Source organism: Ochotona princeps, chromosome 7 (genome assembly GCF_030435755.1).
Source record: "Ochotona princeps isolate mOchPri1 chromosome 7, mOchPri1.hap1, whole genome shotgun sequence".
NCBI lineage: Eukaryota > Metazoa > Chordata > Mammalia > Lagomorpha > Ochotonidae > Ochotona > Ochotona princeps.
Genome location: NC_080838.1, coordinates 78,155,025 through 78,299,203, shown reverse-complemented (window position 1 = coordinate 78,299,203; position 144,179 = coordinate 78,155,025). Strand labels below are relative to the sequence as shown.

The 144,179-nt window shown below is 36.9% G+C and overlaps 1 non-coding gene across 1 annotated transcript; it reads left to right on the top strand.

Moving 5' to 3' along the window:
* The first annotated feature begins 72,390 nt into the window (after nucleotides 1–72,390).
* LOC118759066 (U6 spliceosomal RNA) lies at nucleotides 72,391–72,495 on the top strand. The gene has a single exon (XR_009245871.1). It is a non-coding gene; the product is annotated as a U6 spliceosomal RNA (small nuclear RNA).
* The last annotated feature ends 71,684 nt before the right edge of the window (nucleotides 72,496–144,179 follow it).

Genomic DNA, 144,179 nt, shown 5'->3' with positions numbered 1-144,179 from the left:
CCATGAATTCTAGATTATCACTTTTATGCATGGATTTAAAAGCGTTTGCACCAAAATAAACATTTCTATAATTTTACCTATGAGTTCTTACAAGTACCTCCATAATAATATTGATATACTAACAGCAATCATTAAAATCTGTAAGCTAACTATACCATAATTGCTACTTTTTTATTAGGAGCTATTTATCAATGAGATAATTTACAAAGAAATCATATTTTTCTAGTCGAGGAAAAGCACAGTCTCCAAAATTAGGCATTTCTTCTAGGGAGCATACAAAAGTATAATCTAAAATGAAAAATAAGCACCATCTCCACTTCCTTTCCGCTGCTCTGCACGTTTGCAGAATATCATGTTTCTGGACTCCAAAATCTTGTGGGTTTTGCAAATTCTCTGCAATTAAGCTGCTTGCCCTGTGACTCAATTCAGTTATTATTCTAACTAGATGGGTAAAGAGTTCTATCCCACAAGACTCTCCTTACTTTTGATATTGGTCCCAAAGTTCACCTGTGATCAGGATTCTAAGCAGTTTGCAACCCCCTCCATCAGATTCATTAATGTCCTACGTTGTTTCAAAGGACTCAGGGAGATATTTACATTAATTTATGTCTAATAAAATATATCACAAAACGTACATAAAGTGGTAAGTGCCCATAAGAAGGTATAGGTGCAGGTGTCCCAGAACAGCCGCACCTTCACTCCACTGACTACACTCCTGTCGTTGCAATGCTTTTGCCAATCTGGAAGCTCATGGTACCTAGCAGCTCAAGGATTCTTATGAAGCTTCATTTCCATCCCTACCTCCTTCCCACCGTCAGTAGGTCTATGTTTCTTCTCTAATCATTGTATTCTAGTGATAAATGAGCCCCAACCTGAAACTGTCTAGCTTTGACCTAACTTAACTCATTAGCATGGACTCAAACCTTATCAAAATAATTCACATGAAGTGCTTTCCTTGAACTCAGTCAATTCCAGCAGCTTTAGAAAGTCCATGACAATTACCAGAGACAAGGTCCAACACATTGCACTTTATAACATACATATCAGAATTCTTCTCATGTAGAATATTTTTTCTTTTGGAGGAGAATCAAGATGGCAGAATAAGGTAAGCACATGTTTAAAAACATGGAGAAAGTTTAACCAGTATGAAGCTGAGAGGGCACATTCCAGGAAATAGGAGAGGACAGAACAACAGCAGAGGGGTACCTGGAGACTGACAGACACAGGGACGCAGTGGACACAACAGTGTGGTGTTGCAGTGACTGATACCCCAGCAGCATTCAGCTAACAGCCGGAACTCCACCAGCCACCAAATCGGAAGGGACTTTGGGTGCTTGGGAAGTGAACCCAGACAAAGAACTGCCCATCCTGCTGGTCTGCTGGATTTGACCAGGAGCAGAGACAGAGCAACAGATCCCAGACGGGCAGTGCGAGAACAGGGTGGATTTCACAATCCTGTCTGCCTCCTAGAGCCAAATCAGGCACCATTTTGTGCAAGAAGGAAAAGGCAAGGGAAAGGACTGAGCATACGCTGAGCTGGGAATGAACTGAATTCTGGCTTAGTGAACTGTATGCTACAGGTTCCACACAAGATAGGTTCAGGTAGCCCTCAGACCTGACTGCCAGCAGATCAAGAACTCTAATAGTGGCACCTCAGGTGCCATTCTGTATACTGTGTCAGAAGTTTTAGGACTGTAGGGGCCAACAATGAGCTGCGCATGTGCTGAGCTCAGTGCATTGCACTGGTCCCACAGGAAAATAATACCAACTATGGCATCATACAGGTGAAAATAGATCCATGTGGTCCTCAGACCTAACAACCAACAGGTCCAACAAGGTTACCACCACCAACAACCTAGCTATATAGGACCTCTGGTGTCTCCCTAATCCTAGGTCCTGCTCCAACCGGAAGTGGGATAAAGGTTGTACAGACAATGGTGCAGCCTCAGCATGGTATCACAGAAGGTGGAGATTGGTGAGCCAAGAGTTGGGACTATGGAGTTCTTTGTGGAAATCTAACATAAGAACCCAGACCTGTAACTCGCTAGGAATGTCACAATTGGCTGCAAACAAAGCTGTGTGCCAACTGCAATAAGTAAAATTGAACTGTAAACCTGTGGGTGACACAACTTAGAAACCTGCCCCAAGAGGAAGATTCTGCTAACCAGAAGTACAATGACCAAGAGCAAAAAAAAAGTATTACTGAAGACTCCCTTGCAAAGGAGGAAAACCCTATGCGAAGCCCAGAGCTAACTGAGGAATACATCGAGAAAATGGGGGATACAGAATTCAAAACACCTGTTATAAAACTTTTGAACAACAAGAAGCACATAAAGCAGGCGTTTAAGGAATTTAAGGAACTTGTCACACTGGAAATGAATCAAATGAAAGCTGATAATAAATAATACAGTAGAGCAAATTAAAAGTACAATGGAGAGTCTCCGAAATACATTGAAGCAAGTAGAAGAAACAATCTCAGAATTGGAAGGTATTTGCTGTCATCAGGGGGAAGCAAACAAAAAGCTGGAAGCAGAACTGGATCGGGCCAAAAAAAAGTATTCAACAATTGAAAGAAAGATACAATTAAGAGGCCAAATATAAGAATTATTGAAGTTCCAGATGGTCCAGAAAGAGATATTGGATTTAAAGGTGTATTTAATGAAATAATAAGGGAAAATTTCCCTAATCTAGAGAAAGAATTGGGAAACAACAACTAGGAGGGGCACAGAAATCCCAACAGGCCTGATCAAAAGCGATCTTCAGCAAGACACATGATAATCAAGCTCTCTTCAATAGAATATAAGGAAAAGATCCTTAAATGTGCACATGAAAAAAATCAATTGACATATAAAGGAATGTCAATTAAACTCACAGGAAATCTCTCACAGGAAACTCTACAGGCCAGAAGAGAATGGAGTGACATATCCCAGACTTTAAAAGAATAAAATTGTCGGCCTAGGATAACATATCCAGCAAGGCTTTCTTTTGTCTTTGAAAATGAAATGAAATTCTTCCACAGTAAAGAAAAATTAAAAGAATTTACCTCTTCCAAACCTGTCCTACAAAAGATACTTAAAGATGTTCTCCTGACAGAGAAGAGGAATAGCACCCACCAAAACTATACTATACCTCATGGATTTTAATTTTTTGTTGCTGATTTCATCTCTTCAAAACACTTTCCTCTGATTAAATTCTTCATTGACTCATAGATCATACAGTAGCATTACTTTCTTCAAGAAGGTTCTTGATTTTCTTTTTCATTTTTTTCAGCGTCACATTGGTCATTCAGTAACATGTTATTTAACTTCATGGTGTTGTTAATTTCTTTTTTCTTCCTGTTGTTGAATTTTTTGTGTGGCTTTTCATTTAAAGAATGCATAGTAGCTGTGTATTAGAGACTCTCATATCTAGTAACACGTTATTGAACTTCATGGCATTGCAAATTTTTATTTTTCTTCCTATTGTTGATTTTGTATTGTGGTTCTTCATTTAATGGAATGTACAGTAACTGTGAAACGAAGACTAACACGTCTATATGTGAGGATACAATGCAGCCTGTATCTCTACTTCCAGACTAAACATGGACTCCCAACAAAACTGTTTACTATAGGACTAGAAGATGCTGGACTGTCTGTCATCGTCCATGCCCACAATAAAGGGTATATGACTGTGTATGAAGAACTATACTATAGTAATGACATAGGGAAACTCGGTGGGTGGAGCGAATTGGGGAGAGGATAAGGGAAATCCCAGGGCCTGTGGAACTGTATCACAAAATGATAATAATAATAACAATAATATGCTTTTCAAGAATCATTTTTGGGGGACATTAGCTATTCTACTTACCGAAAAACAATTGCCAATATCCTTTTAGGTAATGTATCTCAATATGGGGATGAAAAGTTACAAATCTAAATATCTCAGTAACATTGTCTAGAGATTTTCTGAAATTTTTATTTGATATTATTTGTGCATGCAGTTTCAGTCCTGTATTGAAACACAAAGCCAAGTTTAGAGCAATTGGAATGATCTTTCAAAATATCAGGAACACGAAATTCACCTTCTGTTCTGACCAGAATAGAAAAAGCTTATGTGAGGCAAAACCATATTAAGAGAAGGATTTTTAAAATATCTTCTCTCTTAGAACAATATCTTTGTCCTCATTTCCTCTTTGCTGCCTGGCTGAGTTCTGTTTTCTTATTTGGGGGATAATATCCAAGTTATTAAAAAGTTGAATGTGGTACACAGACTGCTTTTGTTTCTGAACTACTCAACAACGTGTTGCTGACATAAAGTTTCTGCATCCTACGTTTCTTTCATTCCTTATTGATTTATTTAGGTAAAAATTAATTTGTTTTTACTGGAAAGGCAGATATTCAGAGAAAAGGAGAGAAAGATATTGTGTCCACTGGTTCAGTCTCCAAGCAGCTCATTCAAAGCCAGGAGTAGGCTGCTTCTTCTGGGTCTCTCATACGGGTGCAGGGCCCAAACATTTAGGTCATCCTCTGCTGCTTTCCCAGGCCTCAAGCAGGGAGCTGGATGGCAAACGAAGCAGCCAGGACATAAACTAGCATCTATATGGGATCTTGGTACATGCAAGGTGAGGACTTTTGCCAGTGGGCTACTGCGCCAGGCTCAAAATATATTTATTTTGCTACAAATGTTGTGCTGGGCCCATTTCTGGTTTCTTAAATGTGTATCATCAAAAACTAGGATATTGTCCCAAGTATGTAGAATTTGGTCACCCATGTAAAAATATCATAGTCTCATTACTTACACAAATCTTAAAATCCCATTAACTCTTTTCGGTTGTCTCAGTGTTGTCCTGTCCCATCGAAAATCACATTACATTTACTTGTGTTTGTATGCCGTTGACATAGAATGGCTTCTTGATTTTCTCTGACTTTAATGGCTTTGACATTTTTGTAGATTGCACACTAGTTATTTTGGAGAATGTTCTTCAATTTCAGCCTGATATTTCCCCGTAACTAGATTCATGTCACATATCTGTGACAGGAAGTTGCCTCCCATTTCTTCCTTTCGAGTGGCACCAGCTCAGTGTTCGGTGTTCCATTATGATAATATTCTCTGGCATCACTTCATTCAGTGTCTGTCTATTAGACTTTTCCTGTGTAAATTACATGTGGTCCCTTTGTAATTAACAAGTATTCTGTCAGAAAGTTCTGAGACATTATGTTTAGTAGTCGTGTTTCTCATCAAACTTTCAACAAGTTCATTTAAATATTTATGTCAGCTTGGAAGTATAAAACACTTTTATTCCAAAGGTCATACTCATATACAGTCAATAGCCACTTCCTATCAATGCTCGATTTAACATCTCAGATTCTGCTCATGTTTCTTAGGTGGCCCCTTCATGTTTACTATTTCTTCATGATGTGACCTTTAAAACACCCGAGTTCTTCTCTCTTCCTCCTTGATAAGATGCCCAATTCCTTGGGATTTTTCTCCTAACCAACAGAGAAACCAACTGCTTATCCAAGGAAACCTAACAAAGTCTACTGGAAAGTGTTATTTGGAGATTGAGATATGGATGTTGCTACATTCTGTACTTTTAATTATTGATAGTTTCACAGTTTCTTAGAAAACAATTCAAAGAAATGAAGATATGTATCCATATCTATGTCTATATCAAATGCTGCCTTTTTAACATCCTTTTGCATACATACATATTATTCTAGGTAAGTACACACTAGTATCTCAGATTCCAACCCAATACCTCAGTATACATTCTAGTTTTCTGGCAGCCCCTCATTGCAATTGCATTCCCTAGTAGAGAATGGATATGTATGTATGCGTTTGACAAGTAAACCAGAAGGTAAGTCAGTGTACCATGTCTTCCACCATACCCCCCCTACTTAAATGCCATCCTGCCATAACGTGCCTCAACAGCTGCCCTATACCACACTACCAGGCAGACATGCTCCTCTTAGCATTGCTGATCATTTGCAAGCAGCTGATAAACTGGGAGGTCCTCTTTCTATACAGGGTATGAAGGGTATGATCTGTGCACTTGATTGTCTGATTATAAATAAATGCTCTCATTTTTCCTACAGGCCTCCCAGCAGAATCCCAGGTGCCTCTCGTATCTGCTTCCCTTTCACTCCATCCTAACACATTACAGACCACAAGCCATCCTGACCTCCCCTGGAGCTTTCATCCGTTAATGGCAGACAGCAGCAACACCTGCTTCAACAATGCCATGAAGGAGAGAGAAAGCCCTGTCCACCTGGGATGATGGCAGTCTCTCATTCAGGATGTTGAGATGAACCCACAGGCTTCATGTTGCTTTTTTTCCAGAAAGCAATTAAGAAAAGTATCTGAAAGAGCATCTCTTAGAGTGCCACTTGAAGGATGCAACTATTCTTTCAATTCCCTCCAAATTGCTGTGATAATTTAATTGTATCATCCCTCTTGTGTAATCTCTTTTCATTTCTACCCTTTCTTCTTTCTCCAACTTTTTGTCATTTCGTTCTTTTTTTAAAAAAATTGATTTATACTTTATTAATCCATGATATAGTTCCAGAAACTCCAGGATTTCCCTTCATACAGACCCCAAATTCTTGCCCACCCCCACCAACTTCCCCCATGTCATTAGAATAGTATAACCATTCAGCATAACCTGACATTGTAGGCATGGACATTCACATATAGTCCAGTGTTCTATTGTCAAGATACATTCATCATTTCATTAGCAGTCCAACTTTGATTTGGAAGTGGAGATGCACACTGTATTGGATCTTCATATGTGTAGGTGAGTGACAGTCTCTACTATACCGTTACCATACAACCCTGTAAATGAGAAGCCATAAAAAAACAAAGAGGAAAATAGAAAATGGTCTGAATGACTAATGTATTGCTGAAGAAATCAGAAAGAAAATTAAAAACATTCCTGAAGTAAGCAAAGCTATTGTTTGACCTATGCGTCAGTGAGGAAACTAATAAGAAAAATAAAGACATGGAAACAGCCCATAACCCCATCCAAGCAGGAGTGGATAAAGAAACTGTGGTACATCTACTCTGTGGGACACGGTTCAGACATTAAAGGATGAAATCCTAACATTTTCAGCCAAATAGTTCTAACTAGACCATTATGCTTAGGCAAACAAGTCAAAACCCAAAGAACAAGTATCACATGTTCTTTCTGATACAAGGCAACTACAAAATTATAGATCAATAGCCCTTTCAATACTATTTTTGTTTTCCTTTTCATTCATTGAAAATTTCATTCTTTCAAATGTCTGAATAATATTCCACGTAGTAGACGCATTGCAGTTTCATTATTCATTCAATATTCATTCTTTGTGGTTGTAGATTGTGCTGCTGTAAATATGGGCTTACAGATCCGTCTCTGATATGCAGGTTTTATTTCCTATGAGTATATTCCCAGAAGTGTGATAGCTGGGTCATATGACAGATCAATTTTCAGAACTCTTAGTACTCTCCATACTGATTTCCATAGTGGTTGTACCAGCCTACCCTCCCAGCAATGATGAAGGAGGGTACCTTTCTCTCTACAGTCAAGCCATCAGGTGATATTAGTAGAGTTGTGAATGTAGGCAAACGTCATCGGAGTTATGTGAAATCTTGATGTGGTTTTTATTTACATTTCTCTGATAGCTAGGGAGCCTAAGCATTTCTTTTTCATGCTTATTAACCATTTGAATTTGTTCTTTTGAAAAAGGATTGTTCATTTGCCTTCAAAGGATGGTTTGTTTTGCTGCTGCTACTTTCATAAAGCTCTTTGTAAATACTAGATATTATTCCCCTATCAACTGTGTAGTGTGCAAAGTATTTTCTCATTAAAATCTTTATTGACTCATAAGTCATACAGTAGCAACATTTTTCTCCAAGAAGGTTTGTTTTATTTTTTCAGTTCTTCAGTGATGCATTGTTTATTAAGTAGCATGTTATGTAACTTCATGAAGTTGTAAATTTTATAGCTTTCTGGGTTTTTTTAATGTTGTTTTATGGCTTTTCCTTTAAGGGAATTCACAATAACTGTGTTGTAAAGACTATTACAATTGTGAGGATGCAATGCACTTTGAATCTCTGCCACCAAATCAGAGATGGACTCCCGATGGAACTGTTGAATGTAGCTTAACGATAAATAGCATGCTGGACTATCTGCCAATGTCTATATATGCAATGTCAGGACACACTTAAATAGCAGAATGATAAACTCCTGACTGCTTAAGAAGGACTATACTATAATAACATAGGTGAAATGAGTGGAGGGCAGGGAATTTGGGCATGGTGTAAGGGAAATTCCACAGCCTAAGGAACTGCATCATAAATTAGAAAAAGAAAAAAAAAGGAAAAAAACACATGGACAGATTTTCTCTCATTTCATTGTTTGCTTTTTACTGTTGATATTCTCCTTTGGTGTGCAGAGTTTTGTGTTTGATGCAGTTCTACTTGTTCATTTTTGGTTTGACTGCCTGTGTTTTTGCTGACTTTTCTACAAAGTCTTTCCCAATTCCTAAATCTTGAAGAGTGCGTTTTCCTCTAATAAAGTGATGCATTCTGGGTGCAGATTTAGGTGCTTGATCCATTTAGAGTTGATTTTTTGTGGAAGGTGACAGGTTGGGGGTCTTGGTTCTTACATTTTCAGGCTGCTATCCAATTGTCCCAACGACATTTGTTGAAGAAACCAGATTTTTATCCTGGATTATTTTCAGTTCTCTTTTCAAAGATTAGTTGGCTGTACATGTGTGGGCTCCTTTTTTGGGCTTTATGGTATATTCCATTGATCTCTGTTTCTGTGCCGGTACCAGACTGTTTTGGTGACCACTGTTTTGTAGTGTATCTTGAGGTTTGGAATTGTGGAATTGTGATTCCTCCTGCTTGATTTTTATTCTTTAAGATTTTTTTTTTTTTTTGCTACTTGTGGTCCCTTGTGTTTCTGGATTCATTTTGCCCTTTTATTCTTTAAGTGTATATACCAGGATGCTTTCTCTAGAAATAATATTTTCTTTGTCTCTCACTGATAAACTGCTCCCTAATTCAGTATCTAACAAGAATAATTGCAATCTTCATAAAAGACCTCCTTTTTAAACTATTGTAATGTATACTCTTGTACTATGTGTTTCCATTCCAATTTGCAAATTGAAGTCTTGAGAGGAGTTCTAATTTTACCACTGTGATGAGAGACTTACTGCCAAATCAAAATTACTTGTCTCCCATGTTGTGGGGAAATTTGTGTCAGTTTGGCATTTCTCTTTCTAACATCTTCAACACCCTAGGTTCTACCTTAATTGCATTGCATTTGTTCAGGCCAGGAGTTCCACCACTCTCCTCATGACTGACAAGTCCTTGAGATGTTAACGCGTTTCTACAATTTTTATTATCATTTTAGGATATATCCCTGGCACTCGGTAAGTTAACACCTTCATATGAGTTCAAACATTCTATTTGGTCTTTCATATTTAGGTTTTTCCTTTTGCAATTCTTTTTGCTATAATTACTGTAAATTTGCTCTAATTGCATTAAACGTTCAGAAGTCTGAGCATCATACCAAAACAACAATCAATAATATCAATCTTCCATTTCCAGGGTTTTTTCCTCCTGCTGACAGGGTGAACTCATCAAGGAACAATGAATTTTACCATCATGGGCTATTCTTATTGTATCTCTTCCCACACTCATGTTTCCATAAGCACCAAAATGATATTTGCTTGCTTGCTAGAAATTAATTCAGTGTTTGTTTTTTACTTCTATATTTGGGTATATCATACTAAGCTGTTATATGACTTTCAGTATTTTATTACCTAATGTTTATAAATTCTCCTATGCATCTACAATAGGGAATTGGTCATTTCAGATATTCAATATGTATTAAGTTACAATACATTGACAGGATTTATGGCAACAATGACCATGCATTGGAATGTGGATTGAAATAACTTTAAATAAGTAGGATAAGCCAAGTAGTTGCTCACATAAAAAATATAAATCCTCAACTCTACCTTATATTATAAATAACACTTGCAGTCCTGCAGATAAATATAAAATAACAACACTTTAAAAGAAATCGTATGAGAAAATCCGCATGATCACAAAGCAAGTAATAATTTAGTAGGTTACAAATCATCACCCAGGCAGATTCAAAGTTTGATAAATTGAACTGCCAAAGAAAATGAAAAAGGCAGGTGACAATTGCAATGATGTTTACAACCATTACATCTGACAAAGATTCTATTCTGTGCATCTAAAGAACTAGCACAGATCCAGTGAAAATCAAAATATCAAGTCTGGAGAAAAGACAAAAGTCTTGAATAGATATTTCACGGTACACATTGGCTTGTTGTGGGGATAAAGGACAAAAAATGCCACTTATTCTGGAAGTCCCACTCCAGGGAAAAAACAAACAAACAAAACGGTGTCTGTAGCATCAGTTGACATGATATGGAGTGTAAAACATGAAACATATTGTGGATGGAAACTAAAATGACCATTTAGCAAATACAATTTTAAAAATTAGAAGATTTTTAAAAATATGACTATGTCTAAACCCTAGAATCCATGAGATTTATTCCAAGATGTAACACTAGCATGCCAAGAGTCACACAAAATTTCTCAATTAATTAGAAAATTCTTCAGTGATAGATGAGTTGTAGTGCACAACAATGTGGATTAATCTTAACATCAAACTAGAATTAAAGAAACCACAGAGAAATTTACAAATTCAATGTGGGTAAATTAAAAAAATTAACACGACTTTTCTTTTGTGTATACAGAGGGTCATTGTCTTTAGGGGGAAGATTGTGAGTAGAAAAGGAAAGGGAAGGTCTGTAAGTTGCTACAAATGCTCTATTTTGTTTTCTCTTCATGTATTGTGTTTTTACTTTTTATATTTTGCCGATCACCTGTTACCAGTATGTGTTTAACTTTCATTAATTTACTCAGCTGAATATGTGCCGCAGTCAGATGGAAGCTTAAGTGCTCTGTGTAAAAATATGTATTTCCATGAGCAGAAATATCTAAAACATATCCATAAATACTAGCATGCACATGTTTCTACTGTTACGATTACTCATTTTCGCTATATGATTTCATTTGAGAGCTTTTGGTAATGACCAAGTATCACTGTAGCCGTAGAGCCATTGCTTATGTGATCTATGTAACTGGACTTTTATCCACAGTGTTACAGTTCACAAAGCAAAGCAACTCATTCCCACTTGCTGTCTCTAGAGGACTCTGCACCTCTTCCACGTGTTCAGAGAGGGAGCTGCAAATCCACAATGCCCAACACAACAGACTGTCACCCTGAGACCTTGGTAAATGTAGACTGCATCATCCGGGACTGTGACTAACGCTACTCAAACACTCCAAAACATCCTCTCATCTAGTGAAGAACACTAGAACTGACCTGTAATGCACATCTGCAGACTATGCCAATCAGGAGGAAGGTCAAAGTCACCCTGGAGGAACAGGAGAGATCTCCTTCACAATGCACAGTTCTGGGACAGTTCTGGGATCAGCCCTTTCACATCTATAAGAAGCATCAACATATTGAACAAAACATAAAGCCATAGTAATAAGCACTATGGTAGTAGCATATAAACAAACACATAGATCAACAACAACAACAAAAGAATGAAATACAGAAATTCATCCATGGACATACAATTTATTTTTAAAAAACTTCCCAGGCACACGCATTGGATGAAACAGAGGGTTTTTTGTTTTGTTTTGTTGTTTGTTTAAATAAATTTTGCTCACCCTTCTACTCCCCAAGTGATCGCTAAGACCGGACCTGAGCTGACCTGAAGCCAGGAATCTGGAGATTCTTTCAGGTCTCCCACACAGGTACAGGGTCCCAATATTTTGGCAATCTTCCACTGCTTTCCCACGCAACTAGCAGAGAGCTGAAAGGGAAGTGGAGCAGCCAGGACATAAATAGCCGCCCATATGGGATCCTGCTGCATGCAAAGCAAGGACTTTGGCCACCAGGCTATGACACCTCACCTGGACTCAAGGGAATTGAACACTAAATTCAATGTCCTTAATAAGCAAAATCTCCAGAAATTTCAGATTTCTTTTTTACATCAGTGTCAGCAAGGAAATTAGTTCATTTGTTTTACCACTTAATTTGAATTTAAAAATTGGCATAATCTTGCAAATCTTTTTGAAGCAAGAATAATCTGCATTCAGTCCAAATCAGCTAAACCATAATGCCTTAGATTTCTAAATAATGAGAATATTTCATTGTTTACATAATGCATTATGCAATAGTGTGCATGTACATATATATTTACCATTCTGCATTACTCATCAGAATCCCGATGTAATTATAAGCATATATATATACTCAGCTGTCCACTTATCCCTTTAGTAATGCAGCCTCCAAAATATCCTTAGTTTATCAACTTATGTCGAAAGACAAGTGCCATATGTTCAACAAACATGGTGAAATTGAAATTTTCAATTGTATCTGAAAATGTGCTGATATTCTGTCAGTCTTAAATTTGATTAGCTTAGAAATCTGCTGACTTACGAATATCCTCCCATATTTTCTGTGATAATTGGATATTGTATGTTATTCATTTTTTTTATTACACCATAAAGTCAATATGAGGAAAGTATTCCAACTGAAACAAAAAGCTACATGATCAGGGGTTGTAGCCTATTCTCTCCAAATATATACATGATTGTTAAACATTCAAATTCACGGAACATTGAGTTCACAGAACCACATTTATTAAACGGTCAAATGTATGTAAGACCATTTAAAGCATTAAAATGGGACAAATTCAGAATCAATACAGGTTAGCTATTCTCAGTAATTACAGCTTTTAAATAATATTATGTGTTTATTCTTTGTATGCATACTTAATATGTAACCAAATAGCTAAAAAAGATGACTGTATATAACCAAGGTAACAATGAACAGATTATAGATATGCTGTCAAAATATCAAGAACTTTTTGCTTCATCCATTTATTCAAAATGCATAATCAGGAACTATCATTGGGAATTATGCCAATTACCAGTAGTAAACGATACAAACTCGAAATTCCAAGTCTTGTAAGGACGATAGACAAATGAAATCTTACAATGCAGCCGGTCAACTGCTTTCCTAGTAATACTTGGCATCACTGCTGAGGAGAGGGGCATCAGAAATGGAATCAGCTGATGAGGGAAGGCTAAGCAGGTGTCCAAGCACCTAACAGAACACCTAGGGAGAGGAAACAGAAACAGCAACTGCCACAGTGTCCCTCACTTCTTGGATACTTTGCTTAGCTTCACTCAGTTTCTCTTGCAGTTTTTTCATTTTTTCCCCCATTGTTGAAGGAAACGTCTTCCAATTCTGAGATTCTTTCTTTTGTCTCACTCATTCTATCATTGTGCCTTTCCACTGAATTTTTAATTTGCTTTACTGTGTCCTTCATTTCTAACAATTTAGCTTCATTTTGTTTCAGTGTTGTTGCTTTTTCCTTTGTGATATATTGCTTAGCATCTTTGATCTCCTGTAAGTGCTTCTCGTTGTTAAAAAGCTTTATATTAGGGCTATTGAATCTTTTATTCTCAATTACATCAATGTCTTCCTCAGTCAACTTTGAGGTTGACAAAATCTTTTTTGCTCCTGTGTGTGGGAGGTGTTAATAATATTCACAGTGCCTCTGTCCCTTCTGCTCTCATTCATTGCTATTGTGGTAAACAGATTCCTCTCCATAAGGTTGGTTTCCACCCACTATGACTCGGTGCTGTGGCTACACCATTGCCTGCACCGCCTTTATCCCATTCCCAGTTAGCAGTCCCTGAAATTAGGGAGATGCCGGCTATCCTAAACGACTGGATTTTTATCAGTCCTGGTCTTGCCAGAACCTGCTGGCCATGAGGTCTGAAGTCCACCTGGACCTGTTTTGGGTGGAACCCATGATATGCCAAGGCAGTGCCATTTTCCTGGTGAGACCTGTGCAGGGCCTTGAGCCGCACATGGAACCTCTCCCATGTTAGTGTATGTGGGGCTCACTGTTATCCCTCTAGTCTTCCTACCACCCAGCCCTTTCCTCTGAACACAAAATGGTACGTGTTGTGGCACTGGTGGGGGTCTGGGTCTGATGGCGGTTAGATATGGGGGTCACTTGGACCTATCTTGGGTGGAATTTGTAGGATGCCAAATCATGCTGTTTTCCCTGTGGGGCAAGTGAAATACTTCAAGCCAGAATTGAACTCGCTTCTGGCTTAGCACAAGCGTAGCTCGCTGTTGTCCCTTCAGGCCCCCAGCCTTTTCCTCAGCACATGAAACAGTGTCTGATGTGGCACTGGTGGAGGTCTGAGCCATGAAATCTACCCTGTTCCTGCACTCACCAGCTTGGGCTCTGCCACTCTGCTTCTGCTCACGGTTGAATCAAGCTGATCATCAGGATGGCGGTTCTATGTCTGGGTTCATCTCCAGAGCTCCCAGTGAACTCCCGTTTATACCTGGCTGCTGGTGGAAGTCTGGTTGCCGATTGCTTACTGCCAGTGCTGTGTCCGGTCCCTGCAACCCACTCAGCTGTCTCTTCAAGGCACTGAAAGCGAACGTGGGTTTAAATAATAAAGAAAAACTTCCTTTCTTTGGAGAAGCAATCGAAACAAAAATCAGAAGGAAGAAGAACTTCCAATAGGGTTGACTAAAAGAAGTTTTCGCCATGACGTATGATCAAGCTCTCTTAGCTGAAAACAGGGAAAACATCCTTTCATGTACAAATGAAAAATTTAACATATAGAGAAACCACAATCAGATTCACTGAAGAAACTCTTCAGGCCAGAACAGAATGGAGTGACATATTTCAGATTCTAAAAGTAAAATATTGTCATTTCAGAATAACTTAGCAAAAATTCCCTTTGTCTTTGAAACTTAAAAAAAAATCTTCAAAAAAAGTTCAAAAATGTGCCTCTTCCAGACCTTCCCTATAAATGATACTTAAAGATGTTCTATTGATATAAAAAAGATTGCACCTACCAAAACCGAAGGCAAATGTGCAGAATGTCCCAGTAAAACATCAAAGGACTAAATCAAACAATGAATAAACCATAGCTGAAATAACAGGACCAAATTAGTACCTATTGATATTAATCCTGAAGATAAAAGGTTTAAACTCATCAATTAAGTGACACAGATTAGCAAAGTGGAATAAAAGGCAAAGCCTAGAGGAGACACATCTCACCAAGAAAGATATACAGAAACAGAGTGAAAGAATGACAAAAGATATTCTCGGCTAATGGGAAGGAAAAACAAACTGGTGTGGCTATTTTTGTACCAGATAAAATACACTTTGACATGAAAAATATTAAAGGCGAGGAAGGACATTCCATTATGAGCAAAGGATCCATTTAGCAGGAAGAGATCACCTCATTAGTTTCTTATAATATTTTCCTTTACATCTGTGATTTTATTTTTTTTCCTCTTTTTTTCTTTGCTAGTCAGTCTGTAAGTTTGTTTTGCTCATCTCTAAAAATGGCTCTTTCTTGCTGAAATTTGTAGTCTTTAGTTACAATTCTCCTTATTTTTGCTGTGTTTTTATCACTTCTTGCTTCCTGTGCATTTTTTCTTTTTTACAAAGTTCTTAAGACACATTATTAGATCATCTATTGAGATATTTGTATTTTTATTAGCACCTCCTGCTATAAATATCCATTTAAATACTCTTTTTTCTGCATGTTACTTGTTTATATATTATTGTTTCTATTTTCATTCCTTCAAAACAGTTACTTTTTCTCATTAATTTCTTCAGTGACTCACAGGTCACACAGTAGTGTCATTTGCTTAAAGAAAGCTGTTGATTTTCTTCTTCAATTCTTCAGCGACACATTGGTCTTTCAGTAGCATGTTATCTTGCTTAATCTCATTATAAATTTTCCATTTTCTTTCTATCGTTGTTTTTTAATGGTTTTTCATTTAAGTGGACGCATAGTAGTTGTGCAATACAGACTGTCATATCTAGATGTGACAATACAATGTAGTATGCATCTTTTCTTCCAAATCAAAGACAGAGTTCCAATGAAACTCGGAAGTACATCTTGACAATAGGATACTGGACTCTCTGCCACTGTCCATACCTACACACAGGATACACTTAAATAGCACAATGATGGACTTGTGGCTCTTTATGAAGCCAGGGAATTAGGAGATTGCTGTGGAAATGCCCGAGCCAATGGCACTGTATCATAAAATAGTAAAAATTAATAGTAATCTGTCAAGGTTGAAAGAGGAAGAGTCTGTATAAGAAACACCCAAATTAATGTTGTCTATCAATGGGACTGTGAGAAGCAGAAATGCGAGTGAATGGTGTGTAGAGACATCTTTTGTATCATGTAAGATTTTATTTATTTTTATTGGAAAGTCAAATTACAGAGAGGAGAGACAGAGAGGAAGATCCTCCATCCGATGATTCACTCCCAAAGTGAGCGCAATGGCCGGTGCTATGCCTATCCGAAGCCAGGAGCCAGGAGCTCTTCTGGGTCTCCCACATAGGTGCAGGGTCCCAAGGCTTTGGGCCATCATCAACTGCTTTCCCAGGCCACAAGCAGGGAGCTGGATGGGAAGTGGAGCCGCCGGGATTAGAACTGGCCATCATATGGGATTTCGGCATGTGCAAGGCGAGGAGTTTAACCACTATGCTATTGTGCTGGGCCCCATGTCAAGCAATCTTAAATTTCTCTTTACTGTATGTGTTGAAAAATCCCTAGAAAACATAAATTAACTGTGGTGCATGTACGATCTCTCGCTCATTCCCTCCTTCATTTTATCTTACTCTCTGATCCTGAGATGAATGAGACATATACACGAAGATACTGTCTCAACGAATAGCATCTCTCTTTTTTCATTTCCATCTTTCTCTTCTCTCTTTATCTGTGTGTTTCTCTCTCCCCTCTGTCTCAGCGTGTGTGTGTGTATGTGTGTGTGTGAGAGACTTTCTACTTCTCAAAGGAACAAAAGTAGTTGGAAGAAATGATTAAAACAAATTTAAAATTAGTACATTGCTGTTAAATTTAATATTTTAAATAATAAACTTTGATCCAGAATCTGGAGGTTAAAGTGGGCATAAAAGAAAAAAATGTTATTAAGCTATATTATCTAGGTTAGCTAATAATTTATTATATGTGCAAAACAGAAATTGAAATATGTGCTAAAAATAATTTGCCCCATAATAAATGTGTATTTACCATGTGGTTTGCTCTTTGGGAACACAGTGCCATTTGCTCATTCTATGTTTCTGCTTTTTGCAATTATTTCAGGTGCAGGCATTTAACCAAGTATTTATGACTCTGGTTGAGATGTCTCTGTCATATATGGAAGAATCTAGAGTAGCATATCTTGGTATACCTCCTGACTCCACTTTAAGGCTATTGCACATTCCAGGAGGCACCTCTACTGACTGAAATAATCAGGTATGAGAAACTTGAGTGAGCAAAGTGAGCCATATTACAGGATCGTTGCTTAAACTGAATGTCAGTTTTGGGCCTGCTAATGTGGCATCTAGAGGAACAACCAAACAAAAGAAATCTGTATGTGGGCACACATGTGTTTGTGTGTGGGTCCGCTTATTCTTGCCACAAAATGTTTAAACTTATTCCAAAATTGTGTGGGCATTTGTTGTTTTCCAGTGGACGTGACTTAGAAATATGGACAGCATCACTGAACACCTGTGCATAAGCCTTGTCAGGAGGTAGTATTCATTTCAGTGAGGATTGTGGGTTTCATTTGAGGAACTGTACTGAAAGGGATATTGTAAGTTTCCACAAACTAAGTGACCAATTCCAGCATTGTTCACTTGGAATAGAGGACTCTTCACAGGGCTGACTCTGAGAACCTGATCTTCACAAGGCAAGTCATTCAAGACAAAATCAGGGCAAGGTTTACAATATATTTTTTATAAGTTAATCCTAGAGTTTGAGCACATTCAACCTCATCTGCTACATAACTATTCTCCAGCCCACACTCAGTCGGGAGAACTATACACAGATATGAAAACTAGGAGGAGACGGTCTCCAGGGGCCATCTAGGCAGCTGCCTAGCCTAGAAGCAACCCAGTAAATACGTGGCTCTGGAAAGGGGCTATCAATGAGGATCTGCATACTGAGGAAGAAAAAGCAGCTCCTCCCTTTTAGAGCTGCAGATATAGCGACACGCACTCTTTTTGATTTTAAACCTCTGATGTGATATGTTTATTCATACTAAAATTATGATGAACCTATGGATAGTTACTAAGTTATCTGTGAGAACAATCTATGCTTAGTTACTAAAGTCAGCCATGAAAACAATCTAAAGTATCCTGTGAATCACGTGTGTGTGTCTGTATGTGTATGTGACACCTTTCACATTTGTAGTTGTATCAACATGCAAGTATTCAGGTTTTATCACAGCAATCATCCACTTACCATTAGCGCTGTGAATTTACATTCAAGCAAGTTTGTGATTCAAAGATTTGCACATGCTAGAATTTATCAGTATTTTGCATAAAATAAATATAATGGCATTTCAACTACTCACTGAAGGAAAAATCCACAATTCTCATGTGAGATGTCAATTTACACTCCAAAGTATTATTTGCTAATGATATCACTAAATTCAATGTTTAAGTTTTTTTATTTTTAAAAATTATTTTTATTATTTTCCATGGTATAATTTTGTAAGTATAGGGATTCCCTTTATTCCTCCCCTTACTCCCTCCCTATAATCCTTCCTACTATTCCCCCAAATTATTATAGTTGTACTGCCCTTCAGTAACAGCTACAAGTTTAACATTCTGCTGTTTAAGCGTAGCTTAAGTAAGTATAGACAAAGGTAGAAAATCCAACATACCGTCAAGGAGTATTTAACTGTTTTACTGGGAGTCCTCCTTTTATTCAGGAGTAGAGATACATATTGCAGTGTATCTTCATTTTCCAGTAAATTTGGTGGATAGATAGATAGATAGATAGATAGACAGTAAGTATATAGACAAGTAAAAGTTGATCTGCCATATGACCCAGCTATCCCACTATCTCACTCCTGGGAAAATAATTAAATGGGACCCGGCGTGGTGGCCTAGCAGCTAAAGTCCTCGCCTTGAAGACACTGGTGACCCATATGGGCACCACTCTCTGTTTGTGGCCTAGAAAAGCAATAGAGGATGACCCAAAGCCTTAGGATCCTGCACCCATGTGGGAGACACAGAAGAAGCTCCTGGTTCCTGGCTTAGGATCAACTCGGCTCTGGCCATTGCGTTCACTTGGGGAGTAATTCAGTGGACATAACTTTCTCTTCTCCGTCTCTCCTCCTCTATGTATATCTGACTTGCAATAAAAATAACTAAACATTAAGAAAAGAAAAAGAAAATATTTAATGAAATGAAGTGAGCATGAGAAAGCAACCTGGAGCACACTTCACAATAACAAACCCATGAAAATAACCCAGATGCCCATCAAAACCATCAAAAGAGAAATGAATAGATACACTGGGTATATCTACTCCATAGAACGCTACACAACCATTAAAAAAGAATAAAATCCCAGTGAAACTCTTAAATATATTTTGACAGTAGGATGCTGGACTCTGCCATTGTCTATAGGCACAATGCCAGGATACTTTTAAATAGCAGAATGATGAACTTATGATTTCTTATGAAGGACTACACTATTGTAATAATATAGGAAAAACTAGTAGAGGCGAGGAGGTGATGGAAATACCAGAGCCAATGAAACTGTATCATTAAAAAAATGAATGAAATCCTAGCATTTGCAACTATTGATCCCAACTGGATACCATTAAGCTCAATAAAATAAGCCAACTGCAAAAGAACAAATATCATATGTTCTTTCTGATATAATGCAACTTCAATGCAAAATACAAAACAGATACATGGTTGATACTTATGATACCCAACATTCCCTCAAATCAAATCACATTTACTAAACACAGATGTACTTTCTGTTTATCCCCTCAGTCGGAAGACTGCTGAATATCCCACCTCTCTCTCTCTTTACCCCATAGAGGCTGGAATGATGCTTTAAGGAAATTAGATCGTACTTCTCTATTTACATTTTACATTTCTCTCATGCTTATATACACATGTCAGATTCACTCTGAGACAAGCTATTCCTATCATATCCAAATTTACTTTGTCCATGCCATTTCTTATGCTTCAAATACTTTCCTTAATGGGGCAAACAAAAAAACAAAACATCAATAATCGTTCCTACCTGTGTGTCATAATCCACCAATTCTAAGGGAATTTTTACTTATTTATAAATGCTCTCCTTAATTCTTACAGTCAGAGTGAACTCTTTAGTTTGTAGTTTAATAGGGTATGTACCCGTCTTCATGAACTTGTTCTCAGCCCTGTAATATATTTGTATCATGTCAAGTTCTTTTTTTTCCCCAAAAGATGTACAATTTGTAAAAAAGAATTACATCTTTTGTTTTCATGCTTATTACATTCAAAGCTCTCAAAGTTTGTGTGGAAGCATGACTGTGATTTTGTAGCTAATTAGTCAAGATGACTGACAGCCATCTTCTGTATTGTGAGTTTGCTGACTCTCTGGAGTTTCCTGTCCAGCATGCCCCCAAAACCACTGGGGGGGTAAGATGGCAATGTTCTTCAGTGACAAGATCCGCCTAGAGACAGTCTGATCTAGCATGTCTGTTTATTGTAATGCACACACAAACTTATATAGACTAAACAAAGGGAAGGCAGGGTGGGAGGGGGTATCTCCTGACAATTCTCCCACCCAACGATGGCACTGTAGTTGTCTGGAAGGAATGTATATCTCTCTAGACCCTCCTATCATGTCATAGGTCACATGTGACACTCACAGCTGGCAGGTAGGCTGTGGGTCACTTACACCAGCTAGGCTGGTTGGTAGCATGCACCCACCTGACTTCTCAGAGTTGCTTATTAAGGAAGTCCGAGCAGTGTTTAAGTTTTTACATGGAATTTTTTCAACAGTCATTATTTATTTTTTTATGGGAAACACAGATTTACAGACAGAAGAGATAACATCATCGATCTTCCATCCACCAGTTCACTCCCCTAACGGCTGCAACAGCCAGTGCTGAGACATCCGGAGCACAGGTAGAGCCTGTTACAGGCCTCCCATGCAGATCCCAAGGCTGTGGGCCATCATCTGCTGCTTTTCCAGGCCATGTGCAAGTAGTTGGGTGGGACGTGGAGCTCTGGGATGTGAACTAGTGTTGTTACGACATGTCGGAGCTTGTAATCACAGGGTTATCCAATTACCATGTGGACATTATTTCTAATAGTTCAAATTAAGGAAGCATTAATGTTATGCTTAGATATTAAAGCTATTCCTTCAAAAACATAAAAGATTTTAACACAGGGACAAGGCAAATATATTTCTTTTTTACCAGTACATCTAAGTAGGGGGATTGTCTCAGAATGCTAACTGTTTTACTGAAGAGTGAGAAATTTCGTATCATCAAAATTATTGCTAATCCTGAACAAATCTAAAAATTGTATATTGTAAAAGAAAGTGTTTAGTATTTGCTTGCTTATGAGAACAGATAACTTTCAGAAATAAAGTTGAATTTGTGTTTTTACTCATAACCATCAATTAAAAATATTATATCCATCTGTTCATATGATTATTTAGTGCAATAAAAATACGAAGAACATTATTTTTGCTGAGTAGAAAAGGGGTTAGAGGACAGTGTCTGAATTAGTTAATACTGACCACAAGAAGCGATACTGACAAATCAGTCAGAATTGGAGACAGGATGAATACAATTACCAGTAACGGAGGAGGTGAAAAACTAAAACATGCTCAAAGTTCTACACTTCAATGAACAAGAATGAGAATGGGCTAAAGAGACAGGGATGACTCCGATTCTCAAAAATTCTAACGACATTTGCAAGTATGTGAAAAATGTAAAATTGTCAAGCATCTAACATATTAACACACTGTATAATTGAAACCAAATATTGATGGTTGCGGGTAGCCATATGTCATTATGAATCAATATCTGTGTATATTCTAACCCATTACTGAAAATAATTCTGTTTTTTAAGCATTTTTGCATAGTTATACACTTTTGTATAGTTATACATTTTGGAGAAAAATCATTCTGTTACACACTCAATTGCATAATTTGCTTAATAATTTAGTGTATCTTTAACCTATTTGCATGCTATCAAAATTTAAGCTTTAGACAAAACGATAACCATTTGTGTTGTGTTTAGAAAAGCAAGCATTTTGAAATTGATCTGAGAATAGCTTACAGCATGATTGTGCTTTGAAGTTATCTTAGAGTAAACCCACATGTTATGATGTACTTGATTTACTTTTAGCCACAAATACACTGTTCTGACCCTTACTTGTCAAGGCCTGATCATTATTTAAGAAATTAAATATGAAAGAATGAGACCTGTGGAAACAGTAAAACTGTAACTATTGGAATCCAGGCAATTTCAGATTTAAGACAACGGCCCATCAGGCTTCCTTTTGGAAGGATGCTAGGAGTTGACATCAATTAAACCAGAGCCTTTGACAGCACGTCCACTCACTCCAGCCAAGCAGGCCTGTCAGAACGTTAGGAAATTGCACGGAGGAAGCCCTACAGACAGGGCTTCAAATATTTATGTGATAGCATAACCATGACTCTGAATCCAGACAAGGAATGAAGCAGAAATTCATTCCTCTAAAACCACAGTTGTGTTTTTCCCCGTATATACTGACTTTTTTACTTTAAAATGCCTCTTGTATTTTAAAATCAGTACTAACGTTTAAATAGGATTAGTAACATCCAATACATTTTTCACAGTAAACACCCTATATCTAATTTGATATCGCTTTCTCAAGTATTTAATTTCCATAATTACCTTGCTATTTTTTTAAAATCTTTTAATATTGTTTGCAGACTTATGATTATTTCTGTGAACATATCCTTAGGTAACCACCATAAATTTTAAAATTAACATTTTAAATTTATGTTAATTACCTTCCTTCCTAAGTTAATTTTAAAAGCTCAACTCCTTTATTAGAATATTCTAGGTTAAAAGAGCTTCAGTATTTTGAAGATATAATCTTACGAAAGTATTTGAAGCAGTTCATAGAAAAGTGACATTATCAGAAAAGTTCAAGAATTTCAAAATCTGTGCATCCAATGAGTGCATTTTAATTTCAATTTTCTGTGCACTTGTAAATATAGTTTTTATTCATTCATTTATGTTAAAGAGTTGCATGGGTTATCTTGAAGTACTTTTCTTTTGTCTTCACATGGAGGCATTACACTGATACATAAGAGTTAAGAAAAAGTCAATAGTCTTAAGTGAATGCACGAGATACTTCCCAAATGAGTGATCGTTTTGATTGTACTATGAGGTGCATCATTTGTTAACCGAAATTCTACAATAAGCTACTCTCATATTTACCACACACAATATATTTAATCATATTCTCTGGAAAAATGTACATTCCCAGGTAGTTGCTAATTCTGTCTCTCATTGGAGTGGAACTTTTTTTTCAACCATGGTATTCATTGATAATGAATGACACAAACCACGTGCATAAACCGGAATAGGTCAGAGTAGATCTACAAGTCATCCATGTTCACTCAAAATAATGCTAAAAGGTAGATTACAGAAACATATTCTGGTGATACATCAGGAATTGCAGGCTGATAGTAACACACAATTTGTTAGAAGGCATATTTGTCTGCTTGATAGTGTTGGAAATCTGAAAATATATGACTCAAATACTGCAAGTTAAGCAAGTAGGCATCTGGCATGGCAGTTGAGATCCCCATGTCCCATATTGTACTGCCTGGACCCAATTCCTAGCTGCAGTTGCTGGACTTCAGATTCCTGCCACTGCAGCCCTTGGGAGGCCGTTTAGGTGGCTGTCTCTAAGGACTAGGTCTAGATTAAGTTTCGCTCTCTTAGTTTTGGCTCCAAGCACTTCTCTGGTTTATGGATTCAGGGCATGGATGAGTGGTTGAACACTCTCTTGTGTTATATAGTGTGTGTGTGTGTGTGTGTGTGTGTGTGTGTCCAACTCAGTAGCATAGTAAGAACATCTTTGAAAACAATGCAAATTATGTTACAGAACTAGCAAGCTACAGTGCAGTTCTCATGAGAGTATTGGTTGAAATGACATCCAATCTGGGGGAATATTATTTGTTTCTTACAAAGCTCTAGCTGTTTTGATGCAGTGGAAAGTTTGTTGGTGGGCATGTATTACTTGGTATAAATTTGACCAAAATAATTGCATGAGGAGATACTGTATGAGCTCACTCACTTAAAGAATCCATTTATAGCTTGTCTGAGGTTAGAGGGTTATTTCTTATGTCTTTCTTTGGAATTTCATTCTAAATTCTTTCCATATGACTTTCTTACTCCACTCAAATGTATCTTCTTTGCAATTAGCTAAGATAGTAAACAAGCAAATCTGATTGTATCAATACTCTGCTTATATTCAGTCACTTTCTCATTGGCTGCAAACCCAGTTCCATTATTTTTAGGAAACCCTCTTCTATCAAATCTGCTTTCTCAAACAGTTAATATGCCTGTTTTCCATTGCACCTTCCATTTTCTGATTTCAACATCAGCATGTGTGAGTTCTCAGAAGAATTTGAACACGTAACAGTGGCAATGCATTTCTCTATGAACACTACACAAAGCATCATAGGAAACAACATTCACAAAAATACAATCTGAATAGTTTAACAATTTAGATATGGGCAGGCACTGTGATTTGTGTGTAAAGCTGCCACCATAAGCACTCGTATGTGGATTCAGTTCCTGGCTTGTCCACTTCCAGTACATCTCCCGGGGAATGACCTGGGAAATCAGAAGATGGTGCAAAAGCTTGGGGTGCTGTGCACACTTGGGGGATGAAGTTGAAACTCCTGCCTCCTGGCATCTGGCTTCAGGCTTTGAAAGGACTCAGATCTGGCCATTGCAGACATTTAGGGAGTGAACCAGCAAAATGAAGATTTCTCTTCTCTCTCTCTCTCTCTTTCTCTTTCTCTCCCTCTTCCCCCCACCTGCTCTTTGCTCCCTTCCGCTCCACATCTTGCTTCTCTTCTCATTGCCTCTCCCTCTGTTTCTGAAACTATTTCAAATAAACAATTTCATCCTATAAATAAAATATTTACATATAATTGCTGTAATAGCCATCGATTTCCAGTGAACAGGAGAAATAGGTTTTAAGAAATGTCATTTATTGCATGCTGTAGCATCATTCTCACCTGTGCTGTGGGACTTTCAAGCCATTTCACAGTGAATTAAGGAGGTAGTTTAGTTGTAGTGGCTGGACTCCAGCTCCCTGATATGAAAATCTGAAAGGAGATTTCGGGTTTCTGAGATTTTGACTCACTTCAGATATACAGGAATCAGAGAGGACATGACTGCATTGAAGTGTATTCACTTAAATCTTTGCTGATGCAATCCCTTTGTAAATAGGAGCTTCTGTGTTCACTTTCGGCAGACACATGATTCTTGCACAATGCCTTTCCCTGAGTTCTTCTTTTATCTTATGCACTCTAACCTAAACTATAACTTAAACTCAAAAGAAAATGTATCATCTCTGTTGTTTTTCTTGCCTCCAAACTTATCTTAGCATGTCTGACAGCTATATATTATGCACGTCTCATCGAAACACCAAGTGGCAAAAGCTGAAACATAACCTTGTCACTGTTTTCGGAAGAATTGGCCAAAGCAAATAATCATCCATCTGAAGAGTTGCTTATCAACTGCATTGCCGCATTCATCTTTCAGGACTAGGCTGCTCATTTTTCATATTTTTACTAATGCTTTTCAAGGCTACCTCTGTGCATCTGAATAAAATTTAGTGGTATTTTAGTAGTTTATGTATAACTGAAAAGTACAGTGCTTTAAAAAATATAAGTACCAATTAAACCAAAAATTTGATAAAATATTTCAACATTGGTCACAGTCAAGAAATTTTTCTCATATGCCACCTGAATTTGCATTCCACAAGCAAGCCAACAGTCTCCTGTATTTTTAACCCCATGCAGCAATTGGTGTGTTTTGGATAGTATTTATTACTGAACAATACTGCAATATATACATATTACTGTAAATGAATTCATTTAATGTAGTTTGTGGTTAATGCTAGAACTATAATTAAAGACATTCCAGAGCATAAGTTTGTTTTCAAATATTTAAACTTCAAATCTGAGTAAAAATTATTGGGTGAAAAAAAATTATTTTTTCAAATTACTTTCTGCCAGATTCAGCTTCTACTAAAAGTGCTGCATATTCTCTTTGATCTGTAATATTATAAGAAGCAGTAAAATATTTCTTTTTAAATTGATTACCATTCTGATGGATATGTAGCAGTAAAGGATGCAGTTTTAATCAGCATTTGTCTTGATAAATGAGGTTAAAGATGACGTCACTGTTTTGTTGACCATGTATCGTCGTTTTTCATCAGGAAGGTATGTTTTCAGATGTTTGCCCTTCTTTTTCATTTTTCATTCCTTTTAATTTCACTGTGCAGCCTATTCAAAGCCTTTTCTCCATTTCAGTCATTTGCTGATAGATGCATTAGAAAGTATTGCCGTGATACTTTTACATTATCACACTCCATGATGTCATGTGGCAAATATGGTTTCTTATTATTTTATTGTGATTTTATGATACAGTTTCATAGGTGCTGAGATTTCCCATCCTATTCTCCAAATCCCCTCACATATCTACCTCCAACCATTGATTTCCCCTTTAGCACTGCAATGAATAATCATTCATTTTTTTTAAGATTTATTCATTTTATTACAGCCAGATATACACAAAGGAGGAGAGACAGAGAGGAAGATCTTCCGTCCGATGATTCACTCCCCAAGTGAGCCGCAATGGGCCGATGCGCGCCAATCCGAAGCCGGGAACCTGGAACCTCTTCCGGGTCTCCCACGTGGGTGCAGGGTCCCAATGCATTGGGCCGTCCTCAACGTCTTTCCCAGGCCACAAGCAGGGAGCTGGATGGGAAGTGGAGCTGCCGGGATAATCATTCATAAACAGTCATTAGCCCATCATTTTGCTATTGAAGGGTTACCTGATATTGTAGGCATGGACAATGTCAAGGAGTCCAGCATCCTACTGTCAGGATATACTGAACTCTTTCCCTGGGACTCCATCTTTGGTCTGGATGCAGACGTAGTACAAAATGTCGTTATATCTGGAGATGTGAGTCTCTGCTACCCTTCTATTACACATCCCCTTAAATACAGACCCAGAAAACACAACACACAACACACAACACAGAGAAAAAGAGAAAATTTGCATCGACATGAAGTTAAACAACATGCTCCAGAAAGACTAATGTGTCATGAATGTGATAACAAAGAAAATCAAAAACCTTCTTGTAGAACTTGATGTTACTGTGTGACCAATGTGGCACTACAGAAATGACAATAAAAACAGAAACACCATTGTCCATGTGATGTAGCAGAAAATAGTGCTGACGTGGACGTTTACAACCTCAGGTACTTACAATCAGTCTCTTCTGGAAGATCTACTAATGAATCACAAGGACTTATCACAAAAATCTAAATGATTAGGAAGTATGAAAAGGTAAAATTCACAACAAAATAATTGGACTTGACACCAAAAAGCTTCAAATTGTAACACAAAAAAGCCATTCCCTAAGAAGATAAATAAAACAACCCCTCAGTCAGTCATATTAACAAAGAGTGTTATGAGAGAACAGCCACCTAAAATTAGAGGTGAAAAGGAATGGATCCTACATTTTACTGTTTATGTGGGTCATGACGCTGTTAGCACAGACAATAGTAGGAATTACAATTTTTTGTCTAGATATATTTAGAAATTTTATTGGGAGTCTACCTTGGTTCTTTAAGAGAAATGGATTCTGTTGATTTTCCTTGATTCCTAGTACTCTGGTCTCCATTACATCCTTCTTTTGTGGGTTTACACATGTGTGTTTATTCTTTTGTTTGCTTGTTTGTTTGTATTGTGTTTTCAATGGCAATTGTTTATTATCATATTGGATATATGATACCTGTCTTTTTGGGATTGGCATATTTCACTTAGAAAAATGGTCTCCAGTTGGGCCCATTTGAATGCAAATGATAGAATTCTATTCTTTTTTTTATAAAGATTTATTTATTTTTATTACAAAGTCAGATATATAGAGAGGAGGAAAGACAGAGAGGAAGATCCTCTGACCCATGATTCACTCCCCAAGTGACTGCAATGGCTGGTGCTGCACCGATCCAAAGCCGGGAACCAGCAACCTCCTCCGGGTCTCCCACGCTGGTGCAGGGTCCCAAGGCTTTGGGCTGTCCTCGACTGCTTTCCCAGGTCACAAGCAGGGAGCTGGATGGGAAGTGGAGCTGCCGGGATTAGAACCGGCACCCATATGGGATCCCGGCATGTTCAAGGCTAGGACTTTAGCCGCTAGGCCATGCTGCCAGGCCCTAGAATTCTATTCTTTAAAATAGCTGAGTAAATTTCATAGAGTAGATGTACCACAGTTTCCTTAACCAGTCCTGTGTCAATGGGCATCTGGGTTGCTCCAATATTTTTGTAATTGTTGTTTATGCTGCAATGAATATAGGGGTGCAAGTCTCTTTCACATGTGTCAGATCCTTTGCAAATATTCTCAGGATTGGGACTGCCGGGTTATAGGTACGCAAATGTTCAGTTGCCTGAGTGTTCTCCATACTGACTTCCATAGTGGCTGTGCCAGGTGGCAGTCCCCGCAGCAGTGGAGTAGGGTTCATTTCTTCCTACATCCTTGCAACAGGTATAATTGGTAGGTTTCTGTATGTGGGTCATTCTCACTGGAGTTAAATGAAACCTCAGTATTGTTTGTATTTGAATTTCCCCTGTTGCTAGAGAGCTTGACCATTTTTTCAAATGTCTGTTGGCCATTTGAATTTATTCCTTTAAAAGTGTGTGCTCATTTCCTTCAACCATTTCTTGACTGATTGCTTGGTTTGTCATCAGAGTTATTCTGGATTTTTGTTTTTGTTTCTGTTTTTAAATTCTGGATATCAATCCCTGTCTGTTGTGTTGTGTACAAAGATTATCTCCCACTCTTTTGGTTGAATTTTTACTTTGTTGATTGTTTCCTTTGCCGTGCGGAAGCTTCTTAGTTTGGTGCAGTCCCATTTGTTTATTTTGATCTTGACTGACTTTGCTTACGATGATTTTTCTAGGAAGTCTTTGCCCGAATCTGTATTTTCTTCTAAAAGTTTGATGGTTTCGGGGTATAGGCTTAGATCCTGTATCCATTTATATTTATGCTTTGGGTATGGTGAAAGGTAGGGAGTCTTTTTTCATATTTCTGCAGGCTGCTCTCCAATTTTCCCAACAGTTTTCATTGAAGAAACCTTCATTCTTCGCTCTGTGTGTGTGTGTGTGTGTGTGTGTGTGTGTTGTCTTGTCGAATATTAGGTGGCAGCAAATGTGTGGGCTCTCTTCTAATGTTTCTACTCTGCTCCATTGATCTTCCTCTTTGTTTCTGTACAGTACCAAGATATTTTAATTACTACTGCTCTGTAATATATTGAAAGGTATGAGATTGTGATTTCTCCTGTTAACTTATTCTTCAAGATAGTTTTGGCTATTCATGGTCTCTTGTGTTTCCAGATGAATTTTTGTATATTTTTTCCCAGCTCTGTGATGTTCTTGGTTTTATAAATAAAATCTAGTTAAATCTGTATATTGCTTTTCATAATATAGACATTTGGATGCTATTGACTCTGCCTATCAAGGAACATGATATTTTTCTCCACTTTTTAAAGTATTTTCTGAAAATTTCTTCTTCAATGTTTTGTAATTTTCCTGATAGAGATTTTCCACATCCGTAGTTATATTTGCTCCAAAGTATTTTATTATCTTCTCTGTTATTTTGAAAATACCATATTTATTAGTTCTTTTTCAGCTTTGGAGTTCTTTGCATACACTAGGACCATTTATTTCTGTTTGTTTATTTTGCTCATTTGGCACCACTTTACCAAACTCTTGCACATAATTCCAGCAGTCTTTTGGCTCTCCTATGTATAGAATCATGATGTCTGCAGAGACAGCTTGATTTCCTTTTTTCCAATTTTAATTCCTTTATTTCTCCTGTCTAATAGCTCTTGTGAATATTTCCAATACTGTATTAAATAGCAGCGGCAATAGTGGGGCTCCTTGTCTAGTTTCACGTCTTAGCGAGAAATCTTCCAATCTTTCCCCATTCAGTACGATTCTGACATTGTGTTTTTCATAAGTTGCTTTGATTATGTCGTGGAATGTTCCTTCTATGCCTATCTTTCTTAAAGTTTTTAGCATGAATAAGTGTTGAGTTTTAACAAATGCTTTTGCTGCATTTATTGAGACTATCATATGATTTTTTCTTCAGTTTTTTTGATGTGGTATATCATATTTATAGATAAATACAATTTTTTATTATATTCCAAAACAGTAAACCTTTCTGCAGGCCCCGGTCTCCCAAGGATTAACTCCACAGCTTAGCTTGTTTCTCAGAGGGAAACAGGATGAGCAATTTTGGCCTGATACATCTAGCCACTGGCTTAACCGCAAGTTCCTGCTTCCTATTTGTCAAGTTATCTGCCAAGGGATTGGATAAACCCTGAGAGGAACTCAAGGGATTTAGGGTGGCCACTAGAGGATTGGATAAACACTGGGAGGAACTCAAGGGATTTAGGGCGGCCACTACTGGGAGGAACTCAAGGGATTTAGGGTGGCCACTACTGGGAGGAACTAGAGGATTTAGGGTGGCCACTTGAGGACTGGATAAACACTGGGAGGAGCTAGGGAGAGTATAAAAGAAAGCCTGGAGTTGCAATAAAGATCAATCTATCATCGATTGGCATTCTGTGTACTGCGTGTTGCCTTGTCTCTCTGCGTTGTCTGTGTTGTAACCCTAGTCCCTCCGCTCAGCTCGGATTACGTGGCGACGTGGGCGTTGCCAACACTTTCATTTATGGCAAACATTATATCATCTGCTTTTAAAAAATTGCCAACCAAAGGACACATAAATCATCTTTTTGTGATACGTAGAAGATTTTACCCTTCAGAATTAAGCCTAGTAAATACTTAACACATTTACTATTCAAACAATGGTACATGCTATAACAGCCAGACTCATAAATTCACTTAAATTGTAATAATTGTTGAATTTTGAGTTGCACACTGCAGTCTTATCTAGTTTATGTATTTGTTCAGATACAAGAATTTTTAATACTAAGTTTTTATTTGACTATTTCAGAAAATTTTTCAGTTCATTCTGTTTACACCTTACTTTCATGATTGAAACATCTATTTCAGTGTTAATTAGAAATGCCAGTAATGAAGATGTTTTTCTTTCCCTTGTTCCTGAACGTAAGTTTACATAGGCAGTTTGTTTTCCACACAAGTTTATAATCAACCAACAATTTTTGTGCCTCTACTTCAATCCTTACCCTAACACTGCAACCCATGGGATTCCAACATCCATGGTCAGTTAATACAAAGTGCTTTTCTTCAGAAATGTCTTTCTGGGCCACTGGATAGGGTTAGAAATTCCAGGAAACAAACAATTCAAGGAAATAGCTTTAACTACTAGATGAATCACAATGACGCATCAAGACTGTTCGCCTTGAGGTCTTTGTTATATCATTCCCCCAAAGAATTAAATTTCCATTACCCACTTAGTAGACAAACCTGTACCCTTTATTGAGTTTCAGTTCTGTATCGTTCTCCCACTTTCCTACCTGTGCTCCTACCAATTATTTGTCACTTGTTCCTGATTCCCTGTCTATGATCGTGATAATGAAAACCAGAACTGTATTTTGCTTCAGTAAATCACCAGGTCAAAGAATTTTCTTTTATTATTGCTTTTCACTGTTTTAAGTGGATGCTTACTTCAGACAAATATGCATTTTCTTTTTACAATGATTATCAAACATTACACTAGCTAATATTCAAATCAATAAGGAAACCTGAATTTCTGGAAAAAGTGCAAGCTGGCAATCTTGTATGCAATTAGACTACAATCACTTTTTAATTATTTTAAAGCTTTTTGCCCAAAGTTTGTAGAAGAAATATTTTTTCTGGAATATTTAGTGTTTTTCTTAACAAAAAGATGCATAAATAAGTTTAAAAGGCAACAAAGAATTTAAGACTATTGAAATAGGATAGAGATGAAAATGGTTGTAAAGGGAATGGAGATATAACACCCTCACGGACACACAAATCAGGAAATATTTTAAATACTGAAGTGACTTGGTGGACAAGGGGTGAAGACAAGGGAGAGGTTGACATCAGGGTACCCTCCTAGCTCACAGGTGTTTGTTGACATTACATAGTCACCGAAATGCTGAGGGCTATTAATACAGGTACTTGTCAGCTTGTGTCAGTGTACAATAAACTCATCAAAAGCCAGAAAGGCATTGCATACATCCAGTGTACTGAGCATCATAGCCGAGATATTGGCTGTTTAACCTCAGGATCCTATGGCTGACTGGGAGCTGGTGCCTCGGCTGCTATCAGATTCATGAAAGAAGATGAGGGAAGTCACTACTTACAGATTAGCACTAAGATTAAAACTCATCATTTGAAGCAGTTTCCACAGACTGTATATCATATTAATACCATCATATTAATACCAACATAAAGCCAAGAATCATGAATCAGGAACGATTTACTTGGTACTTCGCTTGGTCGTGTGTGGTTTTGAGAAATCTTCAAATTTCTTTATGTGTATGAACTCTTGCTAGGACTTGATTTGGGATAGCAATATGTCCCTAAGTTCAAATTTGTCTGATTTCAGGTGTTTAGACTGATCAGGTAATATATAATATTTAAGATTATTAGTGGGCCTGGTGCGGTGGCCTAGCAGGTAGGGTCCGCACCTTGCAAGCACCAGGATCTCAAATGGGTGCCAGTTCTAATCCTGGCAGCCCCGCTTCCCATTCATCTCCCAGCTTGTGACCTGGGAAAGCAGAGGAGGACAGCCCAAAGCCTTGGGATCCTGCAGCTGCATGGGAGACTTGGAAGAATTCCCTGGCTCATGGCTTCAGGTTATCTCAGCTCAGGTCATTGTGGTCACTTGTGGAGTAAATCATTGGATGCAAGATCTTCCTCTCTCTGTATCTGACTTTGCAATAGAAATAAAATAAATCTTTAAAAGATATTCTTAGCACACACATTTTATTGTTTCACTAGCATGTTAATGATTATGCCAGCTGTTATAACGCCTGTGACTTACTTGAAGCATTTGTTTTTCTTCAAGCCTGTAAGAGATAAGTGCTCTCAGTCTGCTAAAAAAGACTTCATTTAAGCTTCATGTTTGAAGAGTAATTTCAGAAGGTAGAAATCTTAGTTAATTTTTCCAGTATTTTAAAATTATTGGTATAATTATCATCAGTTGCACTGTATTATTTCCGTGTGAAAATATTACTGGTGTTATTCTTTAGATATAGTATGTTCTATTTGGGGCTTCATTTAAGCAATTCTCTCTGTCTTCCATGTCTTTCGGTTTCACAATGATGTGGTTAGATGCAGTTTTGGATTAGTTCTTCTCTTGTTATTTGGAGATCTGTTTAGAACCTTTAGATTGTTTTCTTACATAAATTTCATCATGTTTTTTAGCCACTATATTTTCTAATGTTACTACTGCCTCAATTTTCTCTTCTCTTCCTATGACAGGATCCTAAATACACTTTTAGCATTTTCATTTAACATTTTCTCAGATTCCTATATCACCTTGTACTCTTTGGAATAGTCCACATTTTTCAAACTGTGGGGGGGGGGAGTTAGAGCATTTTGTTCTGATCTAATCATAACTTGATTTTTTTTACTCTGTAAAAGACCATATATACAATCGATCAATGTGGTGACACATTTCAGTTAAGTACAAAAGCACCTTTTGCCAGAGTCCAGCTCCAGCTGAGTTTGGGACTCCCAAAGGGTGCGTGGAGTAGGCATAGAGAAAATAAATGTACCACTACAATTCAAGTTCAGGATCATAATGGACCAAGTGAGAAAGCTGCCTGCTTTATTTATACAGAAGCCTTCACAAACTCTGGCACAGACTTTTCACACCTGGTCAAGTGGGCATTGCTAAGGATATCTCTGCCAATTGTTTCACCTTGAGGCAGGATATCAGCTGTCCTAATCCTGCGGTCAGGAAGTTCTCAATAGATGGCACATATCAATCAGTAACACATTCCTGCTACAATCCTCATTCTACAACTTAGTCTTTACTCGGTTAAGGGAGGAAAGGCATTACAGAAAGAGGGACCTAAAGATCAAGAAAAGAGGGAAAAATAGATTCCCACTACAGCTAGGAACTTAACACCCTTGATTAGCATGTGGCCATTGGGGGAGGAAAGCCCAAAGCATGGGTTCCTGCTACACCCTTGATTAACATGCAATCAATGGGGGCAGCAGAGTCAGCCTGAATAGTAAAAGGCCCTTTTGCTAAGAATGTGTCAGCAACATCAACTTCCAAGCTCATGTTGATAGTAAAGACCAAGTCCGCAATGGCAGACAATGCCTAAATAGATTACAGAAATCTCAGTGGGTTGTCCTGCGTCCATGCAAAGGGAGGTAGAAATGCCTTCAGGTGGATGCAGACATCTGCTGGGCCTTGCCATGCAGCAGGAAATTCCTTGAGGCTTTGCCTGCACTGGCACAGTTCTCTTCACGCTTTCAGGTTTCCCACACCCAGCACATGGACCCCAGCAAACTTTAAACAATCATCTTTAAAGTAAATAAACAATAGAGTCATGGGAGTCCGAAGAATGAAGAGAATGGGCCCTGGCTGAGTCAGTGAGGCAAGGTGGAACTGGGTTTCTTGATTTGTACAAGTATGGTAGATACATTTGTTTATTTGTATTCTCAGAACACATACAAGTCTCCCTGCTTTTGATAAAGCCAGGCTAAATGAAAGCTGATAATTATCACATCTAACGTAGTTTAGTTTATTTCATAAACTTACCTAACAGCTATTCATTTAAATTTTTGGATTTTAACTCCCAATGTATTTGATTCCTTCCAACAGGTGAATCTTTTCCTGTGAGGTCCTAAATTTATCACTCATATATATTCTTTTACAGGTTAACCACAATGACTTCAATGTGTCTTTTAATGTCCAATATCCATGTTTATGATACCTGTTGCAATGTTCCTATACGCCATTTCATTCTCCATGGGTGCTTCTACCTATTACAGTGGGCAATTTTGAATTGTTTTTAATAGAAATTATAAAGGATTGTTATTATGTTGTCATCTATACAGAAGCCACCCCTACTCTGCCATGCAGCTCACAAAGGGAGACTCACTGCCATCTTCCACAGGTGAATTACAGGAGCTGTGCTATGAGGTTCGATCCAGGGCTCTGCCGCTCAAACTCCTTCAGCATTTGCTGGGATTTTACATCTATACTAACTTCTTAGCTTAAACTAACTTGGGCTGCAGGAAGGTCTGTGTTAGCATTTTAAAATTTATTTTTATTAAGTTTCAAAATTTTTATTTTTCATTATACAGTCCTTTTTTGTGTCAGGGATTTCCCCTTCATTTTTCCCTGCACCCTACCCTACTGTTCCCCCTGTATTATTACAGAAGTGTAGTTCTTCTATTACAGTCACAAGTCCATCATTCTGCTATGTAAGTGTGTCATGACATTGTAGGTATAGACAACGATATAAAGTCCGACATTCTGTTGCCAAGATACGTTTAACAGTTTCATTCGAGGCACGGCTTTTGTTCAGGAGTATAAATGATTACTCCAATGAATCTTCACTTCTTGGTATACTTAAAGGCTGGTTTTTATTGTAGACCCCTGACTGTCTGGTGGGTGACTTAACCTTTGACTCTGACTGTTGATTCCTTTGTTCTTGGCTGGTTACTTATGGAGACGAGGTCAGGGGTGGAATGCATTGCTCTGATTAAACACCTGCTCATCAAGGCCAGGGATAGGCACATGGCAAGCCTGACTTTTGCTCAGTTCCCACAGAGACACCAGAAACAATGGCTCACAGCTTAGAGTCTACAAGAGGGTCACTTACGGAGCATCAGAGGACTGTCATTTAGGAGTCAAAAAATCAATGACTATGACTCACTTACTTTCGTAGTGCTAAAGGTTACTGACACTTTAATGCAACCAGTAATGGGAAAAACGACTCTGGTATCTCTGTAATGATGTATGTATGATGTATGTGAGGAAACCTAACAGAATCATGTCTGGTTTTCACCTGCCTGACAGTTCCCTGGACCCTGCTATTTAATCTAAAGTCTTGCTTAGTCTCTGATTCTCTCAGCCGCTGTCTTAAACATTGCATTTCTAAGTCTTTTCGGCTCCAGTTTCTCAGCCTTGCGTCCTGCAGGGTTGTCCCATGCTGGTGTGAGACAAGCAGATACACCTGCAAGCTCAGAGTTTGTACTGTGGCTCCCTTCGCTTCCGTAGCTTCAGAACCATAAGACTCCACAAAATTTCTATTTTAAATCTAATTTATGCTAGGATCACTACCTTCAGCCTCATATTCCTAAAATACTCATTTTTCTCAAAGTGTTAGCTCAATTGTTACTTTTGTAATGTCTAAATTAAAGTTTGGTTGTTTTTATTTTTCTAAGTAGTTATGATGTATTTATTCATTCTTGGTGGAATCATTTGCTACTACAACCAATTCCATTTTAGCCAAAGGACAGAATGTTGGTATACTTTGCTCAGTTCCCATAGAGACCCCAGACACATTGTTTCATAGCTCAGAATCTACAGGAGGTTCACTTAAATGGGACACATTTTTACTATGTTATTAAATGCAACAAAAAATGCCTTTAAAATACTCTAAGGGGGGTCGGTGCAATGGTTCAACTAGTTAGTCCTTCATCCTCCAGCCAAAGCATCTCATATGGGCACCAGTTCATTTTCTTGGCTCCTCCACTTCCTATCCAGCTCTTTGCTTATGGCTTGATAAAGCAGCAGAAGATGGGCCATAGCCTTGGGGCTCTGTAGCCACATGGAAGACCCACAAGGGAGACCTCGCTTCTGGGTTGGGGTTGGGATTCACCTATCTCTAGACCTTGGGATCATTTTGGGAGTAAACCAGCAGATGGGTAATATTTCTTTCTGTTTTTGCTTGTTTCTGAAGATCTGCATTTCCAATAAAAAAATAAAATAAATCTTTATAATAGTTGATACATATGACATGCAATTTTTATTAGAGTAGCAAGAAACTGTCTTTGATGATTGTACTTCAGCATATTTATGAAAAATTCATGCATAGTCAATCTTCAATTCACTGTCTGCTGAATCATAGTATGATGGTTATTTTTTTTTAAGCAAACCAACTGGACTGAAAAGAACAATGTCTTTTTATAGTATGTGATTGTTTTCTTTGGATTATTACTGCTTCCACCCATGAGTAGAACTATTATGTGTTTTGAATAATTAAGCAAGATCTGTTGCTTGTTGATTTTGGATGTGTTTGCCTGACATATTGAGTAAAATATTCAGTTAGTGAATGACATATGGCATTTCTTTGCTGAAACATGGGAAATGCAGCTTTTTTTCTGTTGCACAGACCTTGTTTTCAACCAATTTTATGAATTGTGTAGGGTAAGTGAATTCAAGAATTGATAGTTCAAGATTTATAAGTCACATTCAGCGAGTATCTTTCCAACAAGGTAAATCTACACTGATGGATCATAGATATTTGAGACAAAGCAAATGTTTTCAGAAGTATAAGTTTGGAAACTGTATTTTGTTTCATTATAAACTTCATCTTTGTTAAATTTACATTGCTCAAATTTAAATTTTTTTGCATAAGATCTGATTCACCCAACAATGTTCTTATTTTTAATGAGAATTGGTGTAGAAAGAAAGCTAGCTCATCATTCTGATATACACTAAATTAATATAATCGTGCTCACTGCTACTTTATAAATAAATAGATAAACATAATTTGGTATTTTATTGCTTTTTAAAACACATGGCATGGGCTTTTATTTGTGCTATTTGGATACTTCACTTTTAAATACTTCAAGAAAAATGAGATTGACGTGTAAAACAATATGTAATCTACAGATCATCTTCATCTCTTTTTCATGTAGATTCCTGATTTACACATTATATACCACAAATTGTTATTTCGCAATCTGTCCTGAAATTCAGCCCTCAATTAAAAAAAAAAAAAAAAAAAAACAAGAAAGGTGGATGGGAGCCAGGGTGAAGCCTCCACTGTCTAATTCTCTGCCAGCAAGTACCTGAATCACATATGGGTGGCAGTAAATGGTTCATGTCCCAGCTGCTCCACTTCCCATCCAGCTCTCTGCTCAGGTGGCTGAATAGGAGACCCAAAGAAAACTTTTGTGAATGGAGTTGAAACATTAGAACTGGCTTGGTGTTATAGAGAAGAGTTCTTAATGTTTAACATGAACCCGGTACTTAGGGTTTAGGATATCTGACATACAAGAGCGTATTAGACCTAGTCACAAGTTCTTTAAATCTGTGCTAATTAAATCACTGAGAAAGTAAGATTGCTAATTCTTAAGATCTCCGACAATATCTTGCAAGCTGGAAAAGGTTTAGGCTCTCAGTACAGGTTGGTGCAAAGCCAGGCAGTATTGCGATTTGTGTTCACTGCTGCTTCTCCACTGACTGACTTCCTGGCCATGAAGCAACAGGCAGATCTTACGATTCTTCCATTTTCCAATAGACCACAAAGCATTCACTTTCTCCAGTTCTGGAGCCCACTGTGAATAATTCCACGGTGAAAAGCAGGAACTTCTGCTGCACATCACTCATATAATTGAGTTTTGAGTTACTCAGAGAAAAGTATTATTTCCAATTTTGTCTCACCTGCAGCAACAAGCCTACAGGGATTCTGACTCCACCTAATCCAACTCACTTTGTGATCATTTATCCTTTCCACATGTCAGCTTGTTACCTTTAGTCCTTTCAAACATGAACAACAATCTCATCAAGGGTCTCTAATCTGCTTTTACAAAACTGGTCTTATTCCAACATCACTTCTTCCCTTTGTTACTTTGAAATTTAAGGATTGTGCAACATTTCTCTTCAGCCTAATGCCAAAGTCAAATTTGAATATTATCTACTCTCTATGCTTACAATATCAAGGCTTTATTTTATTTCTTTGAACATGGTCATTTAGTTCATCATTTCTGAGTTTGATAGAACAGAACTCAAAATCAACCCAAATAAAAAGCGTAATTGATAGGAGTTTTTGCTCACTTTACAGAAAAATATCTTTCAACACAAAAAGAATTAAGGAAAGTCGTTGCTCAATTCTGGTTTTATGGCCTGTGACAGGAAGCATCATTTCCAAATATATAACTGTTAGTTTATGGATTGGTAAACACATATGAGGAGCTTTATATTTGGAAGAGCAGTTCCAAACAGACGCTAGTGAGCAGTGTTTGTTACTTCCCATTCAAATGTGGCTAGAAACATACAAAGACATACTCCCATATTGAATATAACTCAGCTAATGATGGATTACGAATCCCAATTTCTGTTCGTGGTCACTTCCTGAATCACAATGAGCCGAAGTTTTTCCAACTATTGAAAGTGGGAGGGAAGACAGTGGATGCATATGAAGGGAATGATGGGGTTTGTACTGGAAGACAGTGCTTTCTAGGGAAGTTGCACAAAACAGGAAAATCAAATATTGATCCTTACTACTCAGGAACCAACCAATTCTCCTTGACTAGGACAATAAAATTAGTACCAACTCATAGATAATCCCCAGAATTGTTTTTTGTTATCTAGAATTTCCAACTACTCATAGAACTGACACTGATGGTGGTTTAGAAATCTCACAAGGGTGTTGAAAAATATACTGTGTACCAGATTGGGGGGTGGTGCTGGCAAGCGGCTCTTCTGCTCAGCTTAGTGAAGGCCGACTTCACAGCATCCAAGATTAACACATGAGATACTAAGAGTGTGAACACAGAAGCTTGAAGTCGACTTTGTGCATCGTGACTGTGGATGGTCCGATGGCCTCTCCCCAAGCCCCGCTGCCCTCCTCAAGAAGAGAATAGACACACAGGAAGAGGAAACTGGACTCTTCCCGAGAACCGTTAGTTGCATGGCTTCTCAATCCAGTTCAGCTTTACTGCTTGCTAAAATTCTTAGCTTTGGAAATTTTTTTAAGAATGGGTTTCATGTTAAATTCTGTCACACTGAAAAGCACTATATAGAACAGCATATTTCAAATAACAAATAAATATAGTGTTTTCTAATTAAATGTGTGTGAGACTTTCTTTTCATTCAAAATCAGGAGAAGAATCCCTGACATTCATTTACATTTCAGTCAGCAGTAGAGGACGAATAGTTCCCATCAGTAAATTCTATCTATATACCCAAAGCTGTGTTTACTTAAAGCATGGTTACCTGTTAAATGGAAATCATTTTGTTTTTATAAAAACACAATTACAAATATTTATACTCATAGGTATGTAAGAGACTTCTTCAAAGTTCATGGAAAATGAACTTACGTCTTCCTTCCAACCTTTCTTCCCTCCTTACTCCCTCGCTCAGTTTCATGGGTATCCCTCGCTCCTCCTTCATCTCTTACTTTTATCTTAATCTTTGCAACCAAAGCTTGATCTTCCACAAAATACAGAATTCAATAAAGAAAAGCTAGAATTCCCATGTTCTTCACGCATATGGACAAGTTTTATAGATAGTAATTAAATCTAAAAATGACAAATTTACTCGTATACAAAAAAAATCAAAGTTGCCTGATTAAGATTACTTTATTTCTCTAATCATGATGTTCATGCATTTCATTCTTTTTACGTCAGCAGTATTCCGTCACTTATGCAATCTCACAAATTAATACAATCAGACAAAAAAGAAAATTACAACTTACACTAGAGAAATTAATAAATCATCAGAATTTATTACAAACAAGTATCTGAGTTTGTGGGGAAAAAAGAGGAATAAACATAAGTAAAATTACAGTTAGCAGATCTAGAAGAAATGGATAGATTTCTTGACATAAAATTTAACCAAATTTCAGCACAAAGGCATGCAAGAATGAAGTAGTCCAATAGCTAAAACAGAAATTTAATCAGTTACAAAGACCAATGGTTTTGTTTTTGAATTCAACCACACTTTTCAAAAAGAAATAATTCTAATTCTTAAAGTATTCAAAACAATCGAAGTGTGGGAGTGTGGGAAGTAGGTTCTCTCTGAACATCTGTGATGCCGGCAGTACCTTAATTCCAAAACCAAAAAGAAAAAAAAAAATCCAACAATGAATGAGAACTATAAAACAATATCCCCGGATGAACAATTACCAAAATCCTCACTAAAATGCTCACAATCAAATCCAATCAAACCTGAAAATATCATTCACCTGGATCATGCAGGATATATTTGGGTTGCAGGGTTCATTGAGTACATGGAAATAAACTATGACATATTGTATTAACAAATTGACAAATAAAAACCGCACTATTTTTTGAAAGGTGCCAAGAAAGCATTTGATAAAATCCAGCATGCTTTATGAAAGAAAAAAAAAAACCCTTAAGAAAATTGAATATAGAAGAAACATGTCAACACAATCATGGCAACATGTGACGAATCAACAGTAAACATCATGTGGCATGGGAAAAAGCTGTAAGCATTTTAAGTACAATTCAGAACCACACAAGGATTGGCTGATCTCATTACTACTATTACTGTGTTTAAAATATATTTATCATAGGTATTATTAGAAAGAGTAAGATAATGCCATTTCTTTCCATTGACTATTTTATACCACTTTCACTGACACAAAATGAAAGAATCATTTTCTAAAACTCTATGTCTGCTTATTACAATCTCTTCCTAATATCAGCTATGGCTGTGATTAAATCAACCACCGATGTTTCAGGTGACTTGGTGTCCAATACAAATATGCCATTTTAAAGAACAGTTTTCTGTTCTCCCATTAATTCACCTAGATGCATGCACTTTTAAATGCATACTTTACCAATGAGAAAATTGCATAATTCCAAACTCTAGGAATAATTGCATAATAATAGTTGCATAATTATTCCAAACTCTATCTAAAAAAATAATTGCAACACAAAAGGTGTTTTATATATCACTGTATTTAACAATGAAAGATTATTGCAGTAATGAAAGATGAAAGTTCTTAGCTCGCTATTACCGCTGTTTACCAAAAGGACTTAAATAAGAGAGAAAATGAATAATTACAAGTTTTTCTTTTAATTGTAAATGATGTTCTTTCTACTTTCCATCTTTAAAATTGTCTGCATTCATATTATAAATATATATGAGACAAGACTAAGCTTATGACTAATTAAATATGGGTGCTTAAGTAGTGCTATTTTAAATTTATAGAATTTTAAGTTTGTATTTGTTTATTTGAGAAGGAGATAAGAGAGAAAGCTCTCCTCTCCTCTGTTCACTCCTCAAATGCCTGAAGTCACTATGTCCAATTGGGATTATAGGGCAAGGCTGGGAAGTCCATCCAGGAATGCAATGTGGATGAAAAAAGGCATTTACCTGGACGATCACTGTTACCTGCTAGAATTGGCAGTAGCAGAAAGCTAGAGTCAGGAACTGGCCTGATTTCTTGGTAATCTAATGTGGGCAAACACGTATCTAAGCTGGCTTCAAGCATTAGGCTAAACACTCCTCACTGATTTGAATATGATGGATACATTTGTACGTACTGCTATAGCATGAACTAGGTGAAATACATAAAACTACATTACAAAAGGTCCATGTTGTTAATTGAAGTCTCTTCTATAAATACAACTAATGCAATGTACATCATCTGTTGGCTAGTGTGTGAGTTGGTTTTGGAAGGGGACTGACCAGGTAGGGTCAAGCAAACCTTATCTCACTGACAAATGTAGAAACCAGGCTGGAGTGTGGGTCATACGGGGCTAGGCTATCACACCTTCTGGTTTGCATGAGCCAGGGATGGGAGCAGACTGAGCAGGGCCAGAGTCACACCCACCAGCAAGAGTTGGGACTGGGGCCAGGCAGATCAGGCCAGACTACAGCATCCAAAGGAAAAGCCAAGATAGGTGAGGAACTATGCAAGGTGGGTCAGAGCAACCACTGACACATGTGAGATCTGAGGCTGGGAACTGGCCTGGTTGGGGAGAAACGGGTATGCCCTGGTTGGGCTGTGAGTCCCACTTGGGAGCTCGAGGGTTGGAGGAGGGGCTGCTATCTGGTCTAAGCATGGCTGCAGTGTTCATGAGCACAAGTGAAGACTGTGTCTGGGGTGTGCCAGACTGGGCTAGACTCCAGCACCCACTGGTGCTCGTGAGAATCAGGGTGTGTATAGGATGTGCTGGGTTAGGGCTCTGCCCCTGCTGAGCCATGTATGAGGTATGTCTGGGTAAGGACTAGGCGTGGCTGAGATGTAGCCCCCAACAGCAAGAAGTGGACTGGGTGAAGACCAGTCAGGAAAGGCCACTATTCCTGCCAGGATGGAAGGTGTACTAAGTAGGGCTGGCCCAGGAACTCACTGGTATGCACAAGATCTGGCATTGGGAGTTCTTTTTTTTTTTTTTTTGCTTTCTTTTTTTTTTTTTTTAATTTATTTTTTTTCTTTTTTAATTATTTATTATTTTTACTTCATTAATTACATTGTATTATGTGACACAGTTACATAGGTACTTGGGTTCTCCCCACCCCTCCCCACACCCTCCCACCATGGTGGATTCCTCCACCTTGTTGCATAACGACAGCTCAAGTTCAGTTGAGATTCCCCCATTGCAAGCATATACCAAACATAGAGTCCAGCATCTTATTGTCCAGTCAAGTTCAACGGCTTCTTAGGTACACCCTCTCTGGTCTGAAGACAGAGCCAGCAGAGTATCATCCCAGTCAATTTTTTGCTGATGGCATTGGGAGTTCTAATGGAGGAGCTTGGAAATGCCTCTGTCAGGAAACAGTCCCTGCAGGTGAGAGCAAAGATCCACAATAGGGAGCAAAACTGACTGGGCCAGGTAATGATACCCACTGGCATACATTGTCTCCAGTCAGGGAAGAACCAGCATGGGCAATCTCATCTCACCTGCCCAACAGACTAATTCATTGATAATGTTTAACCTACATATAGAAATACCTGGGTGTGATTCATTTACGACTCCGATATGAACTTCACATTTCTTTCTAGGTCATATTAATGGTTTCCAAACTCTTTTTTTATTAGAAATTATTTTACTGTTGAAGCGATTATGTGCTTGGGTTAAAATGCTTCAGAAGAGATCGTAAAACTAACTAAATGATCAATATTTTGAATTTTCAGGTTTGTGTGATACTATTAAATTATTACACATGTGATCTGAGATCATACAATGCCTTCTGTATTGACTGGGTTGTTTAAAGTCAAATATGATGCACAATAAATTATTTTGATGTTTCTTTATGAGGATGAAGATGATTTATGAATAATCATAAAACTTCATAAGTTACAAGCTATAGTAATTTATCACAGAAGATCATGTCATCAGATACCTAGTTACTGAGTACATGGTAAAGATTTATAGTGTGAAATGATTCCATTACTCTCTTCATTTCTCTATTAATTCTTTACTCCATTATTACTCTCACAGTAGCTCTTTTGTTTTAAATACTAAAGGTAAAGCCTATCTAGAATCATAACAGCATGTCAAAAAGTATCCACTTCCTCCTAAATAATAACATTTTGGAACTCTATATATAGATGTTACATATTATATATATATATATAAAATTATGCACATATGTATATTGCACAACACATACAAATTAAATATGTAAATATGTATATATACATTTTAATTTGAAAAATGTTTATAAGGAAGAACTTTAAAATAGTTGTGAAAAATTAAAACAAAGTTTACTTGCAGGCAAAATTACTTTGGAATTCATGTCTAGTTGTTTTGTAATAAGCATATCTCATGCAATTATCAAGGTTCTCAAATTGAGAGAAATTCATGGAACAGGCAATTCAGGGCCTTAAACTTTTCTCAAATGTCCTCTACCCTCCTAATTCAGATAGGTTGTTCACAAAATTTATCTTATGGCAGATCTTACATTTAGCCACTTCTTGACATAATATGAGCTACACAAGAGGAATAGAGTAGTGATGCCTGCTGTAAAAAGAGTTTGGTTAAATTGTTTAGCAAAACCCTTTATAATTTGGGAAGGGGTGGTTTTTTGACTTTATAATTTATATTCCCATCTTTATTTTCTGCAGCACACTCAACCTTTTATTGCAATAGTGTTATAGTCAGTTTGCTGTTACTAAGATAGAGTACCTAAGGCAATCTCCTTAGGAAGGAATGCCATCTATTTTGGTTCACAGATTTGGAGAATTACAGTCCACGACTAGGAACGCCTTTTTGGGTCAGCCACATGGTGAGTTCAGAGATGGGAGTGGCAGAGTCTGCGTGGAGCAATGATTAACTCAACAACTGGGAAGCCAAGACATAGCTGGGCCCCACTGAGCTTTTCTTTTTCCTTAAGATTTATTCATGTCTATTGAAAACTCAGATATATCAAGAAGAGGAGACAAGAGGAAAATCTTGCTTCCGCAGATTTACTCCCCAAGCGACCGCAACAGCCAAAGCAGAGCCAATCCAAAGCCAGGGATCTCTTCCAGGTCTCCTACGCAGGTGCATGATCTCAAGGCTCTGGGCCGTCCTTGACTGCTTTTTCCCAGGTCACGAACAGGTAGCTGGATGGAACGCGGGGCTGCTGGGATTAGAACTGGTGCCCATATGGGATTCCAATGTGTGCAAGGCAAGGACTTTAGCCGCTTGGCTACCACACTGCCCGCCCCCAACTCATGTTTTATAAATTACCTTTTGGAGACATACCTTCAATGATGGAAGCATCTCCTATGAATTTATTTCCTACAAAAAAAAAATGGATTAGCTGTCTACTCTTCCACATTACTTATTTGTAGCCTTGGGGATTCGTATCTGCATGAATTTGGGGTGAAAACTTATTAAAATCATAGCTGTAGCATATTTGATATTCATTATTTCCTAATATGTACCAAAGAAAAGTCTAGATTGATTTATGATTTGGAGCACACACCACATTAAAATATCTGTTTTCTGTATCTTTGCATTGCCTTTGTCATTAGAGTAACATCAATATCGTCACCTAGACTATTAACATGTTTGGGGATTCTATTTAGAAAATTTACACTTAATACAGTAATGATTGTATCCTCATTATTTATGTCTTCCTTAATATGTATGCTTGTACGGGTTCAGTTCCAAGTTTGAAAGAAGGGGTATGTTGCTTTCACAGTGCCCACACATAGTCCTTAAACACTGTTCCGTACTGTTTGGTCAGTAAAAGGAGTTCAAATTTAGGGGTGACTGTGGTGATCTGCCATACAGGACAGTTAGTGAAACTTGATTTCTGACATTCCCCAGGTTACTGGATCCTGAACATTACTAAGTGAACATGTCTGGATGTTGCTTTGTGTAGCTGTGAAAGCAATGCCGAATGCATTGAGATTTGGTGATGCTTCAACATCATCCTGCATGAGCGACAAATTGATATTTTAATCATAGTTCCTCTGTTGATAAATTTTAAAACTTTAGCTAAGTTAGAAAATCTCTAAATACTGCCAATTCTAAATTATATATAATAATATTACGCTTGCATGTTATCTTAGGAAAATAGGAGGGTTAATATGAAGATACATGTAGTGTGATATTTTGTCAAGGGTCCTATATTTTTAGTTAATTCATAATGTAGTCTTTGTAGATCTTATTGTTTCAAGATCAGATATGCTGAAGCATATAATTTATATAAAATGAATTATAATAATATGAAAATCAGTATGTTGCTATTCATTGCATACTTCTGTAGAGTTCATTTTTCTATGTAGTCTCTACACATTTTTGTCATTTTTGTGACATGATGTGTGTTCAAAAGTGCGGTCAATATCATTTCAGTGAAGTTCAGATTGTGCTAATTATTTTGATGCAAACTGAGTGTACTAAAAGCAGTATTTATGAACATTATAGCTCACAAATTAGTAGAAGAATAAATGCAAGAGACTTAACAATGAACTATAGAAGAGTACCTTTAAAAGCTTCAGTTCATTTCCTGTTTGAATCTAAATAGCACTGGAAAAATAGCAATTCCATTCATAATACATTTCCCAAATTGAATAAAGGTCTATTGCCCAATGGCACACATCTAGATTCTGCCTGTTATCTAAAGATGGATCAAGGACACTAAGCAGATGGAATAAACCTAGAACTGGACAGGGCAGAATAATGAAGCATTAGGGATGCAACACCTTCCTGGCTGCCAAGTTACGTGTACACATTCTTAACTGTGCCTCACTGTCCTGTCTTCTTGCTTAACTTCTCTTCAAAATTGAGTATTTATCAACACGGTCTTCATGATCAGAATTGAGTCCCTTCTTTAAATTGGACTGAGAGCTGGATGGCACTTATCTGCTTACATGTGGCCTATCCTCCATTGCAGCGTTCCTCTAGACCCTCATGACAGACTTATCAATAAAGTAGCTGCACGTATGTGCTCATGAAAATGCAATGGGATGCAACCATATTGATTGAACTCAGAAATTTTATCGTCAAAGTTTTCATAATCTAATGGGAAATCAAATAAATAAATAGATAACTTCAGTAGAGCATGAAATCGGTAATTTGTGAGCAAAGCCAGAGACTCTAAGAGGACCATGAAATATGAAATATGAAACATGAAATATGTCCATGATCTAAAAATATTTCTTATTTTTAGATATCATTGTCTATGGTTTGACACAATGCAACCAAATAAATTACTTTTGGAAAAATTATAACCTCATCTGGGCATAGCATATTTTAGTTGTCTTCCAGCAATCCACTCCGTTTAGAACCTTACTAACCAAATTATCATTGGCTGTTGCAAATATTGAACTAATATTATACTATTTCTTTCCTTATAATATAATGTTTTATTCACACTGATAAAATGCCACATATTTAAAAAGACTCTGACTGTCTAAGATAAACAGGAGGCTAGAAGAAAAATCAGTATTAGGTTTTGTTTTCCTTTAGAATATTTTGTTACTAATAGTCATCTTAAATAATTTTGACACATAGAGAGTGGATTTATTTCGATATTTTTAAGTTTCATTTATTAAAAAATGTCATAAAGAGAGAGAAAAATTGTACATTAACCGCAAGGAGACAGAAACTCCAGCTGGTTTTTCCACCTGAGTGGCAGAAATTGAGGCCTGTAGCCATGATATGTTTGAGGGCTTTCAAGAACATTAACCGTGATTTAGGTTAAAAAGTACAATGAGGATGTTCTATGATGGATGTGACCATGCCCAAGAGCAAGGTGAGCAGCTTTGCCATAAGAACCGCCTCATCTGTGTGCTAAGGAGCCACAGTTCAGTGGGAGCCTCATCTCAGTATCACGCTAACCTCAGAGTTCCATCAACCTACATTTCATCACTGAAGGTTAAAGACCATGTTATGAAAATGGGCTCAAAACTTTAATGCTTTCTTAAAATTGGAAGAGTAGGTATTTAATTTAAAATAAGTTAAAATGCAGTTAAAATATTGTAAATCATATGTGATAAAGTAAGTTTTCACTTTTAAACCTTAACTTTGTATCATATACATTTTAGCATATTTTAAGTATATTTAAGTATATTTAACATATAACTTAACATATTTGTAAATCATATTTGATAAAATAAGATTGCATTTTATACCTTAGCTCTTTATCATTTAAGTTTTAATTTATTTTAACTTATCTTTAACTGTATTTAATTTGTATTATTTTCATTATATTATGCTTTATCATATCATTTGATCTGTGCCAAATTGCTGCAGTAAATTAGATTTTCTCCTTATATTTCAAAAAACCTCAGATACAATGAATAGTGAATAACTTGTCTCAAAGATATGCAATCAGTAAGTGGTGGATCTAAGACTTGAAGCAAATATCTTTTGCAGTGTTAATATTGCTCTTTTATTATGGCATAGTGCTTTTTTGTTTCTGTCTAATATCTGTGTTTTATTTTTATTTTTTTTTTAATTTTTATTACAAAGTCAGATATACTGAGATGAGGAGAGATAGAGAGGAAGTGGAGCTGCCGGGATTAGAACCAGCGGCCATATGGGATCAAGGAGAGGACCTTAGCCACTAGGCCAAGCTGCCGAGCCCCTTATCTGTGTTTTTTTAATGAAGCTAAGTATATGCAGCCCTCAAATGATGCTCAACTTGAAACATAAAGAAAAACAAATGGCCATTTACTCTTGACAAGGGAAAAGCAAGTATTTAATATACAAACCATCATTTAGTTCTGGCTCCCATGTGGCAGTAGGCAGTGTTGATGGAGTCTACAATTACTTTGTCCATTTGCCTCATTTGACTGCCAGTAATTGAGTTTGAAAAAGCTTAGAAATGTTATATCACTGTAAGGGGGCCCTCTTATTCCTGCTTACTTCTGGTTTTTTCCTCTTGTTCCAGATGATAAGAGTTGAAGGCAATATTTTGTCGCTCCACATGTAATCTTTAGTTTCAGTGAACTGACATTTAATTTACAGAAATTCATACCGTTTGACAGGACACTAATGTAAGTGGACAATCAGTAACAGAATAAGTCATTTTAGTTCAGAACAGAAAAAGTAATCTAATTCTATAAAGCTTCTACACAATTTGTGTAGCTTAGTATAAATGAGCACTTTAAGAGATAATAGAGTGAAGAGCCCTTCTTTCACTAGCCCTTCTACTAACTCATCTTGATGTGTAGATGTACGACCATGGGAATCCCAGTGTATAAGGCCAGATGCATTGCTTTTTTATCCCCTGTATACCTCAAAAGAACAAGGTTTTTACAGCACTAAAGAAATTATCATATATCGAGGCACTCACACATAGATGATAACATCAAATAGACCACCTTTTATGAGTTGCTGTCTCTGAAACTTCTGAAACATCAGTCTCAACAATGGGAGAGCAACTAAAATGTGTCTACACAAAAGAACTCATCTCAGTCCAAAGCCTACAGAATCTTCTGCTAGTCCCATGCTAACAGTGCACCTACGAGAGCTCTAGAAAACTGAAAGCACAATAAAACTGATCACGAACATAGAGGCTTTCAATCTAGGTGGATATTTCTATTATATTTTGTAGTTCACCCCAAAATTTACCTTAATTGTGCAACATTCAGTGGCTATTGTAAAATTAAGGGTTACAGAAATAAAGCAATAAGCATATCATACTTCTCCCACTTTCTAAAACACACTATATAGCATTCTGCAGATTTTTCTTTATTTTTTAAAACACAAACACAGTTTGTGCAGTATGAGGACCAATGTTTCAGATAACTGTATCATTATTAACTCACACTAATTCCTAAACTGCAGGAGTCCCTGTTGGCTCTTTAATAGACTCTCATGTCCATATGGAAATTGCCAATATCACGTTGGGTTTATTTTGCTTTTAATTTACAGGCAATAATTGCCAGGAATGGAGAGTGTAACAGTGGTGTTCCAAAGTAGAATACAGAGAAAAAGGAGAGACCAACCAACCTGTATTCAGTTACACAAAAGGAGGACTCAAATTAGCAAGAACCTATTTCTATTATCCAATACTGAGATTTGAAAAATCATACACATATTGGAATATTTTGGATATGTGTTTATGTCATTCTCAATCTGAGCTCCCTGTGAGGGAGACGTGTGAAAATATCATTCAAGCACATGTTCATTTATAGTGACAGATAAGAAAAATGAAAACTCAGTAAACCCTTTGGTACATGATCAATAAATGAATAGAAATCCCACAACACAAGAAGAAAAGAGAAGAATTAATTTCAGGTGCAATCATTAAAATTGTGAATCTTTTGTCTTTTTGTCAAAGATTATTTGGCTGTATCTGTGTGGGTTTCCTTCTGGTGTTTCTATTCTGCTCCATTGATCTTCCTCTCTATCTTTGTGCCAGTACCACGCTGTTTTGATAACCACTGCCCTATAGTATGTCCAGAGGTCTGGAACTGTGATTCCCCCTGCTAACTTCCTGTTCTTCAGGATGGTTCTAGCTATCCGTGGTTTTTTGTGTTTCCAGATGAACCTTTGGATCATTGTTTCCACTTCCATGAAGAATGTTTTGGGCAATTTGATTGGGATTGCGTTGAATGTATGTATTGCTTTTGGCAGTATAGACATTTTAATGATATTGATTTTACCTATCCAGGAGCATGGGATGTTACTCCATCTTTTGAGGTCTTGTTCAATTTCTTTTTTAAGTAGTTTGTAGTTTTCTTCAAATAAGTCTCCTACATTTTTGGTTAGATTTATTCCCAGATATTTCATACTTTTCTCTGTTATTTTGAATGGTATCTTGCTGGTTAAGTCTTTTTCCATCTTGGGGCTGTTCGCATACACTATGGCTGTTGATTTTTGTTCATTAATTTTGTACCCTGCCACTCTACCAAACTCTCGTACAAGTTCTAGCAGTCTCTGTATTGAGTCTCTTGGCTCTTCTACATAAAGAATCATATCATCTGCATATAGTGAGAGTTTGACTTCTTCGTTTCCCATTTGGATTCCTCTGATTTCTTTGTCTTGTCTTATGGCCTCAGCGAGTACCTATAGGACTATGTTGAATACTAGTGGAGAAAGTGGACATCCCTGTCTTGTTCCAGATCTCAGTGGGAAGGGTTCCAGCTTTTCTCCATTCAGTATGATGCTGGCGTTGGGTTTTTCATATATGGCTTTAATTATGTTGTGGATTTTTCCATCTATGCCTACCTTGGTTAGGGTTTTTAGTAGGAAGTGGTGCTGGATTTTATCAAAAGTTTTTTCTGCATCTATTGATACTATCATGTGATTCTTGTTTTTCAGTTTTTGGATGTGATGTATCACATTTATGGATTTCGGACAATCCAGGCAAATGGGAAGGCCTGTTCAATAAATGCTGTTGGGACAACTGGTTAATAGCCTGCAGAAACAAAAAAATAGATCCACATCTCTCACCATACACTAAGATCAGATCTAAATGGATAACAGATCTAAACCTACATCCAGAAATCTTCAAACTTTTGGAAGAAAATGTTGGAAACACACTGCAACACTTAGGGGTTGACCCTCACTTCCTAAAAAAGACTCCAAATGCAGTAGAAATCAAGACCAAAATAAACAATTGGGACCTCATCAAACTAAGAAGCTTCTGTACAGCTAGAGAAACAATCAACAAAGTAAAAAGGCAACCCACAGAATGGGAGAAGATCTCCGCACACGACATAGGTGATAGAGGGCTAATCTCCAGAATATACAAAGAGCTACAAAACAACCAAAATGTCAAAACAAACAAGTCACTCAAGAAATGGGCACGGGAAATGGGCAAACACTTCACAAAGGAACAAACCCAAATGGCAAATAAACATATGAAAGAATGCTCAAGTTCCCTTGCAATAAGGGAAATACAAATTAAAACATCAATGAGGTACCACCTAACGCCAGTAAGACTGGCCCACATGAATAAAAGCACCAACAACACTTGTTGGCAAGGTTGCGGGGAAAAGGGAACCCTACTCTACTGCTGGTGGGGCTGCAGGCTGGTACAGCCTCTATGGAAATCAGTATGGAGAATATTCAAACAACTCAAATTCAACATACCGTATGATCCAGCAATAGCACTCCTAGGAATATATCCAGAACACTTGTTTTATGAGAAGCTAACATGCACTCCTATATTCATAGCAGCACAATCAGTAATTGCAAAAACATGGAAGCAACCAAAATGCCCATCAACAGAGGATTGGATAAGAAAGCTATGGTTCATCTACTCCATGGAATACTACTCAGCTATTAAAAAAAACAAAATGCAGTACTTTGTGGCCAAATGGGCCAAACTGGAAACCATAATGCTAAGGGAAATGAGCCAATCCCAAAAGGTTAAATACCACATGTTTGCCTTAATTTAAGATGATATGATGTTATGTATAACATGTTATGTTTTGAATGTTATATGTTGTGTATAAACTAAAATTGAAGTGTAGGTGAGGTGGTCACAGAAGGTGGCTGGGAACTCGCATTTACTTTTACCATATTGGTTACTCATTACTATGTCAATTAATTCCATAATGATGTAAATTTTTGCTGATGGTATGTTGGAGCTTTCAATTGACTGGGATGATACTCTTCTGGCTCTGTCTTCAGACCAGAGAGGGTATACCTAAGAAGCCGTTGAACTTGACTGGACAATAAGATGCTGGACTCTATGTTTGGTATACGCTTGCAATGGGGGAATCTCAACTGAACTTGAGTTGTGGTTATGCAACAAGGTGGAGGAATCCACCATGGTGGGAGGGTTTGGGGAGGGGTGAGGAGAACCCAAGTACCTATGTAACTGTGTCATATAATACAATGTAATTAATGAAGTAAAAATAATAAATAATTTTAAAAAGAAAAAAAATTTTGAAAAAAAATTGTGACTCTTTTACTTATGCTGTGATCAAACCTACTTGTAAGAAATAAAAACACAATTTCCTCTCAGCCTCATAAAAATGTTCCAAAAGTGACCAATTTCTCAGCAACTGAGCAAAATGTAATCTAATATTTTTTTCTTTCTTATGAAGGCAAAGGCAACAAATTTTATATGTACTAATCTAAAATAACAAGCACACTGATCTTCCTTCTCATCCTCCTCCTTGCCTTCCTTATTTTCTACTCATTAATATTTGCCAAGATATAAGTTCAATTCACCCTGTAACCACTGGCTCTTTGTAACACTATCCATAATAACCAACAATTAAAACATAGCAAGATTATAGATCCTCTTCAATAAGGAAGGAATAAAGACAATGATTTTATGACAAGATGTCCATTTCATTTCTACACATATACACATATATGATACATAATATGTTTCTATACATGTATTTAAATTTGTTATATATTATATATTATATTCATATACACGCATGCATATATACACATATATTTGTATTATATATATTTTTATTCTATCAGAGAAAACATTTCATATTTGTCTTTGTGAGACTGATTTATTTCACTACATATACTTTTGTTGGAAGACAATTCTGCCTATTCATTTATTTGCTTATTATCTGCATTTGCTTTCAAGCAATGATAGCAAACATGAATAATCTTATCCATGACTGCTGGGACTTCAATACATGGTGCATGCATTGTTTGGTCAATTCAAAAGAGGCCACGTGACATTGCTCTAAATGTCAATTAGATATTGATAAAATGATAAATAAGAAAGTAATTCTAAATTTGGTCAAATTCCCCCATCTTGCTATTTTGAAATTATAAAGTTCTCAAGCTTTCTTTTATTTTTGCTTTATTTGAATGTTTTAAAATTTATAATGGCTTTTTAATTCCAATTGAAAGCTTAATTTTTCTCATCCAAAAATTGGTTTCACTGAGTTTAGGTTCTGATTCTTTATGCGAAACAAGCTGCCCAGCACAGTTTTTGCACTTGCTCATTTTATACGCTCACTCAGTATATATGGTGGTTGAGGATTTATAAGGCAGTTTACACAAATATATTGAAAGGGGTGCCACTGGAGACAGTACTGTTTCACAATAATTAGTTATAAAAAAGTATTCTACTAATATAATTAATAAAACCCAAGATACCACAGCTCATGTTCTTGTAGTTATTTCTCTTAAATTCGAGTATCACCAAACAAAACTGCCTTTCATCTAATTTAAGGGACTACAAAGCAGTCCATTGTAGAAGGCCCTCTTGCCAACTATGTGGGTGGAATAGACCACCTAGCCAGAAAACACAATAAAAATGACAATATATGTTTCTATTCGGGAAATAATTGGAATATAATAGAATACTGTCTGAAGACTGTATAAACTCTGTAAAGTTAAAATTGATTTAAGAATATTAGTCAATAAAACATGCTTTAAATACCAGCTTAAATTCACCAAGTGCTGAAATAACACATTATGCCAAAGCAAGCATGTCCTTTTGAAATTTAAGTAGTTATATGGAGAAAGCTTTTTGGTCTATTTTTAGACCGTTCCAACTGTCTTTAGAATATTTTCTCTTGAAGAATCTCTAATAATTTGCCCAGTTTGAAAAAATATATAGTTATGAGTCAATGCTGGCATATAAAATACCTCCACTGTTGGAGGGGAAGGGATTCAGAGAATGACATTCCTCCCAAGAAATTAATGTTTTGACCTTAATTTGATATTTGTGTTACACAGATATTTATGATGAAATTGGATGTGTTTTTTTGTTTTTTTTTAAAGATTTATTTTATTTTTTATTACAAAGTCAGATATACTGAGAGGGGGAGAGATAGAGAGGAAGTGGAGCTGCCGGAATTAGAACCAGCGGCCATATGGGATCAAGGCGAGGACCTTAGCCACTAGGCCAGGCTGCCGAGCCCAAAATTGGATGTTTTTAAAAAGTTATATCATTTAGCTACATGCTTTCTGTCTCCCTTTTTTTTATTCAAAACATGATCAAGCTAAAGTAACAACTTCATTTTGCAAGTTCAAATCATTGTGCACTTGCATAGGCTTTTGTAAAAATTCAGAAACAGTGACTGAATGAAAGCTAAATGCATGCAGAGTAGGTTCCATTATTGAGGACATAATTATTATTTACAAGCCTGCCCAGTTAGTAGTGCAGGAAAACTGAATGATGGTGTGCAAAGAGAGGTGGTTACCGTTTTGATGATTGCATGGGACCGGTTTCGTGAATCTCCACTAGAATAAGAGGCTAACTCCTGGGAGAAAGTGACAGTAAAGCAAGGGAGTACGAACAAAATGCCTTGAACTAGATATTTATGCATATCACATTTTAGTATTTTATTCTAATATTTGAGAGATGTGTTGCATTATTTTCTATATAAATCAGAGGACATAAAGTTCAAATCCAGCTGTGATTTCATGTTTAGTGAGTCTCTTTCTCTTGTTCCAAGACTTTCATGGAAAACTAATCTTCTCTTTTGTTTCTACCAGGATAAATAATGCATAATATGTATATATCTGTGTATAAATATAGGCACACTATTTGAAATGTTTTTCAATTCCATCAACAGGATAATATTTGAACAGCATCTTCTTCATTGTTGAAAAATTATCATTTGTCATTTATTATGTGTTTTTTTTTTTGGCTGATGTCAAGCATGCATATAACCCTTTGCTTGAAATGACAATAATTCAAATTCCAGGAAAAATCATATGCATGAATTTGTAGAAGCAGATGTCCTATAGTTAAGGTGCTATAATTGGCTTACAATTAACTCTCTATTTAATAATAGAAAGAATATCGACTTTTTGCACATATACCACAGCAATTTTTATGGATAATGCATCTTTATATTTCTGTAAAGGATTTTTCAACTACTGCTACTATTCAGAACTCAGAAAAGAAAGAAAATTGTTCCAACATTTTAAGCTTTTTAAATTTGTTTCAGAGTCAGAAAGGCAGAGAGCTTCCATCCACTGGTTCATTCTCCCAAATACCCACTAGAGCTGTACAGGGCCAAAGTCACAAGCTGGAAACTCAATCCAGATCCCGCACATAGGAAGCGAGGTACTGTGAACAGAGGCACGTATTCAACCTTCCGGAGTTTGTTAAAGCAGACGGCTGGAGTCAGAAGCTATAACTGCTTATCAAACACAAAAACTATAAAATGAGACAGAAACATCACAAACTGTCAACTCTGGGGCATGTTTAATCATTAAGAATTTACTCACAGGAAGCTGCGTGCTTACCAAAACATCAACACGGCCAAGGAGAAAGTTTCAACACAAAGACCAGGGGAATAAATTCCCAGGATTACATGAAAAGACCATCTTGGTCAGGCTGGGATCCAAAGGATGGACCAAATTTGTGCTTAATGACGAAGTAGACAAAATGACTGGAAATGTAATTTTTAAATTTTACAGTTGTAGTAAAGGGTGTTTAGTATGTGCAATAAATTGGAAGCATAATATAATTCATCTTTGCAATCATCCATAGTACCAAAATATTTTAAATATAACAAAACACATGTTATATTAATATTTATTTAACATATATGTATACATGTATATGTGCATATCATATATATATTTATAATTTCAAAGTGCTAGGAAACAATTTTTCAATAAAACAACTAAAGAGAAATTGAATAAACTTAGCAAACAGATGTTTACATAGGAGACAACCCACAATATATCTTAAAATACATTGGAGTTTGATAGAGGACAATTCAATATGCAGTTCTTAAGGATAGCAGCAACTGGTAGTCACCTGAAAAGTGGAAGCCATGTTTAGCTCACTTGTGGTCAAAGTCTGTCCCTAAATGGTCCACATTAAACCAAGAAGGCATCAGAGAATGTGTTTGGTGCAGTGGTTAATGTATCATCCGGACCCTGTGGATCCCATTTTAATGCACCTTGCTTTGTGCACCTGTAGCTTCTAGTCCAGCCTCTTGCTAATGTGCATCTTCAGAGGCAGTCGATGATTGCTGCGTTGCCTGCCTCCCTGCCACTCGCTTGGGAAAGCTGGATTGAGCGCCAAGCTCCTGGATCAGCCAGATGGTTTTGTGCATTTGGAGAATAAATCAACGAATTGAGGGTCTCTCTTTCTCTCTCTCTCATGCTTGTGTATTTGTTCCTCTCTTTTTCAAATAATCTTTAATAGCAATAAAATTAATGAATAAATAACTTGTATTTACAAAAGCTTAGGAGGCAATGACATTCATTAGGAAGCAGCAGATATTTTAACTAGATATTTATTATATGTTAACATGCAAGAACACTTCAAAATTTCATGGAAAATAGTCTAACACAAAATAAACGTATTTCCACCTGAATAGTTACCTTGTACCCATGATCACCTCTGTCAAGTTACTTTTGTCATTTAAGGATCCTCTGTATTCTAGAAATCAAGTACACATTCGGGGAAGCATGACTTGCACCTGCTGTTGTGTTAAGATGAATAACAAACACTTACGGATATTTATCTTGCAGAAAATTCTTACCTGTAGTATTTTACTCGTGTGTGTGTATGTGTGTATAACAAAAGTGGTGTATCTATCTATATCCTATGGAATTATTGAAAGTTCATATTTCATCCGCATGTTGATAATCAGATGTATACAATTTCAACAAAAGTATTGATATACTCAAAAATAAACTCTGCCATATTGTAATAACTGTGTGTTTAATTTAGCATATTATTTTAAGTGATTATTCTAGCAAAGAAAGCTTTGCTGTTGCACCATGAAAATCACTCGCAGGAAATTTCCAAACCGATAAAATATTTGTTAGTGTCCACTATGGACTGAACCAAAAAAAACTTGGGTCTATATACTTACTGGGTGCCACTGTTAGAAAATGCTTCAAAAGGCACCTATTCTCTGCGTCACTCGCAGCTGTGTGCAGATGTTGACTTAGATAAAATTAACCTAAATGTGATCTCAATTAGGAAGATGAATGAGCGAATGTGCATGTAGTGCAGAGGTTATAGTTGTGGTGGGAAGCCCACACTGTTGACAGGAACGTGGAGGAGACTAAACAATGACATTCTGGGTGCCTGGCTTAGTATGTGCAAACTGATAAAATGCAGATGTGTGGCTCCAAACAGAGTATCTTTGCGAAAGGTGCAGACCTCAAAGGAGGTGGAAGTGCCAACATAACTACACTTCTTTCCACACAGACTAAGCGGAGCACTAGCGCCATGAGGAGAGCTGCAGAGGCATCGCCAGGCCAGGGCCGCAGTGCTTGGGCCTTGTTGATGTCTTCTGGCCTTTTTTCCTACTGGTTTATGAGGACAGCACCTTTCCCTCCGCTGCCTGTTTGTTTCTCCACATTATTGTGAATTTGCCAGACAGAACTGCGTGTGGAACAAGTCCAGAAAATGGTCTTTGGGGACTAGGCCTGCCCCTTCTGCTGAGTTCTGTACCTCTACCTGGCATGGAGGTTGGTACTGTTTATCAGTGAAGTTGGCATATTTTCATTTGAGTGCTTTACGTGGCTTTCTTGAACTCTTTACTTACTGGAGCACTAAGCCATTGCCTGGAATATGAGTCAAAATATTTTAAAATATAAAAAAAAGAAAAGATAAAGGCAACATAATAGTAAGTGAGCCAGTGTAGTGGCCCAGCATGCTCATGCAATGCCTACAGTGCCAGTGTTCCATTGGAGTGTTGGTTTTTATCCGGGATGCTCCATTTCCAATCCAGCTGCCTGCTAAAGGCTGAAGAAAGCAGAAGAGGATGGCTAAAGATGTGGGGCCACTCCACTCACTTGGGAGACCTGGAAGAAACTCCCGGCTCACATTTCTGAGATTGGCCCAGCTCTGGCCATTTTGGGGTTTGTGGGAGTGAACCACTGGTTGGAAGTTTTATCTTTGCATCTCTCTCTCTCTCTCTCTTTCTCTCTCTTTCTCTCTCAATTCTGACTTTCAAGTAAAATAAGTAAAACATTTACAAAGAACATTAGTTTAATTTCTCAATCTGAAGCTACACCTACCAAACATCAAGTTGACTCAGTTATTTCAGGGAGTCTTTCATGCTACCCAATAGGAGCAGCGGTGGGGGGTGGGGGGGGTGGATCCCTGTGAAGGTATTTCAGATATTCTTGACCACATCTGTGTTGAAAACATGGACGAGAAAAAAGTCCTTAATCTGTCCTGCTCTACTCCTGCTTGAGACTTGTCCTAGCTTGTGATCACCCTGCACATGACTGAACAAACTTCCAGATAAGCTTTGTAGTAGAGCGTTTTAGGTAATTCAGTTGGTCCCCAGACGTCTGTCTGCAATGGTGCTTCCTTTCTGATAGTGTTTCTAATATGTCTGCTGGAAGAAAAACAGCTATTTGCTTCATTTGAATGCAAATATTCTCTTATAGATGGATTTTTTTTGGAAAATACAGATTTGTGACTGATATCCTCCTCTCTGCTCTTACACAGCTCTTTTGGAAACAGCAGAACAATCAGTTGACCGTTTAACATTAACCTTTGAGACAGCAAATGTGGGCATAGATTGTGTATTTACACCATGTCTTTAAAAGATAATAATAAACCATAAGAGAAGGAAAAAGATTGAAATACACCCACAGCTAATCCCATTCCTTACATAGTAGAGTGACTTAAAAAGAAAATTTTACTAGATTTTTTTTTTACTTTTGTTTATAACAGTTTTGAGGAGATTGAGGGCTAATTTTGTTGTTTTTATGTTTCTTTAACAGCCCAAAGTGTAAATTACTAATCCAAACTGAAGCTGAATTGCTTAAAATGTTATTGGAAGATAATAGAAAATTTAATGTGCCTTGCGATTTCATATATCATAGAAATTTTATTAACTTATTCCCAAGACTTTAAAAAGGTAAATTTTAGGGCCCGGCGGTGTGACCTAGTGGCTAAAGTCCTCGGCTTGAATGCCCCAGGATCCCATATGGGCGCCGGTTCTAATCCTGGTAGCTCCACTTCCCATCCAGCTCCCTGCTTCTGGCCTGGGAAAGCAGTCGAGGACGGCCCAATGCATTGGGACCCTGTACCCGCGTGGGAGACCTGGAAGAGGTTCCAGGTTTCCGGCTTCGGATCGGCGCACCGGCCGGTTGCGGCTCACTTGGGGAGTGAATCATCTGACAGAAAATCTTCCTCTCTGTCTCTCCTCCTCTGTGTATATCTGACTTTGTAATAAAATAAATAAATCTTTTTAAAAAAGGTGAATTTTATTGCCATAGATAGCAGAATTGGAGGAAAGTTGAAAGCTCTTGTGATTAAGGATTGTGACCTTACAAGATCTGTCCAAGTTACAAAGCTAACCATGAACATGTTTAGTGAAACTCATCGATTACTATGCCAAGTTTCAACATGAAATGATTTTATTATTGTACATGGATAGTTTATCTGGGATGAGTATTATGACAAGTTTTATGTAAGTTTGTCAATAGTTTGAAATAGGGGAACAGAGAAAAATGGGAGAAAGTGTATGAAACAATTGATTGAAAAATTAAATATATAGGATAAACAAATTTGTTTTGTCAGCATTTCACAAGGCAATTTTGTTCAATACAATTTATGATCTAATACAGATAGCTAACTCATTCTCTTCTGACTGCAAGAAATGAGGAGAAATGTTATTTTTATACCTGTGTCTGTGAATAACTGACTTGCTTTAGTCAATACTTACTCGGGAATGGCATCGTGCTCTTGTTAGCTTACCATGGTTTAGCCTCTGTGATATCATCAGCCCACTCAGAATAATTGTTAAAAAAGACATTAAACCAGACCAGAATTAGGAAAGGTGGGTGGGTGGACAGCCACAAAGTCATCGCAAATGACTAATATCCTTACAATAACGCTGTAATATTCAGCTAACAAAAGTTCAGTGAACTAAAAACAACAAAATTAATACATATGTATATATGTATATGGTATTTAAAATAAGCACACATATCTTCCTTCGTATATCTATAAGTTTCCTCATATCTGCATGCATTTTAAACAAAAGCTCCAGATATTTCATCTTTTCAATCAAGGAAAATCTTGTAAAAGAGGGTGGTTTCGGGGTTAATGCATTGGCTGAATTGGCTAGTCCTCAGTTTACCTGAGATGACATCATACTTGGGTGTTGGCTTGTATCCTGGCTGTTCCAAATCAGAAAGCAACAAAGAATTACCCAAGTCCTTGGGATCCTTCAACTTCATGGAAGATACAGGAGAGGCTCCTGGCTCCTGGCTTCTAATCGGTTCAGCTCCAGCTGTTGCAGCCATTCGGGAGAATAACCAATAGATGGGAGCTCTTTCTCTATCTTTCTCTGTAAATCCACCTTTCCAATAAAAACAAATAAATCTTTAAAATAATAAACCAAATATTTAGCCAGCCTTCTGATAATATTAATAAATGTGGGAGACAAAAATTGATATAAAAATGAGGGGGGAAATGACAAAACATTCAGTCAGTAGACCAGTAATTCTCTGTGAAATAAGTATTTAAAATAAACATTCATTTTTGAATATTGGGACTTACATGAGTTTGTCCATGATCTTCTCTTAATAGCCTCTTTTTTTAATAAAGAGAATCAATTTCATATATTTCAATTACAGCTCTAAGCATGTAAGTGTACTTTCCACGGCCATATTTTTCTCTGACTTGGGTTACCCAATGCTATATTAGTCTCTAGTATCCAATATTCCAGATATGTGATAAAAAAGTAAATTAATCACTTACCTCAAGTTATTTAGCAATTTTCTCTTTTTTTTCTAAGTTTAATTTCAGTGTGTCCAGAAATTGATCAGTTAGTTTCATTCATTATTTTAGAAAAGTACATTCATGTTTATCCTGATAGGGGGATGCTTTGGCCCATCACTTCTTTCAAAAAAATATTCCCCTTTTCTCCTTTGTTTTTATTGGGTTGGTATGACAAGTATTGTGGCTTGGTCATCAACCTGGCTTTGAGCACTCCTGACCGCATTTACTTTCAATTATTACAACTGTCTTTTTCATTCTTTGTATCACTTTCTCTAAATTTGTTTTACATTAGCATATTTATCAGCTTGCAATTGGAGATTGTGGCTATTACATATCTAGCCATTCTATGGTTAGCACTGCAAGCATATTTTCTTAAATTTTGGCTAATTTATTCCTGTTGTTGATTTTGTTGTGGCTTTTCACTTGGAGGGATTTATAGTGACTGTGTAGTGGAGATTGACATGTCCAGATGTGAGGATACGGTGCAGTGTAAATTTCTACTTCCGGATTGAGGATGGACTGCCTGTGAAACTATTGAATGTGTTTTGACAATGTTGTACTGGACCTCTTGCATTGTCCATGGTCACAATGATGTACCTCTTACTGTTTATGAGGAACTTTAGTGTTGTGATGATATGGGAGAGGTCCACTGATCTTTGTTGCTGAGATGTATTCCCTCTAGGCAACAAATAAATGTGTTTTGTGTTTTTAATCAAATCTACTAAACTATGAAGTTTGATTCATGAGTTTAATCCACTTACACTCAGGGCTAATATGAATAGGTGGTAGTGTGGTCCTACCATTTGGCAGTGGGTTGTTCATTGATTTAGTTTTCTGTTGTTATTTTATTGGGATGTTCTTCACATTTGCCTTTGGTTTTGGTGGGTGCTATTTGTTTCCCTGCCAAGAGAACATCTGTAAGTAAGTATCATTTGTAGGGCAGGTTTGGAAGAGGCGTTTCCTCTTAAGTTTTTTTTTTTTTTTCACTGTGGAAGAATTTTATTTCATTCTTCAAGACAAAAGAAAGCTTTGTTGGGTACATTATTCAGGGTACATTATTTTTTCTTTCTTTTAGAATCTGGAATATGTCACTCCATTCTCTTCTGGCATGTAGAGTTTCCTATGAGAGATCAACTGTGAATCTAATTGCCATTACTCTACATGTCAATTGTTTTTTTATCATGAGCACATTTTAGGGTCTTTTCCTTATGTTCAACTGAAGAGAGCTTGATTATCACGTGTTGTGGTGAAGATCGCTTTTGGCCAATCCTGTTGGGGGTTCTGTGCCAGTCCTGGATGTTGTTTCCCAATTCTTTCTCTAGATTAGGGAAATTTTCTTGCATGATTTCATTAAATACATTTTTAAACCAAGCTTTTCTTTCTGCACCTTTTGGAGTTCCCATAACTTTTTTATTTTGCCTTTTTATAGTGTCTCTTATTTCTGGAATAATTTTTTTAGCCTGATGCAGCTCTGCTTCTAGCTTTTTGAGTGTTTCCCATTGTGACAAGAAATGCCTTCCAATACGGACATTCTTTCTTCTTCCTCATTCATTCTATTATTGAGACTTACCACTGAATTTTTAATTTGCTATATTGCGTCCTTCATTTCCAATAACTCAGCTTGATTTTGTTTCAGTGCTGTTGTTTCCTGTTCGACATGTTCTTTAAATTCCTTGAACTCCTGTAAGTGCTTCTCATTGCTGATAAAAAGCTTTATAATGAGTTTTCTGAATTTTGTATTCCCTATTTCTTCAATGTATTCTTTAATTAACCTTGTGGTTGACAAAATCTTTTGCTCCTTTGTAGGGAATTCTTCAGTAATATTCATTGTATCTTTTTCTCTTCTTTTGTTCTTGGTACTATACTTCTGGTTAGCAGATTCTTCTCCTTAGGGCCGCTTTCCAAGCAGTGTCACCCATAGGTCTGCATTCAATTTTATTAATTGTGCTTGTTACATGATTCTTTGTTTGCAGTCACTGTGCCACTCCCTCCAGCAAGTTTCACATATAGGCTCTTGTGTTAGACTTCCACGATGGTCTACGTAGCCCTGGCTCCTGGCTTAGCACTCAGCCTCATATGATCCTGTGTTGCTGTTGTACTGTTGTCTGAACAATCTTTCTCCCACTTCCGGTTCACACATTTCTTAGAATTGGGGAGACAAGAGGTGTCCTAAATAGCTAGGTTGTTGAGGGTGCTGATCTTGCTGGAACCTGCTGGCCATTAGATCTGAGGGCCACTTGGACCTGGCTGCTAGTGTAGTTGCGGCCACCAGTGCAGTTCAGATCGTCACTGGCTGAATGCTGCTAGAATGTCTGTTCACTGCAAAACAACCCCAATGTTTCCACTGCTTTCCTATGTCCATCAGTCTCCAAGTACCCCTCTAGCTTTGGTCTATCCTGTCTGATTTCCTGGAATGTGCCCTCTCTACTTCACACTGGCTAATAAATAATTCTTATTCCATATTGTTTAATACAGAATGACAAGAAAAAAATCTGTACCATTCATATATTTGCTCTACAGCTGATTGAATTTATGGATATGAAATCTATATACCCAGAGAACCAACTATTTCTTATTCATATTTTTATGAATTAACTCTTCTTATCTTTCAAATCATTGCTTATTACGTGGCATGTCAGAAAAACAGTTAATTTATTTGTGGTGCAACTCAGTTTATGTCTCAAACTATTCATGGTCTTCCTTATCAGACATTCCTCTTACTTTTGATTCATCACTTTCGGTAGTGATTTTGAAGATTCTGTTTTACATATAAAACTGGCACTGCCGATTTAATTTTTACATGGCAGACAACACAAACGAAAGGTTCTAGTTACTTAGGTATTTGCTAGTTGAACAACAGATGAGGAAAGACACAGACAAGCACACACAGGAATGGACATTCACTGCAAATGGGCATTTAATGTCTCCATGGTGGTTAGTGGTGGTGACTGCAATGGACAGCCCTGGCGAGTAGGAATGTGAATTTGGAAACGGGTAGTGAGAGGGCTGCACAATGCATTTAACTGCTGAACTATTTACTACAATTGAATATCATATTGCATTTATGGCAAAAAGAAAACCACTATCATTTTTCCTGCAGGAAACCATTTTCTAGGCTAAGATTAAACAGTCAATATTTTTAAGCCTTGAACCTTTAAATAATTACTTTACTTATCCCTTCATCTCTGACTGCTGATCTCTGCTCCAGTTTTAATTAACATCATTGGATTTTAGACCCAGATATTTAATTTTATAGTCTGTGTATTCTGACTCAATATTCTGTAGTTTATATTTCTTTTTGACCATATTAAGTAAGTCTTTTAAGTATGTTTGCTTTGTTAATCTTACTCAGTATCCTCTTCTTTCTGACATAATCAATATTTTATTGCCATTTGTGTGTCAAAATTGCACCTTAAATTTCTTTTAGGTTTTCAAAACCTGCTTTTATATGTGAGGCACTTCATGCCAGAGAGTATTTTCCTTTTATATCTTTAAAGGAAAGCATTTGACCTGCAATATGTGAAATTCTTGAGTCATAGTTTTGGTTTAAAGAGTTTTGGTATTTCAGAAATCATTTTCAGAGAAAATAGTAGAGAATGTATTGATACCTTCCTCCTATTTTTCTTATATTGCTAGTTACTATTTACAACTTGATGAGTGAAGGCAATTGTTTTATATAGATATAGCTTATCTTAAAAGTACTTTGGAAATGCATACTATGATATGAATTAAAAATCAAGATAAATTTGATTTAATAATATCAAGTTTCCCAAATTTCTGCGATGGTCTCTGTTTTGTTACTCCCTGGTTATAAACCCTTTATTTAATCATTTCCTTGTGTTTTTTATATAGCAAATCTTCTAGTATGACTAAGATAAGGAGTGGTGAGCTCTCCTTTCTTTACAGATGCCTACCTGGTCTAGACACATGTTTGTCATGCAGGTTTGCCAGGCTGTGCTATGCATTGCTAACAGTTTCTCAACATTCCATCTATCCATTGTGCTTGTGCTTCTATAACCCCTGAGGTTGGACACGTAAATGATGTACACGTGTAGATGATGAAAATTGCTGGGAATTTATGTATCTAGAGTGTTGAACAGGAAAGAAAAAAATACTAATTAGAATAAAATAAATGTAATTCGATTTTCCAGGTAGTTCAAAATCTACATTTCTGAAAGGCTTGTACACATTTGATGCAAAATAAAGTCTCCATTTTTTCATTTGCAATAATTTTGACAGGCTTCATCTTTATGTGCCATTCATTCATTTTACTTTTTACTATAATCTGAAGAATTTTTGTGTATTTCTCAATTTCTCTACTGTTATTTTATTAATTCATAAAAGAAACTATGTCTTCACAATTTCTAAGAACTTAGTAATTTATGGAAGATCTTGTCTCTGCTTGAGGTTTTTTCTTGCATAGCCTATGCATCAATGCCTGACCAAGATTAGTTTCAGGAAAAACATTTGCACAAGTCTTAACCACAAAGCATTGTTAGCTCCTCCACAGCCACTGTCCAACTGAAAAGAAGAAAGTATGAACACAACAGGAAGACCCTGAGAGGCTCCATGATGACATGGGCGTTGGACTTCTTGACAGATAATTATTATTAGCAGTAGTAGCAACTATTTGCTTTCAAGTTAAGCTCTTTAATAAAACAAATTTTGAGAAGTAGAGGTTGATGATAATATCTATATCAAAAGAATGCTATGTGCAAAATCTTTCAGATATGAGGCAACATGATTCAATAATTGCATAACGACAAAGAACCTGTGAGGTACAGACTTTGAAGCATTTCTTTTAAAACGTGCATTTTTGTGGATTGTGAAAGATCATTGGTTGCATGTGAGGCACATTGCCAGTAGGTTACCCAGATGAACAGGAGCAGAAAAATTCATTCTCTCCAGTGGTTTATAATTTTAGAAATCAGGTAAAAACAAAAAGCGTTCATGTAGAAGAGGAATTAATGTAATTATAGGTAAGTGTAATTGAAAAAAAGGAAAACAGGATAGTCACTGGAGACTTCTAAACAAATAGAACCAGTAAATTCATTCTCAGAGATGATTGTACTTTAGAAAGGTGACGAATGAAAAAAATAAATCTATTTACCTCCTATAACAAATACAAATAATCTTCTATGAAAGGATGATATTTAAGCTCCAGAGCTAAAAATGTTGAGAAAGTCAACTCAGTTGAAGAACTGAACTAAAACTAGAAATAATGTTAGATAAATGAAAAATCTTTTTGTAACAGAAAATTGTGAAGGTTTAAACATGAACAGTTAAACTTTCATGTCTGCAACTTTTAGTTTGACATAGAGTACTGTGTGCTAAGCATTTTAAAAACAGAAGTTGAAAATGTAAGCGTTACACTTGTAAACTAGTATTTTTTTTGGAATTACTTTTCGTAAATTACATATTCTGTCAGTTTTCATTTCATTTATATTTTACACCTATTTTTTTCCATAATTTCTGGCTTTCAGATAGCAGAAATTTTGTAGTCAGAATTTTCCCAAAGTATCTTTACTGTACTTTTGATAACAGCTATCAAAATTAATGCAAAAGAAGAAATTACTGTTAACACAAAGAATTTTGCTAAAAGATAACAGGGCATTGCCCTGCACCTGTTCTTTATTAATAGAGATGTGCTCAGGGTTGTTATCAAAGTTTGAAATGGGTTAGCTTTAGCCTTTCATTTTTTAAGATTTATTTATATTTTTATTGGAAAATCAGATTTACAGAGATAAGGAGAGACAGAGAAGAAGATCATCCATTTGACCATTCATGGTTGGAGCTGAGCTGACCTGAAGGCAGGAGCCAGGAGCTTCTTGTGTGTCTCCCAGGGGTGCAGAGTCTCAAGGCTTTTGGGTTGTCCTCCACTGTTTTCTCAGGCTGGCAGTAGGGCACTGGAAAGGAAATGGAGCAGCCACGTTAAGTACTGGAGCCCATATGGGTTGTTGGTGGATGCAAGGCAAAGATTTTAACCATTAGACTATCACATTGGGCCTGTATATTTTTTTCAAAAAAACTGTATTATTTTTTGTTTACTTGAATGTCAGAATCATGAGAAAGAAAGCATAAAAGAGAGATTCTCCATTAACGGATTCAGTCCCCATATGGTTTCCACTATGGCCAGAGCTGGGCCAGTTTGAAGCTTGGAGCTAGGAGCTTCCTCCTGGTCTCCCAAGTCAACACAGTGGCCCAAGGCCAAGCCATCCTTTCCTGATAACCAAGCACTAAAGCAGGGTGGTGGATGTGAATTGAAGTGGCTTGGGTTTGGGCTAGTGCCCACACGGAATGCCAGTGGCACAGGTAGAAGATTAGTGTGCTATGCCACCACATCAGCCCCTAAACTTAAACTAAAAATCTTACAAATCTTTGAGTCATCCTTTCATGACACAGTGATTATGAAAATAGTGTCAAAGAGGTATTAACATTGTATTAGACATATTAACTTCTAGCATTAACATACGCCAACATGTCAGAAAGACCCCAGTTCATGCTTTAGCTGCTCCCTTTGGCATCCTACTACCTGTTACTGGCCTGGTATTACAGCAGAATCAGAAGGGTTTAGGACCCTGCAAAACACATGGGGAACCGCATGAGGCCTTGGCTCCTGGCTTCAGCCAGGCTCAGCTGCATTCCCTATGGCCTTCTGGGACGTGAACCAGATCTCCTTATCTGTCTTTCCCAATTTCTGCAACTCTGACTTTAAAAACCAAAGCAAATACATAAATATTTTTTTAAAAAAGATGTACTTCCCCCAGTATATAAATAACTTTTACCCACTTACTTTGTCTAATGGATGCCCACTGGGCATGCTTTAGTAGAGAGGTTTGAAGTCCACGATTCCATCATGCCACAGACTGAACAGATGACCTCAATCACAGGTATATTTTTGCCTAGAGTTCTAAATCATCTCATTGAGACATTTGCTCTTTTTCTCTGTTGAAATTTAAAGTCATTGTTTAACTTAAAAGTAAAGTGGAGTGATCAAACTTCATAAACGTATAAATAGTTCGTCACTGAACAGAGCAGAACAGTGTTAGGGTAAGGCTTTCATAGTTATTTGAGGAATTTCACATTCATTTTCGGTTACTTGAATTGTTATAATTAATATGCACATAATATCATTATTAGGATATAAATAAGCATACATATTTTGATATGTAAAGATATATGTGTTATGTAATATATACATTTATATAAGCATATGTATATACAAACATATATATTTAGATCTTACATAATATATAAGGCATAAGGATACAGTGGTATTCAGTACAATTAAAATTGGTGTGATCCTTAAATTCAAGAAGCCAGTTTGGCTCAATGGGATTTTCTCCTTATAGAAACTCTTCCTAACACTCTCGTGGTGTCTTGGTGACACCAGTCTCCCATAAGGTGCCAGTTGCTATTCTGGCTGTTGCTTTTTTAAGCCAGGTCCATGCCAGTGGCTGGGGGGCGGGGGGGGGGAAGCTATGTACCTGGGAGAGTCAGGGAAGCTTCTGGCTGCAGCTTCAACATGGCCATCTGCGGGCAGAAACAGCAGGGGAGAGCTCACTCCATTGCTCTTCTCTCACTCTCTGTAACTCTGACTCTGTAAATTCCATAAAAAACCACTCTTAGGAGAATGAAACCTTGACTCCACATTATTTTTAAGTTACCTAACTAAGAGATACAGAAGAAACAAGAAGGAACTCTCAATGGTCTAACCTTTTGCTACCAGCCAAAACACCAATACATTTTAGACCCTAACTAACTTATTTTCAAAATAAAAACTCAATTAATAATAAAAAACAATGATTTTGGAATACAAAACCAAATTAAATGTTCAATTTTTTCCTATTTTATTTATCAGTTGAATAGTTCTTAAATAAAATAACTCCTATCTTAATTCACTTAAATAAATAAATGCTTTGAAACAGCCTTTTTTTTTTTTCCTTTATTCATTTTTTTATTTTTTGCCCAACCCCTCCCTGTACCCTACCCCTCGGTGGACCGCCCCACCCCGTTGCCATATTACATTTTTGTTTTTTGTTTTTGTTTTTGTTTTTGTTTTTTATTACATTGCATTATGTGTCACAGTTCTGTAGGCCCTGAGATTCTCCCCCACCACCACCATAATGTATTCCTCAACCTTGTTGCACCACCACGGATCAAATTCAGCTGGGATTCCCCCACTGCGCGCATCCACCAGGCAAGAAGTCCCACATCCCATTGTCCAAAAATGTCCATCAGTTTATTGGGAAGACCATCTCCGGTCCAAAGGCAGAGCCGGCAAAGTGGTTTTGATAGTTCTACAGAGCTGTATTGTTGCCAGTCTCACCACTCTAGACACGATGCGGTCATTGGAGAATCCACTGATTGACATGGTCCATCATATAGTCTCCAGTTGCCTGATTTTTTCATTGTCAACACACAGCTGAGGTGGTCGATTGACTTGTTCTGTCCTCTGTCATTTGATGTTTATCTTCCAGAGACCGAAAGCTCGATTGCGGGGATCCTAAAAGAAACTACAAAGGAGGTGCCCACTATCTCCCTACTAGTCCTCTCGAGCTTCTGGGTCCTGGTTTGTTTGGTGGATCAGTCTGGCTCTAATAGTTCTTATGGGTGCTCTCATTCAAACCTTCAGGTCTCTGTCCCACTCTTGCCCTAGTGTTTATGGTTACTATTACTGGGGATACACAGAAAATTATCTCTCATCTACACAAAGACTGGCCTTATTTAAGGGTGGCCCTAAGCAGCTATTTCTGATAATAAAAACTCCAAAGCTTCCCGCCAGGCGGCCAGCAGAGCCTGGCACCATTTGGTGCACTGGCCGCCCATAGCCAAGGACCCCCTCACTGCCTTGCGGCGGTGGTCTTGGCATGCTGAGTCCTTGTTCTCGGATCCGGCCTGGCTGGGCCGCCCCCAGGACCACGCGGAGTCCTGTGGGGTGGCCCAGCGTCTTCTGGTCCATGGTTCCAAGGTTCCGATCCCTCCCAAACTCGCCCCGCCTCTTAGCATATGGCCGTGGGGCGGAACTAGCCCTAAGGCCCCTATACAGCCTTTTTTAAAGACTTATTTTTATTGGAAAGTTAAATATACACAGAACAGAGAAACAGAGATGGCGATTCACTCCCCGAGTGGCTTAAATGGCTGGAGCTGAGCTGAGCTGAGTTGAAACCAAGGGACTGGAGCTTCTTTCTGGTCTCCTGCACGGGGACAGGAACCCAAGTCTTTGGGCCATCCTAGACTGCTTTCCCAGGCCACAAGCAGGGAGCTGGATGGGAAGTGGGGCTGTCGGGATTAGAACCATTGCCCATATGGGATCCTGAGGCTTGCAAGGCGAGGACTTTAGCTACTAGACTACCATGTCACGCCCATGATACAGTTTTTTTTTTTTTTAAAGATTTACCCATATATTTATTTGAAAGTTTGAGTGACAGAGAGTGTAAGAGAAAGAGGTGGGCAGGGGAAATATCTTCCACCAGTTAGCGACTCCTCACATCCATGCAGCAACGCAGGACTCGCACGGAAGTAGCCAGCAGCCAGGGACTCTGTGAAGCTGTCTGAAATGGGTGACATGGAGCCAAAAGCATGCACCATCCTAATGCTTTCTTGGCATATCAGCAAGGATCTGGTTTGAAATGGCAGCTGCTGAAAACTTAACCAACACTCTGGAATGTGGTGCCGATGCTGCACATTGTGGCTGAGTTTGTTTTATCACAACAACAACACCCGCCTCCATCATTTGGACCAAGTTGAAGGAAGAAACACAGAATTCCAACCCGAGGTAACTCAGGATTCAAGCTGTCACCTGTTCATTTATAGAGCATCAATATGAAATCTGTATCTGAAGCAGCAGAACCTGGGTAGAAAACCAGGCAATGCCAGTAACAGATGCTGGTGACCCAAGCATCACCTTGACAGTTTTACTAAAGCTCTACCCTGGAGTATCAGTTGTTTAATCACTGTGGTTGTGATGTGATTGGGAGTGCACTTTGACGCCATGATCCAGCAACTCAGGAGGAAACAATGTTCTGTAATATAAAGTTAAACTAAGTACTAACAAAATCCTAAATTCATCATCTCTTGAATGCATATTACTTCTGTACCCCTGTGAGGTGGAAAGACCTTAAGTTCGACCATTGTTAAGTTAGAGACTAGGGGTGTGTTAGTACCACGTTAAAATTTGTGCAGCTTGCATTCCACCTTTTACATAAAAACAAAACAAAGCACAACAACAAGCAGTCCTCTGTTTGTATTGTTCATACGTGAGTTAAAATTGCCATCATACAGAGAAAATGGACACAACCTGTGTTCAATGATGACCCACCCAATGTTGAAATGTCCCACACTTTTACACTCGATCTTAGCCAAAAGACTGAGAAGAGCTTGTTTCACACTTTTTAATAAAGAAATGTAAAATCCATTATAAAACAAGGAAAAGTATCAACTCAATGTTACAGCAGTTGAATAAGTGGAAAAGGAATAGCAAACACATTTGAGACAATTGTCATTACAAAAAAATAAAGATAAAACAATATATAGGGAAACCAAAGGTTTCCAAAGCAACAAGTGAAGAAATGTTCATATGTATCAAAAATAATCTTGCTTATAAAAGGATTAAGAGTGTATAAAACAAGCAGCCTTAACAACATGCTGTTTGCAAAGGAGGGAAGTTAATTGTATACAGCATATACATATTTTCACAGAAAAGGATTGGCTAAAGAGAAAGACCTTGAGCCCGGAAAATTGAGCCAGGAACCCTGTTATTTGCAGACAAAGGGTTTTTCTCAAAATACTTTCAACATATTACTAACTCTATTATCGAACTGAGTAAAACAATAACTCCTTTAAGGAACCTAATTTTCTTTTACTATGGTAATGGGGAAGATTATGAAGAATATTCCATGCTTGCCTCACTGAACGTTTAATGTGTAATTTCAGATACCCTATCCATTGGTTCGAAGATCTGCACACCGGCAAAAAGCTATTTCAAAGCTTTATCCAAACTTGGACTGGATTTAGATGATGAATTTGTTCACCTTTTATCTCTATTTACAATGTACCAACACTGGAATCTTAATAGAAATAAAAAGGCTGGACATACTTAGTATACACAAATAAATTTTTGTGAATTTTGGGATAAATTCAAACAATCAAGAAACCATCTGTATCGCTATGCAAAAATTAATTGAAATTATATATTTTATAAACCTGACAGTCTTCCAAAAATCCACAGAACATGTCCATGATTGAAAAGTTACCCACAAACCTCAAAAATAATTTGCAAACAGCAAAAAATGCATTTTCCATTAACTGAAGTGCTTTTTGTAGATTCATACATAATTTTGATAAAATTTAATTTACAAATGATATGCATCAATATATTGACAATATTATCTAATGATAAAGAGGACAAAGTGACCAACAGGCTTAGCTTTCATAGTGGCGCTACCCAGTCTGGAGACCAAAGCCTTTTTCAGGTTGCTAAGCTACATAACACATAAACACATTGATACCCACTCGGTAACATTAAACAACTTTTTTAGCTGTAATATTTTGTATTATATATTACAACAAGTAGAGAAGGAATAGTTACCTTGTCACATTTCGGTCTTAATGAGATGGATGGAAAAAAGCAGCTGAATTAAACCAAAAGCAGACTTACCCGTGCATCTGAATATTGTTTCTAGGCTTCTAGGTCAACTGGGGCATCTCATCTTCCCTCCATGTGGCACTTCTACAAAATGACAAAATAACATAGAGTAAGATAGCATTGGGAAACTTTTGAATAATACTAACCAGTTAGTGACATTTTTATATAAAAACACCTTCTTGATGATTGCATATATTAGCCATAACTGTATTGAAGGCAATGGTGCCTTTCTAGATACATCTTTAGTAAGATGTTATTTTAAATAAAAATGTCTTCCGATAAACTATTTGATAATGACAGTTCTGTTTGCATGATCTTTTCTTTGCTGAAAGTGTGGTGCTGAAGTCTTCTTTTCTTGTGTTGTAGCCTGTATCTCTGTGTAAGCAGTGACATGTTTGGATGTTCAGATATTGGGTATGCTTATTTATATTTATACATACCCTGTATACGGTTGTTTTTCTTGCCAAAATCTCTTATTGATATGTATGACTATTGCATATTTTCCTGCTCTTGACTTGAGGTGCACTGAATCCTACGTATGCATGGTTACTGCAACTTCTTTTGAATTTAATTTTCAGCCAACTCCTTTTACTTCTTTTCCTTCTCTGCCTGTATCCTCAGAGTTGGAGCAAGCTTCACATAAGCAGGCTATAACTGCGTTTTGATTTTTTATTAACTATTTCAACAAACTTTTAGTAGAGTAATTTAGCCAATTTATATATTTTATACCTGCAAATGGCATTTCAATTTCCAGTGTTTTGAGTGTTTGATAGACCATGCTTTGTCTGTGTGTCCTCTACAAGCGGAACCACTTCCAGTTTATACAGTTCATGAAGCTATTTTTAGTGTTAAAGGAACAAGTTACTAGTTTTACATAATAGAAAGGGGAGAATGCTGACCAAAAAATCAAATAAATATCACCAAATAGAGAATAAAACGTCCAGGAATTCGATCATGAAATATTGTCAAGGAAGGGAAAAGTTGGTTTTCCTGTTTTGATCACTAAACATAATGTACCCGTGTTGCTGTCCCACATGATGACAGAAATGAGATTGCTCAATTTTATATAGAACAAAATGAAACAGATGTCAAGGTAGAGCTATTCCTTCAAACAATTCCCCATTAAGTAAGGTTGCTGAAGACTGTTCCATGTAATAAAAATATATAACAATTACTTCACTAATTGAAAGACAAATAGAAACAGTTAACACCTGTAGAATTTTTTTTTCTTATTTCTACTTGTGGAAGCCCTTAGTTAATGCAGAAGGAAGTCTGATATTACATAGCAAATTGAAAACTTGCCATCACAAATTAAACAGAACAGGATGGAATAAGAGGTGGAGGAGAAGTACCAACATGCGCTTAAAATTGGACACATGAGGGCCCGGCAGCGTGGCCTAGCGGCTAAAGTCCTCGCCTTGAACACCCCAGGATCCCATAAGGCGCCGGTTCTAATCCCGGCAGCTCCACTTCCCATCCAGCTCCCTGCTTGTGGCCTGGGAAAGCAGTCGAGGACGGCCCAAAGCCTTGGGATCCTACACCCACGTGGGAGACCCAGAAGAGGTTCCTGGTTCCCGGCATCGGATCAGCGCAGCACCGGCCGTTGCGGCTCACTTGGGGAGTGCATCATCGGAGGGAAGATCTTCCTCTCTGTCTCTCCTCCTCTCTGTGTATCTGACTTTGCGATAAAATAAATAAATCTTAAAAAAAAATTGTACACATAAGAGACACAAACGTTTTCTCTCTATATAAATACAAAAGCAACTGTGGAAAATCAAAACGATCCTATCAGATGTCATATTTAAACTCTTATGGAACACATTAACTCCATATTGACTTTTTAAAAGAGTTATTTTTTTTATTACAAAATCAGATATACAGAGAGGAGGAGACAGAGAGGAAGATCTTTCATCTGATGATTCACTCCCAAAGTGACCGCAAGGGCCAGTGCCAGGAACCGGGAACCGGGAACCTCTTCCAGGTCTCCCACACGTGGGTGCAGGGTCCTAAGGCTTTGGGCCGTCCTCGACTGCTTTCCCAGGCCACAAGCAGGGAGCTGGATGGGAAGTGGAGCCGCCAGGACTAGAACCAGTGCCCATATGGGATCCCGGGGCGCGTTCAAGGTGAGGACTTTAGCTGTTAGGCCACCACGCCGGACCCAACTCCATATTGATTTTAATGGAACATTATCAAGTTATTTCTGTGTAACAATTCACAAAGTAACAGGTGCTGTATCATGTGGTAAATTTGGACAGCAAAATAAAATATTGTAGTAGATTATACATTATAGAGGAAGAGTATCTATAGTTTCTGTGTCAATTATATCAAGAAGGTTGGATGAAATATTTTTCTTTTTCTTTTTTTTTTTTTTAAAGATTTATTCATTTTATTATAGCCAGATATACACAGAGGAGGAGAGACAGAGAGGAAGATCTTCCGTCCGATGATTCACTCCCCAAGTGGGCCGCAACGGACCGATGTGCGCCGATCCGATGCCGGGAACCTGGAACCTCTTCCGGGTCTCCCACGCGGGTGCAGTGTCCCAATGCATTGGGCCGTCCTCAACTGCTTTCCCAGGCCACAAGCAGGGAGCTGGATGGGAAGTGGAGCTGCCGGGATTAGAACCGGCGCCCATATGGGATCCCGGGGCTTTCAAGGCGAGGACTTTAGCCGCTAGACCACGCCGCCGGGCCCATGAAATATTTTTCTTACAGAAGACTGGAGACAACAAATTATCAATGAAAACGAAAACTGGAGTAAAGAAAGAACATGTAGAACATAAAGAGAAACAACGTAAGCATCTTCACATATTACTTATCAATGAGATAGAGATATTCATGCTGGGAAACTCCAACAAATGATGTTTCATCCAAGCCTTTAGCACAATCAGTATTTGGATATTGTAAATACAAAATGTCTTAGATTAAATAAGAACAAAGGCAAGCAATCATGAAGTGACATGGTGTCCTAGAGTGCATGCGACCAGAATTAAAACATGATAAAAGGTATCATTACAAAATGTATAACTGATAGTTAATTTGAATATAGACTATATATTAGATTATTTCAAAATTTGTGTGTGACTGTAGAAGACAGTGTCCTTGTTTGTAGAATATGCGCACTGAGAGTTTAAGTAGTATAGGGAAACACATCTCCAACTTGTTCTCAAATAGATCATTATTTGCCTCTGTATGTTGTAATGACATGCGATTAATAGAGAAAACAAGGAATTCTTTTTTGCTGAATTATTTTGTATGTGTAACTTATTGAAATAAAATATTCAAAATATTAAAATAAAATATTGAAACTTAATGAATTTATGGACTGGCATTGCAGCCTGGTGGTAAAGCCAGTTCCTGTGACTCTGGCATAAAATGGGGGCATTTGTTCTATTCCCACCCACTCCACTTCCAATCCAGCTGCCAGCTGACAGTCCATGAAAGGCAGAAGATGGCCAAAGTGTTCAGAATTATGTTGCCCATTTGGGATGCCTTGATGAAGCTTCTGGGTTCTGGCTTCAGCCTGGCTCAGGCTTGGGTACTGTGGCCATGTTGGGAGTGAATAAATGAATGGGAAAGCTCTCTCTTGCTCCCACTATCTCTTAATTCTTTCAAACAAATAAAGAAAATATTTTAAAAGCTGCAAAAATTTAAAAGGTGTTCATAATGTTTTCAGTATTCTAAAAGAAATTTAAATCTGAAAGCATGAACTAATTCTTGCCTTAATGAGTCTATGTTGGTAATTGAGAGACAATTATTATTGAAAGTTATAAAATTCAACTTCATCATACTTAATGTAGTAAATTCAATAGATCACAGCAATTATCAACAGTTCAATCATGTAACTATTTTATTTTCAAATCAATGTTTTTCCATTGTTTATTCTGATTTTGGACTGTTCTCCAACTCTTCAGTTTCATTGACTTAGTAATAGTTACTGAATAATATGGACATTATAATTGAACAGAAACATAAGCTAGCACATAAGAAATCATTAACAACTGTTATTATGTAGAAGAAGTATCTGCTTTTATAGAGATTACCATCAAATTCTTTGAGTTCAAGCCAGGTTTGTAATTCCTTAATGGATGACTTCATCTCACTTTACATGCTTCTCCACTAGAAAAATGCAAAGAGTGATTCTTTACACCTCAAGGGGTTATTATGTGATTAAACTAAGTTAACAGAAATAAAAGTTGGGGTACCATATGATAAATAAAAAGTTCTGTTAAATAGAGAAAAGTATGAAATATCTGGGAATAAATCTAACCAAAAATGTAACAGACCTATTTGAAGAAAACTACAAACTACTTAAAAAAGAAATTGAACAAGACCTCGAAAGATGGAGTAACATCCCATGCTCCTGGATAGGTAAGATTAATATCATTAAAATGTTTATATTGCCAAAAGCAATATATACATTCAACGGAATCCCAATCAAATTGCCCAAAACATTCTTCATGGAACTGGAAACAATGATTCAAAGGTTCATCTGGAAACACAAAAAAACACGGATAGCTAGAACCATCCTGAAGAACAGGAAGTTAGCAGGGGGAATCAGAGTTCCGGACCTCTGGACATACTATAGGGCAGTGGTTATCAAAACAGCGTGGTACTGGCACAAAGATAGAGAAGAAGATCAGTGGAGCAGAATAGAAACACCAGAAGGGAACCCAAACATAAACAGCCAAATAATCTTTGACAAAAAGACAAACGACAATCCAGGCAAATGGGAAGGTCTGTTCAATAAATGCTGTTGGGACAACTGGTTAATAGCCTGCAGAAACAGAAAGATAGATCCACATCTCTCACCATACACTAAGATCAGATCTAAATGGATAACAGATCTAAACCTACATCCAGAAACTTTCAAACTTTTGGAAGAAAATGTTGGAAATACTCTGCAAGATCTAGGGCTAGCTCCCTACTTCCTAAGAAGGACACCAAAAGCAATAGAAATCAAGACCAGAATAAACAAATGGGACCTCATCAAACTAAGAAGCTTCTGTACAGCAAGGGACATAATCAACAAAGTAAAAAAACAACCCACAGAATGGGAGAAGATCTTCGCACACGACATAGGTGATAGAGGGCTAATCTCCAGAATGTACAAAGAGCTACAAAACAACCAAAATGTCAAAACAAACAAGTCACTCAAGAAATGGGCACGGGAAATGGGCAGACACTTCACAAAGGAACAAACCCAAATGGCAAATAAACATATGAAAAATGCTCAAGTTCCCTGGCAATAAGGGAAATCCAAATTAAAACATCAATGAGGTACCACCTAACACCAGTAAGACTGGCCCACATGAATAAAAGTACCAACAACACTTGTTGGCGAGGTTGCGGGGAAAAGGGACCCCCTACTTCACTGCTGGTGGGGCTGTAGGCTGGTACAGCCTCTATGGAAATCAGTATGGAGAACATTCAAACAACTCAAATTCAACATACCGTATGATCCAGCAATAGCACTCCTAGGAATATATCCAGAACACTTGTTTTATGAGAAACCAACATGCACTCTTATGTTCATAGCAGCACAATCAGTAATTGCAAAAACATGGAAGCAGCCAAAATGCCCATCAGCAAAGAATTGCTTAAGAAAGCTATGGTTCATCTACTCCATGGAATACTACTCAGCTATTAAAAAAAAACAAAATGCAGTTCTTTGTGGCCAAATGGGCCAAACTGGAAACCATAATGCTAAGGGAAATGAGCCAATCCCAAAAGGTTAAATACCACATGTTTGCCTTAATTTAAGATGATATGATGTTATGTATAACATGTTATGTTATGTATGTTATATGTTGTGTCTAAACTAAAATTGAAATGTCAATGAGGTGGTCACAGAGGTGGTTAAGATCTCGCATTTACTTTTAACATATTGGTTACTCATTACTATGTCAATTAATTCCATAATGATGTAAATTTTTGCTGATGGTATGTTGGAGCTTTTAATTGATCGGGATGATACTCTGCTGGCTCTGTCTTCAGACCAGAGAGGGTATACCTAAGAAGCCGTTGAACTTGACTGGACAATAAGATGCTGGACTCTATGTTTGGTATATGCTTGCAATGGGGGAATCTCAACTGAACTTGAACTGTGGTTATGCAACAAGGTGGAGGAATCCACCATGGTGGGAGGGTTTGGGGAGGAGTAGGGAGAACCCAAGTACCTATGTAACTGTGTCACATAATGCAATGTAATTAATGAATTAAAAATAATAAATAATTTTAAAAAGTAAAAAAAAAGTTCTGTTAAATATTAATACAGTTTCTCTTTTGTTGTCTTTGTTTCATTACTTTGGCCGAGTTCACGCAAAAGTTCTAGCATTATCTCAGGAGAATCCATCTTACCTTATAGAAATTCCCCTATGGTAGTCCTTTTAAATCTGTACAAAGCTCTGGCAATCTCTCTTGTGGGGTATTAAATGGCAACATAGAAATAGCTTTCACAATCTGAGAAAAGAGAATGCTTTCAATTGGTTTCCTCTATGTAAATAGCTTTAGAAAGCTATTTAGAGTTGCCACTATAAGCACAGTATTTGGCAGAAAAAGTTTGGTCCTGAATACACGTTGTGTGTGAATCCTACTCAATATATTTACTTTAATTCTTCCATAACTATCTGTGGGATTATTTGAATGCATATAAATTAGATGTATATAATAAAAATGTGAAAGGCATTTGACACATGTAATAAATCTATTTTTCTAGGCAGCTTTCAAAGATGCTTATCTCTTGATGTTCACCCACTTGCATAATCCCATTTTCATAAGTGTAGGCCAGAGAGGCACTTGTAGTCAATAGACAAGCACATAGTTGTTGATAAGACCAAACTCTCAGGATTAGGTTGGAAAAGATTGTGGCTTTTATCTCCTCTTAGCAGACGCACTCTACTGCATTCCTGGATGGCATGCTTCGATGAAATAAGCTGCCATATTGGAGAGGTTCACTTGGCAAACAGCTAAGTGCAGAATGAGCCCAGTAACCCCCTGGAAACTGACTTACACTTACACATTTGTCTTGCTGAATACTGGCTTGAGCATGAGCCCTTCAATACCTTGTTTGTGCCATGAGAGTTTCTAAGCTGGAGAATTCTGTAAAAACATGCTTGTCTAAGCATGTAATTGCAGGAAATAACGCACGCATGCTTTCTGTACCTTGGTATTGTGTGGGTAGCTTGTCCATGCAATTAGTTATGAATATACTGTTGTTGCGAGGTATCTGTATACATATTTACATTGTATCATCTCTAGAATACATGTGTCTTTATTTTCCAAAACATTTAACACTTTTTTTAGTGAACAATCTAAAATCTTACATTATCTACTTTAATATAAAGAATTGCAAAGTACAAAATTTTTCTTAATATGCAACAGCACTGAATAAAATCTTACACCTGTCTATATCGTAGACTCATCTATCAATTTTCCCTGTTCTATTCTTTCCCCAAACACAGTATTTTAACCTTGGAACAAGTGAAGTCCCATTCTAGACTGTGTCTGATCCCTTTCAGTCAGAAGAGTTACACAGTTATTTAAATCACATGTTTGGATTTGGGGTAAGAAAATAATTTCTTGCATAATTTATATTTTTAAAATTAAGTTTCAAATTTCTTTTCTAGAAGAGAAAGAGAATGGAGAGAGATTTCGTACAAATGAGAGGGACAAAGTGAGATGTTTTGTGCACTGCTGAACTTTCCAAATGTGAACAACAGCTAGTTTTGGGCCAAGTGGGATGCTGCAGCCTGCAGTTCTTCCAGCCCACGTGTGTGTGGCTGGGGTGCACTACCCACTGCCTCCCTTGGTATACATCAAGCAAGAGGCTACAATATCAAATGTGGGTATCTCTAGTGGTGTCCAATTCTACAACAAACACATGCCTTGGAAGAACTGCTAAAAAAAAAAAAAAAAAAAGAAGAGATCTTCTTATTTTTATTTGAAAAGCAAACTTACAGAGAAAAGGTGAAACAGAGAAAAAGATCTCTCTTCTGGTTTACTCGCCAAATGGCTGCAATGACCAGAGATGCACTGATCTGAAGCCAGGAGCCAGGAGCCTCTTTCCGGTTTCCCACATGGGTGCAGGGTTCCAAAGCATTGAGCCATCCTCTAATGCTTTCCCAGAACACAAGCCGGAAGCTGGATGGGAAGTGGGGCAATCAGAAATACAGGCAGATGGAATCCTGGCCATGGCAGGGGAAAGATTAGCAAACAAGCCATTGTACTAGACTCTAGAAATACTGAACGTTAAAAGAGATTAAATAAAATGCATTCACTCCAAGGTAATTTCAAATACTATAATACCCATTTCAATTTGAGAACCCTGCTTAATTGTCCAGAATCAAATCAGGGAAAAAAAATATGGATTACCAACTTGCATAAGCTCTACAATACTTGGTTAAAGCCTTCAATTATTGAGTGACTTGTGCATTTCAAAATAGTAAATAGTTTCCCAAATTTACAACCATAACACCATGATAAGTAATCTGGCCTGATTAAACATTTAAGGTTCTTTCAGAATTAGATCAGTTGTGAGGCTGACATTGCTCCTGGGCTGTGCTAACACGGGGTGTTGCAGAACTTTTAGTTTTCCAATTATCCTAGGCTGAAGTGTCTTCCTGGATGGGTCTTAATTGGGAGAAAAATCATGAATGTTTGTGCAACATTTTTTCTCCTTTTGAGCAAATTTATATAGAAAGGATTAAAAGTTTTCCAAGGCGGAAAACTTAAATATGTGTAGTCCAGAACGGCAATATTCAATTTCTATTTTTCTTACTTTGTTACACCTTCTAAGCTGTTATTTCCCTTGTATTACTGTCACTGTGGAGAAAAATCCATTGGTAAAACATAATTTTAACCTTTTGATGGATTTGTCTTTTTTCGGCTGACTTTGAGCTTATTCTTTTTTTTAATGTTTATTTTTCATAATAGAGTTCCATAGGCTCAGGAATTCTCCTTCTCCCCTCCCGATTGCTCCTAGCTGCAACTATTCTCTACTGTATTAATAACATCGTAGAGTCTTTCAGCAACAGTCACAAGCCCATTATTTTTCTATTTAAGTGTATCACAACATTGCTGGTATTGACAATGGTAGAATTTGTTTGACCCCTAATGTATATCTTGCAGCATAACACTAATAATCAAATCTCACAACTACACATGTTTTATTTAAGCATTATTTCTACCTAAATTTACATTGGCAGTAAAAAAATTCTTACTACTTCACTGATTTTTGTGGACTAATTTAGCGTTTTAATTTTACTGACTTTTTTAAGAGTAACTGAATAATAGCTGGTTGCTTCTAACACATTTCTACATAAATGAAGCAAATGAGGTTTAAGAAAAATTGTTCTTTCTGAGATCTTTTCCCAAAAGAATGCTATTGTTTTGGTGAGCACTTTACTACATTTTAAGGCAACAGTGGTAAATTTCACGGTAGCAAGAAGAAAAATGACCTGTTCCTAATTCCAGGAAAAGAGTATTTGCATTATTATGTTTATTATGTTTAAGTAATATAATATTTATAAATAATTAATGTATCTTAGAAAAAAGTGTAACAACCTTTTGTTTGTAAGTAAAAGAATTTCCATTTAGGGATTTGCAAATCCCTCACCTAATTTTATAATATTTACTTAAATGTAAAAACATATGATTCGGGTTTCAGTTCTGAATACGATTCAGAAGGAAACACAAAATCTCCAGAGGAAAAGAAAAGATGCTGGTAAAAGCAAGGCTTATGGAAGCTGCAGTCTCTGGGGGCTTAGGACAGCATTGTCACGCTGAACCATTTAGTTAAAATCGTTAGGATTAAGAGGATGAAAAAGAAAAGGGCCCTTCTATGCTAAATATCTGACAGTGTAAATATTGTTGATACTGTAGCTTTAATGATGATATTGAATATTTAAGCTTTCAAGGGTGATAATCTATTATAATGCATCCTTTCTAACACTAGCTAAAAAACCCTTATCTGCAAAATCATTTAAAAATAAGTTGACCATGTAATATACATGCATGATGTTTATTTTTTGAACTATTAACACTCCCCTAAATCACTTCCTTCATATTTATACTTTTTCTTGTAACTTTCCAAGTAAATATTTTCATGCTGGTTAAGCTGTATTTATACAGAGATTGAATTATAATTTCTAATAAAAATTTCTTTGAAATAATACAATAAGAAAATACATTAACAATTTTTTCATAGATAAGATTACATTGTGTATCTATGGATTTTTAAAATTAAGAAATTGGAATATTGTTTGTCATTTGGTAGATGAATGTTCCTGAAAATTTTTAATTCATCTTATGTACATTAAAATAATATTGAAGGGTAAGAAATACTTAAAGACTGTTAGCGCATTTTGAGATTTTTCATGTGAAAATATGAAAGTGTCAGAGATCAGGATTTTTCCAATTCAAATTATACCTCTAAATAGTTTAAATTGTTTTTACTTTTTTGTGTTTACCTATAACTTGTACACCCCATTGTTTTGAAAGAATTAAAAAATATCTACCTCGCACACTGTCTGTTTCAAATTATAGACAATTGAAAAATACAGAAAAAAGAATACAAGATCATTCTGAAATGTATCATAAGTCTTAAAAGGAAGAAATAAAATCTACATGGGAGAGGGGCATTTTACAAAGATGGCCTCTCAACGAAACTGTTGGATATATCATGACAGTAAGATGCTTGACTCTCTGCTGTTGTCCGTAGCCACAATGTCAGGATACGCTTCAACAGCAGAATGATGGACTTATGACTGCCAATGAAGGAATATACTATTGTAATAAAATAGGGAAAATCAGTGAGAAGGAGAAAACTTGGGAGTGGTAAAGGAAATCCCAGAGCCTATGGAAGTGTATTATTATTATGATGATGATTTAATCAGCATGCTGTCTCTTAGGAACAATGCTTATTTTTTGAGTGCTAACTGGAGTTTCTCACTGATTTTCTGGAGTACAAGAATCAGGTTGCTAATATCTAGTGTTTTACCTTAAAAGGGGGGGAGAGGGTGTTTTAACCACCAAGCACACACAATTGAAACACACGAATTTCTGTCACCTGTTGTTCCCCATCTTATTCGTTGTCCATTCAGTATGTAAGTTGTTAGTTCTAAGTAGTTCTCTGGGCCATTATTTCTACATGAAAACTCCCTTGCAACGGGAGACTCCATGTATAAAGTAAATGTTTTGGTCTTTCTGATGTCAGTGTGTATTCTGTCAGCTGCATTCCTGTCCTGTGCCCAGCCAGGATGGAGCTCGGGCACCGTCATCTCCCCAGTTCGCTGAAGATTTAACCCTATTGTCAAAAAAAGAAAAGAAAGAAAAAAGAAGTCAACACTTCATGATAATGATCATAACATTGCTGAATTATATATATTAAAGAGTTTTTGTGAGGCATTCATTATTCTCATTGCTAGTTTAACTTCTAATACAAAATTAACCCTGTGATTTGATTCCCATGTTATTTATATACTTAAACTTAATGAAAAAATATGCAATACAAATAAGGATTTTTACAAATAAGAATGTTGAGTAATGTGACTAAATGCCTGCAAGATTAGCTATAAAATAGTATTCTGATATTAATTCCAAACTACATACAGAAAAAAAAAGTATTGGGATCAATTAAGTTGGAGTAGCATGACAGGAACCAATAAGAAAAAAATCTCATTAATAATGTCACTGTTTTTAGAGGTCATGTTTACTAATTTTTTTTTTCTCTTATTGGAAAGTGAGATATACAGAGAAGAGAAGAGAGGAAGATCTTCCGTCCTTTGACTAACTCCCTAAGTGGCTGCAACAGCCAGAGACAGGCAGATCCGAAGCCAGGAGCCCAGAACCCACACAGGTGTAGGGCCCCAAGGCTTTGGACTGTCCTCAACAGCTTTCTCAGGCCACAAGCAGGGAGGCAGAAGAGAAGTGAGGCCTCTGGGATTAGAACCTGCAGCCATATGGGATCTCAGCTCATGAAAGGTGAGGACTTTACACTCTAAGCTACCATGCCAGGTCCCTATCACTTAATGTTTAAAAGAAATTTGTACCATAAAATAAAACAGTGTTACTTTTCAGCATCCTGTACACTGTTGTCCTATACTTTATCCCTCAAAGAAATAAACATTATCTATTGCCTATGAGTTCAATTTATGATCATTAAGATTTCAAAGAATTAATACCATCCTCAAATGAAGAGTAGTTAGAGCATCAGTAACACCACCTTTTCAAAGAGTATTGTTCTATGAAAAGATTTTATCGTCTTTCGTTGTTATTTATTTTGTTATCGAGTTTCAGAGTCAATATGTTTCCTTCTGAGTTATCGCAGTGCAGTATAACTCCATGTGTGCTGATGGGTCAGTCAATACTACCTCTCAACTGATTCAGTACTTCTTAGCCTCTTTGAAATACATATATCTTCTCATCTCTATTGGCATTGAAAACAAATGAGATCATGAAAAATATCAATATTATAGCCATTTCCATGTCGTGTCCAGATTTCCAAGTCTGGTCCCACTTTAGAGTTTCATTCTCCTCAGTCTGTGCTCTGAGGAAGTAGTTTGCAAATGATGCACTTAAGAATTCAGAGAACTGGTTCCCTTGGAGTCCACAGGGTGAGTCAGTGTGTCAGATGGTGTGAGGTCATCCTGTCCCTTTGTAAATATGATCATGCGCATCAAATCCTAGATCCTGGAGTCCCCTTTCTTTAAGTAATGAGTGTCTCTAATTCAAATAGTTTTAAATATTTGAAAAAAATGTAATTCCACAGAGGCATACTTGTAGTTATGACATTAAACAAAAAGTGGGCAATTTTGCTCCTCAAGTACAACTTTTCAATAGTTTGAAGAATTCTCTTAAATCATGGGGAGGATATCAGTTGAGAGATTCTGATACAATCATGAGCTAATCAATATTACCCAACTAATATTCTCCACTTACTTGATCAACGACCACTAAGATAATATGTCCCACTACTAAAAACTCTCAATATTTTTCTGAATATAATTATGCCATCTTTAAGATTTTAATGTAACAGCTTTACAATGCTTTGAAAGGTTTAGATTGGCAGTCAAAACAGGGAGCAAAAAAACCAAAACTATTTAATCAAAATTCAACACATCTCAGAATTAGTGCGGCTGTGCACATAATGATGGTTAAATTAATTTTGATTTACTTAAGATAAAACTATGTACAAGTTTTGTTGGATGCTTACTCTAAAACAACACCCCAACTTTGTGAATTTATTGTTCATTATTTCATTTACTCCTCAAAGCAAGCATATATGGAATAAGTTGTTCTTATATTCTTTTCCAGACTAAGATAATAATTTTCATAAGAGAACCATTTATACAGTTGAAACTGGAAAATCTGAATTAATATCAGTTCTACAGCTCAGATTTGTAACTTATCCACAATTTGTTCTTCCAAGTAAAGGTGGACTGGGACTATAGAGACCATTTTCCAGTTCAGGTTGCGAAACAAAACTATGGGTCTTTCTTAAAGCAGGAACAGTATTAACTGTCCATATATGGAAAGAACCTACTATTTGCAACAGGCTTCTGCACAGGGATGTTAGTTCCATTACTTCCAGGCCTCACTCCTAAACTATCCCAAAGGATGCTATGATTTTCTCAGGCTGCTTGGTCAGCATGCTAAAATCCTTGAGATTCTGCCATGCAGGTCCTAAGGACCAGCAGCAGAGTTTCAAAGGGATCTTAGACCTCTGATAGTCATTTACATGGTTTGGCCCAGAACAGCCACATGGCTATGTTGTGAAAAATCTGTTATATATGGAAGAAATAAACATATGTTAAATAAGCCACTGAGATGTTTTATATAGTTATCTAATTCAGCACACATTTGCTGCTAAATCTTGTAAGACTAATTACACTTATTTTATTTGAGACAGAACAAAACATAGTGTTTCCTGTTTGTTCATCTGAGCGAGAAATCATGTTGGAACAGGGGAAACTTGATTAATGGAAACCAGGCAATAGCCTCAAGTTGCGGATAGATCATTTAAGAGTCATCCAATCCCCACAAGTACAGGGTAAGCATTTTGGGAATCTACCAGGTAAACAACCAAACAACAGCATTTAGAATTTTTTCTTATGGTGGGTAACATAAAAATATATACTCAAGGGCTATATTTTTATTTCACTGGAGTTTTCATTTGTAGGAAATTGACTGATTATACAAACCTGAAAGGGGAATTGGAATAGATGGAAAGTTGATTGCACTATAATGAAGTGAGTTATGATTAAATTAGTAGCTCTGAGTCAGATTTTCTACAAAACATGGCACATTTTACCTTATATTTTAATGTTAACTTACTAACTTGTAATAAAAGAAAGGAGGTAGTTACACTTCATTCTTTAACAATTTGATGAAACCATCAACAAAAGCGAAGTTATTAATATATACTTTTTCATCTCAATTCTGTTTACTTCTCTGCCTGCTAATGTTTCTTTTTTTTAATTTTGAATTTTGAATTATGTGGTACAATTTTATTTAGACAGGATTTCCCCTCAAACTCCCAACCCACAACAGATTTTCCCCATTTTACTACAATGGTGTAGTCCTTCATAAGGAATCATATCAGTCTTTTATTTAAGTGTACCCCTGCATTGTTGGTACAGACAATGTCAGACAGTCCAGCATCCCATTGTCTACACATGTCCAACAGTTTCATTGGGATTCCATCTTTCGTCTGTATGCAGGGATGCATGTTCCATTATACCCCCACATCTGGATATGGTAGACCCCAGTACTCCATCACTATACATTTCCATAATTGAGAAGCCATGAAATAAGGTCAACAACTCCATGAGTTAGAGTAACAGCTGCAACAACAACAAATTACAGCACCGTGAGTAACCAACACATGAGTAACAAAAAGGAAACACAAAAGTCTCTTGTGAAAAATGATACCGCCATGTAATCCATGAGCCGGCAATGAGTTCGACAAGAGAAAAGAAAATATTTGGAATAAAAAAACTGAAATAAAAAGCATCAAAACACATGGGATACAGCCAAAACAAAAACAAAAATAAACAAACAAAAACCAATATGGATCATTTTATTGAAATTACACTTCCCATGCTGGTTTCCTTATATAAGAGAGAACATATGGTATTTGTTCTGTTGTAAATGATTCATTTCACTGAGCATAATGGTATCTAGTTGGGACCACTTAGTTGTAAATAGTATAATTTCACTCTTCTTATTAGCTGAATAATATTCCATGGAGTAGATGTACCACAGTTTCTTTAACCACTCTTCTTTGGACGTACATCTGGATTGTGTCCATGTCTTTGCTATTGTAGATTGTGCTGCTGCAAATATAGGATTACAGATCCCCTTCTTATATGCAGATTTCACTTCTTTTGGGTTTATTCCTAGGAGCAGTATAGCTGGGTCATATAGAAGATTTATTTGCAACTCTCTAAGCACTCTCCATACTGATTTCCACAGTGTTTGTGCTAGCCTACACTCCCACCAGCACTGAAGGAGATTTGTCTGTTAGAACACATCAATGTATGCAGACAGAGGAAAAGGAGTGAAGCGGGTGCCCCGAATGGAAAAATTTAGTATTTTTGTGATTTGTGTAGACAAATAGTTGGAAAACTCTTGTTTTCCTTTTCTGAAAAAGAAAACAGAATTGTAGAAAAAATAATCACAGATTTAATGCAATGGTTAAATTTGAAAATATGCAAAGCTCTTGCAAGAAATTAAAAATCCCAAAGAGTTGGATATATGCTGATTCAGAGTACTGAATACAGTCTGATTAAATTACCCATACACATTTAAGCAAAGCGTCACATTCTGAAATTGGTGACTAAATGAAGAGTATATGTGGCCTGGGTTAGAAGTGGAAAAGAGCAAAGTATTGAGTTCTTGTTAAAGATGAAAACATTTGCCTGAGTTGAGAAACATAAGTCTTGTTCAGTCCATAATTCAGTCTGCAGTACTTTGCTAAGAAGCCTAAAAATGACATAGACTACAAGATCCACCATGTAACTTACTAAAGAGCAGAAAATGTTCACACTTCTTAAAAGATTTATTTATTTGTTTGTTTGTTTATGTATTTATTGGAAAGGCAGATATACACATAGGAAGAGAGACAGGGAGGAAGATCTTCTGCCCAATGATTCACTCCCCAAGTGACCGCAATGACCGGTGCTGCGCCGATCCAAAGCCAAGAGCCAGAGGCTCTTCCCAGGCCATTAGCTGGGAGCTGGATGGGTAGGGGGCTGCTGAGACCAGAATCGGCACCCATATGGGATCCTGGTGCTTTTAAGTCGAGGACTTTAACTGCAATGCTATCATGTCTGGCCGGAAAACATTCACAATTTGATCCTATGTTCCTGTAAGAACTGATTTGAGAATGTATGAGATACTGATTTTAAACATTAGGACTGCACAGAAATTCAGGTCCTGGCACTAGCACAGAAATATATGTTTTCAAATGTTTTTTTTTTTTTTTTTTCCCTGTGGATAATCACAGTTTTCAAACTCAGATCCTACTGAAGCAATGGAGTGCAATACCCAGCAGCTACACCAAGCTTAAGGACGTGGTTGACGTCAGCCAATGGGCACTGAGAGCTGTGAGGTGAAACCATGAACTGTTCTTGCGCTTTGTGCCGCTAACCAGGAGTGTGTCTTGGTCACAACAGTAGTGCTGCTTTCATTCTGAGCTCTGGAAAATTTTGGTGTGAAACATATTTCACCTCAAGTCAAAGATGAACGGAAAACATGTGACAGAGAACAAATGCAGCTGTTGTAAAAACCTGAATTTTGATGTCAGAAAGGGCAGACACAGAAAACATACTTTCAAAAACAAAATAGAGAATAATTAAAATGTCAATAGGACTATTTTATTATTTTAGAAGAGTGGTATTCTTAACATAAGTTAAAATGTTATCACATACATTCAGTGTCAGGAATACCAGAAGCTAATATTGAAAGGAACCATTCCTTGAGTACTGATGTACATGACTCTCAGTGGTAAGTGTGGAATCCTTTATTCAGCCTCCACAGCAACCACAACTGAAGCTAACAGTCACCACTGATAACAGATGTTCAGTGAATTTCAAAGGATTGTAGGGGTAGTGTTTTTTTTTTTTAAGATTTATTTATTTACTTTTATTGCAAAGTCAGATACACAGAGAGGAGGAGAGAGAGAGGAAGATCTTTTGTTCGATGATTCACTCCCCAAGTGACCGCAGTGGCCAGTACTGTGCCGATCTGAAGCCAGGGACCAGGAACTTTTTCCAGGTCTTCCCCTTCAGGAGCAGGGTCCCAAGGCTTTGGGCCGTCCTCGACTGCTTTCCCCAGGCCACAAGCAGGGAGCTGGATGGGAAGTTGGGCCACCGGGATTAGAACCAGCACCCATATGTGATCCCGGCACGTTTAAGGTTAGGATATTAGCTACTAGGCCACACTGCCAAGCCCAGGGCTAGAAATTTTTAAATTAAGAGTCTAATTTCATATATACTCTTAAATTACAGACTATACACATAAATCCAAGCTGTCTTATAAATGTAACCGCTGCTTTAACACATAGTATTTCGTATATTTATAATTCATACAACACATATTGCTTATTCCTACCATATTGAAGTCATCATATATATTAAACACTATTTATAATGACTTAATTCATACATACTTACAATTAATCATTATAAACAGCACTGATGGAGAACCAACAGAAATATTACCACACCACTGTGAAATTAACTATTAAAATTTAAACTAGAATTACTATTACGCTGATAAAAATTGATGAGCAAAAAAAAATTACTGATCATTAATATTCCCCATTAGTTAAAAAAATGGTCTGGTACAGAGTTAACTGTTGGACAGATAAATATGTGGCATTCATGATAATAGAAATACTCTGAAAAATGGTTTGTGTAATATTTGTGAAGGCCATTTTAACCTGGCCTAAAGTAACCCTTCTCAGATCACTGGAAGACATTGTAGGAAGTTCTCAAATGTGAGTCTAATGCTTTACTTCATCTCTGTAAACTCACCATCTTTAACGTCCATCATTCACAGCCCACATCCAGTGCTCTGTAAGAAAAAATCTAGACACCTTGCAAAGTATACCGTAACATGGAAGGACAAAACCATCCTAAAATTTAAAACTTAATGAAGGTTTTTCTTAGGATAACAAGTAAATATTAGCCAGTGAAACCACTAGCTTTATTGCAGTGTAATATTAAAAAGAGAAAATAAAAAAAAAACTTTCCATAAGCAGATGAGACTTATACACTAACAGTTAAAGACTGTTTATTTTCACTATCAGGGGTATTCACCAGAATCTGAAATCAAAGATTGTTTTGGTCTAAATGGTAAGACATCACTTAGACAAAGATCTAAGTGATCTTCAGTGTTCTTTGACACATAATGTGCGTTAGGCAGACTTGTATATTACTCTCAGAGTTATCCAATGAATACGGTCACTTTTAGATACATTTTTTTCCAAGTGCGACACAGTAACCTCCTAGTAACTACCGTTTCCCAGATGTATTCAGAAAAGGTATTTCTGGGCTTCCTTACCAAACATGATCTGCCACCTTAAAAATCACATCATTTTAACTAAGGATACCTGAATCCTTCCTGGATACCTTACATTCAAATACCAAGCCTAGGAATTCAACCTAACATTGGTTAGCTGGCTGTTTTCCTGGATGGTTTAAATTCTTATACTGTTAACTTTAAATAACTATTGATTTCAAACTTCCACACAAAAGTTGACTTTTCAAATATGAGATTCTAAAGCAGTATGAAGGCACACAGTAGGTATTTAAAGGAACTACAAAGCTAAAAAACACTGCACATTATTAAACAGGAACAATTGATATTAAAACTGATAAGTTTCTGCATTTAACTTGAATGGAGTAAATGTCAAATGGTTTATGTAGTTTTATAGTGGTAGCAGTTATTACCACATTATTGAACAATCAATTCCTTTAAATTCTCATTTGAGTTATGAAATACTTATGAATCAAATTACTTAACATTGTACCATTAAGGATTATGAAAACGGCAGAAGGAACACCATGCATTCTTTCTCTGTTTGTACAGGAACCGGGATACTTCTCAGGGTCTTGGAATTTCTCCAAAACAGACAACAAACCATCATAGACAGAATAGGCAGAACACATCTAAAAGGCTCAGCTGCTGCTGGACAGTTGGAATTCTGCAGATAATTTGACTCAAGTTGCCTGAAACTCTGCCAGTGTGTCAGAGGTTCAACACGCCAGTCTGCAGTTTCTTTTCGGATAAAGTCCAGACATGCGTGAATATCCATAGACTTCAAAGCACTTCTCCTTCTCTGCTCCATTCCTCTCTGAGATTTGATTTTAATAATAAAGAGAACAGCATGACCCCATCTTATAATTTGAAATATTCACTAATCTGGGGATATTCCTGTAATATCACTAGTTTTTGGTGCATAATTCAAATTTTAGCATTTCCTACATATTCCATGTAAAAAAGACTCGATCTGCTTTCTTTGAATAGTTTGTTCCTGAGCTGTCCTCACCCTGCGTTATTCATATGCAGCCTCACAAATTGCTTCCAGTTCAGGCAGTGCTGATATAAATCATAAGGCTATTTTCTCTGGAGGACTTGAGCCTTAAGCTCTACAACTTGTTTTAAAATGAAAACTGTTCAATTAGGGTGATTTGTTTGCTTCAAAAAATTAACTATCTTACACTTCCATTTGCAGGGAAAGACGACGACTAAAGTTCCATTTCATGGTGCTGAGTAGTTTTAAAAATGACTTCTTTTGTCTCTCACTCTCTTAGTGTGTCCTTGCATCTTGCTTTGTCCGTGCGTTTGTTTCTTGCTCATATTCGTGAGCATATAAACATAGCCATTAAAACTGTGTGCCCAAAATGTTTATTGTCTTGAATTTGAATAGCTGCACTATAGACAAACTAAAACAATATTCCATTCTCTTTTACACAGATGCAGAGGAAAATGATGGAGTTGAAAAATGGATGAAAGTAACTGAGTGGGAATGAAGGAAATGGACAGTGCCTTTCAGGCTAGAGCAGAGCTAGTGAAGCAACATTTTAAGGTTTGTTAACAAACAAGATCCTTTTCCTGTTGAAACCACACAAAATATGATTTTTTAATTGACCAAAAGTCCCATATTCTGTTCCAATGTTATACTTTTTATTTTTCAAGAGGCAATTAAATGTATATTTTTGTGTAACATCTTAGTTTAGTAGTGTCTTTAAAGTCCTCACAGGAATAATAAAACATCTCTTATATTCACTTCATGATTTTGTTGTGGAATATAAAAGGTTCCACAATAGTATTTTGCTCCTAATTATAAGTATTTTCCTATGATAAGGTAGCAGTTCTTAAGATTTTCATTTGTTTTGGACTGATTGAAAAGCAGAAAGAGACAGAGGCACAGAGTGACAGAAATGTTTCACCTTCTGGTCAACTCTCCAAATGCCTGCAGGTCTGAGAGCTGGGTGAACACAGAGTGAGGAACCAGCAACTCCATGAAAAAGTCACCTATTTCATTAACAGTGAATCTTCAAAATAGGAGTTTTCGTTTATTTGATAGAGCTTCCGGGGCTCAACAGAAAGTTTCACATTCTACATGTGCATTAGTCAGCTTTGCATTACTGTCACAGCATTCCAAAGGCAATACAATTTATAGATAAGACATCCAACTGTAATAATGTTTCATCTATGGCCATTCCAACCCTGTCTGCACCTAATCTCCTCTGGTGTTTCAAGCTAAGAGGGTCAGGTTAGCACTAGCATGGGACACCTATGTCAATGTTTCAGAAACGGAAAGTCCCCAGGTTGGAAAGAGTAACAGTATCTGGAACCCAAGGACAGAAACAGGCAGGTGATTTTCTCTTGACTGGTAAGGGTCCTACAAGCTCTTTGAGGGCATGCCTCCAGTGAGCTAAGAATCCTCCACCAGAGATGCATGTGTGTGAACAAACAAGGGAGAACTCAAATATGTATAGGATTTGATAATCCCTAGAAATACAACTACGGAGTACCTTGGAATCTGTCCCTAAGGATTAGAAGGTTGAGGACACAGTGCAAGATCTGTCCGTACAAACAGAACAATGTTAGTTTGCTTGTTTCTTTTTCTTGAAATCTTTCTATGTAATATTGAGCTTGGTGTACCTCAAAGGTGGGATTTTTGTTCTAGGTGGAAGATGCTGACCAGAGTTAGACTTGAAAAGAAATACACTCAGTAGTTTACCATAACATTTATATCTTGCCAGCTGTACTTTATGAAAAAAAAAAAAAAACTTACTGCTACTTTCTTGCAACAGTTACTCAAAATTTATTTAATTTTGTGCACTAGTCTTGTTTTTTTTATTTCAAAAATACCTTACTTTATTCATGAAATAATTGCTTTCTCCGATTTGTCACTGATTCCAACACATTGTTCTAAAGAATCATTGATATAAATCTCAGAGTAAACTGTAGGTTCCCCTAATAAAATTGTTTATATGTTTCCAAGAGATTCTTGATGGATAGATATTTCGTCACCATTAATACTTAAAGCTTGCCTGTATCTATACATGTTTGTAATCTAGATGTATAGATGCATATATCTCGTATGATATCTATGCATATGATATGTGTATATAATATCAGATGTCTTAGAGCTGTTAAACTTTCTGTGCACACAATACAAATACATGTATTCACACAACTAAATCTATAGTTGACTGCATCAGAAGTTAGCAGTAGCAGAGTTCAGAACTGATATGCAATACTCACTAGTTAATGAGCTGGCTGATGTAACTGTCTCAGATGTCTGATAGAGAAGAACCAGATTTAGATAACATAGACGCCATCAGCGGAAAACTCAATTTTTGGCTGGATTTCAAGAATACAAAAGTCATAATGGAATCTTACTGGAAGAGCATGGGTGTTGATTATATGCATATAAAATTGCTAGAGTTAGTATTTTCTAAAAATTAGGACATTTACATGGAAAGTAAAAACAGAAGATTGTTTATATCAGATGAGACCCATTTGCTGGAGGTAACATGATCCAGTCTTTTCCCTGTAATGCCATCAAAAATATATTCAGGTTTAAATATTCCCTCCAGGTGTGGAAGCAAAAGGTGAGATATATGATGGCCCAGGATACTACCCATGCGGAACGCATGTGGGAACCACAAAGGCACCGAGGAAGACCCAGAGAGGAATCTAGATAAATGGCATTTTTAGCTGAGACAAAACATAGAAAAAAAATAGTTACATTTCACCCTTTGGGAGTAAAAATATCAGTATTCATAAAAGAAATGTGATGTATTTAACTATGTCCATGTTTCGATGTTGTTTTTTTCTTCCTAAAAAGGTTTTTTCTTCAGTCCAACTGGCAATTTCAAAAATACTGAGACTCTCTTAATCCAAAATGTAAAAGCTCACTGTATTTTATTTAATTATGATAGATTAAAGAATGTTTTTAAAAGCAAAAAGGAGAGTTGTGTTATTGAGGCATAATATGTAAGCATTTGATATCTACTATTTTTATAGGTTTAATTGTACGAAATTGTAAAAATGTATTGTATGCATGGAAATTATCTCACTTTCATACGAGGCATGCACAGATAAGTAGACAGACAGACAAAGGCAGATAACAGATATTCATTTATGCAGTTCTTGCCAAGAATAATGTTGGCGTTTCAACTTGTGCTAATCCATGCTTGTGTCACCCACAGAATGCGGGGTAGATAAACAGGAATGAATAGGTCATGCTTAGAGATTAGAAGACTCTGCTTCAGTTTCATCAATGAACACAACCAACAGGTCATTTTACAAAGCCACCAGAATCATTTGATTAAAAGCAGTTGAATTAGAAATATGTCCATAATAGGCCTTCAATTCAATAGGTTGAACAATCGAGAACGTAATCCTGGAAATGCCAAATCATCCAGCACTACCACCATGAACTCACAGTGTCCAAGCGACATGTTTAGAGCAGTGTTGTTTGCAATAACCAAAATATGGTATCAACCAAGGAGACCATCATCACACGGACAGATAAAGAAAGCATGGTATAACTGCTAAATAAGATACTAATTAGCTATAAAAGAGTGAAATCCTAATAGTTGCAGTAAAGGTGGAGCTGGAAGATAAAACACTGAGTTAAATAAGCAGACATAATCAGACAAATAGCACAAATTCTCTTATATGAGGGAGTTAAATGTTTTTTTTTATATTGATTCTGCTTGCAAGATGTTAACTCCTACAGACTGGGAGCTATAGAAGGATAAAGTATTTTAGATTAGAGGGCAGATATGTGGTAATGGATGACTAAATATGACAGAACTACTATCATAGCATGCTAATAGCAGAGGAAATTACAAGGTGTAAGTAGAAATCCAGTATTTGTAAACTGTCTAGTTAAAATATTATAAACCAAATTTTATTTTTAAAAGGGCATGTTACTCCTCACTAGGGAATGAAGGATTTCTGTGCACACTCCTGCTAAAACTGTTCTGCACCTCAACTGTTGACATAAGCCTTGTTAGAGTTATAAGCCAGTTTAGACTATCCTAAAATCTGCCAAGTTCAGCAAAATTATGCTTCAACACTGTAAACTGCTAAATACTAAAATGAAAATAGACACGAGACAGCTGAATCGTGCCCTATAGCCATTTTAAGGTGGATAGCAGCCGGTTCTGTATATAAACTGAAATTGAAATGTCAATGAAGTAGTCACAGGATATGGTTAAGAACTTGCATTTTTTAGCATATTGGTTATTCAACACCATGCAAATTAATGCCATCATGTTATAAATTGTTGTTGATGTTGTGTTGGGGCTTTTAATGGATCGGGATTATATTCTGCCAGCTCTACCTTCAGACCAGAGATGGTCTCCCCAAGAAACCATTGATTTTATCTGGACAATAAGATGCTGGACTCTATGCTTGATATAGGTATGCAAAGAAAGAATCTTGACTGAATTTGAACTGTAATACTACAACAAGGTGGAGGAACCCACCATGGGGGAAGGGTTTGGGAAGGGTTTGGGGAGGGTTTGGGGAATTCCAGAGCCTATGAAACTGTGTCACATAATGCAACATAATTAATAAAAAAAATAAACAAAAACAAAACACTGAAATCAAGCAGCATAACGATCTCTCTAGGAAAAACTTATTTTTAGAATGTAAACATGTGAACCAAATACATACTAACTTTAATACCCTTAAAAAAAGAGAAATGTATGCATGAATTTCAAATCATTTACATAAAATGTATTACTTTTAACTTAATTTTCCACAGACATTTTAAAGGAACTGTGTAAATGCAGAAGCAATAATAGAGTTTGAAAATTGCCATTTGGTAATCATGGGAAGGTAATGGGTCTTACCTAGGTCGATGTACAAACCAGTAGGCTATCAAGGTCCTAAGCTCTTTATTTGCAGCAAATTGGCCAACTTGACATCAATAAAGTAGAAAGAACCAGGTGTTTGTGTTTTCTGCTTTTTCAAATGATCATAGTAAAGCAAAAAAGGAACAAAAAATCACTGATGAATATTACTTTAAAAAGGAAAACAAAAGGAGGACTCCATCTAATCAAAGTGGATCTCTTGACCACTTTAAAGATACAGACATGTGGGGTGCAATGTGGGTCTGCGTGCAGGTTTATATGTTAGGTATGTGATGGAACAACTGAGTTACTTTTCCTGTATTTTAAATTTCTTTCTTTTTAAATAATGGTATTAAAGCTTATTTCTTTCATTAATATTGATTGATTGATTGATTTTCCTTCTACCCAAATTCACAACCCCCACCAGTGATTTCCCCTATATAACTATAATAGAATAGTCTTTCATAATCAGTCATAAGTCCATTAATCTGATCTTTAAGTGTGTCCTGACATTGTAGGCATGGACAATGACAGAGAGTCCAGCATATCATTGTCAAGATACATTCGACAGTTTCATTGGGAGTCTATCTTTGATTTGGAAGTACAGATGCACACTGCATTGTATCTTCATATCGGTGTGTGATAGTCTCTATTATATAGTGAGTATACATCCCCTTAAACAAAAAGCCATGAAACAAAACCAACAGAGAAAGATAGAAAATTTACAACAACATGAAGTGAAATAGCATGCAATGAAAAAAAAATCAAAGAGCTGCCTGAAGCTAATCACACTATTGTGTGACCTATGAGCCAGTGAGAAAGTTAATAAGAAAACACAACTTTTTTGAATGAATGAAACTAAAAACAAAAACATTAGCACCCCCCAGTGACACATAGCAAAAACAGTACTGAAAGGGTTGATTTTGTATTTTACGTAGATGTTGCTTTATGTCAGAGAGAACATATGATACTTGTTCCTTCGGGACTGATTTGTTTCACTGAGCATAATGGTCTCTGCTTGGGAACATTTGGTTGCAAATGGTAGGATTTCGTTCTTTTCAATGGCTGAGTAGTGTCCCAGGAACAGATGCACCATGATTTCCTTAAACACCTCTCTTTGGATGGGCATCTGCATTGCTTCCATGTCTTTACTATTGTAGATTGTACCATTGTAAATATAGGACTACAGATTCCACTCTCGTATACTTATTCTTTTCATGTTTTGAAAGACAGAATGAAAAAAAAGAGTCAGAAGAGAGAGCGATATCTTCCATCTGCTGGTTTTATCTTCAAATGCCAACAACAGCCTGAGTTGTATCTGGATAACTCCTGGACAGGGATCGGATCCTAGATGTCATCTAAGTGCTGGAATAATCTTTGGTTGCATCCCAGGCTGCGCTGAATGGGCAGCTGAGTCAGAAGTGGAGGCCAGTTAAACTCCAGGCATCCAGCCATGGGCCATGTGCTTCCCAACGATGTCAGAAGGCCCGATCCATGCTCTCTTTCTGAAATGTAAAGTAGAATAACCATAGTAACACAAAAGGACAGTGTCTTCTAATGTTGTCAGATGATTGAAACAAAGGTTACCCAAAACTATGTGTCCAAAGTAAATTCTAAGAGTTATTATCTATTACCCTTACTGTCTCACTGTTATTAAAAGAAAGCAAATCCCACAGAATTTATAGTCTCATTGGATGCATAAGAGTACATGAACAAATTTAATAAAAACTGAGGGTTCCTATGGGAACAATAAAAGAACAGTAAATATAAACTGTACTTTCATTATCTGTTCCTCCCTGTGATTCCCAACAGTTAAGTGATTGAGCAGATTAAAAAAAATTCCACTATAACATGGAAGTAAACATTGTGAAACTGACTGATTGTGAAATTATTCTCCAGTGGAACAACTACCCTCCCTCCCATCAGACACGTAAGGTTAGCAACTGTCCCCGCTTTCCCCAGTGTTCCTTACTGAGAACTGTTCACTTACTGTAAGGTTTTATAAGCATTAATAAATGCAATGTAAATACAATGCAAATTAATTATAAAGTAAAAGTGCATATTCTGCAAGAATCACATTTTCATTATGTCGATAAAATTTGTTAATGAGCTATCCTAGTCACATACAAAACCACTACCTAATGAACACCACACAAAGTTGAGTGGTAAACAGTTCAAAAAGAAAATATTGATTATAAATTTCCCTTAGGTGTTTAAAATAAAGGATGCTTGGGAAATCAAGATTTAAGGCAGTGATTTGGGGAAATAGGTGCAACAGGATCAGACGGACGGACTTACATTCCTATTGTACACATCTGAGACCTTGATGGAGTTCTGGACTCTTGATTTCAGACTGTTAAAAACTGGTTGTTATGGGCATTTGAGGAGAAGTCAGCAGATTGAAGATCTCTCTTGTTTGTCTCTGCCTTTCAGATAAAGTAAATCGTAAGAATAAGAAAATAATCTAATAGTAAAGAAATCAGCTGATTATTTTTATTTGTTGATAAATTCTCATTTAACCTTCCTTTTTAGTTAATCACCACCACCAATTCCTAAGAAAGTATTAAACCTATTAAATGAATCTACTGCTAGTCTTTTTCTGCTGAACAAAGCACAATAAGATCCTGTTTGTGTTTGTCGGGAAGTTTCAGGACCTCAGGATGAATTTAAAGAAACTAAGAAATTGTTGGCTCTGCATTGAAGAAACACCTTTGTTTGTTTTCCTCCAAAAGTTTGGGGAATCCATACGGATGTATCATCACGGGTAATGCATGATCTCAATCATGTTACAGCGAGAGGATTTGGATTCATGTCCCCCTGCTCCCTTCCAGAAAATGCGTTGAACAAGCATAACGGGCAGTACTTTGTTTCACTTTCAATGCATGACTTTGATTTTCACCATCTGGTCTTTCTGAGCCATTTGAACACCTGACAAACCACAACATAATCATTTATACATGAACCTGGCAGTGCTACAATGGAAACATTGGTGGAATAGCACTTGATCAAAGTCAAAGAAAATAAAAGATAAGTGAGAGGAAACTTAAAATATGAATTCTTAGAAAAAGAAAAAAAGGTTTATTCATTGAAAAGGCAGATTTACAGAGAAGCACAGAGAGAAGGATCTTCACTCCGTAAGCTGACTCAGTGGTCACAGCTAAGTTGATCTGAAGTCAGGAGCCAGGAGATTCCTCTGGACATGGTTGAGGGTCCCAAAGCTTTGGGTCACCCTATACTGCTTTCCCAGGTGACAAGCCGAGAGCTGGGTGGGAAGTGGAGCAGCTGGGACATGAACTTACTTGTTCACATATGGGTTACCGGCACTTGCAAGGCAAGGATTTAGCCGCTGAGCCATCACTGCAGAACCCAAGTATTTGAATTCCGAGGCCATAAAATGAAGCCTTTCAGTATCACACTGGATTTCATCATCATCCAAAATGCAGCATTTACTCCCATAAAGCAAACGAACAAAAAGAAAATCAAGACATAAATGAAAAGAAATAAGAAAGTTAGATTCATATCACAGATGTAATAGTAAGTACACTTTATCAAAAATAGTTTTATTGTTGATGAGTAGATTGTAATTTAAAATCTTAAGTAAAATAGGCAATAGTTTTTATTAGCAAGTGAATAATGCAAAAGTTTGCTTGATAATATAATCTTTAGTCACATTGATATTCGGATTGTCATACCTATCAATATGTGCGGAAAATATAAGATGAACAGTTTCATTTTATTTTTGTTTTGGTGGGGTTGAATGAATTTGATCAGGTTGAAATTGAATTAGATAATTATGACAATGAAAAATTCACAGAGTGATAATCACAATTATAATCAGCACTGTAGCCAACCTTCATCAACCCTGTGATTTCTTTTGCATTTCACTACAGGGAAGTTTTATTTTTTTTTTAATTAACACATTAGAAAAAACTCTGGCAATTAGATAGAAGTTGTTTACCAAGAAAACTAACATTACAAAAGGAACTTCTGTAATTGAGCTTAATCCCTATAACTGCTTGAGTGTGTTCTTTTCAGGGATACATTATTCATTGTTTTAAGAATGTGAATTACATGTGTACTACTGTAACAAAATGAAGGAATTCAATACAGGGAGGGCTTTTTGGAAGGGTTGGGGGACATCCCAGAGTCTCTGAAGCTGTGATAAAACGAAAAAAAAAAAAAAAGAGAGTGTGAATTCATCATATTTTCTTATTGAGCATTATGATACTACTGATATGGAAAAGTCTTGTAGTTTAGAAAGAAGACACAACACACATAAAAGTTTGCACTTTTTTGGTATGGATATATGCTTTTTGTAAATAAGTTTTCTTTGTTTAGCATCAAAATTATTTCATAGCTTCTATGTTAATACATCCACTTTATTTAATACAAGTTTCACAGTAATAATAGGATAATTTAATAAATTCAGTTTTGTGTTTATGCATCTGAATATTTTGGTTTGACCATATTCAGGAACTTGTTTATCATCATCAAAAATATTTTTTAACCCTAGGGTCTATTTTTGAAATAACCCCACACTCTGCTTAGTTTAGAAAACTATGTTGTTTATCTGTCAAATTTTTATCATTTTTGTATTTTATCAAGGAATTCTACTTATATGTGTTCAAATATCATTTTGGTGCATTTTAATGAATCTTACATTTATTCTTCATATTTAATTTCAATACTGTCTGAATATCATTGTTCAGCTTTATACAATTTATAAAGTTAAAGTCACTGGTTTCCATTTAACTTTAATCTCATTTAGTAAAATGTAAAATAATCTTGAAAAATAAAAAAATAAAAATTGCTTGTCTTAGAAAATAAATCTTTCTTGTTTGATTTATATTTCACAATCAACATAGCAAACAAACTGAAATTCTCTACTGAATATTTGAAGAAAAGCAAATCAACAGAAGTTACGCCGTTCCACTGAACTGTGAAAGCAACAGTCCTGAATATTTAGCAACAAATCTGCCACAAAACCTGATGTGAATATATTTTATACAGATCAATGGACACTAGCCTTAGCTTAACCTGGGTACACAAAGCCAATGATGGAAAACCTCACAGAACAATACAGGTATATTTAGCTGCTTCCCATTTCTGCATTTTAGCCAAATGTGTTTTCCAGGACATTAATGATGACATTAAGAATATCCTGGAAGTACAATGAATATTCTTCTGCCCAAACAGTGACTAGCACCTCTAGGTCTACGTTAATTGTCTTTGTCCAGCCTTGTATGACGAGAAACAAGGAAAACGCTTCATTAAAAACTCTGTCATATACAGAAAAGTATTATTATTATTATTATTTACTAATTGTACCCCTTGATGCAGAAGTATGATCTACTGAATGATATAAAAGGAGGACTCTATATACTATGAAAACATAATACTAGATTTTTCCCTTTGGTAAACCTGTAATGCCATGATGCACTTAACAAACTTACACTAATAGCTGTTACTAAAGATGATACTACTGTAAGGATGGGGAAACGGGGTGGAAGGAGAAAACGGGAAAGGCAGAAAGGAAGGGAAGCGCGGTGACTCCCTATATCTGAAACAGGTGTCATGGAAAAGAACAATGAAGTTTTTATTTTTTTAATAAATAGAAAAAAGGAGGTAGGTCTTCAACTCACTCCATGTGCATTGCACAAACTATTGACCATCCTCCCTACGTGCCAAAGATGTCACAGCAATTGATTCCATTGTCCATGTCTCTGTCATCACTTCTAGTAACAGGACACTTTGGAAGCTATCACTATTTTCATAGTTCACACTTCTTTGAGATTTTTAACAGTTGAGACTTACGAATTTTCATTATTATTCAGAAATAGATTTTTTTGCACAACATGTGATACATTGTGGCCCATTTTAAACACTTATTTTGATATATAAAATGGTATCAAAACTCAAGCGGAAATATAATTTATTGAACAATATTTCCAAAGCACAGAAAATTTAAATATTGAACTGTGATTCTGTCCTTTTTCACAAATTAAAAAAAACAAATTTGAAGTAGAATTTAAAGACAAAATTAAAGATTTGATGAGTACATTTGTAATTTAAGATATAGTAATATTATTTTATAATTTTATACAGATGGTCTTATGTATTAAAAATAGCTAATGTAATATGGATATTTTGTAAAATTATCGAGGTCATTACATAATTACTCTTTAAAATATATTCTTGAAATATTTTGTTCATTTATACTTTTGGAATCAATATGTAATGTTTTTAGTTATTTTTAAGGGGCCTTTTATAACTCAGGAATTTTAGTTTCACACAGTGAGGAAAATGATGATTTTCTATTTGCTTTTCCAAGTAATTCATAAATCATAGGCAAGAAGAAAAAGTCTGCTTCTTTCTTACCTGTCAAAATGTTTTGGCCATTCTTTGTTTCTGAGAAGCTAACAAGTTCCTGGATATCTTTGGAGCACTGAAAACATTGCAACTTGAAAACAGCAGAGATAAACGCAGGAGCGTCCTGCAAAAATAATGAACACATGCAACTTTTTGAAGAAAGAATGAATGGCCCTCTCCCTTAATATAAAAATTTTACCATAAATCACATTAACAGAAAGTAATGTATGGATAAAATAGGGAATTACTGGATTAAGAGATAGCACTATCTATATTATATCATTACAAATTCTCTATTTTTTATACCCTCTTGCCTGAAAGATCCAGTTCATTAGAAACGAAATATTTCATAAAAATATCAGCCAGTGTTAGCCATCCTGGTTCTGATAGAATCAACACTACACTAGCATCTAAGACTTAACATTCTTGAAAAAATATAAAATAAAAAAGTTTTAAGAATACTTGTTCATGTACATTGTTCATAATTCAATGTAATTCAAATAAATCTTACACCTTATCCCAGCTTATCTATCTTCGCAACAACTACCCACTCACTGTGGACCTAGCACATAAACAATTATTAAGAGAAAACTTGATGCAGTTCCTGCTCTCACTTGAGTTTAAAGTTCAGTAAACAAACTGAGAATATATGGTACTTTTGAAAATACACAAATAAACATAAAATGGAAACTCTAGAATTCTATCAGCAAGTATTATTTATTTTTTCTTTTATAAATATTTGACTTATGCTAGGTGAACAAATTCTACGTAGCTCATTCATACAGATTTCAGAGCATAATGATGTGAAGAGCAGGTTTGACAAAACCATGAAAGAGGCATAAGCAGAGGTCCATGGCTTCCCAGGACGATCAGGGCTGCGGAGAGGCTTGGAGGATGGTTGGAGAGCAGCCAATCACCCAGGGCGTTTCTCTAAAAGAGTACAAAGGGAGGCTAACAGACAGAAACACGTTGCAAGTAAAACAAAAGGATTGCTTTAGCAAATTTCTTCTAAATTAAAAAATAAATTAAAAATTAGAATGAGGTAAGATTTGTACCCAAAAAAGACAAAGTTTTTGCAAAACCGAATGTGATGATTATTTGTCTCACATACAAGAAAAAAAAACTATTTAAAACCTCAAACTCTATTTAGAAGCATTGGGATTATTCATTTCCTCTTGTATAAATACACGCTATTTTAAAGATTTATTTTTTTTTTATTGGAAAGTCAGATATACAGCGAGGAGGTGAGACAAAGAGTGAGATCTTCTATCCATTGATTCACTCCCCAAATGGCCACAACGGCTAGAGTTACCCTTATCCGAAGCCAGGAACCCAAAGCCTCTTCTGGTTCTCCCCCAGGGGTGCAAGATCTCAAGGCCTTGGACAGTCCTCGACTGCTTTCCCAGGCCACAAGCAGGGAACTGGTTGGGAGCAGGGCCACCAGGATTAGAATCAGCGCCCATATGGGATCCTGGTGCAAGCAAGATGAGAACTTTAGTAGGTAGGCTACTGTGTCGAGCCCTAAACACATGCTTTTTTTAAAATAATAATTACATGTTTCTTTTGACTGAAATATAGACATAGCATATGATGTAAAAAGTCATTAAATGCTTAATTTGGTTTCCAACATGGCGGACTTGCAGACTGATCCTCCGCTTGTGGGGACCTAGTGTTCTCTAGGGCACTGAATCAAGTCTTAGCTGCTCCACTTCCTAGCTCCCTGCTCAGGGCATTGGAAAGCAGTGGAAGTTGTTCCAAAGAGGTTCAAGAAGCTCCTGACTCCCAGCTTCAGATCTGCCCAGCACCTCCATTGGGGAGTGAAACAGCATAAGCTTGAAGTGCACCAAATATTTATGATGCAAAACATTGTTGATAATTCCCTTGATATGTATGCAGAACTATTTAAAATTGTTCCTACATACAGGTCAGCTACATGGTGCAGTAAGCCATGTTTCTGCCTGAGATCCCAGCAATCCGTATGGGCTGGTTCATGTCCCAGATGCTTCACCTGTGACCGAGCCCCCTGCGTTGGCTCTGGTACAACAGTGGAGGAAGCCTTGGGCCCCTGTGCGGAGGTGGGAGACTGGGGAGAAGCTCCTGTCCCCTCGATGCAGATGCGCATAGCTCTGGTAATAGGGCTATTTAGGGAGTGAACAGCGATTGAAGTTCTCTGACTCTCCTCTCTGTAACTCTGCCTTTCAAATAATAACAGTAAAAATTTCTCCAGCATTTTATTGCACTAGCTTATCTTATGACACCAAAAATTATTAAAATTTGCACAGTGAATTTATATATCTAATCCTGTGTTTCAGGAATGAGAAAATAAACCTACAAATATAAGTGAACTCCTTTAATATTGGAACCAAGCCAATCCAACACTCCATCTTGGGTGCAGGAACCCAAGAACTTGAGCTGGTGTTTTTTGTTTGTTTGTTTGTTTGTTTGTTTTTGCTTGTTTTGTTTGTTTTTATTTTTCAGACTGTAAACAGGGAGCTGAATTAGAATTGGAGCACACAGGATTGAACTAGCAATCATAGAAGAGGCTGATAATAAAGGTGGCAGTTTAGTCAACTACACCACAGTGACAGTCCCTAAAACAAGCTATTTTCTCTTCTTTTTTTTTTAAGATTTATTATTTTTTAAAAATTTTTTATTATTTTTAATTCATTAATTACATTGTATTATGTGACACAGTTTCATAGGTATTTGGGTTCTTCCTACCCCTCCCCAAACCCTCCCACCATGGTGGATTCCTCCACCTTGTTGCATAACCACAGCTCAAGTTCAGTTGAAATTCCCCCATTGCAAGCATATACCAAACATAGAGTCCAGCATCTTATTGTCCAGTCAAGTTCAACAGCTTCTTAGGTATACCCTCTCTGGTCTGAAGACAGAGCCAGCAGAGTATCATCCCAGTCAATTAAAAGCTCCAACATACCATCAGCAAAAATCTACATCATTATGGAATTAATTGGCATAGTAATGAGTAACCAATATGGTAAAAGTAAATGCGAGATCTTAACCACCTTCTGTGACCACCTCATTGACATTTCAATTTCAGTTTGTACACAACATAAAACATACATAACATAACATGTTATACATAACATCATATCATCTTAAATTAAAGCAAACATGTGGTATTTAACCTTTTGGGATTGGCTCATTTCCCTTAGCATTATGGTTTCCAGTTTGGCCCATTTGGCCACAAAGAACCGCGTTTTGTTTTTTTTAATAGCTGAGTAGTATTCCATGGAGTAGATGAACCATAGCTTTCTTATCCAATCCTTTGCTGATGGGCATTTTGGCTGCTTCCATGTTTTTGCAATTACTGATTGTGCTGCTATGAACATAGGAGTGCATGTTGGTTTCTCATAAAACAAGTGTTCTGGATATATTCCTAGGAGTGCTATTGCTGGATCATACGGTATGTTGAATTTGAGTTGTTTGAATGTTCTCCATACTGATTTCCATAGAGGCTGTACCAGCCTGCAGCTCCACCAGCAGTGGAGTAGGGGGTCCCTTTTCCCGCAACCTCGCCAACAAGTGTTGTTGGTGCATTTATTCATGTGGGCCAGTCTTACTGGCGTTAGGTGGTACCTCATTGATGTTTTAATTTGGATTTCCCTTATTGCCAGGGAACTTGAGCATTTTTTCATATGTTTATTTGCCATTTGGGTTTGTTCCTTTGTGAAGTGTCTGCCCATTTCCCGTGCCCATTTCTGATATACAAAGAGGAGGAGAGACAGAGACAAAGTTCTTCCATCTGCTGATTCACTCCCCAAGTGGTTGGGACTGCCAGAACTGAGCCAATCCGAAGCCAGGAGCCAGGAGCTTCTTCCAGGTCTCCCAAATGCTTGTGAAGTCCCAAGGCTTTGGGGCATCCTCAACTGCTGTCCAAGGCCACAAGCAGGGAGTTGGATGGGAAGAGGAGCCACTGGGACACTAACTGGTGCACATATAGCTTCCTGGCACATGCAAGGTAAAAACTTCAGCCACTTAGGCTGCTGTGCAGGGCTCAAAATAGACTATTTTCTAAGTTTTTGTGCACTTAATATTTTATTATTATTTATTATTTATTTTTATTGGAATGGCAGATGTACAGAGAGGAGAAACAGAGAGGAAGATCTTCCATCTGATGATTCAATCCCCAAGCGGCCGCAATGCTGCAGTTGAGCCAATCCGAAGCCAGGAGCTCTTTGCAGGTCTCTCACGCAGGCACAGAGTCCCGAAGTTTTGGGGCGTCTTCCACTGCTTTCCCAGGCCACAAGCAGGGAGCTGAATGGGAAATAGAGCGGCTGGGATTAGAACCAACGCCCATATGGGATCCTGGGCACCTTAAAGGCAAGGAGTTTAACCACTACGCTAAAGTGCTGGGCCCGACAATAAGTTTTTTTATTTTTAAAGATTTATTTATTTTATTACAAAGTCAGATATACAGAGAGGAGGAGAGAGACAGAGAGGAAGATCTTCCGTCCGATGTTTCACTCCCCAAGTGAGCAGCAATGGGCCGGTGTGCGACGATCCGATGCCGGGAACCTGGAACCTCTTCCGGGTCTCCCACGCGGATGCAGGGTCCCAAAGCTTTGGGCCGTCCTCGACTGCTTTGCCAGGCCACAAGCAGGGAGCTGGATGGGAAGTGGAGCTGCCAGGATTAGAACCGGCGCCCATATGGGATCCCGGGGCTTTCAAGGTGAGTACTTTAGCCGCTAGGCCACGCTGCCAGGCCCCGGACAATAAGTTTTTAACAAAGCACCCAGAGTGTTCAGTAAACAGAAACTTTGGATTTGTGTCATTCTTAAAATAAACACACATAGACACATGCTAAAGGAATTTTAAAAGAGGAAAAATAGATACATATATGAAAATTTGTCCAATGCTGTTTATTATACACTTTCTGTAAAGCCTTAAAATAAGAATTTAGAAATATCCTTACACTCTAAATACACTAATATGCTCATTTGTGACTAATAAATTGGTGATTAATAAACTACTGATTCCATCAAATTGGTGATTTGAATAGATTTCATTCAAGTATGAAGTTACTGAAACTGTATGTGATTGTCACCCTGCTTATGCTTGCAAAGTGTAGCTGTTATTTGTACTTTAATATTGTGTTTGCAATAGAATCTGTAATAGGATTAAAAAGGTAAGATTCAAACAACACAATATGTACACTGAATATTGTAGAACTTATTACAAATTTGAATTGTGAAAAACTAACCCATGAAATTTTTATGTTTTAATCACTTCTTTTGACTTCTTGAGTTAAAATTTACTTGTTCCTTGATATTTGAGTTCACTGGAAATAGGGACCTGGGAGAGGCAAGGCAGTCTGTGCACATAATGTGTCAAGAACTGTTTTCCAGTTTTCACGTGTAATAATTCATCTAATCGTTAAATCCATCTAACAGTGGATTCCCGTGTCGTGATGAATTAGATTCATAAAGATAAACGTGCATTACATATTTTATGTTCACAGGAATCTATGTGTTTAGTGCCATTATATGTAACAGACAATGCGAGTGCATAACAGCAGTACTAATTTCTCTGTCTTGGAATAATGACATCTACAATAGAAGCATTCTCTTGGGGTTAAATACAATGACATACGAGAAATTCCTGGTGGAGTTCGGCATCCAGCGAATTGTAATTATTCCTGTTGTATTTTTTTGGCTTTTATCATGCTTATTCTGTGTTTCTCAGGGCACTCTTCTCAAACGGGAGTACTTCGCAGAAGTAAATCTTTGTGATTTCTACTTAACTATAACAGATTAAAGCCTATATTTACAACCTCTCCCTTCTGAAACCACAGTGGAAGTAAAAATAAATTTTAAAATGCATAAGCAAATAAAGCATAGAAGAACACAGCAAATTAGATATAGCATGACAGCAACAACATTTTTACAGCTAGAAATCAAATAAGTCCTAAGAGACTTAGAAAAGCAAAGAGAATTGGGCCGTAAGTCAGCGAGAGGGGAATTTCACGCAGAAGATGAATCAACTCACAGAATCTTAAATAGCAGCAAGAATTGAAAGGACTGAATTCCTTTGCAAGCGCAGTCACTGTTGGAACGGAAATGCAAAATTATTGGTTTCAAAAAGTGTAAGGCAATTAAAATCCTAGAACGTTCCCTTCCCGATCAGTTTCCTCTGCGAAGCTCTTAGTGCAGAAGGACTTATGTGATATGGACGTTTTCCTGTCCTTTCTGATGAACCAACAATTTAATTCTCACAGTTGTGAGAAATTTTAATACCTAGTTGCCAGTCCATTCATTATCTAGCTCATAGCAGACATCTTCTGAGTATGGTCCATTGATCTCTCTTGGGCCTGGTTGTATTGCACGAATTCCTTCCCTGAAGTCTCTACCAGCTAATAAGTTGAGGGAAATATTGATGTTCGGTGGGATTAAGATTTCAGCCTTTGCTCTTGGAGGGAAACATGATCGCACACACCACAGCAGAACTCACACAGCCAAATTCCTTTTCTTCAAGGTAACTCTCACCCCACAGTGACACAGAATGCTAACTTAGATCTAGATAGGCCTCTGGAAAAATGTTCTCATCTTTCCACGTAGTGTATAGGTGTCCCATCATGACAGAACCACTCAGGATGAACGTCACACAAGCACTGATACAAGCACACAGCACCACTCCCCCTGGAGACGGATGTGCACAGACCAGAGCATGCAGCTGAGATGACGGATAACCCCTTCTGTCTCCCGTGCCTTACTGCCGTGGAGATCTCCTAGAACATACACACACATATCAGATTCAACTTCATGGCCTCTGATCTACTGGACACTAGGATTGATATATGGGCAGAAACTGGGATATTTTACACTGAAAAAGAGAACCGAGGATTAGTACGCTAATCCACTGCTTGCAGTGCCGGTGTCCAATATGGGCTCCAGTGACTACATTGGCAGCCCCCGTTCAGATCCAGCTGCTAGCTAATGTGCCTAAGAAAGCAAAAGAGATGCTTCAAGTGTTTGGTCCCTATATGCAAGTGGGACACCCAGAAGCTGCTCCAGGTAAACGGCTTCTGGCCCTCCCAGTTCTGCTCTGTCTCTCTGTCCCTTTTTTTCTCTGTAACTTTTCCTTTCAAACAAAAAAGAACGTAAATCTTTAAGAGCTAATAGTTTAAAAATTATGGGGGAAAATAATTCCAGGGAAATAAATGATATTGTATCACTTAATATTTTCAGGCAAATACAAATGTGATACTATATCTGTCACACAAGCAAAGATGTATTTAAATTGAAAACTTTGGAGGGAAAAGTCAGGTAGCCAAGAAAGAAAATTTAAATTGTCTTGAGGTAAATGTAATGAATGCAATGTAAGCAGAAGCATGAATGATGTTTATTTCTCACTTGATTTAATGTTTCAGAGAAGTGTTTCCAACGGTTCCTTAGCTTTATTTTATGTGTTGTCTCACATACAGATAAAAGGTCATACGTTTAATCTGCGTAAAGAGTATAAGTCGCCGTATCAATAGTAAGTGTTCTCCAAACTCTCACTTCAAATTTTCTGTTAAGAAAAAAACCAGAAAATTTCAACAAGGTTAAAACTAATAGTGGCACATTTAAAAAAACTAAAATAAGATATGATGCATGTCTATGAATAACACAAATGACTATATTTTATGTGTGACAATTAATGCCTACATTACACACACACACACACACACACACACAGAATGTATATCTCTGTCTATACTATAACCTAAATAAGTATACACTTATAAATATAACTAGTTCTTACTACATCACGTATACCTTAATGCATACATAATCATAAAGCTCTATGAAAATGAATCTAGAAATGTGAACCAATTAGATAATTCTTCATACAAATGAAATCTACTAAAGTTAATGCTAAATAGATCAGAGAAAGTCCATTGATCAATTATAATATCAAACACTGAACATGGTAGTCAAAAATGATATTCCAACTTCATTTGCTTTATACAAAAATAAACATTTGAAATATAGAACTTTCTTTGGTACTCTACTTGAAAATAAAACAAGACACATTCCTTCATCAATACTAGTGCAAATGTCTTTAATATCAGTGAATCAAAATCAATAGTATATTATATGATTAATGTAGCAACAACTTAAAACCCCATTTGAGAGGTATCAATATCAATAACATATTGAATCAATGTATGATTCAAACATATCTCTAAAACACAAAAATGCATTAGCATGTCCACTGACAATGAAAGCCATATTTAAAAACCAGAAAAGTTGGGCCCAGCAGTGTGGCCTAGCAGCTAAAGTCCTCGCCTTGAACGCGCCAGGATCCCATATGGGCGCTGGTTCTAATCCCAGCAGCTCCACTTCCCATCCAGCTCCCTGCTTGTGGCCTGGGAAAGCATTCCAGGACAGCCCAGTGCTTTGGGACCCTGCACCCGTGTGGAGACCTGGAGGAGGTTCCTGGTTCCTGGCTTTGGATCGGCGCTCCGGCCCGTTGCAGGTCACTTGCGGAGTGAATCATCAGATGGAAGATCTTCCTCTCTGTCTCTCCTCCTCTCTGTATATCTGACTTCGTAATAAAAAATAAATAAATCTTTTAAAAAAATGTCAACACTTCCCTTGACAAAGATTCGAACTGCAGAGAAAATGAATATGTTCTCTCTGATATAAGCCAACCTTCATGCAAAATACAAGATCAACAATTACAAAGGTAAAATGCATGTTTATATATTCGCCTAGAGGAACTGCATACTACAGACTATTATCCTGGAAGTGAAGATACATTGCAAGTGCATCTCTAATTTAAGCTCAAAGATGCATTCTCAGTGAAACTGTTGCATATGTTTTGATACTAGGATGCTGGACTCTCTGCCACTGTCCATATATACAATCTCAGGATACATTTAAAGAGCAGAATGATGGACTTATGACTCTTTTTGAAGGAGTAAATTATTTTAATAACATATGAGAAAGCAGTGTGGGGAGGAGAAATCACAGAGCCTTTGAAATTTTATCATAAAATTAATTTAAAAGTTTTTTAAAATGTTAAATTAAGTAGAAGTTTCTATAGCATGACAAAATACAGAAAAGTTATCCTAGGAAATTACTTCTTTTTGAAGTATTCTGAAGTAGTTATGCATTATGATACAGTTATGCAAGAATTACAATTTTTTGCTAAAATGAATTTAGCTTTTAATATCTATTTCCATTAAATTTTTGAAGCACTCTCAAATTCATCTCAAGCAGAATCCCAGTAAACTTAAAAACACTAGAAATTCACTAGAGTACTTTGTTAGGCATGTACGTAGTTAAATATTTTAACACATATTTTATACATACAGATAATCAAGCTACAATAAAATTAAGGATATATAAGCATTTCTGCAGATTAAAGAAATGTAAGGGCCAGCTAATTCTCTGCCTCCAAGCACTGGGATCACATATGGGCACTGATTCTGTCCCAGTTGCTCCACTTCCCAGCCAGTTCCTTGGCTATGACCTAGGAAAGCAATAGAGGATGGCTGAAGGCCTTCGGTCCCTGCATCTACATGGTAGACCCGAAGAAAATCCTGGCTCCTGGCTTCGAATTGTCTCAGCTCTGGCTGCGGCAGCCAATTGTGAGGCGACGCTGCAGACAGAAAAGTTTTCCCCTCTGTGTAAAACTGCCTTTCCAGTAAAAATAAATCTTAATAGATTATAGAAATTCCAAAAATTATCATAACTAGCAGAGACAGTTATGTTGATCTCTGGGCAGGTGCTTATATACATAGAATACAGAAGAAAAAGTAGTAACAAAATACATGAATTGATTAAAAAAAACCCTAATAAATGTACAGGATCAAATAATGTACAAGAAGGCATTCCAAGCTTACTGTACCTCACTTCATTATGCCTGACAGGCAGAGCATTTGCTAACAAAGAAAGCTCTAGAATTGTTTTATCGTTAGCATTTGTCCAAGAAACTGATTGTTTCATGAGCTGTACACATTTTGGAGATCACACAATACTGTAACTTTCCACTTGTAGTATGTGTATTGTCTGATCTGTAGTCAGTGCTATTCAATACTGCTATCGTAATCTTTTGGAGACACTTCAAGTTGGACCAATTCAGAATAGCAGACATAAAAAATGATTTGTATGTTTCAGCTCTTTACAAACTGTTCCTCCCCTTGTTTCTCTTCCTTTCCCTAGGCCTCCCTGTTTCTTGAGACAACCCAATTTTAAAATTACTCTAATCAATAAATCTAAAATTATACATAAGCGCTGAAGGGAACCATTGCACGGCATTCATATCAAAATAAGCTGGAACTTATTAAGCTCAGGGGGATCTGCTTTTGCACATTCTCTCTCTTTTCCATAATAGCCATTACAATAGGAGTGAGGTGACTTCTCATTGTGGACTTGATTTGCATATTCCTGGTGGGTGGTAATTTTTTCATACATGAATTGACCATCTGGATTTCTTTTGAGTACTGTATATCCATTTCCTTTGTTAAGAATGTGCAGAAAGAACTTTTGGTAAGCGTGTGCAGGCACTAAAATAACAATATGAAAAGTGTTTTGCAGGCTGGGACTGGACCTACCATGTGATCAGTGCTGGCTATATTTACCTAAAAAAGGTGAACTAATTGTATCATAGGCAGTGCTCCAGCACTGTTAACAGCAGCCAAAATAAAGATCTCCTTTATCAGATAAACGGGTAAAGAAAATGTAAATGTATAGTATGTGATGTTATTCAGCTACTAAAAAAAAGAAAACCATCACTTGCAACAAAATTGATGTAATGACAGCACATAGTGTTGAATGAGCCTGACATGGAAATATCAGTACAGTCTGCTCTCCCTCAAATGAGAAGAAAGTTCCACCAACACCAAATAACAACTCAATCTGAACATAATTTATTAGAGGCAGAAGTGCAAGGAATTTGGATAAAAACCACAGGAGAAGTTGGAAGAAAATTGTTGATTGTGACAAATATATGACAATGATAGAAAATGTTATTAGCCAAGCTAGGTGTAGATGGGTACGTTAAAAGTTTGTGCTGTTTTATTTTCTTTTCTATTGTTTTGCAAATTTTAAATCTCTTCTGAAATAAAAGTGTGCTTCTTTTTTTGAATATTTAATGAGGAAAGCATGGTGAAAACTGAGACCAACTGAAGCTTTGAGTGAAATTGTTAGCAAAGTGATGGTTCAAAACAAAAGTTTGCGAGCAAAATTTGAAGTGTTAACGCCTGTAAGCAAATGAAGCACAGGAAAGCAAACTGGACACACTGCTGACATAGAGCTGTAGTGATGTGCGTGGTGATCCAATCTGGCACAGCGTTCACTTCAACCAACACAGAGAGATCCCCCAAGGAAGGCTTTGAGGGGTGAAGATTCCACATCTATACATGTGGAGCTAGCAAGGCCCATAGCAGAGATGTAAGGATAGACCTTTTCACAATGTAGAAGTGCAAAGTGAAGAAGCAAACACTGATGTTGAAGACACAGAAAGTTATCTAATGGTCGGATTGAAATCATCGAGGAGCCTACACTGAGCACCAGGTTTTCTTTTCTTTTTTTTTTTTTTTTAAGATTTATTTTATTTTCATTACAAAGTCAGATATACTGAGAGGAGGAGAGATAGAGAGGAAGTGGAGCTGCCGGGATTTCAAAGTGCACGAAATAGCCAGCCTTTTACCAGAACAACACGACACCTGCAACTTTCAAGGCTAGAAAAGAGAATGGTAGACTGGATTCAAACGTTCAAAGCACTCGCTGACTATTTTGCTAGGAACTAATGCTGTTGGTGAATTTAAGATGAAGAAATCATTAATGAATAAATGATAGGATCTTCAAGAATTATAGTAAATATGCCATGCCTATGTTCTGCACATACAAAAAAGTGTGGATGACAACACACGTGTTTGCAGAATGGCTTGTTGAGTATTTTAGGCCAGTATTCCTGAGATCGGATCCATCACCAGTGAGAAGGCTCAGATGATGTTTAGTATTTTTAGAAATAGAGTATATTTAACTAAAGTAGATGCTTTTATTAGACACTACTATTGCATAATTAATAGATTATGTTATGGCATAAACACTTTTATGTGAAAGCAAAAAGCCAAACAAGTTATTTAGTGATCATGGTTCACAGCCGTTTTCCTTCTGCCTTGGCGCGCCTGCGCTCTTTCTTAGGAGCATAAAGTGCTAACACAACGTACAACAATGAATACGTGCTCCACAGAAACTCCAAAATGTAAAGAGGCTAATCGTGTATAAAATGTGTAATTTTGAAACATTTACTTAAAAAGAATATTTAAACTTACTTGCAAGTTTTATATAGAAGTTCATCTTGATAATAATACAAATGAGAACCAATTATTAAACATGTATTAAAGCAATATAGTTTTCACTAGAAAAAATTGTAGAAGATATTTGGAAATGTCCAGAAATTAAAATTCTTACGTATACATATAAAATATATGGTAAGTGTGCCTTCTCCAAATGTGTGATTTTTTTCATAAATGTTCCATAGTTAAGAGAACTGTAGGGGCCCGACGTAGTGGCCTAGCGGTTAAAGACCTCGCCTTCAAGGTGTCACGATCCCATATGGGCACTATTGGTTCTAATTCCGGCAGCTCCACTTCCCATCCAGCTCCCTGCTTGTGGCCTGGGAAAGCAGTCGAGGATGGCTCTAATCCTTGGGATCCTGCACCCGCGTGCGAGACCAGGAAGAATTTCCTGACCCAGCCCTGCATAGGCAAGGCACCAGCCATTGCGCTCACCTGGGAAGTGAATCATTGGATGAAAGATCTTCCTCTCTGTCTCTCCTCCTCTCTGTGTATCTGACTTTGTAATAAAAATAAATAAATCTAAAAAGAGAGAGAGAGAGAGAGAGAACTGGGGAAAAATACATGTATAAACCCGTGTGTATATCATGTTTAGATAAATTTGAATTATCAAATATTTAAGAGTAAATGATCAAGTCATGACAATTCTAAGAAAATCTAAGAATTTCTCAGTGTCATAAATAAGTTACAAATATGAAATACCACCCTTTGATAGCTAAATGTGATACTTAAATATGAATTTTAAAAACACAGATCTAAAAAAAGCAAAATGTATCCAAACTGCTACTATTTGAAAACATAAGAATACAGTTTCTATATTGTTCTCAGCAGGATTAAGGAAACGTTTCGTCTTAGAATCACACAGAAATCACAGCAACAACGTTAGCAAAAGGAAGGAAACCGTGGTCACTCCATATGGAACTCTGCACTCACAAATTTGAAAACTTAACGGAAGTCACTGATTTTCTATCAAAATAACTGCAAAAACACACATAAGGACAACTATTTCCTTAGAGACAGTAAGATGACCTTAGAAACAGACAGAGCTGTGATTGCATTTAATTTGAAAAGGAAGAGTGGTTGCAATTTCAGTTATCCCAGAACAAAGAACATAGCTAGATCTCCAGCTCACCTCAGAAACTTCAAATTGTAATTTGATTTTCATCATGATACAAAATTCTGAAGAAATTAGAAGAAAATACACTCTGTTAAATGTTTTGCCATGGAGTAATCTTAGACATAGGTAAGATTTTTATTTTATTATTTTATTTTGTTTTAAAGATTTATTTTTTCTTATTGGTAAAGCTGATTTACACAAAGTAGAGACTGAACAATTTTCTATCTGCTGGCTCACTCCCCAAATGGCCATAACTGCCTGAGCTGAGCCTACCCAAACCAAGAGCCAGGAGCTGCCTGTGGGTCTACCCCGTGGGTGCACATCCCAGGAATTTGGAACACACTCCAACTGCTTTTCAGGTCATAAGCAGGGAGCTGGACGGAAGTGGAACAGCCAAGAACATGCTCTGGGGCCAAATGGGATGCTGGAGCTTGGAGGTAGAGGATTAGCCAGTTGCTGGCTCCCATATTTGAGACTTTTAAATCTACAACAAGCACTTACATTTAGCTAAGCCTTCATTGATGAAACAGTTAGTTACCTACATAGATTAACTTTGTTTAGGATAATTCGTATGGCTGAATTTAGTGAATTAAGATATTATCAGCATTGGGTTAGTAATCAATTAATAAAGAGCAACAGATTCTTACTAAAAAATTCTGAAAGTTTTCAACAAAACTGCAAAATCACCTGTACCAATACAATTGTCCAGACATCTTCATCAGTGATTTTAGTGTAAGCAACACATTGACATTTTGGTTATGAGACCAATCTAGCACATACAATATAACTTTACAAATTCACTTCATTCTAATTGTCCACTCAACTAAAATTAACACACAATTTAAAAATATTTCATATAGTTTTCACACGTTAGCATATAAATGCAAATGTACAGATAAAAACACAATACACTAACTCTTCAAATTGGAAAATAAATCTGAAAACTTCACTAATGAGTTAATGAAGGATATTTCCATGGATTAAAAATAGAGTTGATAAATCTATGTATTGAGGATGTAGAGAAATTTAAATTGTAGAGAGAATTGAATGTTACATTTCTGCTGCAGATAGAAGTGGCTAGAGTCCCGTTAACATATGACCCAACAATTGCATCTATGAACATTGACACATTGCTATATAATATTGTAGTATTTTAGTTGCGAATTGTAGTGATTTTGTTTACTAACCATTCTTTCTTTAAAATTTTTAATTTCATTTCCATTTTCCTTTACTTCCCTGAAGCCTGTTTAATAGATTTTCGCAAGAGTGCAATAATTTATGTGTGTGATAGCGTGGTATGTTCTTGCTCCCCTTAGACCATTTAGATTCACATATGATAATAAATTAAAATTAGCAGTGCATTTGAATTTTAAGTTCCATGACATTGCCAAATAGAGAAAAGCAAGAAATCAGTATTAAAAAAAAATCTGTATTAAAAAAAGTCCAGTAATGAACACCTTTCATTTGTTATCTATACATTAGAAAATCTCCATTCTTGATAGGTGTTGAACATATTACAATGTTTGAGCTTTACAAGCTAAAACCAAACTTTTTTTTCCTGTTTTTTTTCTTTATTTGGTTTTGGTCTTGAGGAATTTTATTGCTCTTAGACTTTGTTTTTTAAAATGTAATCTGTTTGTGCTATGGTATAAGAAGAATGAATTGGAGTCAGCTTTGATGTAATCGGCTAAGCTGCCACCAGCAGCACCAGCATTCCATATCAGAGGGCTGGTTGAAATATCATCTGCTCTGCTTCCAATTCAGCTTCCTGCTAATGTGCTCGGGGTGAAGCAAACGATGACTCAGTTACTTGGGCCCCTGTCACCAACAAGGCAGATCTCAGTGGAGGTTCTGGCTCGAGGCTTTGACCTGACTTTTCAAAACATAAATAATCAAGCAAACAAATATTTGAAAGAAGACAATAAAAAGAACTTAGTCAAACTTTTATAGTGAATCATACTTTGAGTGTTGTTTTTATTATTTGAGCCTTTATTAAAAATTATTTTAGGACTAAAATTGCACCATTCAATGCTTCTGGTCTATTAGGTTGTGCAATTGCTAAGCAAATTTACTTTCAAATCTTCAAACATAGGAGGATACTTCAAAAAGCTTGTGGGAAATAGAATTGTAAGTAAATTAGTCTGGTACAATTTTGAACTCTGGGTAGCTTTGCCATAATATACAATATCCATGAACTTTATGGAAACTTTTACCTATGCAAGCATTTCAAAATTATTTACATCAAAATAATCACTTTGTAAAAAAAAAGAAATGTATTCTTCTAAAACCAATTATTTGAACAATAGCAGATTCTATGTCAACATATTTCAAAGTTTATTGCTCTGAAGGAGGAAAACTTCGGGGGGGAAGGTCAATTAACCCTCTTGGCCTTAACTTCCTCCCAAAGAATTGTTTTTTTCCTCAGTGGCGCTTGCTGAACACTGCTGGCGTCAGGCTTGTGGAAAGCAGACAGGCATGGTAATCAATATCTCCCAAACATGAAGGGAAACTGAAAGGGAGAAAATGAATGTTCCTCCAGAACCAGTTCCTGAGGACCAGCATGCTGATAGGGTGTGTTAAACCAGTGTCTGCCACAAGAACAGTATCCCTTACTGATATCAGTCCACTACACCACTGGCTATCCAGCCCCCTGCCAACGCCCCAGGAAATGAGCTGAAGATGGCCCATGTCTTTGGGCCCCTGCCACACTCAAAACAGACCTGCAGAAAGCTCCTGACTGTAGCTGGCACAGGGCTGCCCATGGAAGCCAACTGGAGACCCACCAGCAGGTGGAGGGGCTCTCTATCTCTCCTCTCTTTCTGTAACTCTTGCTGTCAAGTAAATAAATCATCTTTTAATTTTTTTCTGTCCAAAGGTGGATGACAAAGATATTAGTCCCAAAAGTTGTAAATTTAACAATTCTCACATTTGTACTTTAGTTTATTAATTTGTATGATTTGGTCATTTGGAGTTCTATTCCTAGTTTCAAGTGCACCATTCTAACACCCTTAACCAAGCTAGCTCTGCAAGAACAGCTCATCTATTCCACGTGTTGGCAACAGAAGATACAAGCAGGAATGGAGAGGGAAGAGTTTTTTAGGGTTTGACAGGCTCAGTCCCCTGCATGGTTCAAGCCTATTGTATGAGGTTCAGCCAGAAGCAATTGCACATTGTGGGCCTGGCTTCAGTGTTCACTGAAGTTATGGTCATGCATGATTATGGTCTTATTCATCAACAAACTGTGCAATCAATTCTTCAAACTCACTCCAATATTTTATAGTATGAATTATTCTCCTATGCTATTGAACCAACTCAAATTAGGCCAACTTCTGAATGAGAAATTAGAAAAAAGTGAAAAAAAAAACCCTCACACAACTGAAAATGTTTGATGTTTAAGAATAAAATTAAGTAGCACTACTCATCCTTCCTTTAGAAATAACCAAACAATAACATGAAACATTCACATGGTCCCAACTCAAGACCTTTACTCAAATTACTTAGCTTGCCCTATAAAATTTGTGTCTTTGTGCAGTAAGCACACAAAATAAATAAGCTTCACTTCTAACTGATATAGTGAAATGATAATAGGTAACAGAGTCGAAATAAAACTTTCATCATATGAGGCTGCTCTCATACATAAAGTTGGCTTCTCTGGTGAAAAGTTTTGGAAATTCACAAAGATCTTCCAAATTTTCAGAGACTTTGGCTTCCATAATGCTTACAAGAGTAGCCCTTCAGAAAATAACCTGCTTAACTCTTTTCCAGTAGCACCATAATTGATTAATTAGACCATTCATTTTCCAAATGTTTACATTATTTAGAACTACATCCCTGAAAATGTTCCACTTTGATTGCTTTGTGACACTTCCTGTGCTCAAACATACATTGCTATTTTTTGCTTTGTCCTTGGAATCCATCTCTTCTGAGACTGTTGTCCAATTCTTTTCAATCTGTAGAACTGGAGTTATTAACAATAAACACTGCTGAACATTTCAGGAAGCACAGCAGTTTAACAGCTTCCCAACAATTCCTCTTCAGTGATCGTGTCGTATTTATTCTGGGCTTTGCCATTGTAAACCATGTGTACTTCCACAAGAAGCACCTGCAGTTTTACAAACACAAGAGCTTTGACAGAGCAGATTTTTCAGCTTTGGATGGCCCACAGTCGTAACTGTTAGATTGCATATTCAACAAGACAGTTCTGCAAGCTAATTGCTGTGTTCTAATGTATCAAGTCTTTAATCAGGATTATAGGTATTTCAAAGTTATTATATACTTTGCCAATTTGAGAACAGCTTAAAACAAAAATTAATGTCCTCAAAAGGTTATTTAGAAAGCTTTTTTCTACAAGTGTCTCACTGATACGACTGACCATTTCAAGAACGATTATTTAAAGTTTGTTTCTGAACTTTAGAAAATATGTTGGAAGATATGCTTTCTGCATAGTGATTAATGGTTTTATTGCAGGAAAATAAATTTACGAGAAGAAAAAACAAAGAATACTGGTCAATGCATTTAACTCCCTGAAAATATTAGTGAAAAAATAACGATTTAAGTATCTGTCATTCAGTTTAGAAAATGAATTATCAAGTGTGTATTTTTGTGAACATAGAGTAAAACAATGGATGTGTGGGTTAGATTCTTACAAGTCACCATGTTTTATTTAATTTTCTGTGATAAACATATGCTTCACTTATTCTTTGATGATATTTACATTTATTCAAACACATTGTCTTTCAGGTAGGAGAAATACTGTGTAAGAATTTTGACTAGTTTTTCCACTATATCTTTTTTATTCCCTTTTTGACTTCTGAAATTTTGAAGATTTTCACAGAAGCAAGCAAATGTATGCTGATCTCTTTCTGAGTCTAATGGACTTATTTTTGCAGTGTTGGATTTTAGGATCCTTCCAGTTGCTTGCCTGTGCTTCTGTTAAAAGCTTGGAAATATATGGAAGATTGTGAGCAAAAGAAACCTAAACATTTTTTGTATTTTATCCCAGGCATCATATTTGCTTGCTTATTTCTTGAGAAACTATAGGCCTGGGTTCATGAAGAAGAAACAAAAATATTGTCCACACATGGACATGGATACAGGTTGAATTACTTTGGTTTTTAAAATTAGAAATGTAATTTAAAAATACAAAGTCTTCTGTTGTTTTAATCAAAGGAAAGAATGGAACCATTTGTATACAATCCTGGAACAGTATTGTGGAAATTGTGTCATTTGATTTCACCTAATGAATCTGTTTTTTTTTTTAAATATGTATTTTTTTTATTGGAAAGGCAGACGTACAGAGAAGAGGAGAGACAGAGAGGAAGATCTTCCGTCCGATGATTCACTCCCCAAGTGACCACAACAGCTGGTGCTGAGCCGATCCGAAGCCAGGAGCCAGGAGCTCTTCCGGGTCTTCCGCGCAGGTACAGGGTCCCAAGGCTTTGGGCTGGCCTCAACTGCTCTCCCAGGCCACAAGCATGGAGCTGGGTGGGAGGCGGGGTGCCGAGATTAGAACTGGTGCCCGTATGGGATCCTTGCACGTGCAAGGCGAGTGCCTTAACCACTATGCTATCGCACCAAGCCCACGAATCTGTTTTTCTGAGTGCGTCTGACTAACTTGCTAAAGAGCAGAAAGTTTTTCTGGGAAATGAATGGAACTCCAGTTTGAGTTGAAATAAATTTTTCTTTAATGTTTATTTATTTTACTTGAAAGAGTCACTGAGGGTTGGAGACATACAAACCACAGAGAAAGGAGGGGGCAGAGAGAGAGAGACAGAGAGAGAGAGAGAATCTTCCAACTGCTGATTCACTTCCCAAACAGCTACAAGACCAGAGCTGAGCAGACCCAGAGTGGGGAATCAGAGGCACTTTCCTGGTCTCCCATGTCAGGGTAGGGGCCCAAGGTGCTGAATCATTTTGCTGCCTTCCCAGGCCATTAGCAGAGAAGCGGACTGGAAATGGAACAGTTGGGAACTAGAACAGATGTCCATATGGGATGCTGGCACTGATGATGGAGGGTTAGCCCTAAGTTGGAATGTTTTTACACTAATTAAGTGTACTAAAGCAAATTCTTGGAAGGAACCATACTATATAGACTACTTCACTTATAAAATTATTACTTTCCATGATATAGTTTTATAAGTATATTAATTACTAATTTTTGCTTCCATTTCTCCTTCCCCATAGTCCCCTCCCACCATTTTGCCCCATATTTCCCCAATAGTATAGTTCTGTAGTAACAGTTACACGTTTAGCATTGTGCTATCCACAGCACGACAGCACTGTGTCTGTAGGCAGATTGCATAGTATTGTTGAGGTGTATTTAGCTCTTTTACTGAGGGTCCAGATGCATACTACAAGAAATCTTTATGGTAAAGAGTTACCCACCCCAACCTCCAGACCCCAGATCCCCTCTGCTGACCCCCAGCTTGCTCAGGATGGAGAGTAGAAGGAAGAACTGAAAAGCGCTAACATGCAAATGTCAGAGGTTCTCTAATGACCCAAACATCCCATCAGGTCTAGAATTGGTGTTCCTCAGATCCACTCGTAAGTGAACTCAATGACAATCCTCATATGTTACTGAGACCAGTAGACCATTTTCATTTTCTTATTTTCTTTTACTGTTTGCAATATTCTCATAAAACATCATAAAATTTATACACTTAAGAATTTTTTTATCAAATGAGCGTTTTTAAAATATTTGTTAAAAAATAATCACATGATGCCTATTTGGAAAAGAAGACAATCATGATGCATTTGCAAAAGCTAATGATGTAATCTCCCCCAAGAATCTACTAAGAATGACTTTTGGTTTTTTCTTCATATGTTAAAATGAAGGTCTTTGCTGAGCTGTGGGAGTAAATGGAGTGGGGTTACACAGCACATAGAAGGCACATATTTCTATGATTCACATAAAGAAAATTGGCAAATAATTTTAATGAAACTTAAGTCCAGCTGAATAACAGTGGCATTGAAGTGAACTCAGCCTTTCTTAAACCTTGGCAGCTCAATGAAGTATTCACATTATAGTCAACGCATGGCAATATTAAATGCAGGCAACTACTATCATTATTTCTGCTTTCTAAAATAGTGGCATTTAGCAATTCATGTACATGTATGGCTTCTCAATGTCAAAGTTTAGTTTAATGAAATCAGCACTTTTTTCTGCATTCACGGACTGCAACATAATTGCCTCTTGGGAAGAAGCTGAAGAAGATAGCTCTGATATCAAACATTGGAGAAAAGCAGTAATGGCTTCATGGAAACAAATTGCTCTTCTTACTCTCATCTCAGGCTTTCTAAAACTTAATTGGAATTTTAACCAGAAACAATAGCTGTGAAAAGATTGTCATCCACATTATTAGAAATAACTATAGTTTTCTTTTCTTGATCTGCTGCTTTCTATAATGGAATAGGAAATTCAAGCCATTAAATATAGACAGAAGAGTACCTTAAATATAAGTATCTAAATCCAAACATTAGCACTAATAATTTGGTTTAAAATAAGGAAACGGAAGGGAAATGCAACAAAACTCTCAGATTAGATCTGCTTAAGTATTTTAGCTACATAAATACAACAAGAACTAAAAAGCAACTATCAAAACAATTTCAAATTCCTAAATTCCAGGTCAACATGTATAATGTCTAAAATTGTTTTAAACTTAACCGGTTTCTTATGAAGATGTTTGAATCAACATGCTAGCATATGTCCAATCCCTGAAACTATGAATTCAAGAGAAATTTGTTCATTACAAAAATTCAAGGTCTCTAATGGACAACATCTGACTAATCAGTAATGCCTTCAAACTTGTCATCCCTCCTGAGGTGTGGTGAGTTGCACTGTGGGACTTGACCAACTTGAACACAATCACAAAGGCTTTTGAGTGTGAAAATAAACATGTTGCTGTCATTCTTTAATTTTCTCATGGGATCTCAGTGCTTAGCAATAAAAATCTGACTTTTTTGGTATAATGTATGTTATACTGCAAACTTTCTCCCTTATCAAATATGCCTTTATTATTTTTTTACCTATGTGTAGTTTTCACTGTGATTCATGGCAAAATTCTGTATTTCTCTTAATAGTCTGAAATATTTCACTTCTGGCTCATGTTATTCTGTCTCCTGACATAGACTTCATTGTTTGCTACTATTTCTCTCTGTCTCTGCTCACAAGTAGAAAATCCTATGTCTCTTCTATGATCTGTGTAAAGTATCTTTCTTTAAACATATAACATGCATTCAGTCTGATTGTTGACTTGTGCGGATGAAATTATCAACTTGTATTTCAAAGATTTATTAACATTACTTCCCCCTCCCTAGGACCATGTGCCCTTGAGAACAAAGTGTCCCATGTTTATCTTTATATCTCTAGCACTTTCCACAGTGTCTGACACATATTATGACTCAATAAATACTTGTTGTATTTAATTGCCATAAAATGAATCAAGCCACTTCTTTACCTAAGGTTTTTATTGCTTTTACAAAGTGTTGCGCTGGTGCCTCACGCCCAGAAAAGAAAATGCAGTTTTCAGACATCTGTACTTTAAAGCAAGTATTATTACCGAGAAGAGCTTATAGAGACCGTTAACAGAGGTGGGAGGTTTAGTGTCTCATTTTGAGAAAAAAAAATATTTACATTGTTTGTTCTACTGAAGGCTCAAATTTTCAACCCATATTTCCACAGTCACTTAAGCTGTAATATTTATGCTCTTCATAAGAATCAAGAGTAGTATAATGTGTCAGTTTTAGAAAGATCTTTGAAGAGAGCTAATAAATTGTTTCTTAAAGGTTTTCCTGTCTTGACTTGAGGCTCAGTCATCTCCCGGTGTATCCTTGATGATTCTATTCTGTGTATGGATTGGGGAGAATTTATGAATCATTGGAAGTCACAGGACATGATGAAAACTGGCCAGAAAAAATGAGACATTCGAAGGAGAAATAAATTGCATTAAAGTAAAATGGCAGGAGTCATGAGGAACAGCAAAACTTGCTTTTGTGATGCTATATATCAAACAAAAGTAGAAATCCCTTTAGAAATATTTTGGGAAAACTTTTATTTTTTTAAGCCACACATCCCATATTAATAAAAAACACTATTTAGTTATTTCCCACTTTTTTGAATATGTAACATTTTAAAATCATGTGGACATATCAGGATTTTTAAATACTGTAATTATTTGAAAGGCAGAGCCACACACACACACACACACACTGTTGGTTTAGTCTTCAAATGGCTATAATGGCTGGGGCATATCCAGTAGCCAAGTGCTTAGACAGATCTCCCATGTGGATACAGGAGCCCAGGCACACACATCATGCTCTGATACTTTCCCGGGCATAATAGCCAGGAACTGGCTGAGAACCAGACTAGCCACTATAACACAACGGGATGCCCATACAGATACCAGCCTCACAGATGGCAGGTTAAACTACTAAGCCACAATACAGAGCCAAGCATAAGAGTTTTGTCCATGTGCAACTAGGTGAATTTTTGGATGGATATTTCTTAGTATTTCCATGCTATTAATTCTTATAATAACCAAAACATTATCCCCAACCATAGGCAACGGTTTAGGTTTCCTTGTACCTAGACAAAAGTTACATTGCTAGAAGAAATGCAGCCAGTAGTTGGTGGGCATTCTCGGCTTGGTTAATGCTAAATTGTGCTAACAATACCAGTGTGCCAGCACAGTTGCTTATTGTTTTATTTTTAAAGATATGTGGGGAAGGTGGGAATGCTTGGCCAGGGCATGCCACCTTGGAATCCAGGTGAGGGCTTGCGGATTGCCCAGGGAAGGATATATATGGGACCTATTTGAGTGCAAATGACAGAGAGCATGACTGACAGGGGAGAAATGATTTCTGGGGTCTTCTACTGTACTCACAGGTAGATGAAGTTGCTGAAACAGTCCTTTAGAGGGGGAAGCCAGAGGTCATATTTTGGCAGGCAAAGATACCCATCCATGTTGGAAAACTGGACTGGGACAAATAACATTGCCTGTTTCCCACTGGCACACACAAAAGCTAAACCTGGGGCACATGCATGACCAGGCAAGAATGCAGCTCCCACTTGGGAACACAAGAGCTGGGTTAGGGCCGACCAGGCTAGACAGGGTTGCAACACCTCTCAGCATATATGTAAGCTAGGTTTGGGGGCAGGTTTGGCTGGGCCATTCCACAGCACACACTGGCATGAGTGAAAGCCAGGAGAGGCCACAGATTGTGTTAGGTGTTACCTCAACCCCCATCAGTTCACATGATGGCAGGATATGAGCAAAGCTAGGCTAGGCTACTACACCCACTAGCAAGAGCTGAGACTGGGGTAGGGCAGCCGGAGTCAAATTATAGCACCTGTTGGCAGATGCTGAGATAGGAGGTGGGGCATTTCTCACTGGGCCACAGGGTCTGCTGGTATGCACAAGATTCAGGGCTGGGACTGGGCATAGTAAGGGAAATTTGGGCACTCCATTGATGAGTTGCTACTTCCATGATTATAGAACTGGGGTTTGAGTCATGTCAGACTGAAATGCAGTACTGCTAACTCTGGGGTTGGGTACATGCATCATCTTTGCCTCTGCTCCCGAAGCCCACCTCTACTGCCGCATTGTCCAGCTCACTTCCATGTGAACTATATACTCCTCTGTGCAGTTGTAAATATTAGTGCAGATACCTGGAAGAATCTACCAGACCCAACACTGAATAGTCATATGAAGGCAAAATGTAAAATTAAGTGTGGTGCAGTACAAGAAAGTGTTGGATAATCATTAGATAAACATGTAGCACCCCAATCTAGCCTCTCCTCCAAACCTATGGTCAAAACCTTGGGTTTGTAAGATCCAGTTATCAAAGGAATAACCTTCAGAAAAGTGTGGCTATGTCCCTTTAGAGACATAACCAAGCCAATCTTCATCAGCCTATATTATTGATATGTTCTAATTTTAATATTTGATGATAATTTAATATGTATACACCCCAAAGTTAGAAAATTGCTGAAAGAACAAGCAATCCACATGCAAACAGGTCTTTTCATAACAAACGGCTGGAGCTGAGGCTATCTGAGGTCAGGAGCCCAGAGCTCTTCCAGGTCTCCCACACGATAAAGGGTCCCAAGGTTTTGGGTCGTCCTCAACTGCTTTCCCAGGCCACAGGGAGCTGCATCGGAAGCAGGGCCACAGGGATTAGGACAGGTGATCATATTGGATCCCAGAGCATGCTAGGCGAGGACTTCACCCACTAGGCTACTGTGCCATGCCCCAAGCTAGAGAGTCTTAAGAATCTCTATGCCCTGCTTTATTTGTACAAAAAATACGATTAAGAATCCAGTCTTCTGGTCAAATCTATAAATTTTTGAAAAGTAGATATGCCACTCCTTCGGGAAACTGCAGGTAACATATTCTTTTTCAATGACATTGATTTCTCTGTGACATCATTAAATCGCTTCCATGAATTAACTCCAGTGGATGCAAATGGGATACGGCCAAAGTGAACGAAAGAACTGGCACATAAAGTTTCTAGAGAGTTAGCTATCAGGCAGCACATCCATTTTACTGCCCCAACTTTGGAGACTTATGAATAATCAGACATCTGGTCATGATTCAAAACAAAGAGTTTTCTCCACCTGTTCAATGAACAGTATACGCACAATTCAGGTTCTGACTATCGATTCAGGCTGTTTGGTTGTAATTTGATTATGATGATATTTCTGATTTCTTTGTGGGATTTGCAAAACCTAAAATGACGCAGCATGCTGACTGATTGATCGAGCTATCTCTGTGTCACCAAATGAAGTGTATGTATTCCTTAAAACTTTTAGTTCAGGGGTGGGTGTTTGGTCTAGTAGTTATGGTACAGTAATGCCCTAACCCACATTGAAATGCTAGCTTTAATGCCTACTCCATTCCTGACAGTAGATATGTATTTATACAGACTGTTGGAGCCTGGCGTCACTGAGTTCCCACCACCAACAAGAGAGCTCTCCACTGAGATTCTAGCTTCCTAGTCTTGATGCCAAACAGGGGCCATTGTTGGCATCTATCCTGTGTGTGTGCATGACTGTGTGTGCGTGTGCATGGGTGTGAGTATGTGATGTTTCACTGTCTCTCTTCCTCTAAAATTAATAGGTAAGTGGACGTTTCAGTTTACAAAATACCCCAGCACAAAATTATTTCACACCTTTGTATAGCTTCACATTTTTTCTACCACTCTCTACTACCACTATCTGAAAAATTCACAAGAGCTATCAAGACATTACTTCAGAGTAACAATTTAATGTTGCCTAAAAATAATTCCTGTTAGCCAGTTAGTTTTCATGGGAAGAATCCCAAGTGTTACATTTAACACAATTCCTAAGTATAGATTTGATCATTATTCAGCAATTATGGATGTCTTCTGAAAATCAAACATGTGATGACAGCTAAAGCATCATGCCAAGTACCAATTACACTGGAAGCTACACTGAGATTATTAAAAAATGTATGAGAATTAAAATGGAGTTTTCCATCTCCTCTCCTTTTCAATATTTCACTACATAGACCTACACCTTTACTTCAGAATTTGTGTAATTTCTCTGCAAAACTGAAAATATAATGAAATGCTAAAAATAAAACATTTATGCTAAGATTTTCAACAGCGAATTCTATGTGCTGTATCTCAACTCTACCTTTCCAATGGAAATAGCAACTGATTAGTACAGTAACTAATTGACTGTATTCATATAATATGGGCAACTGATTGTAATATATTTTAGTTATTTTTACCTTGAATAAGTTGACAAAGTTCTTTCAACTTGAATATGTTTTGTGTTAGTTGCAGCAGAATATTAATTTTATAAAATAGCACATTGTAAATATTATTATTGATTCATACCTATGCCAGAACAACTGAAAAGTCTTCTTGTCAAAAATATAGAATTTTACTCAGCTCTATATTTTATTGACATATAGAGAATAATTTTTTGCTTTAAAAAGCAAAGACGTAGAGAAAAAAGTGAAATTAAAATCCATATTTCTTATAACTCTGACTTAATGTATTATAACCCATTGCTACAAAATTTAGTCTCACGAAATTGCAGTTGGATACAATATAATTTGAAGATACATTCTATCATTGGATAAAAACAGCTAATGAAGAAATATTGGTATCCTAAAATATGCTAAATGGTTATTAAGAATTCTCATATAAAAATAGCTATGTAAAGCATTGCATGATAGCTAAGCTTATTCAAAGATGTGCCTCTTCTCCAAAGCATGTTGTAGACAATAAATGATGACAGTACTGTTTTATACGTTAATTGAAATGGATTTGAAAAATTAAGAGGTAATTTTAACATGCCTCAAAAATTGTGTTGTGTTATACCGTTCACATACAAGAATACTGCAGCTGCTACACTTTCATCATGCTAATTTTGACCATTTCAGTTATTGTCATGAATGTTGCACACGCCTGAGTTGTATATTGTAAGAAATGAGCAGAATGTAGAAAAGATTCAGTGACTAATATTGTTATGTTAAAAATTAATTTCCAGTAATCTTGCGAAAATTAAGAATATCAGCTCTGTGAGAAATTTACAATACTTAAACAGTTGTAATTTCTACATGATTTCCTTTAGCACCCTCCAAAGCATCTTAATGTATGAATTCCAAAGTTATTATTCTGGGAACTTTTTAAAATAATCATATAATAAGTGAACTGTTGTTTACTTAACATTGATGACTTAGGTATTTAGGTCATAGTTTGAAATGAAATATACTGTGGTTGTTATAAGATGCTTCCAACTGGACATTAGGTTTTCCATAAATTGTTGATTCTACAGATACTTGGACAGTGTACATACACTATTCTTCAATGTGAACACTGGCTAAGTGGATTCTTCCAGAAACACATGATGATCAGTATTAGGAATTTTGGACAAAAAATAGCTATTTTTTCATATCTGAAAAAAAACTGGCTATTTCTTAATATTTGAGTGATTGTTGCTTGTATATTTGAAAATTGTTTTTTAAACAAATATTTAAAACGCATCTCAAGGCATAGGTAAGCTCTACCACATTTTGAATAAATTCAAATATTATGTGGCAATCTGACAACACTTAATCTCGCCATACATTAAAACTCCAAATCCATTCATTGAAAAGAGACATAATGGGCAAGGAAATGTTAATTTTGTTTGTTATAACTTCTTTATTTAAATGTTGCATAATCAGAATAAGCTTATTCCCCATTATCAAAAGATTATACTGTAATATGGAAATAGGTTACACATAATTTCTGTGTTTCTAACTTCAATATTAAGTATTGAATAACTATATTTAAGTATTATAAAGTTCGTTAAAACTCGAAGACTCTTACAGATCAAATTATAAAACTTATGTAGCATTCATCTGTGAGTTTATACTACTACTGATTTTTTATCAATCCTATCTAATGAAGGTGTTTTTGAGAAGAGAGGGCATGGCAGAAAGATGAAACCTACCTTGCTATCATTCATTATAAACTGGAACTAAGAGATGCCATTGGCAAATCATTACCTTGTCTCTACCTTTGTAATTGCTTTCATTTTTTAGCAATAAATGACAGTAAGTTTAGTCCTTAAATGAGGCATTACTTAGGTTTAATATCTTTGCTTGAAATCAATGTAACATTAAGTTGATACTATAATTACTACTTTGGTTACTCACTCTGACTAATGGCAAGTGGTCATATAAAAATGCAAATTGGGGCACCTTTCTCTATCTTTTGTCATTACTTAGTCATGTATTTTTACTTCTTTCAGTCATGTAATTCTGTTACTATGACAGAAGTTGCTTTCTGAGTCCACATCAAGCATATGAGCAAACTCTCCATATAGAGGCAAAAAACGACTGTGTAACAGATGTGAAGCTTGCTGGTTTCTTGTCAGAGCTGCACAGATAACTAAGACATCAGTATGCAACTAAACAACAGGGAATCAATAAGGAAAATTTTATACAAACCATCATATCCCAGTTCACATAGTAGGTATGGCTAAGGTGGTGATTCAATCTTAAAATGCAGGAGGAAACAGAAAATTTGAGAAAGAATTCTGGAGCTCCATTGAAGTTCTCAATGAAGCCACACCTGAAGCTATAGCCACATGTGGACTCATTTTATGAAGCAATGAATTATTTTTGATACAGGATTATATTCCTTGCAAAACAACTAGTCCTAAAACTGATGTGAATACATAAAGAAGCTACTAAAGGATCTGATTTTATATGTCATGAAGGCCAGATTTAACTGTGAGTAAATACCAAATAAAGCCATTACAAATTTTCAAGGTATCTGATTTACATTATTATCTAGAGCTATAGAGAGATACATATGTCCTGCAAGTTATATATAGTCAATATTTCTGTGAAAAAGTAAAGTTATGAAGCAATTTTTATCAGAGTAGATGAAGGAATAAAAACTGTACATGGACAACTATTGGTTCTAACAACTAAAACATTGTATTGGTTATGCATATCATATTAGAATGCCTGGGTTTGAATCCTGATTCCAGGTAATATGTGCCCTTGAAGGTAAGTCTTATTTGGGTCATCACCACCCACGTTAAAACATCTGAATTCTCAACTCCAAGCTTCTGTGTGATGCTCCTGCGGCTATTGTGATCCTTTGCAAAATCAATAGGTGCAGGTAATCTTTCTCCTCTCTCTCTCTGTCTCTCTCCCTCTCAGAGTTTAATTCAAAAATTTGAGATTTATATACTTTTATTGGAAAAGCAGATTTATCACAGGCTGCGAACGAGAAAGATTTTCCATCCACTGGTTGACTGCCCCAAGCTGCCATAATGCTTGGAGCTGAGCCCATCTGAAGCCAGGAGCCAAGAATCAGGAGCTTCTTCCAGATCTCCCACATGGGTACAGGGTCCCAAGGCTTTGAACCATCCTCTAGTGCTTTCATGGGTCATAGGCAGGGAGTTGGATGGGAAGTTGAGAATCCCCAGGCACGAGTCAGCACCCATATGGGATCAACATGTTTGAAGGGAGAGGATTATCCAATGGAGTCACTCACCAAGTCCAATTAATCAGATACCACTTCTTGTCTTCTTTGCTTCCTAATTCTGTGCTAATTGTTTTTTAAAACTAAGAACATATTTACAGTAAACAATTTGGTGAAAATGCAAATTAGAGATTAATTTAAGACAATTTATCATTATGAGTTATCAAGATTGCTTTTCTACCTTCACCTAGCAGTATTGATTAAATAACAGGAAATCAGGAGGCATATCCAATCTGAAAGCCACAAGATCAATAAAGACAGATGGGTTTGTTTCATTTAACAAAATGGAATTTCATGCACAACGAACCCATTAATTCGTTTCCTATAGAAAACCTCTGGTCTATTAACTTTTGAAGCCTATGCCATCATTGTTTTGTACATATAAAGAGAATTCATGCAACCCATTCTACTTACAGATCCACACTTTAAATGTCCAATATTTTCTCTACACTTCCCATCACATCGTAATTTTAGACATTAAACATTTTTGTGATTTGTTTCAATCTCTATCAAAATGCAATATCCCTGTAAATGAGTATGCATTTTAGCAAGAAGGACCAAGAATTGCTGCAAACAGGACTGGTAAAACTATCACCATAAAGCAGCATCAATAGGTTGGATTTATGGTAAATAGGGTGCAGCTCACATATTTGTGAATTCAAACCAATGCGGTTAAAGACCTCATCACATATCACATCATAGCTCTAAACTTACATAAAACAACCAGAATGCAAGGCGTAATGTCACAAAACAAGTTGGTGAATATGCTCACTCAAATACATTCGATTTTCTAACACTTCATAAAAAATTTTGATTGACAGCTTTGAATCATTTCTTAAATTTTCCTGTTATTCTCTGATAATAAAAGTATTAAAAACATCATTTTAGTTCTTAGAATAGTAGTCTTATAGCTAAAGTCTATGCTATATGTTTTACATGTAGTTCAGTATCCTATCCCCCACCACTGACACACACTTTATCTTACTTCACTAAACTGGTTTTAAAATATATCTGGTAGATTGTTTGCAACATTTATCACAATATTTCCAGCCCTCACATTTTTGCATGGTCCTTCCTCAGATTCCAGGTTTATTATGATTGTTCTGACCCATAGGACACAATCAGATTTGGTACAATTGAAGACATAAACTTGTTATTGCCTCCCAGCTCATATTTATGTGCTGTGCAGTTACTGGGAACGCTAGGAGCGTGTGCTTGAGCACAGAGCAGGCTAGCCTCCTGAATGATGAGAGACGTGGTGAAGTCATCACCTTGTTTGTGCATGATCTCACACCAGCTTTCAATCTCATGAGGCTGACCATCCTAGGCTTTCAGGGTCAGCAGAATTTCCAGGGATCCCAGTCTTAGCCTAAGCAGTTCATGAAAGAACCACCAAGCTAATGCTGAATGGGAAAAGAATGTTTCTTGTTTCAACCCACTATGTTTCATGTTAATTTATTATGTAGCAAGTACTTACTGTTAAACTGAGTTCACAATGTAGGTAATAACAAGCAAAATTTCTACATTTGGCTAATGCTGATTTCATTCCCTTTCTGTCTTGTTGGTTTGGTTGCTCCATAATGAATTCCTCTAACTGCAATTCTATGTTGATAGGTGGTGTTGTGCTTGCAATGACCACATAACCTATATCCCCATCTTATTAAGTTTTCCGGTTTTTGTACTTCATTTTTGCCTTATTTGTGTGCAATTGTTTTATCTGTGGTGTAGTCTTATTGACTAGCATTGTTGTCAAATAATGCTGAACCATTAATGTAATAGTGTGTTTCCGTAATAGTCCCTGACAACTATGCATATTTGACCATGTATAAGGACGAATCTATTTATTGTGCAAACATTATCACAGTAAGGAAAACTGTAGCAATTTTACCTTAGACCACTGGAAAAACTTCTTCTGCTACTTTTAAGATAGCTTTTAAGAAGCCTATTTAACAAGTAAAGAGAAAAAAGTGTGTCACCATGAGGAAATAGGACCTAAAGCACAATGAATTCTCCCACAATAAATCCTGCCTCAGTTTTAACACAGCTGCCCTTATCTTCATCTGTGCGTCACTCTAAAAATAAGGGGAAGACTTTCAAAGTGAACCTGTAGCATGTTCTTCTGTGACCCTCTTAGACTTTCACAGTGTTGTGTTCATGTATTACAATAGAGCTTCATAGAAGCCAGAGTAAGCCAATACTGCATTTGAAAACTTCAAATTCTTGTAATTGTTTTGGGAAAAAAGAACATGCACTTATCCAGGTCTGATGCACAATTCACATATTTCTTCTAACAGCCGTATTATAAAGTTTGTCATGAAGTTAATGTCATCAGAAAGTACAAGATGCTGGTGTAGGGTGAGGATTGGTTTAAACTGATGAAGAATCATTAGCCAAAGTGGATCAGAGAGAGCAGATTCCAGGTGATTGGAGAGGATGCGCTGGCGACAGAGGGGCACCTGGAAACTCACAGACATGGGGAAGCAGCAGATGTAATGGAGCAGCGATGCACTGATGAGATATTCCAGTGGCAGTCAATGAATGTGGTCACTGCTCCAGTGACAGCCAAAGCTCCACTAGTGGACAGGTGGGAAGTTGGGCAGGGGAGAAGTTTCACCAGGAGCTCAGGAGGTAAACCCAGGCAAAGAAGTGCCCATTGTACTGACATACAAAGGATTATTAGGAACTATTACAAGCAACTCTATATCAACAAATCAAAATTCCTAGAAGAAATAGATCAATTTTTTGACATATATGATCCACCAAAATCAAATCATGTGGTAATTGATAATCTAAATACATAGCAAGGACTCAGATTGAATCAGTAATTAAATCCCGGCCAAAATCCCTGGATCAGATGACTTCACTGCAGAATTCTACCAAATGTTACAATAACTGAGCCCAATCTTCCACAAGCTATTTCAAACCAATAGAAATGGAGGCAATCCTTCCAAACACTTCCTATGAAGCCAACATCATCTTAATACCAAAGCCAGACAGAAACACAACAGAAAAAGAGAACCACAGACTGATATCCCTGTTGAACATGGACACAGAGATTTTCAACAAAATACTAGTTAGCAGGATCCAACAATTTATCAGCAGAACATTCACACGGACCAGGTGGGATTTATCCCTGGTATACAGGGATGGGTTGACATTCACAAATCAGTAAATGTGATTCACCACATCAACTAATTCAAAAAATAAAAACATGATTATCTCAACAGTTACATAAAAGACATTTGATAAAATCCAGCAACAAAGGAACAATTACAGCAATGTACCAAAAAAATGTCAGCATCAGACTAAATGGCAAACGATTGAAAGATTTTCCACTAAGTTCTGGAACTACACAAGAATGTCCACTTCCATCACTGCTATTCAACTCAGTATTGGAAATCCTTGCCACAGCTATTAGGCAAGAAAAACAAATTAAAGGAATTCAAATTGGAAATGAGGAATTCAAATTGCCCCTGTTTGCAGACAAATGATTCTCTACATAGGAAAACCGGAAGTTTGAAGATGCTGGACTCTATGTTTGGTATATGCTTGCAATGGGGGAATCTCAACTGAACTTGAGCTGTGGTTATGCAACAAGGTGGAGGAATCCACCATGGTGGGAGGGTTTGGGGAGGGGTAGGGAGAATCCAAGTACCTATGAAACTGTGACACATAATACAATGTAATTAATGAATTAAAAACAATAAATAAATAAAAAAGAGACTAGTGGAACTGAAAGACTTTGGAATTGTAGTAGGATACAAAATTAATGAACATAAATTGAAGGCACTAGTATACACAAATGACTTCATAGCTAAGAAAGAAAATATAAGTACAGTTTCCTATAAAATAGTTGAATGGAATTTCAAATACTTTGGGATTCAACTAAGCAAAGATTTGGAAGACATCTATGATGAGAATCATAACACATTAAAAAGTAGATAAAGGAAGACATGAAAAGATGGAGAAACTTACAATGTTCCTGAGTCTGTTACAGGGCTGGTATTCAAAACTGTCTGGAACTGAGAGATCAATGAAAAAGAGAGATCAATGAAACAAAATGTAAACACCAGAATGCAGCCCACCAGAATGCGGCCCACACATGTATAGCCAAGCAATCTTCAATGAGATAATCCTAGAGAAATGCATGGGCTCTTTAATAAATGCTGTTGGGAAAATTGGATAGCACTTGCAGAGATAGGAAGCAAGAACCCCACCTGTGACTTTATAAAAAAATAAACTCTAATTGGATCCAGAGATTAAATATGCACCCAGAAACCATGAAACTGTTAGAGGAAAACAAAGAACCCACTCTCTAAAATATTGGCATAAAGACATTTTAGAAAAGTCACCAAAAGGCCAGTTAGTCAAAACCAAAGTAAATAAATGGAATTACATCAAACTAAAAGACTCGTATGCTGCAAATGAAATAATTGACACAGTGAAGAATCAATCAACAGAATGGGAGAAAATCTTTGCACACTACACAACTGATAGGGGGCTAGTATTCAGGAATTATAAGGAGCTTCAGAAACCCAGTGAGAGCAAAACAAACAACCCCGTGAAGAAATGGGCCAAAGAAATGAACAAACATTTTTTCAAAAGAACAAATTCAAATGGTTAATAGACACACACACACACAAATTCTCAAGCTCTCTAGCCATCAGAAAATACAAATGAAGACCACATTTTGGTCCCCCCAACTCCAGTGAGGTTGACTACATTTAGAACTCTATTAACAACACTGCAGGCTTGGATGTGCAGAGAAAATCACCTTCCTTCAATGGTGGTGAGAGTGTCGGCTAGTACAACTACTGTGGAAATCAGTATGGAGAGTGTTAAGAGGACTGAAACTAGGCATGCCACATGACCCAGCTATCCCACTGCTGGGATATTCCCAAGGGAAATGAGATCTGCTTATGAGAAATGGTTCTGTATTCTTGTATTTGCAGTAGCATAATCATCAATAGCAAACACATGGGAACAACCCAGATGCCCATCCAAAAAGGATTGTTTAAATAAATAATGGTGTTTCTGCTCCACAGGGTATTGCAACCAAATGCTCCCAACTAGAGACCATTATGTTCAGTGAAATAAGTCAATCCCAAAGTGGCAAATATCATATGCTGTTTCTGATATACTGAAATCTTCATGCAAAATAAAGGATCAATACCCTTGGGAATGGTGTGGTAGCCTAGTGGCTAAAGCACTTGCCTTGCAAGAGCCAGGTCCCCATATGGGCACCAGCTCAGACCTCAGTTGCTCCACTTTCCATCCAGCTCCCTGCTCGTTGCGTGGGAAAGCAGTTGAGGATAGCCCAATGCGTATGAACCCTGCACCCATGCTGAAGACCTCAAAGAAGCTCCTGCCTCTTGGCTTCAGACTAGCTCAGCTCCAGTCACTGTGGCCATTTGGTGAATGAATCAGCAGATAGAATATCTTTCTCTCTGTCTCTCTTTCACTCAGTAATCTGCCTTCTCAATAAAAGCAAATAAATAAATTTCAAAAAATCAAAAGCTTTTTCAATTTTATTTTTGCTACATCTTATGAGTTTCGATGTCTTTGTTTTTCATTCATTTTTTCAAAAGACTTTTTTCTCTTATTTTCTTCACTGACTGACATGTCATACAGTAGCACTACTTACTTCAAGATTCTTATTTTCTTTTTCATTTCTTCAGTGGCACGTTTGTCATTCAGTAGCCTTATATAACTTCATATTGTAAATTACCTATTTTTCTTCCTATTGTTGATTTTGTTTTATGGCTTTTCATTTACCAGTTGGTATAGTAATTGTGTAATAGGGACTATCATATCCACATGTGAAGATAAAATGCAGTATTTACCTCTACTTCCAAATCAAAAAAATGACTCCCAATGGAAATGTTAAATATATCTTGAAGGTAGGATGATGGACTCTACCATTGTACATACCTACAATGTCAGGATGATCTTAAATATCAGAATGATGGACGTAGGACTGTTTCTAAAGGATTATACTACTGTAATAATATGGAAGGAATAGGGTGGGAGAAGAGTTTGGCGAGAAGAATGGAAATCCCAGAGCCTATGAAGCTGAATCATAAGATTAAAAATATTACTGTCATTTAGACTGTTCATCCTCACCTTGTGTTTGATACTATGGCTTATAATCACCTGTAGGCTAAACTTGTAGACTTCCTGCAGCATCACACAGAAAATGCAGTTAATATGTTACAGCAAGTGTTTCTAACAAGAAAGAACACGGACATTAAGTTTAGGAAAATTCACTTTGCATTCCAGCTGTGTTAATCACTGTCTATGTCACCTTGGTTGCATTTTTAGTCTTGTCAACAGAATATACAATATTTCAATTTAATTTCATATGAATTGAACATGGGCTTATAACTGTAGATGAGTTTATAATTAAGATTTAAAATAGCACAAATTAAAATTTTAAATACAATATATACTATAAAGTTTAAATATAATCTCAAGCGAAATGTAAATTTACTTATAATCTACTGCATGATAACAGATTGTTATAGATTCCCAATTGAAACTGAGAAGCAATTTTCTGGAAGGTGCACAATAAATCCCACTATCACACGAGTACTCTACTGTAATCATGTCATTTCTATATATTTATTATAAAGTGTGTGTGTGTGTGTGTGTGTGTGTCTGTGTGTCCATTTCAAGGAGAAGGTGTACAGCAAGATGCGTTCCAAGCCTTTACTAAAGAACCTGAGGGTAAGCCTTCACATGCTGCAAGACAAATGTGTTTTTGAAACCAGCAATTGGGAGCTGGCAAAGTGTTCTCTTGGCAGAGAATTCCAGATCAAAGCTATAATTGTAGCTAAATGAATAAGCTTAAAAATCTTGAGAACAGATATACTCAAGGAACCCACCATAAATATGCAACCATTGTATCATTGTGTCACAGAAAACCTTCAAGCTCTCGAAGTGCACACCTGCAGACTTCCTCATAACACTGCTGATCAAAGAACATCACTGTTTCACTCAGAGAACCTAAAATGTGTAGTTTTCAACTGTGTTTACAAAATGATTTAAGAAATTATAATTAAAAATGAAGTAAATTGTAAGTAATATGAATGCATTTTATTTTGCAAATTCGCTGATTCTAAGAGTCAAATGTAAGCAGTCTTTAGCAGGTGCTATTTAGCAGCTGTTAGAACAGAAAAGGGTTTCGGTTAAATGTACTGATTTTTTATTCATAATTTTGCTTATTTCTCATTTATTGTAAGGCACCCAGGTACTACAGCAATACGTGATAAAATATGTTTAGATGGATAAACGCATGAATACAAAGCAACATATTTCATACTTAAATAATTACGCTTAAACCAAAACAAGTGTCGCAGCAGATAAATCAATGCAGATGCAACACTTCATTCTCAAGACAAATTGTTGTGGTCCACACAGTCAAGCAGTGCTGAAAGCCACCACAGCAACAACGGGGGCGGGAGGAGTGGACAGAGAGCAGGGTTCTCTGAGTAGTTAGAAGAATGGGTTTGAGTGAACTTTCACCTAGAATAAAATTTGGCATTTGAAAATTTTGATTGATGATACTTTGATATTAGCCTAATTTTACCCATAACTTGCAACTTGAAGAAACAGCCAACTACAAGAAAATGATGGAAGTATTCTAAAAAGGAACTATTTAGAAATAGAGTGGGGTTGGGGGAGCACCCAGCCTAGTGGCTAAATCCACACCTTGCAGAAGCTGGGATAGCACGTGGGGGCCTGTTGAAGGCCTGTCTGCCCCAATTCCCATCCAGCTCCCTGCTTGTGGCCTTGGAAAGCAGTCGAGGATGGCCCAAAGCCTTGGGATCCCGCACCTGCATGGGAGACCTAAAGAAACTCCTGGTTCCTGGCTTTGGATTGCTAGATTGCACATTTTTTTCTATTTCTAGTTTTAAAGGAATTTTCATATTTTTTCTCACATTGAATGTAGCAATCTGCACTTCTGCCGATAGTGTACACGAGTAGCATCTATTTTAAAATTATTTGTGTTTCTCTTATTTAAGGGTCAGTAAGAGAGAACGAAGCAAAGAGAGACAAAGATGAATCTATCCACACCTTAACTCGCCCAATACCCAACAGCAACCAGCACTGGGGCCGACCACAGCAGAAATATTCCTCCCAATATGTGGCAGGGACCCTTGCATTTGGGTTCTCCTTGAGTGCTCCCAGGGTGTGTACTAGGGGGACCTGGATTCAAAGTTGAGGATCTGGGATTTTCATCAGGCATTCAGAAAATGTGGGCATCTCAAACACCAGCTTTCACCCAAACACCCAATTCCCTTCTGTGGCTAGTAATTTAGGAAATGGAAAAGTAGTACTGAAAGGCAACCGTAATTGCGTACATGATTCTCTCTCGTGACAATAGAGTTCTCTATTAAATGGGGTGTTCCAAAGAGAATCATTCAACGTGGAAGAGCTCCACATCACAAACACTAGAATTCAAAAACCAGTGCTGTTAGATACACTTGCTTTACTTCGATATTAGACATCGAGTCTTCAATGTTACCAATGTTACGTGCTTAATTTTCAATCTGTTTCCAGTAATAAGTGATAACAAAAATACACTCAAAGCTTTTACAGAAACCGGGATGGTATTTTGACTCAGATGATGTGGAGACAATGAGGCTTGGGTTGGAAAAAAGAGGTAGTGTCTCACTTCACCAAGATAGAAAAAAAAAACAAAAACGCATGCATTTTCATGGGATTACTTCTCTGTAGACCTAGGATTAAAGCCAGGGGATGAACCAAGTAAACATCCAAGTTTCCTTGCAGGGCTGTAACTCAATGAATTTCTTGAATTCACCATTTTCACCTTGTAACAGATTCAGCACTGCATCAAAATTACTAGGCAACCCAATTACTTGGGGTTGTAGCAATGTCACAGATAATTAAATAGAAACTGTGATTTTGTCCTGGTTTCAATCAATTGGCCAGCTGGACCACCGGCAACCTCTCCCCATGTAACTTTCAAGACTAAGCAGTGTGTTCAAAGCCTCAGGGATGACTTACAAACTCTTGGCCATTTTCTACAGAAGATAAAGCTCTAGGCAAATTCTAAATGCATATCTACAATTATTGTTTCAAAGAAAAGTCATGAGAGTCCATTGTGTGTTCACACACACACACACACGCACACACATCTATATATACACTAAGTAACCTAGAATTTATTAAAAAGCAGTTAGACATTGTGGAAGAATTGCTTATTTGCCCCACCCCCTCTGCAGTACTGCTATCCCAATAACTCACAGCTGTTAATACTTAATACTCAAAGGAAAAACAACACATTTGCAATTTAATTAAAGCACAAGCTGCTATGCTTCCTTTAAAATTTTCACTATAAAAAAATAATCTCCCACAACACCCTATTACAAAAGTCAACATTTCTGACACTACACGTATCGCCCCTTTGGTTTGTGGACACTATTGACTTTAAAATTAGACTACGAGAAATAATAAGTGAGAAATTTAAAGTTAATAAAAATAATAGAGCTCAATTTGTATAATTAATTTTGATTAGGTAATTAAACATTATGTAAATAATAACATTTAACAATGTTGAAAAATTCAAGTAGCTTGAATTTAACTACCAAGCAAAACCTGAAGAAAAAATATGAACAAAATTTTGTGCTTTTCTTCCTGTAAGACCAGTGAGGTACACAAGACTGTATTCCTGCTCATTATCAATAGTTAAGATAAAAGTGCTAAAGATTTCAAAAGAATTTCTACAGAAAGTGAATTGTCACATTTCCCAATTTGTGGAAGCCTAATACTAGAAAATATCAGGTTCAAACATTTTTTCATGCTGAAGACAAGAACTGTAATTATAAGATCCTTTCCCCCAGGGAATCCATCCTGGAGTATAAATTTCAATGACAAATTTCCTACTTATTAGGACAGATGGAAAGTTGAATATACCAACTTTTTGCCACTGTCAGTTTTTTCATGTTTCAAATTTAAACAACATAACCAGTAAATATTGTAATAAAAGTTAAACTGGTGTGATCATAACTTTTGAACTAAAATTTTAGATGTTTCCTCTATACAAATAATCTTAATAAGGTGGACCTCCGTGTCTTATCTGTACGTTAGACCTACTTTAAACCATGGGGTTCAACAAAAAGTTTCCTTCTGAACTGCTCATCTAACAAAACACTTTAAA